The sequence below is a fragment of the Carcharhinus amblyrhynchos genome, chromosome 28 (assembly GCF_965287045.1).
Source record: "Carcharhinus amblyrhynchos chromosome 28, sCarAmb.v2.hapA, whole genome shotgun sequence".
Classification (NCBI taxonomy): Eukaryota; Metazoa; Chordata; class Chondrichthyes; order Carcharhiniformes; family Carcharhinidae; genus Carcharhinus; species Carcharhinus amblyrhynchos.
In genome coordinates, this window is record NC_137351.1 from 17,101,174 (window position 1) to 17,225,468 (window position 124,295).

The 124,295-nt window shown below is 44.1% G+C and overlaps 3 protein-coding genes across 3 annotated transcripts; 2 read left to right on the forward strand and 1 right to left on the reverse strand.

The window, feature by feature from the left end:
- Positions 1-916: 916 nt before the first annotated feature.
- On the reverse strand, positions 917-17,701 carry afg2b (AAA ATPase AFG2B). Its single transcript, XM_080213982.1, has 9 exons — positions 17,685-17,701; positions 16,513-17,599; positions 15,530-15,715; positions 7,816-7,974; positions 7,450-7,659; positions 6,627-6,857; positions 4,803-4,937; positions 3,344-3,466; positions 917-1,174 (listed from the first exon to the last, which is right to left on the reverse strand). The coding sequence occupies exons 1-9, from the start codon at positions 17,699-17,701 to the stop codon at positions 1,016-1,018; spliced, it is 2,307 nt and encodes a 768-aa protein (XP_080070108.1). The 3' UTR covers positions 917-1,015.
- Positions 17,685-28,202, forward strand: arpin (actin related protein 2/3 complex inhibitor). Its single transcript, XM_080214315.1, has 6 exons — positions 17,685-17,791; positions 17,897-17,972; positions 18,125-18,257; positions 18,817-19,023; positions 22,858-23,021; positions 25,348-28,202. Exons 1-6 carry the CDS (start codon positions 17,700-17,702, stop codon positions 25,354-25,356), a joined length of 681 nt encoding a protein of 226 aa, XP_080070441.1. The 5' UTR covers positions 17,685-17,699; the 3' UTR covers positions 25,357-28,202.
- A 2,947-nt stretch (positions 28,203-31,149) lies between these two features.
- ap3s2 (adaptor related protein complex 3 subunit sigma 2) lies at positions 31,150-88,092 on the forward strand. The gene is made up of 6 exons (XM_080214316.1): positions 31,150-31,280; positions 42,880-42,971; positions 48,575-48,686; positions 57,928-57,999; positions 81,540-81,647; positions 87,356-88,092. The coding sequence occupies exons 1-6, from the start codon at positions 31,212-31,214 to the stop codon at positions 87,461-87,463; spliced, it is 561 nt and encodes a 186-aa protein (XP_080070442.1). The 5' UTR covers positions 31,150-31,211; the 3' UTR covers positions 87,464-88,092.
- The last annotated feature ends 36,203 nt before the right edge of the window (positions 88,093-124,295 follow it).

Sequence of the window (124,295 nt, forward strand, 5' to 3'; positions counted from 1 at the left end):
GGCAACTTCAGCAGAATATCTTCAAAAGGGGAGAGGTTGGACTCCAGAAGGGTCTGTGATTTTTGCAAAAGATGCTATATCACTGATATTAGAAAAAACAATTTCTGCATATTCTTATGCATCAACCTGTGCTAAGTTACAGTGATGTGTGGGGGCTGCACCCATTTGCTTGTGACAGTACTGGGAATATCCAAGGAGATGAAAATTCAAAACGACGCAATGGGTGAAACAAGATTTCCAACCTGAGCATAGCTGGTGTTGGAGCTTGTTGTGCTCAAGTCCTTCCAAACTGACCCATCAGCCTTATCTACTGATTGTCATTAATTTCTTTCCTGAACAGAACAACTGTAATCCCTACCCTAATCTTAAACTCTCCAGCTTGTTTCTTCACTCTGCTGGCCCGGGCTACACATTCTCTGCTCCTTTTGACACCTCTTGGACCTTTTTCCTTCAAAAGCTTCCTTCCAACCCATTTCCTCAGACATTAAGCCACTTTCCCCAGCCCTCGCTGCACATTGTAATATTTTGCTGCCTTATAAAACGGCTGCATGTGGCAGAACCCATTTACACAGAATACCAAACAATTGAACTGGAGGGAAAGGGTAGACTTGTGAAACTACATCTCTGGTAATCTCCATTCTCCCATCACTATCTTTGGAACTCTGCAAGCCATAATCTCCACTGTAACGTGGTCAGACGTCTCAGCAGGCGACAGAAAGACACAATGAAGCCATCACAGGAACACACTTATTCACACCTTCAGATGTCCAGCGTGATTGCTGCATTCCATCAAACATCCTATACATTAAATAATCACATCTGTTATAATGCAGATCAGATTTGTGCTGCAGATATTTTTCATCATACTTAGTGATTTTTAATTGTGTGACTGGTCAGACTTTGAATTGAAAGGATCAAGACTGTTTATATACAAAATAGAAGTTTATTAGAAATTTCACTTAGTTTTGATTCTTTCATTTGGAGCCAGGTTGTCAGTTGCTGTCCACGGGAATGCTCAGGCTATCGTCTGCCTTGCTGCTGAGAACAGATTGTGGTAAAAATCCAACTGCTGGGCGGTCAAAGAGGGCTTTAAATTCTGAAGAGATTTGAGAAAATGACTGTGTTTCACAGCGTCAGCGTCAAGTCCATTTTCCTGCAGAGCCAGTAAGGCAGCCTGTGAGGAACAAAATAGCCACAAGGTATTACACCTGCCCTGTCCCGTGGGTGCGGAGTAGAGTTTAAGCTTAATTGCCCCTTGAATTTCTATGGCATTACTATTACTGAATCTCCTACTAACATCCTGGGGGTTAGCACTGACCAGAAACTGATCTGGACTGACCATATAAATACTGTGGCAACAAGAACAGATCAAAAGCTAAGAATCCTGCAGCGAGTAACTCACCTCCTGACTCCACAAGGTTTGTGCACCATCAACGAGGCACATGTCAGGAGAGTGATGGAATACTCTCCATTTGTCTGGATGGATGCAATTCCAACATCACTCAAGACGCTTGACACCATCCAGGACAAAGATGCTGCTTGATTGCTATCCCTTCTACAAACATTCGCTCTTCCATCACCGATGAACAGCAGCAGCCACGTGCATCATCTAAACATACACTGCAGGAACTCAATAAGGCTCCTTAGACAGCACCTTCCAACCCAGTACCATCTAGAAGGACAAGAGCAGCAGATACCTGGGAATACCATCACCTGGAGGTTCCTTCCAAGTCACTCGCTATTCTGGTCTGGAAATATATCACTGCTCCTTCAGAGTCTTTGGATCAAAATTCTGGAATTCTCTTCCTAACAACACCGTGGTGTACCTATACCACAGGGATAGGTACACCACGGTGTAGGTGATAGGGATAGGATCTAACTACTACGGATTCAAGAAGGCAACTCATCACCACCTTCCCCAATGGTAATTAGGGATGGGCAATAAATGGTGGCCCTGTCAGCGATGCCCACATCACAAGCGATTAAAAAAAAATCAAGTTGACAATGTCAATATATTCACAACAGACAAGGTTACCCTTTGGAGGAACACTGGAGCAATGTGAGGGTGGAGTTGAGATTGGGGGCGAGGTGAGGGGGTCGGTGTGCAAACGTGGTGTTGTGGAATTTGGGGGAGTGTCAGTGGGTCCTGTGCGCAGGTGAGGTCATTGGGACAGCTGGACGAGGAGCTAACTACAGACAAGTTAGAACTTGGGTCCAATATTACTGATGACACAAACTGGGGAAATGTTACACAAGAACAGGAGTGGACCATTCAGCCCATCAAGACTGCTCTGCCATTTAATAGATCATGGCATTTCAACGCTTTTTACACCCACTATCCCCATAACCCTTTCTGTTATTGTTAATCAGAAATCTATCAATCTCTGCTGTAAACATATTCAATTACTGAGCTTCCACAGCCCTCTGGGTGGAGAATTCCAAAGATTCACAACCCTCTATATAAAGAAATTTCTCCTCATCTCAGTCCTAAGCAGCATCTCCCTTATTCTGAAGTGTGCCTTGGTTCTAGATGTTGCAACCAGGGGAAACAGCTTCCTGCCACCAACTCTGTGTATTTTGTAGGTTTCAATGAGGTCACTTCTCATTCTTCAAAATTCTAGACAATACAAGCCCAGTTTTCCCAATCCCTCTTCATTAGGTAATCCCACTATTCCTGGGACAAGTCTGGTGGACCTTTATGCACTCCGTCTCTGGCAATAATATCCTTTCTGAGCTAAGGGGACCATAACTGTACAGACTATTACAGGTGTGGTCTAACCAAGCTTGAATTGAAACAAGATCTCACTACTGCTGAACTCAATTCCTCTTGCAATAAAGGCCAACATTCCATTAGCTTTTCTAAAAGCTTGCTGCACCTGCATGTTATGCTGTGTCAATGTGTGCTTAACCACTCTAAAACCAATTTCCCAGAGAGATGCTTTAGTAATAAAGGAAATGTGGAGAATGTCACTATATAAGGCTAGATTTTATACAAGTAAACCAACTGGAAATATTCAACAGCTCCTGCAATATTTGCAGAGAGAATATGAGTTAATGTTTCAGCAAAAGATATCTTCATTCTCTCACAGATGTTGCCAGAACTGATGAGTATTTCTAACATCTGCTTTTACTTTAGAATCATTATTCCGTCAAACTCTAAAGCTCTTGCTTTCCTGTGTTTCCAAACCACGTTCATTTCTCAGTCTGATCCTGTGACAGAGACACATTCAAAGCTTTGATACTCGGAATGTATCTGCCGTTAACCGCCAGCAGGGCAGAGAGTGAACCAGCTCAGACCTGTGCCTGAGTGCAGGAATGTCAACGCCATGCACACTTCACTCACCTCTTTGCACAAGTTCTGTATATCCGCTCCAGTAAAACCTCTGGTCGCAGCAGCCAGTTCCTCCAATGACACATCATCCAGTGGAGTTTTGGATGTACAAATTCTCAGAATGGAAAGTCTTGCCTAGAGGGAATAAAGGCCCTAAATGAGAACACGTACAGCAGTATCCCTCCAGATAACACAGACGGAATGTTGTGCAAGACACACTACCAAACACAGACTACCCAATGATGATCACATTGTTGTTTCGGGGAGCTTGCTGTGGGTGCAAACTGGCTGCCACGTTATAGTGATTATACCGCATTGGCTTAATAGTGAGTTTGGATGTCTGAGATGCTGAAGGCACTATATAAATCAACTTTTTCTTTAAGTATCTTTATGTAGAATTTCTCAGGGAAGTGTCCTAGGCCTAACCATCTTCAGCTGCTTCATCAATGATCTTCCTTCCATTATAAGGTCAGAAGTGGGGATGTTCGCTGATGACTGCACAATGTTCAGCAAGACCTGGACAATATCCAGCTTGGCTGATAAGTGCCAAGCAACATTTGCACCACCCAAGTGCCAGGCAATGATCATCTACAACAAGACAGGATCTAACCTTTGCCCCTTGACATTCAATGGCATTACCATCACTGTATCCCCCACTATCAACATCCTGGCAGTTACCATTGGCCAGAACTTGAACTGGACTAGCTATATAAATATTATGGTTACCAGAACAGTTCAGAAGCTAGGAATCCTGCAGCAAGTAACACATCTCCTGATTCTCCAAAGCCTGCCCACAATCTGCAAGGCACAAGTCAGGAGTGTGATGAAATACCTTCCACTTGCCTGGATGGGTGCAGCTCCAACAACACTCAAAAAACTCGATAAAGCAGCCCGCTTGATTGCTATCCCTTCCACAAACATTCAATCTTTCCTTCACCGAAGCATAGTGGCAGCCATGTCTACCATCTAAAAGATGCACTGCAGAAACTCACGAAGGTTCCTTAGGCAGCACCTTTCAAACCCATAGCCACTACCATCTAGAAGGACAAGGGCAGCAGATATCTGGGAATGTCATCACCTGGAGACTGTCCTCCAAGTCACTCGCCATCTTGACTCAGATATACATATCACCGTTCCTTCACTGTTGCTGGGTCAAAATCCTGGAACTCCCTAACAGCACTGTGGATGTACCCACACCTCAGGGACTGCAGTGATTCAAGAAGGCAGCTCAATATCACCTTCTGAAGGGCAATAAATTCTGGTCTAGCCAGCAACACCCACATTAATTTATAAATGAATAATAAAAAATAATTGTGATAAAGGCATAAATACAACTGGAAGCAACATGAAAGCACAGACCTCAGTGAAGTTGGGGTCACCAGTCGCTCACTGGGAAGCTAGCAGCACAGCTCACAGCACCAAGATGCACCGTACTGGATATGTGTCACCTGCTTCATGAGCCCAAACTTACTTCTTCATCTGGAGATGGAACAAATATTATTTGGTCAAATCTCCCAGGTCGCAGTAAAGCATCGTCCAAGAGGTCTGGTCGATTTGTTGCCGCCACCACAATCACATCTTTGTTACGAACCTCCTGAAACTCCAACTAAACAGAAACACAATGTTTCATTAGCCTCAAAGCAAGTTAGTGAGAATCTCCCGCTGAAATGTTAATGATTTATATTCAAGATTAGAAACTAGGAACAGGAACAAAATTCAATATCTCAAAAGGCTGAAATTTAGCTTTTGTAAGATGTAGATACATTCAGTTTGAAAGGGTGAATTTTACATCCAGTTTAAAAGGGAGAAGAGTGGATTTATGACAAGTATCATGAACTTAAAAACAAGATCAACTATGTGGTCATGAAAGCAGAATAAAGCAAAGTCAGCTGATGATAACAAGTCTAAGACAGATCAATAGAGAAACAGTGGTAGACATTTAAAGAGATATTTCAGAATACTGAGAATAACTATATCCCTTCTGTAAAGAAAAATTCTAAAGGGAAGAGCTACCATTCAAGCCACTAAAGGAGTCACGCCCTGTAGGAATTTTGCTCTCTTTAATGAAATCACCTCTCATTCTTCTAAACGCTTGAGATTACAAGTCCGGTCTCTTCAATACCTCCACGTCCCAAGAATCAGTGTGATGAACCTTTGCTATACTCTCTACTGCTGCTGTTGGGCTAACAAGTCTGTAGCTCCCCGTTTTCTCTCTAATTCCCTTCTTAAAGAGTGAGGTTATATTAACTTCCAATCTGCAGGAACCACTCGAGTCTATAGAATTTTGGAAGATGATCACCAAAGCATCTGCTATCTCCATAGTTCCTCTTTCAACACCAAGGGATGTACATCAGGAGATCTGGGGGTTTACCAACTTTCTGTCTCAGTAATTTCTTCAGTGTTGCATTTTCACTAATACTAATTTATTTCAGTTCCTCGTTCTCACTAGACCCTTTGTTCTCTAATAGTCAGGGGGTGTTGTAAGGTATTGAATCTTCCTTTGTGAAAACAGGGACAAATCATTTCAGTTTTCCTGCGATTTCCTTAGTTCATTATAAATTCTCGTGCTGCTGCCTGCAATAGGACAACATTCAGCTTTGCTAATAGAATCCCTACAGTGCAGGAGGCCATTGAGCCTGCACCAACAACAATCCCACCCAGGCCCTACCCCCAACCCCGTGTATTTACCCTGCTAACCCCTCTGACACTAAGGGCCAATTTACCAGGGCCAATCCACCTAACCCGCACATCTTTGGGCTGCGGGAGGAAACTGGAGCATGCGGATGAAACCCACTCAGACACGGGGAGAATGTACAAACACCACACAGTCACCCGAGACCAGAATTGAACCCAGGTCCCTGGCACTGTGAGACAGCAGTGCTAACCACTGTGCCACCCTAATCTTTTTCTGTTTTCTACGAGAGCCAGGACACGCACAATGGGCAGAATGGCATTGTCCCGTGCAGCATCATTCTATGATTCCAATTCCTCTGTTCACTCTCTCAGTTCGGTTGAAATAATTTTCTGAACTGCTCTTTTACCAAGATATTTTTCTATCTTGTCCACATTCATATAGATTGTGTGTGCACTGAGGGAAAGTTTTACTCTGTCACACAGCCGAAGAACTTCCCAAGAAAGACCGCCCTAGTGTCACTGGGATATTTCCAAGACCTGTTCATGAATTCGCAATTAGTCAGAATTTTGTGTAACAGTGGCAAACAGCTTCTTTATTTGATCAAAACCCTTCTGGAATCAGCACTTTCCACATTCGGGTTTCAGCAATTAAAATTTTCACCTTTTTTGTCAGTTCCGATTGTTCTCCCTCAGGCAGGAATGTTTCCCTCTCAGCGCCTCTGTTTTTGGCCAGCGAGTGACCAATTCCATCCATTTCATTGAGAAGAACAGAGAGCACACGTTCTTTAACACTACGGTCCTTTGTTCCATCGAGTGAGCGGGATCCGAGCATTGAATCAATTTCATCAAGGAACAGGATTGATGGAGCTGCAACTCGAGCTTGGTGAAAAACCTGTACATTGAACAGAATGGGAGTGTACAAGGGCAAACGCGTTAGGGGAGACAGTAACGTGGTTGCAACATCAATCCTGTCAACCGTCACCAAGACTTTATCTTTAATAAAAATGGAAATGCTGAAAAACCTCAGGCCTTGTGGAGAAACAGAGTGAACATTCACCTGAAGATGAGTCAATCTGACTTGAAACATTACGCCCATTTCTCTCTTCAGAGGCTGCCAGACCTGCTGAGTTCTTCCAACAGTTTTTATTTCAGATCTCCAGCAGTATTTTGCTTTCATCTTATTCTATTACTTGATAAGTTACTTATGCTAATCATTAGAGAATTAAAGCAATTATAACATTGATTATTGAGCTCACACAGGCTTGAAATAAAGCCTAATCAAAGAAAGTGTGGAATTAACATGAAGCTCTTGTTGCATTTCAGAAATGTACATATAAATACAAGTTGTTCAGAATGAGTGAAGAGTGATTAGATATAATGCATTTCCTTCAGCAGCACCCAGCTTTAGCTGGTTCTTAGCTCTACGTGATATGATCATTAACTTGCTGTTGAGGACCCAGAGGGAAGTTGATTGAAATACACACCTGAGCCAGGGCCTTTTCAGAATCACCTACAAATGGTGAGAAGAGATCAGCCCCACTGAGCGAAAGGAAAGAAAATCGGCAACTTGAGGCTGCAGCCTTCACCAGTGTGGTCTTTGCACAGCCTGGTGGGCCGTACAGGAGAATTCCACAGATGGGGGTCACACCCATCCTCACAAATGCTTCTGGATACATCAGTGGCCATTCGAGACTCTGTGGAGAAAATGCTAACAATTATAACCTACATGGTAGATCTGTCTCATACTCCTACAAGCCTTCAGAGCTGGGAGGAGGCAGAGAGGTTGCAGACTAGAAAATGGGCAGGGATAAAAGAACAATTTGCATCTTTGAGTCACTGCTGCACTCTACCTGTCTGAGTTTCAATTTGACTTGACTCAGGCCTCCAATCTGGTCCCACTGGATGGGTCTGAAGTCGGTCAGTCCAATGCTGCTTCTGAGACAGGAAGGCTGCACAATCTTCAGGGCTTCACGGAAATCCGCGAAGGTAATTTCCTTGTCCAATGGCTCCTTCCACAAAGAAACCAAATATTATATTTACACACAGGAATTTTAAACAGGAAAACTATTCTGTAAGTTTATTTATTAGTCACAAATGGGCTTACATTAACGCTGCAATAATGTTACTGTGAAATTCTAGTTGCCACATTCTGGCACCTGTTCGGGTCAATGCACTTAACCAGCATGTCTTTCAGACTGCGAGAGGAAACCGGAGCACCCTGAGGACACCCACACAGACGTGGGGTGAATGTGCAAACTCTATACAGTGACCCAAGCTGGGAATTGAATCTGCGTCCCTGACAGTGCAAGCTAATCACTGTGCCACCGTATTTGGAAGCAAAACAATAACAGCCTAACAAGATGGGGAGTGAGGAGAACGTAGGGCCCCAGGTATCTCCCTATTCTGAGCTCGGCTGACAGTATGGCAATCAGCCAAGGTATTCACAAGGGTTTGAAATATTAACCAGGACTCCTGTGCTGATTCTGCAGGGATGTGAGAAGTTTGGTCAGATCTAGCCCTGGGATCTGTGGGTGCAGGTGCAGTGTTACATATTTAACTGGTTGCATTATTGATTTAAGAGCTGGTCACTTAATTTGAGGAAGTCACTGGGGTGTTTCGCAGACTCTTGTCTTATTTCCATTTTCTGCTCAATGTAGAGAACATCTCTTTCAATAAATCTACGTGCATTAGTTTGAATCTGTGTGTGCAAAACCAAAAGCCCTTTAAAGTTTTTAAAATTTATTTTTAGTATCTCACAAGTAGGTTTACATTAACACTGCAGTGAAGTTACTGTGATAATCCCCATAGTCGCCGCACTGTGGCGCCTGTTCAGGTACAGCGAGGGAGAATTTAGCATGGCCAAGCATGTCTTTCAGAATGTGGGTGGAAACCGGAGCACCCGGAGGAAATCCATGCAGACATGGAGAATGTGCAGACTCCGCACAGACAGCAACCCATGCCAGGAATCAAACCCCGCTCCCTGGTGCTGAGAGGCAGCAGTGCTAACCACTATGTCACCCTAACATAAGAGGAAAACTGGGTGAAGAGTCGGGATTTTGTTTTGTCAAAAGCATCAGGAAAAGATCCCAAGTAAAAATACATTGTGGGTCTTGTGCTGTGTATTAGAAGGTTGAGAAAAATCAACAACAGAATTAAAATTGAAGTGCCAGAGAAAACAAACCAAGTAAGGAAAAAAATGCATTTGTTATTGAGAAAAATAATCGGGTGGACTCCTCTAAGCTGCATGGTCTGTGTATGTGTTCGTACACAGTGGCCACATGGGAGGCTCACTAAGAGAGATGCTCTGCTGTATGGGTGGGGCCATTTAAAAAATACAAAGTCTACAGTTTAGAAGGTAAAAAGGGAGTACCGGGAAGACATTACAAAATATCTTGAACAGTCCCGAGTCTCTAGTGCCCGCAAGAGAAATGGCGAGTTATGAAGAAACTGAACTGTGGAGCTTTTCAGTACTTCGTACTAGCAAATAAAATTACAAACGAGTTGCTTGTACCAGCTTTTCTCGGTACAATGGGAAGTAAAACCTTTAATCTGGTTCATCCAGCAAAGCTGGGATCCAAAATTTAGGGCACCTTGACAAAGATCTCTGAAGAGCATTCATCCCCAAAACCACTGAACATCATAAAAGACTCAAGATTCACTGAAGGAATCAAATGGAAGGAGAAAACATTGCTCAGTTTGTGACAACCTTAAAACGACTGATATAATAGTGAGAATTTGGTGAGTCATTAGACTCACCAAAGTTAAGGACACCTCAGAGGGCTCATACATCGAGGCAATGTGGGTAGAGCTCAGGAACAGGAAGGTGCAGTCCCAATATTGGGGGTTTACTATAAGCCTCCTAACAGCCAGCGGGGGATATAGGAACAGATACATTGGTGTATTTTGGTAAGGTGTAAAAGTAACAGGGTTATTGTAATGGGTGATTTTAAGTTCTCCTATATTGACTGGGATTCAGTGGTAGGGGTGTGGATGGGGCAGAGTAAGGAGCATCCACAAGGGCTTCTTAAAACAACATGTAGATAATCCAACTAGGTGTGGGGCCGTACTGGACCTGGTATTGGGGAATGAGCCTGGACAGGTGGTTGATGTTTCAGTAGGGAAGCAGTTCGGGAACAGTGACCACAGTTCAGCAAGCTTTAAGGTACTGATGGATGAAGACAAGTGTAGTCCACAAGTGAAAGTGCTAAATTAGCAGAAGGCTGAATACAATAATATTAGGCAGGAACTGAAGAAAGTAGATTGGGGGCAGACGTTTGAGGGCAAATCAACATCGGGCATGTGGGAGGCTTTCAAATATGAGCTGATAGGAATTTAGGACCGTCATGTTCCTGTAAGGATGAAGGATAAGGATTCAGGAGAGATATTGTAAGCCCAGTCAAAAAGAAAAAGGGAGCATTTGTTAAGGCTAGGAACACATAAAGCAAGCGTGGAATACAAAGAAAGTAGAAAGAAACTTCTACTTTCGATGATCTTTGCATTGTTGATGGAGATGGGAGAGGTGCTGGAGGATTGCGGATCTGGTTCCTACTTTCAAGAAAGGGAACAGGGATAGCACGGGAAATTACTGACCGGTGAGTCTGACCTCAGTGGTTGGTAAGTTGATGGAGAAGATTCTGAGGGACAGGGTTTATGAACATTTAGAGAAGTTTAGTATGATCAGAAATAGTCAGCACGGCTTTGTCAAGGGCAGGTCGTGCCTTACAAGCCTAGTTGGGTTCATTGAAAATGTGACTGAACACATTGATGAAAGAAGAGCGGTGGATGTGGTTTACATGGACGTCAGCAAGGCGTTTGATAAGGTCGCCCATGTAAGACTTCTTGAGAAGGTGAAAGGGCATGGGATCCAAGGGGCTTTGGCCTTGCGGATCCAGAACTGACTTGCCTGCAGAAGGCAGAGAGTGGTTGTGGATGGGTCTTTTTCTGCATGGAGGTCAGTCACAGTGGAGTGCCCCAGGGATCTGTTCTAGGACCCTTGCTGTTTGTCATTTACATAAATGACCTGGATGAGGAAGTGGAGGGATGGGTTAGTAAGTTCGCCGACGACACGAAGGTTGGTGGTGTTGTGGATAGTCTGGAGGGATGTCGGAAGTTGCAGCGTGACACAGATAGGATGCAAGACTGGGCACAGAAGTGGCAGATGGACTTCAATGTGGATAAATGTGTAGTGGTCCATTTTGGCAGGTCCAACAGGATGAAGGAGTACAATATCAAGGGTAGGACTCTTAGCAGTGTTGAGGAACAGAAGGATCTTGGGGTCCATAGGACTCTTAAATCAGCCTCGCAGGTGGAGGATGCGGTCAGGAAGGCGTGTGGTGTGCTAGCCTTCATTAATCAAGGGATTGAGTTTAGGAGTCAGGAGGTAATGCTGCAACTTTATAAGACCCTTGTCAGACCCCACTTGGAGCACTGTGCGCAGTTCTGGTCACCTCACTACAGGTGGATGTGGAAGCTATTGAGAGGGTGCAGAGGAGATTTACAAGGATGTTGCCTTGATTGGAAGGCATGTCTTATGAAGATAGGTTGAGGGAGCTAGGTCTTCTCCTTGCAGAGACGAAGGTTGAGAGGCAACTTGATACAGGTTTATAAAATGTTGAGAAGTATAGATAGGGTGGATTCTCAGAGGCTATTTCCCAGGGCTGAAATGGTCGCTACGAGAGGAAACAGGTTTAAGGTGCTGGGGAGCAGGTACAGAGGAGATGTCAGGGGTAAGTTTTTCACTCAGAGGGCGGAGAGTTAGTGGAATCGGCTGCCGTCAGCGGTGGTAGAGGCAAACTCGCTGGGGTCTTTTAAGAGACTTCTGGATGAATACATAGGATTTAATGGGATTGAGAGTTATAGATAGTTCTATGGCCTGGTAGATATGGATATGATTGACGCAACTTGTGGGCCGAAGGGCCTGTTTGTGCTGTCGTGTTCTATGTTCTAAACTTAAAGGGACCACGAAAAGTCATTGGTCAGCAGAAGTAAGAAAAATCCCAAAGCTTTTTATACATAAAGAGCAAGAGGGGTGGCAAGGGAGAAGATTGGCCCACTCAAGGATAGGGGAGAGAACGTATGTGTGGAGCCAGAGGAAATGGGCGAGGTATTAAATGAGTACTTTGCGTCAGTATTCACCAAAGGGAAGGACTTGGTGGATGATGAGTCTGGGAAAGGATGTGTAGATAGTTTGAGCCATGTCGAGATCAAAAAGGAGATATGGTGGTTCTTGAGAAACATTAAGATAGACAAGGCCCCAGGGCCTGATGGGATATACCCCCAGAATACTGAGAGGTAAGGGAGGAAAATGCTGGGGCCTTGAGAGAAATCTGTGTATCCTCACTGACTACAGGGGAGGTTTCAGAGGATTGGAGAATAGCCAATGTTGTTCTTTCGTTTAAGGGCAGCAAGAATAATCCAGGCAATTACAGGCCAGTGAGCCTTACATCAATGGTAGGGAAATTATTGGAGAGAATTCTTTGAGACAGGATTTACTCCCACTTGGAAATAAATGAACGTATTAGCGCGAGGCAACATGGTTTTGTGAAGGCAAGGATGTGTCTCAGTAACTTGATCGGGGTTTTTGAGGAAGTGATGATAATGATTGATGAGGGTAAGGTAGTGGATGTTGTCTACATGGACTTCAGTAAGGCCTTTGACAAGGTCCCTCATGGCAGACTGGTGCAGAAGATGAAGTCGCACGGGATCAGGGGTGGCAAGGTGGATACAGAACCAGCTCGGTCATAGAAGACAAAGGGTAGCAGCAGTAGGGTGTGTTTCTGAATGGAAGCAGTGACAAGTGGCGTTCCGCAGGGATCAGTGCTGGGACCTTTGCTGTTTGTAATATATTTAAACGATTTGGAGGAAAATGTAACTGGTTTGATTAGTTTGTGGACAACACAACGATTGGTGAATTTGCGGATGGCGATGAGGACTGTCAGGAGATACAGCAGGATATAGATCGGTCGGAGACTTGGACAGAGAGATGGCAGATGCCATTTAATCCAGGTAAATGTGAGGTAATACACTGTGGAAGGTCCAACACAGATTGAAAATATACAGTAAATGGCAGAACCCTTAAAAGTATTGATAGGCAGAGAGATCTGGGTGTACAGGAGCATAGGTCACAAAGTGGCAATGCAGGTGGAGAAGGTAGGTAAGAAGGCAGGCAAGAAGGCATATGGCATGCTTGCCTTCATTGGCCAGGGCACAGAGTTTAAAAACTGGCAAGACATGTCACAGCTTTATAGAACCTTAATTAGGCCGCACTTGGAATAAAGTGTTTAATTCTGGTGCCACACTACCAGAAGGATGTGGAGGCTTTGGAGAGGGTATAGAAAAGGTTTACCAGATATAATGGTATGGAGGGCGTTAGCTACGAGAAGAGGTCGGGGAAACTTAATTTGTTCTCACTGGAACGACGGGAGGTTGAGGGGGGCAATCTGTTAGAAGTCTACAAGATTATGAGGGGCGTGGACAGAGTGGATAGTCAGAAGTTTTTTCCCAGGGTGGAACAGAGAACTATTAGGGGGCACAAGGTTTAAGGTGCGAGGGGCAAGGTTTAAAGGAGATGTATGAGGGAAATTTTTTTTCCACATAGAGGGTGGTGGATGCCTGGAACTCGCTGCTGGGGAAATAGTGGAAGCAAATACAACAGTAACGTTTAAGGGGCAACTTGACCAATACATGAATCAGATGGGAATAGAGTGATACGGTGTCCAGAAGGGAGGAGGTTTTAATTCAGTCGGGCAGCATGGTCGGTGCAGGCTTGGAGGGCTGAACAGCCTGTTCTTGTGCTGCAATTTTCTTTGTTCTAACCAGTGGATTCACTGAAAGAATTGTGCAATCATTGAAACATTCTTTAAAGTTTTAAAGCAAGGTTTATCATGTCAGGTGAAAAGTTTTTTGGCACCTTATAGAAACATTACTCATGCAACTACACAATGTTGGCCTGCATTACTCTCAAAGGGAAAGTTGAGAACCACGTTTGATTTGTTACCTCCAGAAACTCCAGAGATATTAAAGCGTCAACAACAATCTCAAGTTACGAGATGAGAAGTGAGAGTAAAACAACGTTTTTTTGAACAAGGAGATCAAGTGTTAGTGTGTAATTTCCCAAAAGAGAGAAATGGGGACCAGCCAGAGTTTCAGCAAAAACAGATCCAATTTCTTACAAAGTTCAAACAGAAGATTAACTAATTGGGGGACATCTTGCTGACCAATTGTTATCATCTCTAAATGATTTTTCAGAATCAGCTCCAGAAGTAGCTAATTCTTTATTCCTTTGTGTTGTGAATACTGCTACAGAAGACTTGGTTGAATCTGAGTTGCCTGATGATTACATCTGTGTTACAAAATTAGTTCCACAAGACAAAGTGTCTACTGAGGTTCCAAATCATACTCTCAGGGTTAAGGGCAGTCAAATTCTTAACACAATATACAGCAAAAGAGGAACAGACATCCTCCTGATCGACTTTCTTATGGACTGTGTTCAATGATTAACATTGTGTCTAGAGAATTATCAATCTTGTGTTAAGGCAGCATGATGGCACAGTGGTTAGCACTGCTGCCTCACAGCATGAGGGACTGGGATTCGATTCCCAGCTTGGGTCACTGTCTGTTTGGAGTCTGCACATTCTCCCTATGTCTGCGTGGGTTTCCTCCGGGTGCTTCGGTTTCCTCCTACAGTCCAAAGATGCACAGTTTAGGTGAATTGGCCATGCTAAATTCTCTCTCCTGAACAGTAGCCGGAATATGGCAACCAGGGGATTTTCACAGCAACTTCACTGCAGTGTTAATGTAAGCCTATTTGTGACTAATAAATAAAACTTTAATATTTTGTTGTCATGACCACACAAATAAAGGTGGAGAGATGTTACATATTTAATTGGTTGCATGATTGCTTTAAGAGCTGGTCACATAGAACCTACAGTGCAGGTAGCCATTTGGTCCATTGAGCCTGCACTGACAACAATCCAACCCGTGTCCTATCCCCGTAATCCCACGTATTTACCCTCTTAGTCTCCCTGACATTAAGGGGCATTTTATTATGGCCAATCAACTTAACCCACGCATTTTTGGACTGTGGGAGGAAACTGAAGCACCCGGATGAAACTGATGCAGACATGGGGAAAATGTGCAACAACACAGTGACCTGAGGTCGGAATTGAACCTGGGTCCCTGATACTGTGAGGTAGCAGTGTTAGCCACTGTGCCGCCCAGGATTTGAAGGCAATGTCATGGGGTGTTTGACAGGCTTCGCTGTGTAGACAGCATCTCTTTCCATAAGCCTGTTGTGTTGCTTTGAGTTTGTGTGCGCAAACCACATCCTTTTCCTTTTGAATGAAACACACAAGCTCAGTGTAGTTAGGACATCATGTGGTTAGAGCCCTTGGGAGTGGGCACTTATTAAAACAAGTTGTCTCTCATTTTCCATTATCAAAATGGATAGCCTGGTGAACCAGCTGGCTGGGCTCTGAAGCTGGCCTCTGGTTAATATGGATGGTCCCTGAATTCAGGGGTTGATTTGTTTACTCTTATGGGCTCTTTGCTAATCATTTCTCGTACCTTGGAGCTGCGTCTTACAAGCTGTAGAGCAGCCTCACGACACAGAGCTGTCAAGTCAGCACCAACATAACCACTTGTAGCTTCTGCCAGCCAAGACAAGTCAACGTCAGCCCTCAAAGGCATTGCAGAGGTGACCACTTCCAGAATGGACCGACGCTGCAACATTGTTGGGACATTGATTGTGATCTGGAGAGAAGAATCAAACTCAGTGACTTAGATTCACAATTAAACTTAAAATCACCTTTTTAGGATTCTGTATGAAACATGAGGGTCGAGATTATAAAACAAGGGAAGCAATAGTTACAGTGCTATAGCTAGGGGAAAGGTAAATTTACTGTCCAGGAAATGTCACATACACAGGGAGAATATGGAAATGGGTCACTGTGAGTGTGCTGAGCAGGGGATGTGATTGTTAAACCGGATTTCTTAATTTCTCCTGTGGCGTCACCATTAATAGGGCAGCAGAGAACCACCAATTTCAATTAATATTGTGCAAAATGGGAAAAAAACTGTACTCAAAGTCTTCAAAACTTTTCCTGTGCTCAAACCAACAGTGAAATTTCCTGCACGCAGCTGGCTCATAGTCACTGTTCACCCGTTATTGAGAACGTCCAGAATTCTGAATCTCACTCATCTCTAGCTTAGCACTGCTGCCTCACAGTGCCAGGGACCCGAGTTCAATTCCCGGCTTGGGTCACTGTCAGTGAGGTCTGCACTTCCTCCCCGTGTCTGCATGGGTTTCCTCCCACAGTCTGAAAGACAGTGCAGGTTGCTTGTGACACTGACAAATAAACTTTAACTTTTCAATTCCAGCTGTCTGGTTGGTGTCAGGTTTCTAGCTGTTTCTCTCCCTATTGAATGTTGCTGTCCCCGGACACTCAGCAGCACAGCAGCCTCCTCTCAGCGCTCAGTGCCCGGGCACAGCCACACTTAGGGGGTGGTGATGGGGGTAAAGGCCAGAGCCGATGCTAAATGCCGGGCACCTCTCGGTCGAAGCGGCCGGGCCTCCTAAGGGCAGGCTCCAAGGCCTCGGGTCGACTGCTCGCCGCCACCACCAGCAGCTGTGTCCAGGGCTCCAGGCTGTCCATCAGGGTAAGCAACTGACCCACCAGCCGCTCCTCCGGGCCGCTGCCCGCAGCCGCTCTCCGTGGGAAAAGCGCCTCCATGTCGTCGATGAAGAGCAGACAGGGCCCGGCTCTGGCCCGGGCCTGAGCCTGACTAAACAGCTGCCTCAGTCTCTGCTCACTCTGCCCGGGCCGGGAGCCCAGCAGAGTGGCGGGAGAGGCCTCGAGAAGAGGGAGGCCGAGCTCCCGGACCAAGGCCCGGACCAATGCGCTCTTCCCCACACCCGGGGGTCCGAGCAGCAGCACTCCCCGCGGGCAGGGCAGCCCTAGGCGGCCCAGGGCCTTAGGGAAGCGGAGCGGGAGGCTCAGCATCTCCCTGAGCGGGGAGGCCACCTGCTCCAGGCCGCCCAAGCCCAGGCCCGGGCCTCGGAGCTGCTCCGGCCGCAGCACTGACTCCACCTCGAGCCGGGCCCCAGGGCACAGGAGGCCGGCGCTGCCCGGGCCCAGCTCCGGCTCCACCGCCCGCACCTCCAGGCGGAGCAGCCCCGGCCAGGCCGCAGGCTCCGGCTCCACAACCACAAAGCCCGGCTGGAGATGAACCCCCCGCAGCGGCTCCCGCAGCAACTGCCAGGCCCCGGGTCCGGCCTCTCCCCCCGGAGCCCCATCCTCCAGCACCACCCGAACGCGGACTCGCCTCAGTCTAACGGAGGAGAGCGGCTGCAGCTGCCCGAGGCCCAGGTTCAGGCCCCGGCACGGCCTCCCCAGCAGCCCTGGGCTCACGCATTTGGTGTCCAGCTGCAGGAGGCCTTCGGCCCGGTCTCCCCGCGGCCAGGCGGCGCATAGAGCGGCTCCGCCCGGTAAACACACACGCAGCGGAGAGCCGGGCCGCAGACCCAAAGCGGCCAGAGCCCGAGGCCCCAGGCGGCAGCGCTGCGAACCCCGGTCCCCGGCGGCGGGAGGCAGCAGGCGGAGAACAGGCCCGGCCATGACCTGTGACCCGGTCGCCCTCACCCCAGGGCCCCGCCCCCTCACCCAATAGCCCCGCCCCTCCCTTGGGCCCCGCCTCCTCAAACCCCGGCCCCGCCCCTTACATTCCCGGGCCAGCCATGAGCCGTCTCTATGATGATCAGACTCTGCGGAACATTCCGTGGATCCTGGAGCCGCTCCCGGGCCGCTGGGAGCCGGAGACGCTGCAGGGGTGAGTGCAGGGCTGTGGGCCGGGGCCGGGGTCGGAGCTGGAGCCGGAGCCGGGGGGCTGGGGGCCGCCCGTGGCGGAGGCGCTAACCGGGTGTTTTGTTCGCAGGGGCTGCGGGGCGGTGCTGGAGGGGAAGCTGCGCGCAATGAGCCGCCACCAGATCCCCGTCAGGGGGCGCCAACCGGTAAGGGGGCGCGGCTGGGCCTTTGGGGGCGGGACTAGTGGGTTGGGGGCGGGGCTGTGTTTTGGGGTTCTCCAAAGTGAAATCTGAAGATAATTTTTTCGTTTAGAAAAATGTTTGTATTATTTTATATCTTTAATTCTTGTGCTTTTCAGGAGCGTTACTTTATTCTTTATGTTCAGCCAACAAGAATTCACAAAAGGAAGTTTGATGCAGCTGGGGTAGAGATAGAACCAAATTTCAGTGAAACCAAAAAGGTCAACACTGGCTATTTGATGTCTTCCTTCAGTGAGTATCATGTCATTCATCGTAGCCATTCTAAAGAATTCCAACGGCCTCCTCCTGTCGCTGTGTACCAGGTTCGAGGGGCCGAATGGCCTCCTCCTGTTCCTGTGTAACAGGCTTGAGGGGCTGAATGGCCTCCTCTTGGAGGGACAGTGCTCCGAAAGCTCGTGCTACCAAATAAATCTGTTAGGACTTTAACCTGATATTGTGAGATGACTTACTGTGCTCACCCCGTCCAACGTCAGCATCTCCATCCAGGTCCCTAGCGCTGCGAAGCAGCAGTGCTAACCCACTGTGCCACCGTGCCATTCCGGGGTCCCTGCGTTGTGAGGCAGCACAGCTAACCCACTGTGCCCCCTGGGTCCCTGGCACTGTGAGGCAGCAATGCTAACCACTGTGCCACCATGCCACCCCAGGTCTCTGACGCTGTGAGGCAGCAGTGCTAACCACTGTGCCACCGTGCCACCCCAGGTCTCTGACGCTGTGAGGCAGCAGTGCTAACCACTGTGCCACCGTGCCATTCTTGTTGCTCAATCTTTTCTTGTTTTCCATTGTGTGATAGAAGTGGAAGCAAAGGGACAAACGGATAAGATTTCCGTGGAGGAGCTGAAGAGTTTGATAAATAAACCAGAGTTGGTGAGAATCTCGGAGAAGCACACACCTGATCAGAGCTTGGCGTTCTGGATCTCAGAGAAAGAGTTAGAAAATATTGAGCTGGAGGTTGGAGATGGATTACGTTTGAAAACTAAAGGGGATAGTCCTTTTATCTGTAAGTTGTGTTCTGTTTGTTAAATGCAATGCGAATTCTTTTGGAATAATTGGCTTTGCTGAGAATCACCATTCTTGTTGGTGTAAATCGTTTACGAGCTGTCTTACAAAAGAACAAACCAGAATTTCTATAGCGCCTTTTACATTCTCAGGAAGTGCTTGACAGTCGATGAACAGCATCGGAAAGTAGGAAACAGGGCAGAGAAGCTGTACACAGCAGAATTCCTCATTCTCATTCACTCTCACACACCCACACCATTTTAAAGACCTTTTAAAATACAGCAGGTGATGTTGTGAAAAGCTGTTGTATTCGCTGCGCTTCTCATCTTTGTCATTGCTCCGTGGGTGGTTTCACTGCAGCGTCGCTGATACAGTCTGGACAGGAAGACCTGGGCGTAAGGACACAGAACAATCTGGGTGTGCAGTTATCTTCACAATCAGCATCAATGACCTCAGCATCACTGCCGACTGGATAATTTGAGCCAATGTCTATTTGTGTGATGAGATGTGAGGCATTACTCCGGAGGAATGTCTGTGTTCAATCAGGTATTGCTTCTGGAGATTGGTTTAGCAGCTGGCCGGATGGCTGGGTAATGATGCAGAGCGACACCAACAGTGAGGGTTCAATTCCTGTACCGCCCCGCCTTCTCAACCTTGTCCCTTGCCTGAGGTGTGGTGACCCCTCAGGTTAAACCACCACCCATCCATAGGACAGCGTCCTATGATCATCTGGGGCCAAGGCAACTTTACTTTTCCCTCTACCATACTTTGTTGCAACTTACCTTGAGGCAAATTTTTTACACAGAGGATGGTGGGTGCCTGGAACTCACTGCCGGGGGAGGTAGTGGAAGCAGATACGATAGTGACTTTTAAGGGGCGTCTGGACAAATACATGAATAGGATGGGAATAGAGAGATATGGTCCCTGGAAGGGTAGGGGGTTTTAGTTCAGTCAGGCAGCATGGTCGGTGCAGGTTCAGAGGGCTGAAGGGCCTGTTCCTGTGTTGTAATTTTCTTTGTTCTTTGTTCTGTTCTCAGTTTAATGAACACACTGGTGTTCTCATTGTTGTTACAAATCTATTGGAATTTTTTCTAATGAGTAGAGTTGAATAAGGAGAACCAGTGGATGTGGTTTATTTAGACTTTTAGAAGGCTTTAGACAAGGTCTCACATAACAGTCTACTATGTAAAGTTAAAGCACATGGGATTGCAGATAATATCTTGAGATGGTTAGAAAACTGGTTAGGAAGCAAAGAGTTGGCTTAAATGGGTCTTTTTCTGATTGGCAGTCAGTGACGAGTGGAATTCTGCCTGGGTCTATTCAAGGACCCTAACTGTTTACATTATATATTAATGATTTGGGAGAGGGAACTGAATGTAATATCTCCAAATTTGAAGATGATACAAAGTTGGGTGGGAGGGTGAGCTGCGAGGAGAATGCAGAGCTGCTTCAGTGTGGTTTGAACAGGCTGAGTGTGAGGGCATCTGCATGGCAGATGCAGTATAATGTGGATAAATGTGAGGTTATCCACTTTGGTAGCAATAATAGGAAGATAGATTATTACTTCAATGGGTGTAAATTGAGAGATTTGGATACTCAACGAGACCTATGAGTCCTCGTGCATCAGTCACTGAAAGTAAATGCACACATACAGCAGGCAGTAAAGAAAGCAAATGGTATGTTGGCCTTCATAGTGAGAGGATTTGAGTACAGGGATAGGGATGTTTTGCTTTGGGCGTTGGTGAGGCCACACCTGGACTACTGTGTGTAGTTTTGGTGTCCTCCTCTGAGGAAGGATGTCCTTGCTATAGAGGGAGTGCAGCAAAGCTTTACCAGGCTGATTCCTGGGATGGCAGGTCTGTCAAATGAGGAGAGACTAAGTCGGTTAGGATTATATTCTCTGGAGTTTAAAAGAGTGAGAGGGGATCTCGTAGAGACTTATAAAATTTTAACAGGGTTACACAGGGTAGATTTAGAAAGAATGTTCCCAATGTTGGGGCAAGTCCAGAAATAGGAGTCATAGTTTGAGGATGAGGGGTAAACCTTTTAGAACTGAGATGAAGAGAAATATCTTCACCCAGAGAGTGGTGAGTGCGTGGAATTCACTGCCACAATGTAGTTGAGACCAAAATGTTGTCTGATTGCAAGAAGAAATTAGATACAGCTCTTGGGGCTAAAGGGATCAAGGGATATGGGGGGAAGGTGGGTATCAGGATATTGAATCAATGATCAGCCATGATCAAAATGAATGGCGGAGCAGGCTCGAATGGCCACCTCCTGCTTCTAGTTTCTATGTTCCTATTTAGACTTCCTTCTAATTTCTAATTTATGCCGAAGAGATTTCATTGATTGTCTTGTGACCTGCTGAGAGAAAATAGTTTGACATGGAGGGAACTAAAACTAGATTAAAAGTAGACAATGTTCCCATTAAGACAGAGATGAGGAGACTTTTTCTCCTAAAGTGTTGTTAACTGTGTGGAATTCCCTTTCCCAGTAAGTAGTAGAGGTCGGGTTTTTGAACTTATTTAAGGCTGGGAGGGAGGGTTATGGAGGGGGGTGGGGTGCAGACAAGAAAGTGGAGTTGAAACCACACCCAGATCAGCCATGACTGTAGAGAATGATGGGGTAGGCTGGTAGGGCCTATTCCTGCTCCTATGACACTGGAGTAAATCACTTTCTCCTCTTCAAAATGGTGCCATGAGATTGTTTACATCAACTCAAACTGCCAGATGGGGTCTCGGGCAGAAAGACTGCATCTTAGAGAATGCCACTCTCCTCTAGTGCTGTGTTCAGCGCTCCCCCAGTGCCGCGCTCCCCCAGAACCATGTTCAGCACTCCGCCAGTGCCGCGCTCTCCCAGCGCCGCGCTCGGCGCTCCGCCAGTGCCGCGCTCTCCCAGTGCCGCGCTCAGCGCTCCGCCAGTGCCGCGCTCTCCCAGTGCTGCGCTCAGCACTCCGCCAGTGCCGCGCTCAGCACTCCGCCAGTGCCGCGCTCAGCACTCCACCAGTGCCGCGCTCTCCCAGCGCCGCGCTCAGCACTCCGCCAGTGCCGTGCTCTCCCAGTGCCGCGCTCAGCGCTCCGCCAGTGCCGCGCTCAGCGCTCCGCCAGTGCCGCGCTCAGCGCTCCGCCAGTGCCGCGCTCAGCGCTCCGCCAGTGCCGCGCTCAGCGCTCCGCCAGTGCCGCGCTCAGCGCTCCGCCAGTGCCGCGCTCTCCCAGTGCCGCGCTCAGCACTCCGCCAGTGCCGCGCTCAGCGCTCCGCCAGTGCCGCGCTCAGCACTCCGCCAGTGCCGCGCTCTCCCAGTGCCGCGCTCAGCACTCCGCCAGTGCCGCGCTCTCCCAGTGCCGCGTTCAGCACTCCGCCAGTGCCGCACTCTCCCAGTGCTGCGCTCAGCACTCCGCCAGTGCCGTGCTCAGCACTCCGCCAGTGCCGCGCTCTCCCAGTGCCGCGTTCAGCACTCCGCCAGTGCCGCACTCTCCCAGTGCTGCGCTCAGCACTCCGCCAGTGCCGCGCTCAGCACTCCACCAGTGCTGCACTATGATGTCAGCCTTGATTTTTATTCATTAGTCCCAGTGACGCTTGAATTTGAACCTCGTGGTTTGGGGTGAGCTTCCAATCGACTGAGCCAAAGCTAACACTTGATGAAATAATAGCAAATAATTAGCAATTATCCAGATAAACCAGCAATGTTGTGTCCTCGTGTCCGTTAACTGGGGAATCACTGAGTGTGAAGGTCAGTGAGTGATTTTTTGCATAAATTAGATTGTCTGTCTGTCTTCTGACAGATTTAGAGAGCAGCCAGCTCTTGCTGTAGTGACACAAATTCTTGTTTTATCAGATTCGCTGGCCAAAATGGATGCTGGAACTGTAACAAAATGCAACTTTGCAGGAAGTGAAAGGACGGGAACTTCTTGGACTGACAACATATTTGCTGCAAAGTGTAAAAACGAGCAAGAGGCCAAAGCTTGCAGCCAGGGAGAAGCAGCTGATGAGGATGAGTGGGTGAGATATGGATCACTTACTCCTTTTACAGGGAAATTTAACAGATAGTTAAAGTTGTGTAACTGATTGGATTGAAGCAACAAATGTACCAAGGCTGCATGAGAAGGTCAACAGATTACATCTAATATTAACCAGTAACCTTTTTTACAAAGGAAGGAAAGGATAGACATTGCCCTGGTAACTCACTGAAGTAACAAAATGCAAATTGTTTGTTGCCATTTGTAAAATTATTTTTAAAATATTTTGAACCCATTGCAGGAAACTTTATTAGAAAGTCACAATTATAAAAATGATTTAGTTTTTGTTTGAACGCTTTAGGAATAGCCGGGTGTTGTGGGGGGAAATCCCACTGCAGCGGTAGATCAACAGCCTGGATACTGAGAATCAGTCGAATGGAATGAAACATTGGGATCTGTGTGTAATGGCAGCTGATCTGAAACCATTTAGCGTCAGTGTGCAGGGGAATGTTCTAAGCTGAATGAAAAGAATTGAAATCGATCCAAGAGATTTTGAATCAAAGCCACAGGAAGTTAATCTATGATCAGAAACAGGTTTACCTGCACGCACCCGCCTCCCCTGGCTTCTGGTAAAGACCGGATCCTAAAAATGGGACTGGTTGATTTGACTGACCTCTGTATGTCTGGTATTTTCCGTTTTCACATGTAGAGGTTTACAGCATGGAAACAGGCCCTTTGGCCCAACTTGTCCATGCCGCCGCTTTTTTTAACCAGTAGGCTAGTCCCAGTTGCCCGCGTTTAGCCAAATCTCTCTAGACCCATCTTACCCATGTAATTGTCTAAATGCTTTTTAAAAGACAACATTATACCTGCCACTACTACTACATCTGGCAGTTTGTTCCAGACATTCACCAATCTCTGTGTGAAAAAATTGCACCTGTGGACTCTTTTGTATCTCTCCCCTCTCACCTTAAAACTGTGCCCTTTAATTTTAGATTCCCCTACCTTTGGCAAAAGATATTGACTATGTGGCTGAACTGTGCTCCTCGTTATTTTATGGACCTCTATAAGATCATGCCTAAGCCTCCTATGCTCCAGAGAAAAAAGTCCCAGTCTATCCAGCCTCTCCTTACAACTCATTCCATCAAGTCCCGGTAGCATACTAGTAAATCTTTTCTGCACTGTTTCTAATTTAATAATATCCTTTCTATAATAGGGTGACCAGAATTATACAAAGTATTCCAAGCGTGGCCTTACCAATGTCTTGTACAACTTCAACAAGACATTTCAACTCCTGTATTCAATGTTCTGACCAATGAAACCAAGCATGCTGAATGCCTTCTTCACCGTTCTATCCACCTGTGACTCCGTTTTCAAGGAGCTATGAACATGTACCCCTAGATCTCTTTGTTCTATAACTCTCCCCAACATCCTGCCATTAACTGAGTAAGTCCTGCCCTGGTTCAGTCTACCAAAATGCATCACCTCACATTTATCTAAATTAAACTCCATCTGCCATTCGTCAACCCACTGGCACAATTGATCAAGATCCCATTGCAATCAGAGATAACCTTCTTCACTGTCCACTATGCCACCAATCTTGGTATCATCTGCAAATTTACTAACCATGCCCCCTACATTCTCATCTAAATCATTAATATAAATGACAAATAACAGTGGACCCAGCACTGATCCCTGAGGCACATCGCTGGTCACAGGCCTCCAGTTTGAAAAACAACTCTCTACAACCACTCTGTCTACTGCCATCAAGCCAATTTTATATCCATTTAGCTATCTCACCCTGGATCCCAAGAGATTTAATTTTATGCAACAACCTACCATGCAGTACATTATCAGAAATCTTGCTAAAATCCATGTGGACAACAACAACTGCCCTGCCCTTGTCTACCTTCTTGGTTACCTCTTCAAAACACTTTATCAAATTTGTGAGACATGATTTTCCACTCAAAGCCTCGCTGACTGTCGCTAATCAGTCCTCGCGTCTCTAAATGCCTGTAGATCCTGTCTCTCAAAATACCTTCCAACAACTTACCCACCACAGATATGAGGCTCACTGGCCTGTAGTTCCCAGGCTTTTGTCTGTAGCCCTTTCTAAACAAAGGCACATTTGCCACCCTCCAATCTTCAGACACCTCGCCTGTGGCTGTCAGTGATCCATATATCTCTGCTAGGGGACCCAAAATTTCCTCCATAGTCTCTCACAGTGTCCTGGGGTACACTTCATCAGGTCGCAGGGATTTATCTATCTTGGTATGCTTTAAGACTTCCAGCACCTCCTTCTCTGTAATATGTAAAGTGTGCTCCATTTATTGAACAGTTTCAACTAAATGGATATTTTCCTCCTCCAGGATGACTGAGATTCTGGAAAGTCGATGAAATGGAGAAATTCCGGCAGCTGGGAGATTATTAACAGGATGGGATGCCTGAGAACAAAGTGCTTTTTATCAACCTCTCTTTTTGACATTCTCTATTATTAAAATTTTGAACAAAGCTTCACATATAAACCATTCTAACTGGCTTTAAACTTGAGCATCTTTAGATTTCCCCAAGTTAACTGAAGAGTTGCTGAGGTTTTGAGATAATGGCCTGAATTTTACTGGTACTCCCGCCCTGGAATTGCAGTGGGTGAAGCTCACAGAACAGAATTCTCTGTTGGCTTTGGGTGGGATTTTACAAGCCTTGTCTGAGCGCGTTCGGGAAATTCCGGCAAATACCTGCAAAGGTGTTGTTTACTTCACTTTTAATCCAGTCCTCGAAGTAACATTTTTTTGGAACAAAGTCACCTTGTGATTGGCTTGGGGATATGGTTGTTTGGACCAGTTATATATCTTGACTCCACTCGGCCGCTGTGTCAGTAAGTCTTTCTTTACGTGTGCTCAAGTAACCATCCAATCACTGCCATTCACCTCCATGCACTTAACCTCAATTTATGCAATTACAAAGAGGGAGGATCAACAATCCAACAATTGTTAGCTAACAGGAGATTTCCCCCTATGGTAGCGTTTAGCATAAGAAGTCTGGATAGTAATCATGCTCCTTATTCTGCGGTTCTTTTCATGAACATGTCACCTTACTCTCTCACAACATCAGTTATATTCATATGTCCTTCCTCCTTATAAGCAGAACTGATCCACCACATTTACCTCCTCTAATTAATCTCCAAAATCTTGCTTGTCTACTTCCTCTCATTTGGCTGAGAAAGTGTCTTGTTGTGAAATATATTAGTTGGCAGTATTATGTGAACTGATTTGGGCATTGATTGGGGTTTGGTGTTGGTTGGTAATGCCAGGCTTACGCGGTGCTGCATCATGTTGATATGATTTGACTTTATGCTTGCAATTGTCTGGCAGTCTGTTCATGAATGCTTGAAGGCCTGAACATTTCTATTCTTGTTGAGGATTGGGGAATGGACTGTCTGTCTTTTCTGAGAGTGAGTGGTATTAGCAACTGAAGCCAAGCGGTAAAATTACAAGAAGAAACTGCAAAATGATGAGTGGAAAAAAAAACAAAATAGAACTTATTCTGCTAAATTCTTAATGTGGGGAGTTAAATTTCATGTAAGACCATTTGATTTTGGCTAAAGGACAAATGTTTGTTCACCAACTGGAAACTTTCCTGGCTCCTATTGTTCAAGATTGTATAATTTTGACTGCTGTTCAGTTCTTACCTGTCATTTTATATAAATTATGTTCAATGGCTGGCTGACAGATTGAGGCGGGAAGGAAGGCCGATTACAAGAGAAGTAACAAGTATAATTTTTATGCTTCCATGCTGAGATGTTTCACCAACTTCCAGATGCAACTAAACACAACTTGCTGCCAATTTCCTCCCAACAACCCAGAAATCAGGAATCAGAACTGCGTAGACAGGGAGACACTTTTCCTATTGGCAGAAAGATTGATGAGTTAAAGTAAATGACAAAAAAATCAAAGTCAACATGAGAGATAACCTTTTGATGCAGCAAGTGTTTAGGATCTGGAATGTCCTTCCTGTTTGTGTGGCGGAGACAGGTTCAATCGAGACTTTTGAAGGGGATTGGATTATCTGAACAGGGTTCAGAGCAGTGAACTAGCCAAGATGCTCTTATAGAGAACTGGTGTGGACACAATGACCTGAAACCTGTGCTGGAACTGTTTTGTTCTTTGATTCTCTGAATTCTCCCTTTCAAAACAACAGAACTTCTGTATTTCAAACGTTTATACTGTTATTAATGGATTAACTATAGAGCTTCAATCTGATTAGACCAATTTTGATACTGCTAGATTGCTTCTTTTCCACAGAGTCGAGTTGGTTTTTAATTTCAATGGTTTTATTCAGCACCCAAAGGTGCGGCACATTTACACTTCTTTAACTGTTCCTCAGGAAAAAGGGAGACAGCTGTTTGTGCACTTAGTTCGTATAACTGTGACATTATTGGTCTTAATCTCATTGGTGCGTTTAAATTATACTGCCAGGCTTGATTGGTCTTCACTGGGACTGGGGCTGAGGTCGTCCCTGATTGGTCAGGAACACATCACCAGCAGCATGATGTCAGTGTCACATGGTCCGCAAGGCCAAAATCTGAGGTGCAGTGGCCATTTTGATTGGGCGCTGGAGGAGGGAGGTGGTGGCGGCTGTTTTACAGGGAGATGTTCCCCAATTTCCTGATTGAGGATCGGGCACCAGTGGAGAAGGTCAGGCTCCACCCCCGCAATCAGCATCACTCCCAGCACAGTCCCATCATCCTGGGAACTCACCGAGACGAAACGGAATTCGCCCATGATTCCAGCGTCACAATGCACCGCCAACAAAGCTGGCGGCTGTTAATGCTCATGTGCCATCAGTGGGTTTCTTCTTGGTGCTTTGGTTTCCTCCCATAGTCCAAAGGTGTGTGCAGGTTAGGTTAATTTGCCATGCTAAATAACATCCCAAGATAGGGGAATTAGTGGGGTAAATATGTGGGGTTATGGGGATAAGGCCTGGGTAAGATGCACTGTCGGAGAGTTGGTGCAGACTTGATGGGCTGAATGGCCGCCTCCTGCACTGTAAGGATTCTATGGATACCTTGCATTAAGTTGATTTTTCTTTACACTCTAGCTATGACTGTAACACTACATTCTGACCTTTCTCCTCCTCTATGAACGGTATGTTTTGTATAGCACGCAAGAAACAATACTTTTCACTGTATACTAATATGTGGCAATAATAAATCAAAATAATTCTGTCTTGCAACATTTCATTAAGAAATGGTCAAAATTCACAACACTCAGCCAATTTCCGTAACCTAGTCAAGAACTCAGTATCAGATTCCTGAGGGATTCTCGCAGCTATATTGAAGGAGTATCTCTGAGAATTACTGGACACTTTGGGTCTTCGTGATTTTTACCAAGTCTACTCACTCAGTGAAATTTTTTGAGTCCGCGGCATCTGGATAGGTCAGATTTCTTATACTTGGGGCTCAGCATGCTGTTAACATCACTTATTTCGTCTCCTGTATTAGCACAGAAGAAATGTGCTCAGTGTATTATTGGACCCTGTCTTCCCCACTGGTGTCATAGGCTCAAGTTTCCCGAAAAAAGGCACTTTTTCTTACTGGAGAAGATTCTTGACATTTGGAGGTTGTCCAGAGGGAAAGATGGAGGAAGAAAGTTGCTGAATACCAGCTTCCAGTCACCTACACCCTTTGTGAACCAATGGAAAGGACCATGCCAATGGCTTACAGTCAGCTAGTCTTCACCTCGGGACTTACAACAATAGATTAGATAAAGTAACTTGTTTAAAGGGCAGCATGATAGCACAGTGGTTGGCACTGCTGCTTCACAGCTCCAGGGACCTGGGTTCGATACCTGGCTTGGGTCACTGTCAGTGTGGTGTTTGCACATTCTCCTCGTGTCTGCGTGGGTTTCCTTTGGATGCTCTGGTTTCCTCCCACAGTCCAAAGGTGTGCTGGTTAGGTTGATTGGCCATGCTGAAATTGTCCTGTAGTTTCCTGAGATGCATAGGTTAGAGGGATTAGCGGGTAAATGTATGGGGGTAGGGCCTGGGTGGGATTGTGGTTGGTGCGGACTTGATGGGCCCAATGGTCTCTTTCTGCACTGTAGAGTTTCTATTAAAAACCCCTGCTGACCGCTTGCCATTGGGCAAGCCTTCACTGGCTGAATAAGGCAGCCCGTACTGCACAAAGTTCATGGGGACATCTGTTGATGAGCCTGTTGCTATTATACCAAAAAGTTCAACAGATGGTTCATAAATCTGTCCTCACCACCTGTGCCACAAGGTTTCAAGTGGGTAGTTTATAGTCCAAGGAAGCTGAGTTCAAAACATGGCCAACTAGGTCGATGATCAACTTGTAAATCTTTCTGATATGCCACTGCAGAGAGTGGGAGAGCCTTCTGAACCATACTTGATTTGGAGTGGTACCCCTCAATGATATTCTCTGCAAAAACTAGCCATGAAGTAAATATAAACATATGCTTGGTCTGCTTTACATTAACCCCATTTGATTGCTATCCCTTCAAAAAACATTCACTCTCTCCACAACCGACACAGTGGAAGCTGTGTATACCATCTACAAGATGCACTGCAGGAACTCACCAAGGCTTCTTAGGCAGCACCTTCCAAACCCAGGACCAAGAAGGACAACGGCAATAGATACCTGGGAACATCACCACCTGGAGGTTCCCCTCCAAGTCACTTACAATCCTGACTTGGAAACATGTCGCCATTCCTTCTGGGTCAAAATCTTGGAATTCCCCCCTAACAGAACTGTGGAGGTACCTAAACCATATGGACTGCAATGGTTCAAGAAGACAGCTCACCACCACTTGCTGAAGGGCAGTTAGGGATGGGCAATAAATGTTGGTCTAGCCAGCAACACCCTCATCCTGTAAAAATGAATTTTAAAAATGTGTCAGACTGCAATCAGCCAGCTGTCCACATTCTGCGGTTGCAACATGTCACCCACCTTGCCATCTACTCTGAATACTATGGTTAATAAACCTGACTGCAACTAATTCAACCATAAAATTACTAATAACTTGTCTGAAGATCAATAAATATATGACTGAATGACAAGGTTCCATCAACATTGCCTCTGCTCATCCTGTTGATTCAATCGGAGGATCATTGAACAACATCAAGTCTTTCTTGAAGCCAGATCCACCAATATGCAAGCAGAACTCCTGAAACATCAAATTTGTTGGCCTGTCCACATAGGCTGCAAGTCACCTCCCTGCCACAGACAGTTATTTTAACTTTCAAATGGTCAACATTTCAGGGGAGGTCAAGGAAAACTCTAAAGACATTCTGAAACTCTCCTTGAAGCACAGCAGCTCTGTGCTTCAAGGTGCTGCTACCTATTCTAAGGTTGTTCATCAACTTGCATTTCAATTTGAGTCACGACAATGAGGCAGAGCAGTGGCAGAGAAAGAAGCACATCCTCACTCTGGATCCCCCTAACTCCCAGGATGTTCTCCCCATTGTGGATCTGCGGGTTGCGAATCGGCTTCTAAGTCACATGAAGATTCTTGGCACAAAACCACAACCTGAATGGACAGTGGAGGGATTTTCAGTGTGTTACTATTACTACAGGTGTGCTGCAAGGTCATTGTGCAAAATATGAAAATGAATGGCATCAGAAATTTGGTGTCAATATTCAGACCGTTGTCGTGTGTTGTGAAGGCTGCCATGGAGAATGCTTACTTGAAGATCAGAGGCTAAATGCCCGTGACTGCTGAAGTGTTACCGTGCCCACCCCAGTCCAACGCCGTCATCTCCACATCATGGTCGCCATAGATCCAATAAGAAGTCTCAAGGTTAAAGTCCAATAGGTTTACTTGGTAGCACGAGCTTTCGAAGGTGGCATGCTACCTTCATCAGGTGAGCGGGAGTCATGTTCGCAAATGGGGCATATAAAGACACAAACTCAATTTACAAGAAAATGGTTGGAATGCGAGTCTTTACAGCTAATCAAATCTTAAAGGTACAGACAATGTGAGTGGAGAGAGGGTTAAGCACAGGTTAAAGAGATGTGTATTATCTCCAGACATAGATCCGCCATGGGGAAGTCAGCAAGAACCCGGCACCGGAAGTAGCGCCGTACCGGGCCGGGGGACCGGAAGTGGCGCTGCACCGGGCCGGGGGACGGAAATTGGCGCTGCACCGGGCCGGGGGACGGGAATTGGCGCTGCACCGGGCCGGGGGACGGGAATTGGCGCTGCACCGGGCCGGCAGGATGATTAAGGCGATTCTGGTGTTCAACAATCATGGGAAACCGCGGCTCAGCCGCTTCTATCAGCATTTCGTGAGTACCCGAGCCTGGGGCCTGATCGGATTCCGGGAGAAATTTCATCAAAAACCGATTCCACTAAAGCTCCTGGTTGTAAATTGCTGAAAATTTTCCAACTTCTTGAAGGCCATTCAGCCCATTGTATGTTTGCTGGCTCTGAATGGACTCGTCAAGTAACCCCTGCCCTTTCTCATCCAGAGCTGTTTATTTATTAAAAGCAAATTACTGTGGATACTGGAATCTGAAACCAAAAGAGAAAATGCTGGAAAATCTCAGCGGGTCTGGCAGCATCTGTAAGGAGAGAGATGAGCTAACGTCTCGCGTCTAGATGACCCTTTGTCAAAGCTAAAAGGCACAGAATCATAGAACCCTACAGTGCAGGAAGAGGTCCTTCAGCCCATTGTGTCTTCACCGCACACAATCCCACTCAGGCCCTACTCCCATATCCCTATATATTATACCCACTAATCCCTCTAATCTACGCTACCCTGGACATTAAGGGGCAATTTCTTAGCATAGCCAATCAACCTAACCCGCACATCTTTGGACTGTGGGAGGAAACCAGAGCACCCGGAGGAAACCCACGCAGACACGAGGAGAATGTGCAAACTCCACACAGGCACTGACCTGAGCTAAGAATCGAACCCAGGACCCTGGAGCTATGAAGCAGCAGTGCTAACCACTGTACTACTGTGGGAGTTGTTTATATTGCAGGGAGAGGAAATGAAAGATGAGTCATTACCACAGAAAGGGGAAAGGCTGCTAATGGCAGCCTATAGAGAAAATAAGGGATGTGAATGGCCAAACGGCAGAGAAGCTGAAATGAAAATGGAGGGGGAGGGTGGGCATCATTACAATTTCAACAGATTCCCAAAAAATTCCCTCACCCTGCAATGTAAATATCTCCCACTTTCTATGCCTTTTAGCTTTGACAAAGGGTCATCTGGACTTCAAATGTCAGCTCTTCTTCCTTACAGATGTTGTATATTTATTCACGGGGTATAGGTGTTACTGGCTAGACCATCAGTTATTGCCCCGGTTTGAACCTGCTGTCAACTGGTCTTCCAGGCAGAAGGTTCCAGATCATAGCAATGCGCAGCATGAACAACATTCTCTTCATTTCCTCCTCTCACACAACCAAATCTCTTCAACCTGTGTCCCTCTGGTTACTGACCCTCTTTCCACTGGAAATGGCTTCTCCCTATTTACTCTCTCAAAACTCTTCACGTTTTGAACATCTTCTGTTAACCTCTGCTGTAAGGAAATTAAATCCAACTTTACTAGTCTCTCCACAAGAGTAAATTCCCTCATTGCCAGTAAACCTTCTTGACACCCTTTTGACATTCTTCCTAAACTGCGATGCCCAGAATCTAGCACATTACTTAGTTTGAGGCCAGATAGTCTTTCATATGTGTGTGGCATAACTGTGGCTAATTTTTGTGTTACCTGCAAATTTCTCAATCATTCTCCCTACATTTGCATCTTAATGATTAACATATACCACTGGCTGAGTGAGTGGGCGAGGACCTGGCAGATGGAGTATAGTGTTAGCAAATGTGAGGTTATCCGCTTTGGTAGAAATAATAGTAGGAGGGACTATTATTTAAAAGGCGAAAAGCTGCAGCATGCTACTGTGCAGAGAGACCTGGGGGTCCTTGTGTACGAATCGCAAAACCCCAGTCTGCAGGTGCAGCAGGTGATCAAGAAGGCGAATGGAATGTTGGCCTTTATAGCGAGGGGGATAGAATATAAAAGCAAGGAGGTTTTGCTGCAACTGTACAAGGCACTGGTGAGGCCGCAACTGGAGTACTGTGTGCAGTCTTGGTCACTGCATTTGCGGAATAGTATATTGGCCTTGGAGGGAGTGTAGAGAAGGTTCACTAGGCTGATACTGGAGATGAGGGGGTTAGCCTATGAGGAGAGATTGAATAGACTGGGTCTGTACTTGTTGGAGTTTAGAAGGCTGAGGGAGGATCTTATAGAGACATATAAGATAATGAAGGGGTTAGATAGGGTGGAGGTAGAGAGATTCTTCCCACTTAGAAAGGATAGCAGAACTAGAGGGCACAGCCTCAAGATAAGTGGAGTGGGGTGGGAAACAGTTTTGATCGGAGTTGAGGAGGAACTTCTTCACTCAAAGGATGGAGAGTCTCTGGAATTCTCTGCCCATTGAAGTGGTGGAGGCTGTTTCGCTGAATTTATTTAAGTCACAGGTAGGTAGGTTTCTGATAGACAAAGGAATTAAGGGTTATGGGGAGAAAGCGGGAAAGTGGAACTGATTCACTTCTGATCAGCCATGATCTTGTTGAATGGTGGGGCAGGCTCGAAGGGCTAGATGGCCTACTCCTGCTCCTATTTCTTATAGGCAGCAGGACTCAGTACTGATTCTTGTGGAACCCCACCAGAAACAGCCTTCCAGTCACAAAAACACCCATTAACAGTTACCCTTTGTTTCCTGGCACTGAGTCATTTTTCTATTCAACTTGCTACATCCCCCTGTGTTCCCTGGGTCATCTTTTTTAAACCAGGCTGCTGTGTGGGGCTGTCAAAAATCAGTTTTAACTGAACTCCATTTATCAAACCTCCTCCTTGCTTCCTCAAAAAATTCAATCAAGTTAGTCAGACACAATCTTCCCTTAACAAATCCATACTGACTTCTTAATTAGTATGTGATAGTTTATCCTCGCCCTCAGTTGATTCCAATAATTTACCAAGGACTGAGGGCACACTCACTGTCTTATCTCTCACTTCCTTGTTCAATAGAAGTGCAACACTGGCACTCCTCCATTCCTCCCACACTTCACCAGTAAGGATTGGAAAAGAATGATCAGACTCTGCAATTTCCTCTCTGGCCTTTGTTAGATCCCTGATGCTTTTGCGTCCCAGCTGTAGCAGACCTAGACTGCAATTTAAAATCACTTGCTCCCCTACTGTCGCGCTCAGCGGTCCGTGTGCTGTATTGTTCAAGGTACATCAGAGCCCCTTTGCTGATGCCAAAGTTGTGGTGTCGCTCACCACTCCCATGGCCGGGATCATCAAGGGTTAATATGGCAGTTAGCATTCTGTAAATTAAGTAAATAACTGCCTTTGTTGTCACTGGGTGGTTGATGTTAGTTCGGTAAAACAGAATCAATTTGTGAAATAATCTTGTACAATCCTATCCACTTGGGTACAAACTTGGGCTTTTCAGGCAAAATCTTAACCATCACCATTTCCCCAATTCCAGAAACCTTAGCCTGTTCTGGCATAGCATCCCCCTCTATGTTGCGTATAATCTGCTGATCTCTGACCTCCTGTCTTAATCTATGCAGCTACTTACACAGTTCCCAGGCAAACTGCCTCACTCTCTTACTCATCAGTCCTATTTCTTCCCTACTTATGACGACATCCCCTGGCAGTCTTGTAGCTCTCCTGGTCATCCGCTCTCATGGAGTTAGTCCTATCACTGCTAGTTGTTGCTCAAACTAGTTTTTTGCACTAGTTTATCGCACTTTTCTGCACTAATTTAATATCCTTTCCGTAATAGGGTGACCAGAACTGTACACAGTATTCCAAGTGTGGTTTTACCAATGTCTTCTACAGCTTCAACAAGACATCCCAACTCCTGTATTCAATGCTCTGACCAATGAAACCAAACATGCTGAATGCCTTTTTCACCGCTCTGTCTACCTGTGACTCCACTTTCGAGGAGCTATGAACCTGTATCTCTAGATTTCTTTGTTCTATAGCTCTCCTAACACCCTATCGTTAACTGAGTAAGTCCTGCCCTGGTTCAATCTATCAAAATGTGTCACCTTGCATTTATCTAAATTAAACTCTGATCTGTCATTTGTCAGCCTATTGGCTCAATTGATCAAGCCCAATTTGAAAGCCTCCCACTTACCAGATGTCACTTTACCTTCCCACAGACTCCCCCCCAATTAACTTTGGAAAGTTCCTGCTTGATACCATCAAAACTGGCCTTGCCCAATTTAGAATTTTAACTTTTGGGCCAGACCTATCATTCTCCATGGCTATCTTAAAACTATGGTCACTGGTCCCAAAGTCATTTTTTAAATCATTTTATCTATAACCTTATTTTTATTTGCCAAAACTAATAATAAAACCCATCAACCTCCTCATGAAACAAAAGCAACACAGATTCTCTCAGCTGTACATTTCTAACGGTTAATTCTCAGCATTCTCTCATAGCTATAGTTTTTTAAAGGCAGGAATATAAGTAGGTCTACCAGAAACAAACAGAAGATATCCCGTGCAGCATCTCAGAACAACATTTTACATTGTCAGGGATACTATCACACTGATGACTTTGAACTGGTTCTGGAGTTACTAACTAAGAGTCTCAAAGAGAGAGGTCAACGCACTGCACCAACACTCGGTCTCCTGTGCATTCTAGACGTATGAAATACAGGGGGGTCTTTAAACACATTATAAATATCAGCAAGGGATGATAACAACAGGTTCAATGGCTGAGAGTATCCAGAGAATCCAGGCTGGAAGAAAATGTTACAATCCCCAATTCTAACTTTACATTCGATTTATTAGAAAAATTAATTTGGAACAAAAGGTACCGACAAAAAAAAAGTTAGAGCTGAAACTATCGAAGGATTTATTAATTGCAAAATCAAAAAAATTTAAATAACAAAAAACCTTAAATAATGTATAAGACCAGACTGTACAGGTTCACAAGTCATTTGTTTACTGACACAGAACAACACTGACAAGGAATCACATTCAGACAGGAGAGGATTTATATTTCAGCAAAATACACAGATCCTTACACTGCCAGGGACCTGGGTTCGATTTCGATTTGGGTCACTGTCTGTACATTACAACCATTATCTTTATAATTGATTGTGTGTCTATATATGCCCTGTTTGTGAAGCCAACTCTCCACTCACCTGATGAAGGAGCAGTGCTCCGAAAGCCTGTCCTACCAAATAAACCTGTTGGACTTTAACCTGTTGTTGTGAGACTTACTGTGCGGAGTCTGCACATTCTCCCCATTTCTGCATGGGTTTCCTCCAGGTGAGAAGAAAAGACTAAAGAAAATTACAGCACAGGAACAGGCTCTTTGGCCCTCCAACGCTGCACTGACCATGCTGCCCGACTGAACTAAAACCCTCTACCCTTCTGGGAACCATATCCCTCTATTCCTATCTCATTCATGTACCTGTCAAGACACCTTATCTGCTTCCACTACCTCCCTCAGCAGTGAGTTCCAGGTACCCACCACCCTTTGTGTAAAAAAAACTTGCCTCACACATCTCCTTTAAACCTTGTCCCTCGCACCTTAAACCTATGCTCCCCAGTAATTGACTCTTCCACCCTGGGAAAAGCTTCTGACTATCCACTCTGTCCATGCCTTTCATAATCTTGTAGACTTCTATCAGGTCGCCCCCTCAACCACCTCCTTTCCAGTGAGAACAAACCAAGTTTCTCCAACCTCTCCTTATAACTAATGCCCTCCATACTAGGCAACATCCTGGTAAACCTTTTTTGTACCCTCCCCAAAGCTCCATGTCCTTCTGGTAGTGTGGTGACCAGAATTGAGTACTATATTTCTAGTGCGGCCTAACTAAAGTTCTATAAAGCTGCAACTTGACTTGCTAATTTTTGAACTGAATGCCCTAGCTGATGAAGGTAAGCATGCTGTATGCCTTCTTCACCTGCGTTGCCACTTTCAGTGATCTGTACATTCAGATCCCTTTGCCTATCAATACTCTTAAGAGTTCTGTCATTTACTGCATATTTCTTATCTGTTTTAGACTCCTAAAATGCATTACCTCATATTTGTCCAGATTAAACTCCATCTGCCATCTCTCTGCCCAAGTCTCCAACTGATCTATAATCCTGCTGTATCCTCTGATGGTCCTCATCGCTATCCGCAAATCCACCAACCTTTGTGTCGTCTGCAAACTTATTAATCAAACCAGTTACATTTTCCTCCAAATCAATTATATATATTACAAACAACAAAGGTCCCAGCTCTGATCCCTGAGGAATGCCACTTGTTATAGCCCTGTATTCAGAAATGTACCCTTCCACTGCTACCCTCTGTCTTCTTTGACTGAGCCAGTTTTGTATCCATTTTGCCAGCTCACTTCTGATCCTGAGCGACTTCACCTTCTGCACCAGTCTGCCATCAGGGACCTAGTCAAAGGCCTTACTGAAGTCCACGTAGACACCATCCACTGCCCTACCCTTATCAATCATCTTCATCACTTCCTCGTAAAACTCGATCAAGTTAATTAGACATGACCTCCCCTTCACAAAACCGTGTTGCCTTTCGCTAACACGTCCACTTATTTCCAAGTGGGAATAAATTCTGTCTCGAAGAATCCTCTCTAATAATTTCCCTACCACTGATGTAAGGCTCAGCAGCCTGTTATTACCTGGATTATTCATGCTACCTTTTTAAACAAGGGAACAACATTGGCTATTCTCCAGTCCTCTGGGACCTCCCCTGTAGCTAGTGAGGATACAAAGATTTCTCTTAAGGCCCCAGCAATTTCCTCCCTTGCCCCTCTCAGTATTCTGGGGTATATCCCATCAGCCCCTGGGGACCTGTCTACATTAATGTTTCTCAAGAACCCCAATACCACCTCCTTTTTGATCTCAACATGACTCAAACTATCTACGCACCCTTTCCCAGACACGTCATCCACCAAACCCTCTTTGGTGAATACTGACGCAAAGTACTCATTTAATATCTCGCCCATTTCAACTGGCTCCACACGTAGATTCCCTCCCTTGTCCTTGAGTGGGCCAACCCTCTCCTTGGCTACCCTCTTTCTCTTTATATATGGAAAAAGCCTTGGGATTTTCCTTATACCTGCTGGCCAGTGATTTTTCGTGACCCCTTTTAGCCCTCCTTTCTTAAGTTTCTTTCTACTTCCAAATCGGGTGCTCTGGTTTTCTCCCACAATCTGAAGGACATGCTGGTTAGGGTGCATTGGCCATGCTAAATTCTCCCTCAGTGTACCCGAACAGGCGTCGGACTGTGGTGACTGGGGGATTTTCACAATAACTTCATTGCGATGTTAATGTAAGCCTGCTTGTGACACGAATAAACTTTAAACTTTTTAGTTCCCTTTTCACACAGTATCTGATCTATACTGTGCTCTATAATTTCTTACTTGCTCCTCATTATCTTAACCTAATCTGTGACTGGGTGGGATTTACAGAAACATCTTTTTGTGTTTTATTCAGACACAGCAGCTGGTGTCACCTTGCTGGGAAAGAAGCTTGCTTCCTGTAACTGTCACTACCAACACTCCTGTTTTCCTAGTTCTCTCTTTTAACTCCACTTTCCAAACCTTACACAGGGAGTGGGTCTGCTCACAACAGTGGCAGCCTGGGGGATCTGTCTGAAACAGGAACAGTTCAGTGAACTGCAGGCTGCTTTCCTGTTGTCAGAAGTAGGCTGTGAGATACAGATTCCACCCGAGATTCGAATCCTGCTGCCCATTGCATCATTTCCATACAGGTCCCATCTATGGAGAAAACTAATTTCATCACCCTTGTCGATGCTTTTCCTTCTTTCAACCAATTTTCAATTTCTGATGTTACTTAACCAAATTTGAAAGAAATCGTAAGAGTTCATTTTTTAAACTCAGATGTTTTGAAAAGGTTCAGTTTGGATTGCTGCCTAACTGCAGGCTTTATCTTTATGTTTTGGGAACAGACTGGCTGGCACAATTTGAAAACTTGTAGTTTAATTTCAGACTCAGAGCTATTCTCTGGAATTCTAGCACAGTTGGAATTTCTTTTAAACATAATCTCACAGTAGTTCAAATTCAGTGAAATTCCCCACACACCCCGGACATTCTCTCTTCCACCTTCTTCCGTTGGGAAAAAGATGCAAAAGTCTGAGGTTGCGTACCGACCGACTCAAGAGCAGCTTCTTCCCTGCTGCTGTCAGACTTTTGAATGGACCTACCTCGCATTAAGTTGATCTTTCTCTACACCCTAGCTATGGCTGTAACACTACATTCTGCACTCTCTCCTTTCCTTCTCTATGAACGGTATGCTTTGTCTGTATAGCGTGCAATAAACAATACTTTTTACTTGTGCTAATACATGTGACAATAATAAATCAAATGAAATCAAGTTCAGTTTTCTTTGCAAACTAATTCGACATTTCTTTTCCTGAGGAACTAAACACGACAACAAACAAAAACTCTTGCTGGAACATCGCAAAATGAAAACAGTAAACTCATTTGCTATTTTTTAGTTTTAATGGTTTACTAATATAGGCAAGGGAGAAATACTGACTGAATATTTATGGCACCCAGAGAGCTCCACACGTCAGCTCAGAACTATTTCTAGTTTTTGGGGTTAGACTGAGAACATTTTCTCTCTTTATAATCACATAAGGAGCTGTACTTTTCCTTATCAATTCTGCTCTGAATGGCCTTTGATTAAGATTTGCAAAATGTACTTTTCACTGACATGTATTGACACAAGTCTGTATCTTTATTGTTTGTCCAGCCACATTTTTTCATTTAACAATTGTTTTCATGTGCTTTCTGGTGAAGTAAACTGGCTTTGTCCCTGAACAAGTTGTCCACTCACCAAATTCAGGTTCCTACATGGTTCACTGACCCCATTGGTTATTGCCATCGGGGCCATGGGCCTCGTAACCTGGCCCAGAGGAGCCATTGTTGACTGTGGTTTATTATTACAGGGGTGACCCCTCCCCTACATTTTCAATGGTGTCACTGCAAACTGCAAGCACCCATAGAATAGAAGAATCCCTGCAGTGCAGAAGCAGGCCATTCTGCCTATCGAGTCTACACAGACTCTGAAAGAGCATCATAAACCAGGCCCAGCCCATCCCTATTACAGTGCTCACATAGCACAGCTAGTCCACTATGGGAGAAAACTGGAGCACCCGGAGGAAATCCTCGCAGACATGGTGAGAATGTGCAATCTCCACACGGACCTGAGACTAGAATTGAACCCGGGTCCCTGGTGCTGTGAGGCAGCAGTGCTAACCACTGTGCCACCCTCCTTTTTCTTGATTATGTTATTCGTTTGTCTAACCATTTGTAAATATAAACTGGTGGCAACCATTACCCCTTTCTGTTCTTTATCTTTCTTCAGAGCCAGCCACCAGCTCCCTTATTCCTCAGGTGAATGATGTGGGTTTGAACTGTCTTGCATTTTCTTCACTAATTCTGACTGTCATTCTGCTATGAACCTCATGATGGAGCCCTAACCCAATCAGAGCCCTGACCACATTCTATCACTGCCTCTCTCCAAGTAGTTTGTTTTTGAACCTGTGTTTCTTTCACTCAGGCTGTTTCCTGTAACCCCACCTATTTATCCTGTTAATCCCTCTAAACTACACATTCGAACAGTGGGAGCAGCATGGTAGCACAGTGGCTAGCACTGCTGCCTCACAATGGTGGGAACCTGGGTTCACTTCCAATCTCAGGTCTGTGTGGAGTTTGCATGTTCTCCCTGAGTCTGTGTGGGTTTCCACCTGGTGCTCTGGTTTCCTCCCACAGTCCAAAGATGTGAAGGTTAGGTGGGTTGGCCATGTTAAATTGTCTCTTAGTGTCAGGGAGATTAGCAGGGTAAATACAAGGTGTAACGGAGATAAGGCTGTATGGGATTGTTGTTGGTGCAGACTCGATGGGTTGAATGGCCTCCTTCTGAATTGTAGGAACTTTATGATCATGGGACACCAAGGGGTAATTGAGCATGGCCAATCCACTTAACCTGGACATAATTGGACTGTGGGAGGAAACTGGAGCACCAGGAGAAAATCCATGCAGGCACGGGGAGAATGTGCAGACTCCACACAATCACTCAAGGCCAGAATTGAACCTGGGTCCCTGGTGCAGTGAGGCAGTGATGCTAACCATGGGTTAGCATGAGTAAGATAAGGCAGAAAAAGAAAGCTTGTGTCAGACGCCACCGAGGTTAAATGGAAAGATTAAATTGAGTATCAAACTTAAAGAAAAAGCGAATAATTGTGCAAACAGATGTTTTATGGGATTTAAATTCCATCATCTGCCGCAGTGGGATTTGAACCGGATCCCCAGAGCGTCACCCTGGGTCACTGGATTACTCGTTCAGGGACAGTACCACTGAGGCACCATCTCCCCTTTGTGAAGGCAGATGTAAGGTTTTAAATAAGAACCATACCAACATCTGCCTCTACACGTAGGTTACCTTTTATGAATATACGAACAAGGAGCAGGAGGAGGCCGTTCAGCCCCTCTAGCCTCCTCCAGCATTTAATAAGATTATTTCTCAAATCTGCGTTTTTCCTACCTGCAATAACCTTAACCCCTTTCCAAGATTCTATCTACCTCTGAAAGACTTGGCTTCCACTATCTTTTCAGAAAGAGATTGAAAAACATTTTGCCTCATCTGTGTATCAAATTGGCGACCTCATTAAATTTTTAGCCATCCTTTGCTGTTTCTTATATTCTGTCCCATCTTCTGACCTGCCACCTGTGTTTGCACAATTATTCGCTTTTTCTTTAAGTTTGATACTCAATTTAATCTTTCCATTTAACCTCAGTGGCGTCTGATACAAGCTTTCTTTTTCTGCCTTATCTTACTCAAAGCTCCTTTGGGACAGGTGCTTTGGCTATGTCACCCTCACTATCCTCCTGACTTTTTTCATTTCTAAGTTTCATGTGATCTGAAAATGTTGAATTTGTGATCTGTATATGTAGCCAGGTTGCACCTGGCTACGTATCAAAAGAAGCAGCACTGACCTCCTGGGAGCACTGGATTTACCTTCAATATGAAAAATAACATCACCACTGACCCTTTCTGAGCCTTGGCTGCTTTTTCTCTACATTCCCCTTTCATCTCAGGTTTGTGGCACTTCATCAGTCGCTTTGTGGAACTTCTTGTTCACATCCAGCAGACTTCATTAAAAATTGCAATCCAATTAGTCAAACATGATTTTGCAATTGAATGCTGAAACAGTTATTAGTATTTAACTAAGCGTATTTAGTGTCTCCAGGATGCACGAGAGACCGGGAGTGGATTTGATTTGATTCATTATTGTCACATGTATTAACAGACAGTGAAATTATTGTTTCTTGCGTGCTATGCGGACAGAGCATACTGTTCATAGGGAAGGAAATGAGAGAGTGCAGAATGTAGTGTTACAGTCATAGCTAGGGTGTAGAGAAAAATCAACGTAATGCAAGGTAGGCCCGTTCAAAAGCCTGATGGCAGCAGGGAAGAAGCTGTTCTTGAGTTGGTTGATATATGACCTCAGACTTTTGTATCTTTTCCCCGATGGAAGAAGGTGGAAGAGAGAATGCCCAGGGTCCGTGGGGTCCTTAATTATGCTGGCTGCTTTGCCGAGGCAGTGGGAAGTGTAGACACTTGGTACAGTGCATTGACCCCTCTCCCCGAGACTCTTAATTTAGTAACTCCAGAACCAGTTCAAAGTCATAGTATCCCTGATAATGTGAAATGTTATTCTGAGACACTGCACGGAATATCTTCTGTTTGTTTCTGGTAGATTCTGCCTTGTCACTTTTTGATTACACGCACAAGCTGCTGAGTTGTTCACCCCCTTGGTGCCTCTTCGTGCTCCTCTGAAAACTGCTCTCTGTTTATATTGCGACTTTAGTCAGAGGACATGCAGCAGCAGATCATCCGAGAGACGTTCCACCTGGTATCCCGGCGAGATGAAAATGTCTGCAACTTTTTGGAAGGTGGCAGGTGAGTGTACAGTGGTGACTGGATATTCTGTTATAGCCCAGCACCTATGCATGGATCTCAGCTAACACAACTTTTATAACCTAGATAAAACCAAAATATTGTGGTTGCTGGAAATCGGAAATAAAGATAGAAAATACCGAATGAAGTCAGCAGCTCTGACAGCATCTTTTTCTTATTCGTTCATTGATGTGGGCACCGTTAGTTGGGACAACATTAATTACCCATCCCTGAGGGCATTTAAGAGTCAACCACATTGCTGTAGCTCTGGAGTCACATGTAGGCCAGACCAAGTAAGGACCATAGATTTCCTTCCCTAAAGGATATTAGTGAACCAGATGGGTTTTTCCGACAATCGACAACGGTTTCGTGGTCATCGTTAGGTCTTTAATTCCAAATTTTTATTGATTTCAAATTTCACCATCTGCTGTGATGGGATTCAAACCTACGTCCCCAGAGTATAGCCTTGGTCTCTGGATTACTAGTCCAGTGATGATACCACTGCACCACTGCCTCGCCATCTGGAGAGAGAAAGAGTTAAGGTCTCGAATCTGGATGACCCTTCGATAGAACTGAAGGTAGACAGAAATGTGATGGATTTTACAGTTGGAGTGGGGTGGAGGAGGTAAGGAGAGATTGACAATGATGGCATGGACGTTAATGGTGGCATTAAGGTAAGCTTGCAGAAATGGTTAATGGGAGAACAAAGGCCAATGCTCAGTGGAAGCAGAACTGAAAACAGGTGGCTGTATAGGGAGGTGGGGTTGTATTGGAACGAACTAAGGAAACAAAATAAAAAGGGTATCATGGTGGAGGGGAAAGTGTCCAGTCCAAGGTTGTTGAAGTCCAGAAAGCTGCAACGTGCTTAATCGATCAGAAGATGAGGTGTGTTTCTTCCACTTTGTGTTTGGATCACTGGAGCATTGCAGCAGCAGTGTATGTGACAACAAGGTGCTGAGCAGTAATGTCAAGCAACTGGGAGTTTGAGGTCATGCAAGTGGACGGAGCAGTCACCCAATCTGTGTCTAGTCTCCGCAGTATGGAGAAGAGCACGTTGGGAGCACTGGATACAGGCGAAGGGGTGCAAGTGAAACTCTGCGAGGTAAGTTAAAGGAAAAATTGTTGAGTGACAGAAGAAGAGCTGTTTGAGAATGTGGCCAGCAGGGTGGGTAAGGGCCAATCAGTGCATTCGGGTGATTTGGATTTACATAAAGCTGCTCAATAATGTGTCACAAAAGGTCATTACAAGATTAGGAATATTCAATTTATAAAGAGAGGTTGGATAGGCTTGGGTTGTTTTCTCTGGAGCAGAGAAGTCTGAGGAGCGACCTGATTGAGATGCTCAAGATCATGAGGGGCGCAGACAGGGTGGATAGGGAGCAGCTGTTTGTTTAATTAAAGGGTTAGTTATGAGGGGGCACAAGTTAGAAGTGAGAGGTGGGAGGTTTAGGGAGGGGAATTTGAGGAAAAATGTTTTTACTCAGAGGGTGGTGATGGTCTGGAATGCACTGCCTGGGAGGGTGATGGAGGAGGGATGCCTCACATCCTTTAAAAAGTACCTGGTTGAGTACTTGGCACGGCATAACATTCAGGGCTATGGGCCAAGTACTGACAAGTGGGATTAGCTGGGTAGGTCAGGGCATTTCATGCATCACTGCAGACTCAATGGGCTGATGGTCCTCTTTATAGAAGACACTGTAGTAGATTCTGTGAGTGTTTGGGACTAATATATTAGCTTGGATTGAGGATTGGTTAACAGACCGTGCATGAGCTGTAGGAATGAATGGATCACTTTCAGGTTAGCAGACTGTAACATCTAGTGACCTATAAACCACTGACAGTCACGGAGCTCAATTCGAATCAGCAAATTCTCGTCATTAATCTGGTTAACAATCTGGAACAACAAGTCTTAATTCAACATCCAGATGATGTTGAAAAATGAAGTCTGTCAAAGATGGAATTGAATGCAAAGAACAAAGAAAATTACAGCACAGGAACAGAGTCCTCGGCCCTCCAAGCCTGCACCAACCATGCTGCCTGACTTAATTAAAACCCCTATCCTTTCGGGGACCATATCCCTCTATTTCCATCCCATTCATATATTTGTCAAGATGCCCCTTAAAAGTTACTACCTTATCTGCTTCTACTATCTCTGCCGGTAGTGAGTTCCAGGCATCTACTACTCTCTGTGTAAAAAATCTCCTTTAAACCTTGCCCCTCGCACCTTACACCTGTGCCCCCAAAGTAATTGACTCTTCCACCCTGGGAAAAAGCTTCTGACTATCCACTCTGTCCATGCCTCTCATAATCTCGTAGACTTCTTTCAGGTAGCTCCTCAACCTCGGTTGTTCCAACAAGAACAAACCAAGTTTCTCCAACTTCTTGTCATAGCTAATGCCCTCCATACCAGGCAACATCTTGGTAAATCTTTTCTGTACCCTCTCCAAAGCAGCTACATCCTTCTGGTAGTGTGGCGACCAGAATTGAACACTGTATTCCAAGTGCGGCCTAACTAAGGTTCTATAAAGTTGCAACATGACTTGCCAATTTTTAAACTCAATACCGCGGCTGATGAAGGCAAGCATGCCATATGTCTTCTTGATTACCTTCTCCACTTGCATTGCCACTTTCAGTGACCTGTGTACCTGTACACCCAGATCCTTTTGCCTGTCAATACTCTTAAGGGTTCTGCCATTTACTGTATGTTTCCTATCTGTATTAGACCTTCCAAAATGCCTTATCTCACGTTTGTCCAGATTAAACTCCATCTGCCATATCTCCACCCAATACTCCAACCGATCTATATCCTGCTGTATCCTCTGATGGTCCTCATCGCTATCCGCAAATCCACCAACCTTTGAGTTGTCCGCAAACTTACTAATCAATCCAATTCCATTTTCCTCCAAATCATTTATATATATATTACAAACAGCAAAGATCCCAGCACTGATCCCTGAGGAATGCCACTTGTCACAGCTCTCCATTCAGAAACACACCCTTCCACTGCTACCCTCTGTCGCCTTTGACTGAGCCAGTTTTGTATCCACCTTGCCAGCTCACCTCTGATCCTATGTGACTTCACCTTCTGCACCCATTCACTTGTTCTTTCATTCAATAGAATTAATAACTGACAGTTCACCCTGAATGTGATTGGCCAGTAGATAATTGTGTTATGATTGCTGTTGCAACATTGCCAACTTCAGTTATTTGCCAAACCCCAAACTGGCTCACTTCAAATTTCTTCAATGAAATCTGGAACTTAGCAAACATCAGGCCGATCTGGACAGAGTGAAGAAATGAAAAGATGAAATTTGATGCAGAGATGAGAAGTGATGCGTTTGGAATAAAGAGTGAAGGGAGACAATAAGAACCGATTGGTCAAATTTTAAAGAAACACCCAGAGGCGTAGGTATGGAGAAAACCCAAATACACGACTCCAAGAGTCGCTCAGAGGTGCACGGATAAAAAGGCGCTGGTTTGGAGATGCCGATTTGGAGATGTGGGGTACGGAGGTGCCGGTTTTGGGGGTGGGGGCTACGGAGACGCCAGTTTGGAGCCAGGGGTACGGAGACGCCGGTTTGGGGGTGCGGGTATGGAGTCTACGGTTTGGAGCTGGGGGTACGGAGACGCCGGTTTGGGGGCGCGGGTATGGAGTCTCCGGTTTGGAGCCAGGGGTATGGAGACTCTGGTTTGGGGGCAGGGGGTACAGAGTCACCAGTTTGCAGATGTGCAGACGGAGATGCCGGTTTGGCGGTGCGAGCGTAGAGATGCCCAGATGGAGACATGTCATTATTCCCTGTGATGTGCATGGGAAGTTTTTCACACAGAAAGTGGTGGGTGCCAGGAACGCGCTGCCAGACGTGGCGGAGGAAGCGGGCACATTAGCAACATCTGAGAGGCATCTGAATGGGTACATGAATAGGGAGGGAATAGAGGGATATCGACTGAGTAAGGGCAGAATTTTTTTTTTAGTTTAGTTAGGGCATCATGATTGGTATACAGTTGGAAGGCCGAAGGGCCTGTTCCTGTGCTATACTTTTCTGTGTACTTTGAACAAGTCATAACCTAGAGAGAATCTCGTCTTTCTGATCATAACCCTTTTTTTGTATTCTGAAAGCAAGGAATGAAACTTCAGATCCCAGAAGCACTTTTAGGAATTGCATACATATGGATACATGAATTAGGAACAGTTGTGGGCCACTTAACATTCAATAAAATAATGGCTGATTTGATTGTAACTTCAACCTCACATTCTTGTCTGCCCCCTTGTTATCAAGCATCTACCTTGCTCTGCCCTGAAGTTATTGAAAGTCTCTGCTTCCACTGCCTTTGGAGATAGGGTTCCAGTGACTCGCAGTAAAGAATTCTTCTCATCTCTGTCTTAAATGAGTGACTTTTTTTTAAACAGTGACCCACTAGTCTAGATTCTCCCACATCCTCTCCTGTCAATATCCCGTCAGGATTTTAAAGGTTTCAATCAAGTCGCCTCTTACTCTGCTACCCTCCAGTGGGTACAAACCCAATCTCTTCAGTTTTTCCTGATAAGGCAGCCCATCCGTTCCTGATATAGTCTGGTTAACCTTTTCTGAACTGCTTCTAATACATCTGCATCTTTCCTTAAGTAGGTGACCAATACTGTACACAATATTCACAATGCACCAAATGTGCTTTCACCAATTCCCTGTGTAACTGAAGTGTAACCTCCCTCCTTTTGTAATCAGTTCCTCTCGCAAGAAACAATAACATTCTATTCACTTTCCTAAGTACTTGCTGTACCTGCCTTTTGTGATTCATGCACTAGGACATCCAGATCCTGCTGTACCTCACAGCTTTCATCATTTAGATAATAAGCTTTTTAATTCCTCCTGCCAAAATGAAGTTTCACATTGGCCCGTATTGTACTCCATCTGACAAATTATTGTTCACTCAAGTAATCTATCTATGTCCCTTTGCAGCAGCCTCCTGTCCTCTTCACAACTTACTTTGCTACCAGCTTTATGCCATTAGCAAACTTAGCAACTGTATGTGCAGTCCTTTCACCCAGAAGGTGCATATGCGGAATCAGAGGGAGGCCTGGGGGTTGTTCTCCCTGAGTCTGCATGAGTTTCCTCCAGGTGCTCCGGTTTCCACCCACAGTCCAAAGATTGGCCATGCTAAATCGTCTGTTAGCGTCAGGGTAAATATGTGGAATTATAGGGATAGGGCCTGGGTGGGATTGTTGTCGGTGCAGGCTTGATGGGCCAAATGGCCATGGGATTCTATGATTCTATTCAGGATATTATATATTCCTTTTCATGAGACTGTATTTAAAAGATGTAACAAAGGATAGGAATAGATTGATTAGTCTGATGAATCTGACCTGTCCAGTGCAGTATAAATTCTACAGTAATCAGTGTCACATTTTTTCCAAAATGCACAACAGCTTGTCTCTGGTCAATTTGGCGATGAATTTGGACACATTCCCACCTGATTCCCAAACATACTGAAAGAAGTTGCAAGAGATTCCAGTGACTGAGGAAATAACTCTCTGTACACACAGTTATCAGTCACACTCTGACTATCGTGCTTCATTCTGAATGTTTATAGCAGTTTCTGATTTATTCCAGTTTGATCGGTGGGTCAGACTACAAACTGATATATCGACATTACGCCACTCTTTACTTCCTGTTCTGTGTGGACTCATCCGAGAGTGAATTGGGAATTCTGGATCTGATACAGGTTTGTGGGACGATTCCATTTTGTATGAGTGATAGAGAACCTCAGCAGAGTAACTACACCTCAGGCAAAGTAAAGTTTAAAAAGTTAATTTGTACTTTTACATTGCTATTGGAAAGGTTTTTAGTTTAACTTAAAATGGAAGCAATGTTCTTAAAGAAATGGAGACTGAATTAGCAGTATAACCTGGGTCTTTCAATCCCTGTTATTGACAGAGAAGGGCACAAACTTGTACTTGAAAGAGTCCCAGACCAAAACACCAAGTTACATGAAGAAGCCAGACCAGACCCCAACAATTTTTCTATTTTGACATAAACATGAGGAAAAGTAAAAGTTTTAAAGTTTATTTATTAGTCACAAGCAAGGCTTATATTAACATTGCAATGAAGTTACTGTGTAATTCCCCTAGTCGCAAGGATACCTTTCGGGAATAATTCCACTGACAAAATAAGGTTCTTTTGTAGTAAAACAAACTTTATTTAATAACACAGTTTAAATGTAACTCTAACAAATGAAGCAACTTAACCATTAACAGTTGAACAATATTTAAAATTAAAAAAGAATCAACTTTAACTTCTGATTTATCAGTGTTTCAGTTCCAAATAAGCAACGTTCCTCTTATAGACTTTAAATACAGTTAGCAACGATAAATAAACTTGTCATTATGAATGTAGACAGTCTTAAAGCTTTCAGAGAGAGATAGAGTTCCAGAAGCCTGCAAAATTCTTCTAACTTCAATCAGGCTTCAGCTGCAAACTAAACTGCTTTCTGCAAAAACTTATTGTTTGCTACAAACATAGGACTGCATATAAACCACATTATCACATGACCCTGTTAATCACTGTAATCAGAAATCCCAGGGGAACTTAAGTAAACAAAAGTCCATTAACTCTATTTAAGATTACCACTTACATGGCTAAAATGAGATTGATCCTGCTCTCCCTAAATCTAAGCTGCATTTCCCCCAGACATACTGACCGCCTGTAGCATAAAATTGAGTTTTTAAACATTCCCCTCAAACACAAATAAAAAAAATCCATATCAATTACGCTACTATCACCATGCACTAAAGGCAAAGTTATTCACATATCTGAAGAAAGACAGCAAGTTGCTTTTGTATAGCACCTTTAATATAAACAAATTCTAGGAGGTTATGTGATGCCAGCGTGGGAACGGCTGTGTTTCCATGAGTTCTGGTGCTGTTCATCTTTTAATCCTTTCATTTATCCTGCTGCAAAGACCATAATTACCTAATCCTGGAGTGAAGACTCCATACTATGTCCCTGGAATATCTCTGGTTAAGTTTTGGGACAAGGTGCTGAATAAAGTTGTGTCAATCCTCGATGGAGAGAAGCAGTGGGGGGGCAGTTAGGGTGAAGCCGAGCCCTCAATATGGCGATTTGATCAGTGAGTGGGCTGTTGACCCAATGACGCCAAAGGCCTTATAGATGGTGACCGCCAATATGTTTGAAGTTACAGACGTCAGACACGACTTTTTGGCACAGAATTTCAGTGCTGATATTTCTGAACCTGCAGAGTGCCAGTAAGAAACTTGGTGATGCAAGGAAAGAATCCTTATTACAGCTTCCTCAGTGAAGGCCCACCTTCAGTCTTTGGAAAATCAGCTCAATGGAATTTTAGATAGCCTGACCGATGTGGAGAGCCGGGGTCGGAGGAGGAGTGTTCGAGTGACTAGGAACCTGGGTTTAATTTTGGCCTTGGATGACTGCGTGGAGTTGGCACATTCTCTCTGTGTCTGTGCGGATTTCCTCCAGTGCTCCGGTTTCCGCTCATAGTCCAAAGATGTGCGGATTAGGTGGATTGGCCATGCTAAATTGTCCTTTAGTGTCAGGGATTAGCAGGTTAAATATATGGGGTTACAGGGATAGGGTCTAGCTGGAATTGTTGCCGGTGCAGGCTCAATGGGATTCTGTGAGAACTATGGTTTTGCGTAGTTTGTTTCTGTAGTTTTGGGGTCAGAGAATCTCTGACGGTAAAGATACAGAAAGAACAGATATGTTGGGAAAAGACATTGTTTTATATCAATGATTTAGCTGGAGATGAAGGAAGCATACTGTGGTGCATGCCTAAGCGTGGTGCAAGAATCTTTGTCTGATCAGCCTTTTCCATAATTGTGTCAATGTTCTATATTCTCCTTGGCTGAATATGCAATTGCTGTGGCGACTTTGTAGATCCTGGAATATTAAATTATGTGGCTCTGTCTTAGGTATTCTGTAAGTGAGGGTGTGCACTGTTATGTCTCTTACTCATGGCTTTACCTTGTTATCCTGTTTTCCCCCAATCTCTGAAACGTCCTTTATCGTTTGTGTCTTTGGAGGCGCCATTTGTAATGAATAATCTGAGCCAGATGCTTTGCTGCATTTTGTCTTTCTCTCAATATAAAAAAATGATTCTGCTATACAGTACCGGCCATTGAGGATTTGTAACAAACAGGAAAAATCTTCAATGAAAATAAATTAAAAAAGCAAAATACTGAAACTGCTTCACCGAGGACAGAAGCAGAGAGAGTGGTATTAGAAGTGTGGTGTCTAAAGACTCGATCAAAGTGCTGGGTTTTAAGGATCAAGTAGGGGAATGAGGCAGAGGACTTTATCAAAGGAATTCTAGAGTATTGGGCTTGGGCAACTGAAGGTCTGGTTGCCAATGGTGGTTTGAAGGGACAAGACACTAGATTCCAATGGCAGAGAAATTCGGAAATGTGGATCAGGAGCTGGGAGATTTCCCCAAGATAAACTTCACCTTATTGCAATTTTCACTTTGTTGAGGCTGCGAATGGCATTGCCTAGAATAACAAACTACACAAAATAATGTGCAATATTTTCTAGTGCATTAAATTGCTTAGAAACTGGAGCTTAACTATGAGCTTTTCTGTGTAGCCAGTATATATTATACATCAGCTGTTTAGCTAAATGTAAGATATATGATTTGCATCTAATCATTGCAAGGAACAGCTGAAGTCATTGAAAGATTCAATTTGTTAATTGATCTTATATCACCATTCAATAAAGATCTGCCTATGAATGATTGCAATTTCAGAGTTTTGAATTGTTCATATCAGGTGAAATGACTTTAATGATTATATATGCCTGATCCAACAAACAGCCAAGTCTGATATTGGGAACATCGGGTTACTGTTTAACATCCTCTCAAATGTAGGGAGCATAGCATTATGTAAGAGACATAACAGTGCACACTCTCACTTACAGAATACCTAAGACAGAGCCTCATAACTTAACATTCCAGGATTAATGGAGGCAATAAGAATTGTTAGATAAAGGCCTTTGAGTCCAACTGATTATGATTTGATTTATTTTAATATTGTTACATGTATTAGCATAAAGTGAAAGTATTGTTTCTTGCACGTTATACAGATAAAGCATACCGTTCATGGAAAAGGAAAGGACAGAGTGCAGAATGTAGTGTTACAGTGATAGCTAGAATGTAGAGAAAAATTACCTTAATGCTGTGTAGGCCCATTCAATGTGAAGCAGCAGTGATTACCATTGTGCTGTGCTACAATAGTATTGAAGGCTGAACTGTAATTAATAAATAGGAGCCTGACGTAAGTGTCCTTGTTATCTTAGGTATTCCAGGGTTGAGTGCAGGGCCAGGAAAATGGTGCCTGCTGTGGACCTTTTGTGGTGGTAGGCAGCAGAGAAGGAACTATTCTTGAGTTGATTGGTACATGACCTCAGACCTTTGTATCTTTTTCTCGATGGAAGAAGGTGGAAGAGAGTATATTCAGAGTGCGTGGGGTCCTTAATTATGCTGACTGCTTTGCTGAGGCAGCAGAAAGTGTAGACAGAGTCAATGTATGGGAGGCTGAATTGCGTGATGGATTGGGCTACATTCAGGACCTTTTGTATTTTCTTGCGGTCTTGGGCAGAACAGCAGCCATACCAAGCTGTCATATAACCAGAAGGAATGCTTTCTATGGGGCATCTGTAAAAGTTGGTGAGAGTTGTAGCTGACCTGACAAATTTCCTTAGTTTTCTGAGAAAGTAGAGACATTGGTGGGCTTTCTTAACTATAGTGTTGTTATGGGGGGAACCAGGACAGGTTGGTGGTGATCAGGACACCTAAAAACTTGAAGCTCTTGACCATTTCTGCTTCATCCCGTTGATGCAGACAGGGGCATGTTCTCCTTTACGCTTCCTGAAGTCGATGACAATGTCCTTTGTTTTGTTGACATTGAGGGAGAGATTATTGTCACCTCACCAGTTCACCAGATTCTCTATCTCATTCCTGTACTCTGTGTCATCATTGTTTGAGATCTGACCCACTACGGTGGTGTTGTCAGCAAAATTGAAAGTCGAGTTGGAGGGGAATTTGGCCACACAGTCATATAAGGAGTATGGTACGGGGCTGAGGACACAGCCTTGTGGGGCACCAGTATTGAGGATGATCGTGGAGGGGGTGTCATTGCCAATCCTTACTGATTGTGGTCTGCAAGTTAGGAAGTTCAGGATCCAGTGCTGAGACCTAGGCCACGGAGTTTGGAGATGAGTTTCGTAGGACTAATGGGTAAACTTTATTTATTGGTCTCAAGTAAGGCTTACATTAACACTGCAACAAAGCTACTGTGAAACTCTCCTAGTTACCACAGTCCAGACGCCTGTTTGGGTCAATGCACCTAGCCAGCACGTCTTTCAGAATGTGGGGGGGAAACCGGAGCACCCAGAAGAAACCCATGCAGACACGAGGAGAATGTGCAGACTCCACACAGAAATTGACCTAAGCCGGGAATCGAACCCAGGTCCCTGGCAATGTGAAGCAGCAGTACTTACCATTGTACTGTGCTACAATAGTATTGAAGGCTGAACTGTAATTAATAAATAGGAGTCTGACGTAAGTGTCCTTGTTATCTAGGTATTCCAGGGTTGAGTGCAGGGCCAGGAAAATGGTGCCTGCTGTGGACCTTTTGTGGTGGTAGGCAAACTCTAGTGGATCTAGGCAGCCCGGGAGGCTGCAATTGATTCGTGCCATGACTAACCTTTCAAAGCACTTCATAATGATGGATGTCAGAGCCACCAGATGGTGGTTATTAAGAGACACTGCTTGGCTTTTCTTTGGTACTGGGATGATGGCCGTCTTTTGAAACGGATAGAGACTTAGACTGTTTTAAAGAGAGCTTAAAGATGTCTGCGAATACACTCGCCAGCTGATCCGCACAGGATCTGAGTGCTTGTCCGGGTATCTCATCCGGGCCAGTCGCTTTCCGTGGGTTGACCTTCAAGAAAGCTGTCTGACATCTGTAATGGTGACCCCAGATATAGGTTCATCCAGGGCTTCCAGGGTAGAGGGCATGCTCTTGCTGACCTCTTGCTCAAAATGGGCGTAGAATGCATTGAGTTCATCAGGGAGGGTGCTTTGGAGCCGGCGATTTTACATACCTTCATCTTGTATGAAGGGAAAAGATAGAGTGGAGAGGATAAAATTGTTTCCCTTGGTGGAGAATTCTAGAACCAGGTGACATAGATTCAAGGCAAGTGGCAATAGATGTAGAAGGAACATGGGGAAGAACTTTTTTATTGCAGAGGGTGGTGGGTGTCTGGAATTCGCAGTCTGAGTTGATAATGGAGGCAGAGACCCTAAACTCTTTAAAAAGTGTCGATGGAAGCCATGATGGGGAGTTGCCAGCATTGGACTGGGGTGGGCACAGTAAGAAGTCTCACAACACCAACAGGTTTATTTGGAGTCATGAGCTTTTGGAGCGCTGCTCCTTCATTTCACTCAACAAGGGAGAATTTAACATGGCCAGTGCACCTAACCTGCGTGTCTTCAGATTGTGGGAGGAAACCAGATCACCCAAAGGAAACCCATGCAGATGCGAGGAAAATGTGCAGAATCCGCGCAGACGGTGAACCAAGTCGGGAATCGAACCCTGGTCCCTGGCGCTGTGAGACAGCAGTGCTAACCACTGTGCCGCCATGTTGCCCTTTATCCCATTCTCTTAACCAGGACCCACAAATAACACCCACAGCATTCTTAACTGCATCTACTGACACGTTATGGTCTTCCCTAAGTAACTGTTTTTGCATGCTTCTCTAATTCACTCACTATAACCTTCAAATGAATTGTCATTATCTGATGTTCCTGTAATTTGATTGTCCTGCTTGGTGTTTCTTTCTGAGAGAGTTATTTTGTAAGAATTTTAATTGCAGCATTCCACATGGCCAGATCTATAATGTTTCCCACTGAAGGCCCATCTCCTAATCATTATCCGTCTTCTCTTTTGTTTGCCTCCTTGTTCAGAATTTTCTCCCAGTGATCTGGTCCTCAGTCTAATTTTATGTCCAACTCAATGAGTTGTTGTAGCAAAGTTTTAGACAGTGCTTATGTTTTTCCCTTTCACTTTCTCAGCAATGTTATTCCCGTTCGATTCAACTTCACAGCTACCACCTCATGATGTACATTATCATATAAAATCTCCCCCATTGGGATTAACACCAAATCATTTCTTAATCCCTCCTTTATATGTCAGACAATGTGCCCTGCTTGCTCTAAGGAATGCTGAACGTGTGTTAAAGTTCTTTAAAACACAGTGTGAGACTGCCCAATGTGACAAAACCTGTGGGTCCCCTTCCTGCTTTGGAGCACCTCCCACTGATTTGACACCGTTTCTTCTTCTGTTAGATATATCCAGTCCACTTTCTCCAGTTCAGCTCTGAGCTTTGTAAAATCTGTCTTCTCCCAATTTAGAACTTTATCCTTTTCCATTAATGATGCTGGATCTGACTATATAACAATCACTATCTCTGACAAAGCTCCCCACTGCTATTTCACCCACTTGCCCAGCTTTATTTTATAAGACTAATTCTAGAATTGTGCCCTCTCTTATTGGGCTTGTTACGTGCTGACTAAAGAAGTTCTCTTGAATGCAGTTCCTGAATTTTGCCCCCTCTGTGCCCTTCACACTGCTTGAAGCCTCCAATGATTACTGCCCTATTGCTGTTACACTCAGGAATCTCTCTGCATATTTGCTGTTCTAACTCCCTTCTACTATTTTGGGGTCTGTATTACACTCAACCCTGACTTTGATTCATTTAATATATTATCACTCCTCACGGCTGTAATTGATTCTCAAACCAATAATGCTAAGCCCACACCTTTTTTTCATCCTGCTATCTATCCTGCCTAAAATCCCTTTATCCAGGGATGTCAAGCTGCCATTTTTTGCCTCTGTTTAACCACGTTTCTGTGATAGCGATGAATATAATGTTACCGTGTATTTATTTGTGCCCTGAGCTATCATCTTTACTTGCAATACTCCTTGCGTTTGCATATATACCTAGCAAATACTCCCCAGGACAATATCCTGGTCCTGCCCAGGTATAAACCGTCCAGTTTGTATGGGTCTCGTCTCCTCGTAGAGCTGGTCCCAATGTCCAGATGCTCCAGAAAAGAGATGATATAAATATAATAAGCTGAGTGCTTTATCAAGCTATGATGCTAAGTTTACCTCTTGGTTAATGAGTTATCTGGAGCTGGTGTTCCAATCTGTTGCTATTATTACCAAAGGTGAGCGTAGTACAGCTGGTGGGGAGAGGTGGGGGGAGGGAGGGAGTTGGTGATGGTGCTGTTGTGATAATGTCACTGGTTCAGTAATCCAGGGACCCAAGGTATGCTCTGGGGCACAGGTTCAATTCCCACTATGGCAGCTGGTGGAATTGAAATTCCAAATATATATCTGGAATGGAAAGCTGGTCTCAGTAACGGTGACCATGAAACTATAATGTCCTTTAGGGAAGGAAATCTGCCACCCACAGCTGGTCTGGTGTGCATGTGATTCCAGACCCACAGCAATGTGGTTGAAGCAGGGCAATTAGGGATGGGCAACTATGCAGCAACACCCACATTTCATCAGAGAACGAAGAAATGAAATCCAGGCTACGAATCTAATGATTCAGCTTTTAACTTCCTATCCCAAAGCAATCTGCAGTGTGATAAGAAAGTTAACACTTATTTATTAGTGGCAAGTAGGGTTACATTAACACTGCAATGAAGTTTCTGTGAAATTTCCCTAGTCGCCACACTCTGGCACCTGTTTGGATCAATGCAACTAACCAGCCCGTCTTTCAAACTGTGGGACGGAACCGGAGCACCTGGAGGAAACCCTTGGAGACATAGGGAGAACGTATAAACTCCGCACAGACAGTGACCCAAGCTGGGAATGGAATCCGGGTCCCTGGAGCTGTGGGGCAGCAGTGCTAACCACTGTGCCACCCCCAAACTTTGACAAGTTTGTGAAAGTCAAACTTTATTATTGAAGCATCATGCTGAGGCAGTGTGTGCAACTTGACACTGAAATGCACTCTTTTTGTTTCAAATGAGCAAACAATTCTAAATAGTAAGCGTTGTGCATTAATTGGGGTTAATCATACACAAGCTGTGGACATTATTTGGGTTTTACATAAGCCCGCTGTAAATCCACACGTTGAAACTGTGAGGTTGTATTAGATTGTGTAACTCTGTAAATAAATGGAAGACTAAGATCATAAGATGTAGGAGCAGAAGTGTGCCATTTGACCCATCAGGTCTGCTCCACCATTTAATGAGATCATGACTGATCTAATCTCATCTACAACTCCACATTCCTACCTTATCCTGATCACCCCCTATTCCCTTACTGAGTAAAAATCCGTCTATCTCACCTGGGTAGATATTAAGATGATATGTTGGAGAGTTGGTGGAGACTTGATGGGCTGAATGGCCTCCTTCTGCACTCTAGGGATTCATTCTAAAGAAAGATACTAAATGACCCAGCCTCTACAGCTCTCTGAGGTAAAGAATTCCACAGATTCACTTCCCTGTGAGAAGAAATTCATCCTCATCTCTGTCTTAAATGGGTGACTCCCTTATTCTGAGATGATGTCCTCTGGTCCTAGTCTCTCCCACACAGGGAAGCATCCTCTCAGCATTGACCCTGCCAAGCCTCCTGAGAATCTGATGTCTCAGTAAGGTTGCCTGTCATTCTTCTAAACTCCAATGAGTACAGGCCCAACCTACTCAACCTCTCCTCATAGGAAAATCCCTCCATACCCAGGATTGATTTAGTGAACCTCCTCTGGATTGTCTCCAATGCTGGTATACCTTTCCTGAGATAAGGGGACCAAAACTATTCACAGGTGTTGTCTAACTAGTGCCTTGTATAGTTTTGCCAATATTTCTATGTACTGCTGGAATGAGTGGGGGCTGATCTTTGTTTTATTTGTTTCTTTAGGTGTTTGTGGAAACACTGGACAAGTGTTTTGAGAATGTCTGTGAGCTGGACCTTATATTCCACATGGATAAGGTACTTTTATATCTATTGTTGTTAAGCTTGTGTTGAATTGTGTTTGTGCTTTGAAATCAAATTTTATTTACAAGCCAAATCTTTCTTTAGTTTAAGAAAGACCAGTGTTTAATCAGCATTACCAATTTTATAGGAGAGAGTTTGTGAATTTGAAATGATTAATGAAGTAAAGTTGTGTTAAGTATTGATTGGTACTAGGACTGGAGAATGGTGCTGAGCACATGCCCCAAATGGCATGATTCCTACTGACTCATGGCTCCTTGAGATTGTGAAATGTTTTTTCCAGTCATTAATTGCTGGCAGGTTTGGTAACATCCCCACACACATTTACAGAACAGACAATTCATTTTATCAACATTGATAAAAATTACAGAAGAATTTATGTAACTTTATCTGATTGGCAAATTAGCAAACTGAAAAATGCTGCTTGTGTAATTGTATTTTGATGAATATTGCTCTGAAATCAGATCACTCTTAAATGTCAAGATTAGAATTGGCTTTGTGTAAGGCTGACAGATTTGACTGTCACTTTCAGGCTCTGGCTCACTGAGCTTTCCTTCTCTTGCGATCTGGAACTCCGGTGCAGTGAAAGGCTTTCCAGGCTTGTTTTTGCAGTGTTTACTTTTATTAGATTAGCCCTGAATCCGGCTGGACTTCTGGCTGGAAAATATTCCTTAGTCTGTTGTTAGACTCATTTCCTGCCTCAAAACAGACATTCTCAATACAGACTTACATGGACTGTGCGATGCAGCATTGCAGAGATGTGGCTGAACTGTCAATTCACCACCAAGGGGCAGCCTGCTAAGGCCAGGGAATATGCCTTCAACATTTTGGTTTGGTTTAGAGGAAGATCATAGAACCACTACAGTATAACCACTATAGTAAGAGGCTATTCAGCCCATCAAGTCTACATCAACAGCAATCCCACCCAGGCCCTATCCCCATAACCCCTCATATTTTTTAAAAACTCATTTATGAGACATGGGTGTTGCTGACTGGCCAGCATTTATTGCCCATCCCTAGTTGCCCTTGTTCAGAGGGCAATTGTGGCAGAGCCATTGTTGTGGCCCTGGAGCAAATATAGGCCAGACCAGGTAAGGATGGCAGATTTCCTCCCCTAAAGGATATTAATGAACCAAATGGGTTTTTTCCAACAATTGACAATGGTTTCATGTCATCAGTAGATTCTTAATTCCAGATTTTTTAAATTAATTCAGATTCCACCATCTGCCCTGGTGGGATTTGAACTGGGATCCCCAGGACATTAACTGAGTTTCTGGATTAATAGTTTGGCAATAATACCATTGAGCCATTGCCTTTCCTGATAGTTCCTCTGACACTAAGGGGCAATTGAGCATGGCCAATCCACCTTACCTGCACATCTTTGGACTGTGGGAGGAAACCGAGCACCTGGAGGAAACCCATGCAGACACGGGGCTAATGTGCAAACTCCACATAGACAGTGATCCGAGGCTGGAATCGAACCCAAGTCCCTGGCGCAATAAGGCAGCAGAGCTAGCCACTTTGCCGCTATACCACCCGTTGAAAACAATTTAGAACAATTCTGAGAAAAGCAGTGACTCTTTAGTTGCTGCTGTGTGTTCAAACATTTTATGTTGTTAGTTCACCAGCCAACATATGTATTTGGGAAGCTGTTGCTATTGTGTTGTTGTGTATCGCTGCTGTACTTGTTTTGATGGCACCATCAGGCTGTAAGTAACCGCAGGCAGGAGCGACAGGTTAGCTATCACTTTCCACGAAACAACCTTGATAAAGCTATTTTGGAAAGTAATTTTCAGCATTATGAGCTTACCAGTCTGTTAATACTGGTGCATAAATTGTGTGAAAACTGTTTTACTTTCCTTCATTGATGAATAAAGGTGTGTTTGTGGCGGGCTCGCGCAAGAAGTTATACAAGGAGTATTAGCACAAATTGGATTTAATGTATTGTCCTAATCTATTCACAGAAGTGTTAGTTCAGGCTTGTCCAAGCCCCAGCCAGATGGCTGTTTCATTGTTGTGTTACGTTCTCCAAGTGTAGGAAATGCTTCAGTTTCAAAACTTCCCAGAAAGAGTTTCAGAAAGTGCTCAGTGGTTATTCAGCCAATCACAGCCTGGTTTCTGCATACATTGGCTGCTAGACAGGGTAGAGGTAGAGAGATTCTTTCCGCTTAGAAAGGAAACCAGAACTAGAGGGCACAGCCTCAAAATAGGGGGGGGTGCAGTTTAGAACAGAGTTGAGGAGGAACTTCTTCACTCAAAGGGTGATGAATCTCTGTAATTCTCTACCCATTGAAATGGTGGAGGATACCTCGTTGAATCTATTTAAGCCATGGGTAGATAGATTTCTGATAGACAAGGGAATTAAGGGTTATGGGGAGAAGGCAGGAAAGTGGAACTGATCCACTTCAGATCAGCCATGATCTTATTGAATGGCGGGGCAGGCTTGAAGGGCTAGATGGCCTACTCCTGCTCCTATTTCTTTTGTTCTTATGTTCTTATTATGTTCTTATCACTAGCCAATATAAGGTGAAATCAGCCTTTGATTGGATGTCAGTTGCCAGGTAAGTTTTCAGTATCAATGCTGGCTGGGACCGTGGAGAAAGGGGAACTTCAATAGCAGCGGGTTGGTCAGAGGTGGTGAATACTGGGACAGGCCTGGTGGGGAGGGAAAGGTGTTTGCCTCTGCAACAACTGCCACAAATTTGGGCATTGGCCCCAGCCTGACCCCAATCGGCCTTGACTCCAGTTGGCAACCCCAACCCTGTCAACCACCAATGTACTCTGACCGGCTGTGGGGGAAGGGGTGAGTACTGAGCTTGGGTAAAAATTGAGGTCATAGATACAAAAAAAACAGTCCCTTCGGCCCACCTCATCCATGCTGACCAGGTTTCCTAAACTGAAGTAGTCCCATTTGCCTGCATTTGGCCCATATCCCTCAAAACCTTTCCCATCCGTGTACCTGTTTAAATGTTATAATTGTACCTGCCTCTACCAGCTCCTCTAGCAGCTTATTCCATATGTCCCCTGTCATCCCCCGCCGAATTATGTGAAGAAGACGCCCCTCTGGTCCAATTTAAATCTTTCCCCTCTCATCTTAAACCTGTGCCCTCTGGTTCTGAACTCTCCTACCCTGGGGAAAAGACCTAGTGAGGGCCTGATTTTAGCATTGCGTTATGCCCATTTTCAGGCACGAGAACTTGGTAAAGTCAGGCAAGCAGCGCAGTCCGTGTCCGCCTCCGCTTCGGTTCCCCCTTTACCAAGGCCCAAAAATGGCCACGATCGGGACTGTTCCCGAAACGGGCACGACGGCCATTTAAATGCATTTGTATGCATTTAGATTGACTTAATGGGCTGCACACCCAACTTTACCGGTACTTCCATCTTTATCACCACTTTTGCCCTTCTGGAATTGATGGGAAACAGACATGCTGTACATAAGCCTGATTCGGACGTTCCATCAATGAGGGTTAGTGAGGAGGTAAGTGCCGAGTGCCCGATGATTCTCTGCTTGATATCGGTGGGGTGGGGATGGGGGAGAAGGTGGGTCTGCTGCCACTCTACCTGAGATCAGTGAGGAGGAGGAGGGATGGGTCTGTGATTGGCCCGGATGGCGGGGGGCGTGGGGGGATAAGGAGATCAGTAATTTTGAGGGGGTGGGGCAATATCTGTGGGGGGCCAGGGAGAGGCATTGTTTGGCCCGGGAGGGTTGTGGCAGGGAGCTGCATTCTATCATTGCTTTTCTGCACGTGTGCAGTTAGAGGCTCCGATTGGAGCTGCAGGGTTTCGGGTGTGTTAAGCCCCGCCCACAGGCTTGTGCAGCGCCGTCCAGAATTGCTGATATTTTTTCAGGCAGAATGTGTACGAGAGTGTCTGAGAATGAGTCTAAAAGTCGGACCTGAAACACTCCCAGTTTCAAGTCCGCCCAGCATTTAGAATCAAAATGGTAAAATAGAGAGCTGAGTGTGTGGGGGTGAGTGAGAATCTGCCCGGGTGGCACAGTGATTAGCACTGCTGCCTCACAACACCAGGGACTTGGGTTCTATTCCTGGCTTGGGTCACTGTCTATGTGGAGTTTGCACGTTCTCCCCGTCTCTGCATGGGTTCCTTCTAGCTGTTCCAGTTTCCTCCCACTGTCCAAAGATGTGCGTTAGGTGCATTGGCCATGCTAAATTCTCCCTCAGTGTACTCAAACATGAGCCGGAGTGTGGTGACTAGGGGATTTTCACAGTAATTTCATTGCAGTGTTAATGTAAGCCTGCTTGTGACATTAATAAATAAACTTTAAACTTGTATGCCTGGAACCAGCAGTGTGCCTCAGGGATCACTGCTGGGTTCACTGTTATTTGTCATCTATATTCATGATTTGGATGAGCATTTACGAGGCATGGTTAGTAAGTTTGCAGATGACACCAAAATTGGTGGCATAGTGGACAGTGAAGAAGGTTACTTAGGATTGCAACAGGATCTTGACCAATTGGGCCAGTGGGCTGAACGAATGTCAGATGGAGTTTAATTTAAATAAATGCGAGGTGATGCATTTTGGTCGATGAAACAAGGGGAGAGATTACTCAGTTAATGGTAGGGCTTTGGGGAGAATTACAGAACGAAGAGATCTAGGTGTACAGGTTCATAGCTCCTTGAAAGTGGAATCACAGGTGGACGTGGTGGTGAAGACAGCATTTGACAAGCTTGGTTTCATTGGTCAGAACATTGAATTCTGGAGTTGGGATGTCTTGTTGAAGTTGTACAAGACATTGGTGAGGCCACAGTTGGAATACTGTGTACAGTTCTGGTCATCCTATTACGGAAAGGATGTTATTAAACTAGGAAAAGTGCAGAAAAGATTTACTAGAATGCTACCAGGACTTGATGGTTTGAGTTATAAGGAGAGGCTGGAACTTTTTTCCCTGGAGTGTAGGAGATTTTGGGGTGATCTTATAGAGGCCTATAAAATAATGAGGGGCATAGATCAGCTAGTTAGTCAATATTTTTCCCAAAGGTATGGGAGTCTAAAACCAGAGGGCTTAGTTTTAAGATGAGGGGGGGAGATACAAGAGGGTCCAGAGGGGTAATTTTTTCACACAGAAGGTGTGAGTACCTGGAACGAGCTGCCAGAGGCAGGTACAATTTAATCTTTTAAAAAGCATTTAGATAGTTACATGGGTAAGATGGGTACAGAGGGATATGGGCCAAACGTGGGCAATTGGGACAGCTTAGTGGTAAACACTGAGCAGCATGAACAAGTTGGGCTGAAGAGCCTGTTTCCATGCTGTAAACACACCCACGCTCGCTCCCACTCGCCCACCCTGTCATTAATTGTTACCAAGTTGCTGCACACTTGCTCAGCAATTGCTTCTTAAAGATCAACTTTATTTGAAATTCTGTTTATTATTGAGCCAGTCCTTAATCAGTCCAAAATTTTCACATTGGCCACGTGAGGGTGAGAAAATGTGAACGTGCCCAGTTAACTGCAAATAGTTGCTTCAATAACCCTGAGTATGTGGTCAGGGCCAGCCACCCGTTGTACAAGGTCTCGCACCCATCATGCAGGGCCTTCCCAGAACCAGGAAATAATGTGGTGCAGTTTCACAACATGATTTTTCAAAGCACTCCCTTTTACAGAAAGTGAAAAGTAAGTTAGTGTTACAGCACACATACTGGAAAACAGGTCCATACATAGCAACAGGACAAGCATCCCTTCAAGAGGGTTGGGAATGCAATGGTTTATTCATCAGTGATGGTATCTGATGATTATTCAATTTGAGGTTGTGATTTCATGCTATTCTCGTCGTGTGGCTGAGGGCTATAATATTTGAATGCACTTTAATTCTTGTGATGTGGGCACAGCTGGTATTTATGCCCATGCTTAATTGGTGTGTATTTACTAGACAATGGAAAATCAGAGATGTGCAACCTGTGTGGTTGCTCCATATGTCCTCCCTTTGCACAAGACACGATAAAGCTGTTTCAGCTGATGCAAGATCAATTGCAAAGATCTGGAAGAATTGTAGGTGTACATAAATTATTAAATCCTCTGAGTTTAGAAGAATGAGGGGTAACTTCATTGAAACTTTATAAGAATCTGAAGGAGCAGTTATGGTAGTTGCTGGGAGACTGTCTTTTTAACAATTTTAAAAATTCATCCTTGGGCTTTGCTGGTATTTACTGCCCATCCCTAATTACCCTTGAAGACATGGTAGTGAACCACCATCTGGACCAACTGCAGTCAATGTGGTGTAGGTACACCTGTGCTGTTAGGAAGGGAGTTCCAGGAATTCAGCCTAGCAACACTGAAGGAATGGCAAAATGTAGGTAGCAGAGGTCATGGGTTTGGAAGGTGCTGTTTGAGGAGCCTTGCTGAGTTGCTGCAGTGTATCTTATAGAATGGTGCTGTCACTGTTTATTGGTGGTGGAGGGAGTAAATGTTGAAGGTGGTAGATGAGTTGCCAATCAAGCAGGCTGCTTTGTCGTGGATAATGTTGAGCTTCTTGAGTGTAGTTGAAGCTGCACTCATCCTGGCAACTGGAGAGTATTCCATCACACTCCTGACTTGTGCCTTGTATGTTGTGGACAAGCTTTGAGGAGTCAGGAGATGAGTTACTCCCTGAAGGATTTGCAGCCTCTAACCTGCTCATAGCCACAGTATTTATATGGCTAGTCCAGTTCAGTTTCTGATCAATGGTAAACCCCAGGATGTTCCTAGTGGAGGAGTCATCAATAGTCGTCCCATTGAATGTCAAGAGGCATGTCTTGTTGGAGATTGTCATTATCTGACACTTGTGTCGTGCAAATGTTACTTGCCACTTGTCAGTCCAAGCCTGGATATTATCCAGGTCTTGCTGCATTTGGATATGGATTGCTTTAGAACCTTGTTTTGTAGAATCATTATATCTACAGTGCAGAAGGAGGCCATTTGGCCCCTCGGGTTTGCACCGACCACAATCCCACCCTGACCCTATCCCCGTAACCCTATATATTTACTTCTCTAATTCCCCTGATACTAAGTTCAATTTATCATGGCCAGTCAACCTAACCCACGCATCTTTGGACTGTGGGAGGAAACCAGAGCATCCGAAGGAAACCCACTCATACATAGGGAGAATTGCAAACTTCACACAGACAGTGACTCGAGGCCAGAATTGAACCTGGGTCCCTGGTGCTGTAAGGCAGCAGTGCTACCCACTGTGCTACCGTACTGCCCAGTAGCCCATGTATGTACCCCAGCTAATCCCCCAAAGGGCAATTTAGCATGACCAATCAACTTAACCTGCACATCTTTGGGAGAAAATCCATGCTGACACAGGGAGAATGTGAAAATTTGACACAGACAGTGACCTGAGGCCAGAGTTGAACTCGTGTCCCTGGCACTATAAGGTAGCAGTGCTAACCACTGTGCCGTCTTAGTATTGAAGAATCACGAATCATGCTGAACATTGCAGTCCTCGCATCTGACCTTATGATGGAGGAAGGTCATTGATGAAGCAGCTGAAAATGGTTGGGCCTGAGACACTCCCCTGAGGGACTGCTGCGGTGATGTCATGAACCTGAGATGATTGGCCTCCAGTCACAACCATCTTCCTTTATGCAAGGTATGACTTGAAAGCAGTGAGTTTTTCCCCCTGATTCCCATTGACTCCAGTTTTGCTAGGGCTCCCTGGTGTCACACACTATCAAATGCGGCTTTGATGTCAAGGACAGTCATTCTTACCTCACCTCTGGAGTTTAGTTCTTTGTTCATGTTTAGACTAATGAGGTCAGGAGCTGAGTAATCCTGGGGAGACCAAATTGAGTATCAAACAAAGAACTAAGAAAATTACAGCACAGGAACAGGCCCTTTGGCTCTCCAAGCCTGCACCGACCATGCTGCCTGACTGAACTAAAACCCCCACCCTTCCAGGGTTCATATCTCTCTATTCCCATCCTATTCATTTATTTGTCAAGATAACCCTTAAAAATCACTATTGTAGCTGCTTCCACTATCTACCCCGGCAATGAGTTCCAGGCACCCACCACCCCCTGTAAAAAAAAAAATTTGCCTTGTACATCTCCTTTAAACCTTGCTCCATGCACCGTAAAACCTGTGCCCCCAAAGTAATTGACTCTTCCACCCTAGGAAAAAGCTTCTGACTATCCACTCTGTCCATGCCTCTCATAATCTTATAGACTTCTATCAAGTGCCCCTCAACCTCTGTCGTTCCAATGAGAACAAACCAAGTTTCTCCAACCTCTCCTCATAGCTAATGCCCTCCATAACAGGCAACATCCTGGTAAATCTTTTCTGCACCCTTTCCAAAACCTCCACATCCTTCTGGTAGTGTGGCGACCTGAATTGAACACTATATTCCAAGTGCAGCCTAACTAAGGTTCTATAAAGCTGCAACATGACTTGCCAATTTTTAAATTCAGTGCCCCAGCCGATGAAGGCAAGCATGCTGTATGCCTTCTTGACTACCTTCTCCACCTGCATTGCCACTTTGTGACCTGTGTACCTGTACACCCAGACCCCTTTGCCTATCAATACTCTTAAGGGTTCTGCCATTTACTGTATATTTCCTATCTGTATTAGATCTTCCAAAGTGCATTACCTCACATCAGTCAGCAGGTTATTGCTAAGTAAGTGCTGCTTGATAGCACTGTTGATGACCCCTTCCATCACATTACTAATTTCGAGAGTAGACTGATGGGGTGGAAATTGGCCTGGTTGGATTTATCCTGCTTTTTGCGTACTGAACATAACTACATTGTGAGGTAGATGCCAGCAAGTTCTGGAGCACAAGTCTTCAGCACTATTACTGGAATATTATCAGGATTCTGTGGCCTTTGCAGTATCCAATGCCTTCAGCTGTTTGCTAATATTATGTGGAGTGAATTGAATTGGGAAAAGACTAGTACATTGGTACGGGGGACCTCTGGTGGAGGCTGAGATGCATCATCTTCTCAACACTTCTGGCTGAAGATTGGTGCAAATGCTTCAGCCTTGTCTTTTGCACTGATGTGCTGGGCTCCCCTATCATTGAGGATGGGGATATTTGTGGAGCCTTCTCCTCCAGTAAGTTGTTTAATTGTCCACCACCATTCACAACTGGATGTGGCATGACTGCAGAGCTTAGATCTAATCTGTTGGTTGTGGAATTGCTTAACTCTGTCTACCTCTGACTGCTTCTGCTGTATGGCAGAATAGATCCACCAGGCTGACATCTGATTTTTACATACCTGGCGCTGCTCCTGGCATGCCCTCTTGTTCCCTTCATTAAATTCCACCTAGTTGTATTTTAGTTCCTACTAAGCAGCAATTTTGTTTGTTAAGTATGTCAAAGCTGTTTACTGCAGCAAAGCTGCAAACAATATTAACCAGGGACACCATGATGTCACCGTAAGCTACTGTGGGGACAGGGTTCAAATCCCACCATGGCAGCTGGTTGAATTTAAATTCAGTTAATAAAATCTGGAATATAAAGCCAGTCTCAGGAATAGGGACCGAGTAACTATCATCGATTGTCATAAAAACCCATCTGTTGACTATTATTTCATTGAAGGAAATCTGCCTGATCTGGCCTACATGTGGTTCCAGACCCACAGCAGTCTGGTTGACTTTTAACTGTCCTCTGTGATAGCTGAGCAAGCTACTCACTTCAAGGGCAATTAAGAATGGGCAACAAATACTGACCTTGCCAGTGATGCCCATATCCTATGAAAGAAATAGGACTTAATCTTTTATTTATTTGTTTCTTTGGGAAGCAGTGAAACTTGAGAACTTTCTACACATGAGATCATTACAGTTATTTTGGAATTGTTTATGTTGTCAATGAATTCGGGACTGATACATCCAGAGGATTTTCTCTGTGACATGTAACTTTGATTTTGCTAAACCAGCTAACGGAATAAAATAAAAGCAAAAATACTGTGGGTTCTGGTGATTGGAAATAAAAACAAGCTTTGGAAATACTCAGCAGGTCTGGCAGCACCTGTGGAGAGAAATAGAGTTAATCTTTTGAGCGCAGCTGACTCTCTTTCCACAAATGCTTCCGGCTTAACATTTTCTGTTTTTGTTTATAGGATATAAAGGGCCTGATTTTCATCAGTTCTTTGGAGGCTTCAATAGACCTGATAGAAGTCTACAAGATTATGAGGGGCATGGACAGGATGGATAGTCAGAAGCTTTTTCCTAGGGTGGAAGAGCCAATTACTAGGGGCAGAGGTTTAAGATGCGGGGGGCAAGGTTTAAAGGAGGTGTACAAGGCAGATTTTTTACACAGAGGGTAGCGGGTGCCTGGTACTCGTTGCCGGGGGAGGTAGTGGAAGCAGCTATGATAGTGACTTTTAAGGGGCATCTTGACAAATACATGAATAGAACAGGAATAGAGCAGTATGATCCCCGGAAGGATAGAGGGTTTTAGTTAAGTCAGGCAGCATGGTCGGTGCAGCTTGGAGGACCGAAGGGCCTGCTCCTGTGCTGTAATTTTCTTTGTTCAACAGTTCTGAACAGGAATTAGAGCCACTTGCCCACTCTGATCAATGTGTTTGAACTAATAAAATTGATACCATATACTTGATTATTTATACATTTTCTACAAATATATAAAACGAAAAAGAGTGGCAAAAGTAAACATTGGTCCTTTAGAGGACAAGAAGGGGGATGTAATAACTGGAAATGAGAAAATGGCTGAGGCATTGAACAGTATTTTGTGTCGGTTTTCACAGTGGAAGACACAAATAACATGCCAAAAATTGATGACAGGAAGGCTATGGCAGGTGAGGACCTAGACACGATCATTATCATGAAAGAGGTAATGTTGGGCAAGCTAATGGGGCTAAAGGTCATCTATTTTGGTAGGAATAACAGCAAAATGGACTATTATTTAAATGTTAAAAAATTGCAGCATGCTGCTGTGCAGAGGGACCTGGGTGTTCTTGTGCAGGAATCTCAAAAAGTTGGTTTGCAGGTGCAACAGGTAATTAAGAAGGTAAATGGAATTTTGTCCTTCATTGCTAGAGGGGTAGAGTTTAAAAACAGCGAGATTATGTTGCAGCTGTATAAGGTGCTGGTGAGGCCACACCTGGAATACTGTGCATAGTTTTGGTCTCCTTACTTGAGAAAGGATATACTGGCACTGGAGGGGGTGCAGAGGAGATTCACTAGGTTGATTCTGGAGTTGAGAAGTTGGCTTATGAGAAAAGACCAAGTAGAATGAGGCTATACTCATTGGAATTCAGAAGAATGAGGGGAGATCTTTTAAAAACATATAAGATTATGAAGGGAATAGACAAGATAGAAGCAGGGAAGTTGTTTCCACTGGCAGGTGAAACTAGAGCTAGGGGCATGACCTCAAAATAAGGGGAAGCCGATTTAGGACTGAGTTGAGGAGGAATTTCTTCACACAGGGTTGTGAATCTGTGGCATTCCCTGCCAAGTGAAGCAGTTGAGACTGATTGACAGGCGAAGATAGATAAATTTTTGAACAGTAAAGGAATTAAGAGTTATGATGAGCGAGCAGGTAAATGGAGCTAAGTCCACAAAAAGATCAGCTATGATCTTATTGAATGGTGGAGCAGGCCTGAGGGGTTGAGATAGCCTGTTCCTAGTTCTTATGTTTTATGTTCGTCAAGTGTCTCATGCTTAGTTGAAGTATGTTGTTGTGAGCCAGAGAAGGAAAGAGTTTGACTCAGTGTTGAGTGATATTTTGCAGAAATGGTTTGTATTCTGTTGTATTAATAACAAACCCTTAATGGGTCATGTAATAAATGAAGTAACACATTTATTTTTTGTTACCATAAAACAAATTACATATTATTTGTTTTAACGTTGTACAGATCAACGTTGTTTAAATTAAGAAGCTAATTTGCAATTATCTGGTTCATATCAAGGTTTTGTATTGTGTTTCGACTTCAGTTCACCTCATTGGCTGGATATAACAAACAGATAGCCCATTTGTCGTGAGATTTAGGATTTCCAGCCTTTCAGGATGTACTCTAGTGTATGATTTTGATAAATTAATTGTATTGGAACTAATTGCTGACTTCACCAAATAAGGTGAGGTAAAGAATTTATAATATAAGATAGGTCTTAGTCTGGTTATTTGAAGTTATACTGAGTTGGATTTTAATCTGTTCAGCACTCCTGTAGAGTGCCTTACTCCGTTAAGTGTTGTTGAATTTTTTTGAAGTTTTATTTTGATTTTGTTTCTTTGGGAAGAAGTGAAGTTTGTGGAAACTGCATATTTGTTTCAGTTCCTAGAGATTAAGCAGGGCAGTCTAAGACAATCTCATTGAGACTATTTCCTTCAGATAGTTTCTTTCCAAAATGTTGCCAAGAAATATTTATATTAAAAGCATCTTCTCTAAATAAATACATGCTTTGTCCTTTAATTTGTTTCTACAAATTCGCAAAGATTGAACTCTGACCAGTAGAGCAACTAAACAAGCCTTAAGTTTAAAGTTGTTTTATTAGTGTTGCAAGTAGACTTCACTTATGTACTTGAGTGAAGTCCTGATGGTTTTGACTTAGTGAAGCACCATGGGATATTTTACAGCTAAAGGCGCTATCTAAATGACAATTGTGGGGGATACAGCAATGGAAAGGGATGAGGCAGACACACAGTGAAGTTGAAGCAGTATCGTAGCACTTCAGTGCACCTTTACACTCATCTGCAAATCCCATCAGCACATTGCAATAAAAGATCAAAGCTTTCTGTGTTTCCATGAATTCAAAAAAAAGTTTCAATTATCCTGTTGAATGGTTACTTCACAGATTTATGCATGTTTATCATTGCAAAGAAATAGAAAACGCTGATAACTGCTTTCTTATCTTTGAATATGTGGAATTATCTCTATTTGTACTTAGTGTTCATAACCTTTACTCCCAGTTGTGTTCTAGTCGTTGTCCTTGTTTTGATTGAATGGTGATGGACTCCGATAGTGTGAATCAAGGTAACAATGGGTTGATTATTTGAAAGAAAAACAGAAAAAGCTGAAATGCATTGGAGAGAGAAACAGTTAACTTTCTGGATTGATGAACTTTTCTGTTTCTGTTTTCCAGCATCTGCAGTGTTTTGCTTTAATGTCGGAGGAGGTTATCTGGTTAGTTATTGCAGTGCTGTTTATGGGATCTTACTGGACACAATTGGCTGCTGTGTTTGCAGGCATTATTCTGGGTGCACTTCAACATTTTTCATTGACTGTTAGATTTCCATTGCAAGGCATTGCATAAATCAGGTTTGCAAGATAGTTACAGGTGAGGAAGATCATTTGGTCCAAATTAGATTTTCCAGAATGACCCTAAAATTTAATCGTTTTTAATGGGTCTTGAATTTTCCTCCAGTGCTGTAGAGACAAGTTCATGTGCGAATCAGTTCCTTATACCTGTTCTAAATTCGCCTTTTACTGCTTAATGCCCCTGATCCTTGATCCTACTGTTGCAATTGAAAGTAGTTTTTGAAATTTGTCTTTGCATTCTGTTAACTAACCTCTGACCAACTGCCTTTTGGACACCTTTCAAGGTTGTAACATTCAAGATTCTCTGTCCTGTTAACAACCTAAATTCTTAAAATAGGAACATAGGATCACTGAGTGAACAAAAATCAAAGTTCATTTAGTTCACTTGTACAATCTTCAGACAGAAGTGCCAAGTGGATGATTCATCTTGATTTTCTCCTGAGGTCCCCGGCTTCACAGATGTCAGTTTTCAGCCAATTCGATTCACTCTACTTGATCTCAAGAAACGGCTGAAGGTACAGCATACTGCAAAGCGAAGGACATTGACAAAGTTCTGACAATAGTACTGAAGACTTCTGTTCCAGTGCTTGCTGTGTCCTTAGCCAAGTTGCTCCAACATAGCTACAACCTGGCAATGTGGAAATTTGCCCAGCGATTTTCTGTTCACAAAAAGCAGGACGAATCCAACCCAGCCAATTAGTGCCCCATCAGTGCATATCAGCGAAGTGATGGAAGGAGTCTTCGCTATGAGATGACTCAACAATAGCCCCTTGCTTACTGACATTCTGTTCAAATTCTGTCAGGGCCACTCAGTTCTTGACCTCATTACAGCCTTATTTCAAACATTTACAAAAGAGCTGTTCATTCTCTTTCTAACCCCAACTGCAATGAGTTCAATTAAACTAAGCACTGTGTCTTTTCCACTAAATGTGGCCCTTGGTTGCTAAACAACAACTCATTCTTGACCAATGTCTTGTTTGCTTTTCATGTTGTAAATTCTCAAAGCACAACAGAGGCACAGTTTAAAATGAAACTAAAAGCCCCGCACACGCAAACATCTTTGTTTATCATGAATCTAATTAGAATTTTGCCCTTTTCTAACACAGATTTACTAAATCAGACTCACACTATACCTATTTCTAACATCCAACAATACAAACATAGATTACTTAAAACTACCTCTGCTTCCTAACACTCCTAAAACAATTTTTTTTTAAATAAGGAGACCAAAACTGCATGAAGAATTCCAAATGCTTTACTGTAATAAAGCCTCCTCTTTTTATATTTCATTCCTCTTGCAATTGACACCAGTCTCTCTGAATTTCAACATTTACAAGTTTTGCATTTTTTAAAAAATCTGCTTTTCTATTAAAGTGAATAAGATTGTTTTAGTCCTGAATTTTAACAGGTCTAGACAGGGTAGATGCAGGAAGGATGTTCCTGATAGTGGGAGAGTCCAGAACCAGGGGTCACAGTCTGAGGATTCGGGGTAGACCATTTAGGATGGAGGTGAGGAGATATTTCTTCCCCCAAAGAGTGATGAGCCTGTGGAATTCATTACCACAGGACGTAGTTGGTGCCAAAACATTGAATGTATTCAAGAGGCAGCTGGATATAGCACTTGGGGCGAATGGGTTCAAAGGTTATGGGGAAAAAGCAGGATTAGGTTATTGAGTTGGATGATCAATGATGATCGTAATGAATGGCAGAGCAGGATTGAAGGGCCAAATGGCCTCCTCCTGCTCCTATCTTCTATGTTTCATCTGTCACTGTGTAGCTACTTACTTAATCTACATATCTCTTCTTGCAACCTTGTTTTCTTCTCACAGTTTATATTCCCATTTAACTTTCTATCATGAGTAAACTTGAATACATGAAGCTGTCTCACTCATTAGTACAGATTGTAAATAGTTGCAGCCCTGCATTGAACCTAGCAGCTGTCCATTCAACACAACCTGCAATGTGAAAATGCTCTGTTTATCCCACTTTTGTTTCCTGTCTGTTAACCAATCGTACAACCACATTACTCACAACTCCCCAAGCCCTTATCTTGGGTTCTAACGTTTGTGCTGAAATTCATCAAATATCTTTTTGAAATTCAAGTATGCCAAATCTACTGGATTCCTTTGATCCATACGACTAGATACATTCTCAAAAATCTAATAAATCAAACATAATTTCCCTTTTCTAAAAAAAAAGCAAATTACTGTGAATGCTGGAATCTGGAACCAGAAGAGAAAATGCTGGAAAATCTTAGCAGACCTGGCAGCATCTGTGAGGAGAGAAAAGAGCTGATGTTTCGAGTTCAGATGACCCTTTGACAAAGCTAAAAGGCATAGAAAGTGGGAGATGTTTATTCTGCGGGGGATGGGGGGTGGGGAGTGGGGAGGAGGTGGAGGAGGAGGGGGGGGGAAATGAAAGATGAATCACAGCCACAGCAACCAGGGGAAAGGCTGCTAATAGCAGTCCACAGAGAGAATAAAGGGTGTGAATGGCCAAACAGCAGAGAAGAACATAAGAAATAGGAGCAGGAGTAGGCCATCTAGCCCTTCGAGCCTGCCCCGCCATTCAATAAGATCATGGCTGATCTGTTGTGGCTCAGTTCCACTTTCCCGCCCTCTCCCCATAACCCTTAATCCCCTCTCTTATCAAGAACCCATCAACCCGCTTCTTAAAAATATTTAGCGAGGCAGCCTCCACCACTTCAACAGGCAGAGAATTCCAGAGACTCACCACCCTTTGAGTGAAGAAGTTCCTCCTCAACTCCGTTCTAAACCGCCTGTGCCCCCTAGTCCTACTGTCTTTTTTGAGCGGGAAGAGTCTCTCCACCTCTATCCTATCCATCCCATTCATCATCTTATACGTCTCAATGAGATCTCCCCTCATTCTTCTAAACTCTAACGAGTACAAGCCTAGTTTATTCAGCCTCTCCTCATAGCTCAATCCCCTCAACTCCGGTATCAGCCCAGTAAACCTCCTCTGCACTCCCTCCAGGGCCAAAATATCCTTGCGCAGGTGCGGCGCCCAAAACTGCACACAGTACTCCAGCTGCGGCCTCACCAATGCCCTATACAGCTGCAGCAAGACCTCCCTACTTTTATATTCAATCCCCCTCGCTATGAAGGCCAGCATCCCATTCGCCTTCCTGACCACCTGCTGCACCTGCAGGCTGGGTTTTTGCGACTCATGCACAAGGACCCCGAGGTCCCTCTGCACCGTCGCCTGCTGCAGTTTTTCGCTACGTAAGTAATAGTCCTTCCTACCATTCTTCCTACCAAAGTGGACCACCTCACACTTGCCAACATTAAATTCCATTTGCCATTTCCTGGCCCATTCGCCCAGCCTATCTAGATCCTTCTGCAGACTCTCCACACCCTCCGCACAATTTGCCTTTCCCCCAATCTTGGTGTCATCAGCAAATTTCGACACCCTGCACTCGGTTCCCTCCTCCAGATCATCTATATAAATGGTAAATAGCTGAGGCCCCAGCACCGACCCCTGGGGCACCCCACTAGTCACCAACCGCCAATCTGAATAGCACCCATTGACCCCCACTCTCTGCCTCCTATTTGACAACCAATCCTCTATCCACGCTAACACCCTACCCCCAACTCCATGTCCCCTGACCTTCTGCAATAACCTCTTGTGAGGTACCTTGTCAAACGCCTTCTGAAAATCCAGAAAGACCACATCCACCGGCTCTCCTCTATCCACTGCCCTAGACACATCCTCATAGAACTCCAGTAAATTTGTCAGACACGACTTCCCTTTAATGAAACCGTGTTGCGTCCGCCCTATCAAGCAATTCCCTTCAAGATGCCTCGCAATTTCCTCCTTAATGACGGATTCTAACATTTTACCTACCACAGACGTTAAACTAACCTGCCTATAATTCCCCGCCTTTTGCCTGGCACCCTTCTTAAACAACGGCGTAACATTAGCCGTTTTCCAATCTTCTGGCACTTCCCCGGAATCCAGCGACGTCTGGAAAATGAAGCTGTACAGCTTCTTTATCTTCTGTAAATTCAGATTGACTCTGAAATATTAAAACGTACTGAATGAATTCTTGCATTTTCCCGATGACTGAGGTTAGATAACCCGCCCTTTAGTTCTTCTAATTCACTCTCCCTCCTTTCTCAAACAGATTTATGTTTGTTAATTTCCAACCTGCTGAGATCATGACAGAATCTGCGGAGTTTTGGAAGACTGTATGCATCCATTATTTCTATAGTTACTACTTTCAGAAACTTAAACAGAAACAGAGAAAGCAGCAGCAGGAATAGGCCATTTGGCTCTCCTAGCCTGCTTCGCTATTCATTATGATGTTGGCTGTCCCTCTAACTCAGTAATCTGTTCCTTCTTTCCCCCCATATCCTTTGATCCCTATGGCCCCAAAAGCTATATCTAGCTCCTTGAAAACAAACAATATTTTGGACTAGAGGGCACAGCCTCAAGATAAGAGGGGGGCAGTTTAGAACGGAGTTGAGGAGGAACTTCTTCACTCAAAGGGTGGTGAATCTCTGGAATTCTCTGCCCGTTGAAGTGGTGGAGGCTACTTCACTAAATATATTTAAGACACGGGTAGATAGGTTTTTGGTAGGCAAGGGAATTAAGGGTTATGGGGAGAAAGCGGGAAAGTGGAACTGAGCCACTTCAGATCAGCCATGATCTTATTGAATGGCGGGGCAGGCTCGAAGGGCTAGATGGCCTACTCCTGCTCCTATTTCTCATGTTCTTATGGTCTCAACTGCTTTCTGTGATTGCAAATTCCACAGACTCAACACTCTCTGGGTGAAGAAAATTCTCCTTGTCTCATTGCTACATGGTTTATCCCATATCCTTAGACTGTGACCCTTGGTTCTGGACTCACTCGCCATCAGGAGCATCCTTCCTGCATCTACCATGTCAAGTCCTGTAAGAACTTTATTGGTTTCTATGAGATCCCCTCTCATTCTTCTAAACTCCAGTGAATATCACCCTGTCTGGCTCAATCTCTCTTCATGCGTCAGTCCCGCCAACCTAGGAATCAGCCTGGTAAACCTTTGTTGCACTCCCTCTATAGCAAAAACATCCTTCCTCAGATAAGATCAAAACTGAGCATGATATTCCAGGTGTGGCCTCACCAAGGTCCTGTATAAACGCAGCAAGACACCCCTGCTCCTGTACATGAATCTTCTCGCTATGAGAGCCAACATGTTACTTGTCTCCTTCACCAGCTGCTGCACTTGCATGCTTGCTTCCAGCAACTGATGTGCAAGGGCACCCAATTCTCATTGCACATTCCCCTATCCCAATCTGAAAGATGTGGCCCTCCAGCTCCTGGGGACTGTTCAGCTTTTAGTCCCTCAGTATCCTCCAATGCTTCATCCCTGCTTATAGTAACCACTTTAAGTTCCTCAGCCCAGTCAGTCTTTACATTCCCCTCTTTTTCTGGTATGTTATTTATGTGTTCTATTGTGAAGACAGACACAAAATATTTGTTCAATGTCTCTGGCATTTCCTCAATTCCATGACAGTTTCTGCTTTTGAGGCATCAACATTTACTTTAACTACTTTTTTTCCATCTTATGTACTTGTAAAAACTCATACAATCTGGTTTATATTTCTGATTGTTGACTCTCATTCTATTTTTCCCCATTTTATCAACTTTGCTAGTTTCTAAATCTCTCCCAATCCTCAGTCTTTGCAGCATTGAAACCGCCATTTAACTAAACTAACCTTTAAATTCCCCAGTAAACATGAATGGAGCGTTCTTGCTGTGTTTTAATTAAAATATATATTTTTTGAACATTATGATTCACCATATTTTTAGTATATTTTTTGAATTTACCTAAACCCTACTTATCTGCTTCAAGAAGACGACCATCATCCCGGTACCTAAGAAAAACCAAGCAGTGCGCCTTAATGGATATCGTCCGGTGCCTCTGACATCCATCATTATGAAGTGCTTTGAAAGGTTAGTCATGGCACGAATCAATTTCAGCCTCCCACACCGCCTGGATTCACTACAGTTTGTCTACCGCCGCAACAGGTCCACAGCAGACACCATCTTCCCGGCCCTGCACTCAACCCTGGAACACCTAGATAACAAAGACACCCATGTCAAACCCCTATTTATTGACTACAGTTCACCCTTCAACTCCATTATTTCCATGAATCTCATCTCCAAACTCCGTGGCCTGGGTCTTGGCTCTTCCCTCTGTGACTAGATCCTGAACTTCATAAGTCACAGACCACAGTCAATAAGGATAGGCAACAATACCTCCTCCAAGATTATCCTCAACACCAGTGCCCCACAAGGCTGTGTTCTCAGCCCTCTACTATACTCCTTACACACCAATGACTGTGTGACCAAATTCCTCTCCAACTTGGTTTTCAAGTTTGCTGACGACACCACCATAGTGGGTTGGATCTCAAACAATGACGAGGCAGAGTACAGGAATGAGATAGAAAATCTGGTGAACTGGTGCAGCAACAATAATCTCTCCCTCAGTGTCAACAAAACAAAGGAGATTGTCATCGACTTCAGGAAGCGTAGAGGAGAACCTGCCTTTGTCTACATCAACGGGGGACGAAGTAGAAAGGGTTGAGAGCTTCAAGTTTTTAGGTGTCCAGATCACCAACAACCTATCCTGGTCCTCCCATGCCAACGCTATAGTTAAGAAAGTCCACCACGCCTCTACTTTCTCAGAAGACTAAGGAAATTTGGCATGTCGGCTATGACTCCCACCAACTTTCACAGATGCCCCGTAGAAAAGCGTTCTTTCTGGTTGTATCACAGCTTGGTACGGCTTTTGCTCTGCCCAAGACTGTAAGAAACTACAGAAGGTCGTGAATGTAGCCGAATCCATCACGCAAACCAGTCTCCCATCTATTGACTCTGTCTACACTTCCCGCTGCCTCAGCAAAGCAGCCAGCATAATTAAGGACCCCACGCATGCCGGACATTCTCTCTTCCACTTTCTTCCGTCGGGAAAAGGATACCAAAGTCTGAAGTCACGTACCAACTGACTCAAGAACAACTTCTTCCTTGCTGCCATCAGACTTTTGAATGGACTTCCCATTAAGTTGCATTAAGTTGATCTTTTTCTCCACCCTGGCTATAATTGTAACATTACATTCTGCACTCTCTTGTTTCCTTCTCTATGAATGGTATGCTTTGTCTGTATAATGGGCAAGAAACAATACTTTTCACCATGTTAATACATGTGACAATAATAAATCAAATCAAATCAATGAACTTAACCACTTCACCTCTCCTGCCGAAATATTATGACTTTATTGAAGAAAACTGTTGAGTAATGATCGATGGATGTTTTTGTGAATGGAAAATGGTTTCCAGTAGTGTTCCACAGGGCTCAGTGTTGGAGCCAATGCTGTAATGATTTGGATTTAAATGTGGGAGGTTTGGTTGAGATATTTGCAGATGACAGAAATTGGCTGTGCAGTTGATAGTAAAGAGGACAGCTGTCAACTCCAGAATGATATCAATGATCTATTAAATGGACAGAAGATTTTCAAATGGAATTCAAGCCGGAGAAGTGAGAGGTAACGTATTTGGGAGGGCAAACAAAGCAAGGGAATGAGAGGGTCTGAGGAAGTGAGAGACTTTGGAGTGCACCACCACAGGCTTCTGAAGCTGGATTAGGTGGTTAAGCATATGGAATGTCTTATTTATTGGGCAAGGTATTGAACACAAAAGGAGGGATGTAAAGCTGGAACTGTATATACTGATAAGGTCACAGCTGGAGTTTTGTGCACAATTCTAGTCACCACATTACAGGAAGAACATGATTGCTGTAGAGAGTGTAGAGATTTACAAGAATGTTGCCAGGCCTGGAAAATTGCAGCTATGAGGAGAGATTGGAGAGGTTAGGGCTGTTTCCTTAGGACAGAGGAGGCTTATGGGTGACCTGCTTGGTACAAATGATGAGGAGGCTATACAGGATAGTCGGGAAAGACTTGTTTTCTCTTAGCTGAGGGGTCAGTTACTAGGGGCAGAGATTGAAGGGGATTGGTAGAAGGATTAGATGGGACATGAGGAAAATCTTTTTCACCCAGAGGGTGTGGGGGTGTCTGGAATTCACTGTGTACACTGGTGGGTGAGGCTGGAACACTCAACTCATTGAAAAGGACCTGGTTCTGAATCTGAGGAGCTGGGACCTGCAGGACTATGGGCGGTGCACTGGAGACTGGGATTGAAATGGACAATGCACTGGAGACTAGGATTGAAATAAGTGGCTAGTTTCTTTTTTCTTCTGTTTTGATAGGTGCAAACGCAGTGGCCTCTCTCTGTGCTGTAGCTTTCCTATGGTTCTATGACTGGAGTTTATCACTCTCAAACTTAATATGAAATTCAAATTATTATGATCACTTTTTCCACAGAGGATCTTTTACAATGAAATTAATTTGGTCTGCCTCAATATATGATACCAGATTAAAAATATTGTTAGTGTGAGTTGGTTCCACAATGTATGGTTCCAGGAAACTACCACAAAAGAATTCTACAAACTCATCTTCTGGACCACCCTTAATAATTATTTATGTTCTGTCCATATGAAATCTCTGATAATTTCATTGCCTTTGTTCGAGCTCCAATTATTTCTTGCTTAATGCTCTGTCCAATGGTGTAACTACTGTTAAAGGTCTTTAAACTCCGGGCAATGTTTACTCATTCTTGTTATTTCTAATCTCACCCCCATTCTGATCTGACTTCTTGGTTTTCTGAATGAAGATTGTTTCTTACTACTGTCATCTTTTGCTATTTGGACCACGCTACGCTTTTTTTCTGTCTTTCTTTGTGAAATATTATGTACCCTGGATTATTTCCTGGCATTGACTGTATAACCATGTCTCTGAAAAAGCGATTCGATTGAAACTCCTATCTCAGTTTGTGCTACTAGTGCATCTGTCTTACTACAAATGGTTTGTGCATTTTGCTGAGGAGCGTTTAAATAATTTTTTTACTATTCTATTCATGAACCCTATTTACTGTTGTGCTATTCTCATTAAACTCTTGCCCTTTCCTTTGCCACTCTGTTCTGAACTTTTTTATTTAACTTTTCCAAATCTCTCTCTGCCTGACTCCTCACCAAGCTTTTTTTAGTTAAAGCCCTATCCACAGCTCTAATTGTAGGATTTGCCTGGATACGATCACAGCCCAGTTTAAATGAAACCCATTTGAATGGAACAGTTTCCTCTTTCTCCACTGCTGGTTCCAATGGCCATGAATCAAATCCTCCTCTTCCCACACGACTCTTTTGACCAACATGTTGAATTACCTCATCTGCTTGACCCATGCCAGTTGGTGAATGACCCAGGTAACAATCCAGACAATAAAACCTTTCAAGGCTTTGCATTCTGGATTTGGATCCTAATGCTTTGAATTCTATTCAGCAGAACATCATTCCTAGTTCTACCTATGTCCTTGGCTCCTACATGGACCACAATAACTGGATCCACTCCTCCCACTCCAAGTTCATGTCCAGCTTTGGGGAAATGTCTTGAATCCTGACACCAGGCAGTCAATAAACTTTCAGAACTCCTGGGATTGTGGCTGTGGAGAACAATGCCTGATTATATGGTAGTCAGTCACTACCACATTCCTTCACCATGGTGTTATGGCCTGTTTGCCTCTCCATCCTGCAACCCTTGTTCTCATCCACACAGATAGTCAGTACCTTGTACCTGTTAGTCAAAGTCAGGGTTGAGGCTCCTCTATCACTCCTTGCTGGTTCTTCAGACCTGTCTGACTCTCAGTTGAATCTCCCTATCTCTGACCACTGACCAACCTTAACGCTAATCTAAGCTGTGTGACTGCCTCCTGGAATAAGGGGTCCAGGTAACTCATATTCTTATGTCATTTGATACTGATATCTTAGAGATATTTAGAACTTTCTGGGAGTGAAGATCAGTCACAGACACTTGTATTGGGAAGGTTTGCATAGTCTTTTCTTTGTCTCCCTCCATGTTGTGAGGGCAGATCAGCTGTTCTGTGTCGACCCAGAAATTGCACTCTTCCAATTTCAAATGGATCAGATCAATCTCATTTCAATGTGAGGTTGAGGTGAGGAGATGGTGAAACTGAACCATACCTGCTGTTTGGTGTGCATGGAAACCTGAAGAATGGATATTTGGATCAGAAGAGAGTGACGTATCTTCTTTTATAAAAATGCAGCAGTTTGAATCTAAAAGTATTTTACGAAGCGGGCCATCAAGTGTTAAATTGTTCTTTAAATGGTTGGAATCTGTTTGTATTGCTGGCTGTGACCTGTCTGAGATTACAGCCTGCCTGAGATTACAGTGTGTCGCTCTTGTTTGTACAGGTTCACTGCATTCTGCAGGAGGTGGTGATGGGAGGAATGGTGCTGGAGACTAACATGACTGAGATTGTATCACAGGTTGAGGCACAGACTAAACTGGAAAAGTCTGAGGTAAGAAATACTGAGCATGCATCTAAAGGAAAGCTTTTGTTTCTGGGGAATTTCATTTCCTGACCATCTAATAGGACCCCTGTTTGCCTCCTATTGTTGCTGTTTGCAGCAGATTGCTCAGTGAATGGACTGGATGGTTTAGTCCTGTGTAATTTACAGTTTTGAGTCTCACACAGCCACTTGGGGTATCTACATGGCCCCTCCCTTTCACCACACCACATCCCAGAATTGTTGCAGCCTCTGTTACTGACCTCCTCCTCAAGTGTTTTATGTTGCAATCTGTTTGCCTTGAGGATCCCTCTGATTCCGCTTGTTTTCTTGAAGATTGTGAGTCTCGTTTCTTTCCCAGCTTTTGCCTCAACGTGTTTCCCTCTCACAGTTAATCTTTTCTCCCTAAAAAGTTACTTCTTTGTAAACACTTACTTGCTCAATACTAGCCCCAGATACTCCAGCAGAACAATAGATGCAGGAGTTGGCCCTATGAGCCTTCTCCACTGTTCAACATGGCTGATCTACCTCAACTTTGCCTTCCCACATCTCACATCCCTTAATTCTCATTCTATAGTCTCTGACTTTAATAAACTTAACGACTGAACATTCACAACTCTCTGGGTTAGAGAATTCCAGATTCACAATCGTCTCAATGAAGAAATTTTCCCTCATCTTATTAAGTGGTCCATCACTAATTCTGAGACTGTGTTTCGGTGTTCTAGATTCCTGAGAAAACATTTTCCCTATTCTGTTAAGCTGTTAAAACTTTTATGTTTCATTGAGAATCAGCTCTCGTTTTTCTAAACTGGAAGAAACATTGGACTAGTCTACTCAATTTCCCCTCATAAAACAATTCCCTCAACTCAGGAATTGGTCTGGTGAATCTCTAAGCCAAGTGTTAGGTACAAAGATTAAAACTGTCCACAGAACAGGCACAGTGTCTCAAACCAGAAATCACAGGAATGAGGCTGTGTAGGAATTTGGATCTTGTCAGATTTTCAGGTTGGGTGGTTTGGCCAAGCTGGATTGGTTGGAGTCAAGAGCCACTTGGAATGTGGAAAAAGACTGGTGCAAAAGTAGTGAAGCTTGTAACTAGTCCAGCTCTACCTAATGTCCAATGCTGCACCCAGTTGAGTTATCTGGTTAAATTTAAAAGAAATATACCACCAAAATTGATGCATGGCACATTCTAAGAATGTCTGGTTTTTGGCCAAATGGATTTAAGATACAGTATCTGTACTCTGGGTGTGGCTTCACCAACACCCCAGTAAAACTTTTGACCCCATTACACAAACCCCTTAATAGTAAAGGTTAACACCCGCATCCATCTCTGTTTTGTAGTTTAGGGCATCAGTGAGAGACGTCAGCCCATAATTTATTTTTGTTGAGTGTTTGAATTGGTTTGTGACCTGTAATGACATGGACTGTTTCACCTGTTTGTTATATTATATAATTAAAGTCACAACCATGAATTTTATATTTTGGATCATAAACTGCTTTGATAGTTTAGATTAACTGGTTTAGTAGAGTAGCAGAATCAGCAGTTAGAGAACCCTCGAATGCTGACAAGCAATTTTCATGCCAGCTCAAATGTTTCAAGATTCAAGGACAGTCTGTCCCTAAAACAAATCCCAGAACAGAACCCAATAAAACCAGCCTTCAGACCTCAAAAAAAGTCCCCTTTAAGTGATTATAAGGGAGTAATCTAATCTCGTTCAGATTGTGGTTATAAACCTGGTTTCGTGTCCATTTTGATTTTGGATTAACTATTTATTAGCCTGGATGTGAGTTCCAACCACAGCACCGCGTTCTTTCCAATACACTGAGAAACAGTTGGGAAAGTGCCCGAATGTATTGAATGAAATAAGGAAAGTTGCATTCGGAGCAAAGGGTCCAATTTGAGGAGCTGGATCCGAAGTGGTGGTGCACTGTTAAATCCAGTGAAAACTTTGTTTATCGTCTGATATATTGATGGCCTGGTGATGCAATATCATTTTCTGTTCTGGTGCCATCAGGTGATCAGTATGAATCGTACATACATATATAAATCATATACATCACGAATCAGATACATACATAAAGAGCAAGAGGGTAGCCAGGGAGAGGATTGGCCCACTCAAGAACAAGGGAGGGAATCTATGCGTGAAGCCAAAGGAAATGGGCGAGATATTAAATGAGTATTTTGTGACGGTATTCACCAAAGAGAAGGACTTGGTGGATGATGAGTCTGGGAAAGGATGTGTAGATAATTTGAGTCATGTTGAGATCAAAAAGGAGGAGGTATTGGGGTTCTTGAGAAACATTAGATAGATAAGTCCCCAGGGCCTAATGGGATATACCCCCGAATTATGAGAGAGGCAAGGGAGGAAATTGCTGGGGCCTTGAGAGAAATCTTTGTATCCTCACTGGCTATAGGGGAGGTCATGATTTGGAGATGCCAGCGTTGGACTGGGGTAAACACAAAAAGAAATCTCACAAAACCAGGTTAAAGTCTAACAAGTTTATTTGGTAGCAAAAGCCACCAGCTTTCAGAGCACTCACCGCTCCTTCGTCAGGTGAGTGGGATTTCAGTTCACAAACAGGACATATAAAGACACAAACTCAATTTACAAAATAATGGTTGGAATGCGAGTCTTTACAGTAATCAAGTCTTAAAGGTAGAGACAGTCTGAGTGGAGAGAGGGTTAAGCACAGGTTAAAGAAATGTGTATTGTCTCCAGGCGGGACAGTTAGTGAGATTTTGCAAGCTCAGGCAAGTCATGGGGATTAGAGATAGTGTGACATGAACCCAAGATCCCAGTTGAGGCCGTCCTCATGCATGTGGAATTTGGCTATCAATCTTTGTTCAGCGACTGTATGCTGTCGTGTGTCATAAAAGCCACCACAGAGGACGCTTACCAAAGATTAGAGGCCGAATGCCCGTGACCGCTAAAGTGTTCCCCAACAGGAAGAGAACACTCTTGTTTGCTGATTGTCGAGTGATGTTTATTCATCTGTTGTCGTAACGTCTGCACGGTCTCCCTAGTGTACCATGCCTTGGGACATCCTTTCCTGCAGTGTATCAGGTAGACAACGTTGGCTGAATTGCAAGTGTATGTACCATGTACCTGGTGGATGGTATTCTCACGTGAGATGATGGCATCTGTATCGATGATCATGCATGTCTCGCAGAAGTTGCTATGGCAGGGTTATGTGGTGTCGTGGTCACTGTTTTCCTGAAGGCTGGGTAGTTTGCTGCGGACAATGGTCTGTTTGAGGTTGTGCGGTTGTTTAAAGAAGTGGGGGTGTGGGATTAGCCTTGGCAAGATGTTTGTCTTCATCAATGACATGTTGAAGGCTCCAGAGGAGATGGTGTAGCTTTTCTAGTCCAAGGAAGTACTGGATGATGAAGGGTACTTTGTCCACCGTATCCCGTGTTTTCTTCTGAGGAGGTCAGTGTGGTTTTTCGCTGTGGCACGTTGGAACTGTCGATTGATGAGTCGAGTGCCATATCCTGTTCTTATGAGGGCATCCTTCAGCGTCTGGAGGTGTCTGTTGTGATCCTCCTCATCAGAGCAGATCCTGTGCATACGGAGGGCTTCTCCGTATGGAATGGCTTCTTTGCCCTGTTTGTGAACTGAAATCCCACTCACCTGATGAAGGAGCAACGAGCGCTCCAAAAGCTAGTAGCTTTTGCTACCAAATAAATTTGTTGGACTTTAACCTGGTGTTGTAAGACTTCTTACTGTGCTTACCCCAGTCCAACACCGACATGTTCCTCAGGGATCAGTGCTGGGATCTTTGCTGTTTCTAATATATATATAAATGATTTGAAGGAAAATGTAACTGGATTGATTAGTAAATTTGCGGACGACACAAAGGTTGGTGGATTTGTGGATAGCAATGAGGATCATCAGAGGTTACAGCAGGATATAGATCAGTTGGAGACTTGGGCGGAGAGATGGCAGATGGAGTTTAATCCGGACAAATGTGAGGTAATGCATTTAGGAAGATCTAATACAGATAGGAATATACAATAGATGGCAGAACCCTTAAGAGTATTGATAGGCAAAGGGATCTGGGTGTACAGGTACACAGGTCACTGAGGGTGGCAATGCAGGTGGAGAAGGTAATCAAGAAGGCATACAGCACGCTTGCCTTCATCGGCCGGGGTATTGAGTTTAAAAATTGGCAAGTCATGTTGCATCTTTATAGAACCTTGGTTAGGCTGCACTTGAAATATAGTGTTCAATTCTGGTTGCCACATTACCAGAAGGATGTGGAGGCTTTGGAGAGGGTACCGAAAAGATTTACCAGGATGTTGCCTGATATGGAGGGCATTAGCTATGACAAGAGGTTGGAGAAATTCAGTTTGTTCTCACTGGAGCGACAGAGGTTGAGGGGAGACCTGACAGAAATCTACAAGATTATGAGAGGCATGGACAAAGTGGATAGTCAGAAGATTTTTCCCAGGGTGGAAGAGCCAATTACTAGGGGGCATTGGTTTAAGGTGCGAGGGGCAAGGTTTAAAGGAGATGTATGAGGCAGATTTTTTACACAGAGAGTAGTGAGTGCCTGGAACTCGTTGCTGAGGGAAATAGTGGAAGTGGATACAGTAGGGACTTATAAGGCGTGTCTTGACAAGTACATGAATAGGATGGGAATAGAGGGATATGGTGCCCGGAAGAGTAGTAGGTCTTAGTTAAGTCAGGCAGCTTGATCGGTGCAGGCTTGGAGGGCCAAAGGGCTTGTTCCTGTGCTGTAATTTTCTTTGTCCTGTGTTCTTTGATTTTGTCAGTGATCTTTGCTACTAAATTTGTGAACTTGTAATCTTTTGCAGGATCTTATGGTGAAATGGCCAAATCTAAGAGAATTTTTTAAAAGTTCCTTTACGGGCTGTGTGTGTTGCTGGCTAGATCAGAATTTATTGCCCATCCCTAGTTGCCTCTTGAGAAGGTGGTGATAAGCTGCCTTCTTGAGCCACTGCAGTCCCTGTGGTGTAGGTACACCCACTGTGTTGTTAGGGAGGGAATTCCATGATTTTGACCCAGTGACAGTGAAGGAACGTCAGTATTTTTCCAAGTCAGGATAGTGAATGACTTGGAGAAGAACCTCCAGATGTGGTGTTCCCAGATATCTGCTGCCTTTACCTTTCGAGATGGTAGCGGTTATGGGTTTGTAAGGTGCTGCCTGAGGAACCTCTGAGAGTTTCCGCTGTGCATTTTGTAGATATAGACACAGCTGCCACTGTGTTAGCGGTGGAAAGACTGAATGTTTGTGGATGAGGTAGCAATCAAGTGGACTGCTTTGTCCTGGATGGTGTTGAACTTCTTGAGTGTTGTTGAAGCTGCACCCTTCCAGGCAAGTAGAAAAGGGGTTAGGGATGAGTTTCTCTCTGCAAGATTCCTAGCCTTTGACCTGCCCTGTCGCTACAATATTTACATGGTTAGTCCAGTTCAGTTTCTGATCAGTGGTAACCCCAGGATGTTGATCGTGGATTAACAACATTTACTGTCTTTGCAAAGAAGGACATTATTGTTAATTGAAGATGTACCATCTATTTACTGTCATCCTCTTCCTCTTTATCCAACCTCTTTTGGAAGGCTTTTGCTTTTAGCATTTACTTTTGAACAAATTTATAAAGGAATGTATTTTTTTTGTTGCCTTAATTACCAACAAGCAATTTGGATTTCTTTGTTTTGTGACATTAAAGAGTAACATTTCTTTTGTAATTCTAGGCTGGATTCTCTGCAGCCCCTGCTCGTGCAGTCTCAGCTGTCAAGAATATCAATCTGCCAGAGATCCCACGCAACATCAAAGTTTCAAATCTATCTCCATTTGTGTAAAAGGACATTATCATATTAACAATACCTGGTTTGATCATCCATGGCATTCACCTGTAAATGCTAAGAGCTTTCATCTCATCAGCTTTTGATGGGAAGGTTATTCTTGTAAGTGTTATAATGGCTTCTGGTGGTTTTCTCTCTGAATCCTTCTAACTGTATCAACCCTAACTTGAGACACAAACCCTGACTCCATTTACATTGAACACCTACCTGCACAGCTTGCACTACAGACAGGATTATTCTCAGCCTTTGGCCAGGGCCATTCCCTTTGCTAGGCTGATCTCTAGAGCAGGCACCAAGACTCCAAACTGTTACTCAGCTTCAAATGAAGGCGGTTGCCAACTACTCACATGACAAATAGCAAGGGACAATTTAACAGCCCCTACTGTGATCTTGCTGTGATGATACAAATAGACTTTCTCTGAATTCCTCAAATGCTCACTGACCAAAGGGAGATTTTATCCTCCTGTGTCCTTGTTGCTGGAAGAAAAATAATATATTTTCTTTCAGCTGTGAACAGGATGGAAACTCCCTCAGCCAGGCAATAATTCCCCTTCAGGTGGAAGCTTTAATATAAATCTGTCTGAAATTTGAAATATCGACAATTAAAATGCTTTCCATTTACCAAATTGTTTGTAGTTATATATTTGTTTCACTTTTAAGTGGGTCTTTCTGAGCTGGAATGTAACTCCTGTTAAAGGAAGAAGGGACAGAATTTCTTGACTTACTGCCCTCCAAATTGGACAAAGTAAGTAATTTTGCAAAGAGCCTATTATCATTTAAGCAGTGTGTCTGTGTGTGTGTGAGAGAGAGAGAAAGGAAATCTATTTAATGAATTGTCATAAAGCAAAATCAGTAATGACTGATTTTGACTTATTATTTGGCTTTCTTTCCTGGCCTTTTAGTTCAGTTTATGTCTTAACACAATCCAGATGTTCTTTTTACAATGGGATCCTGATCCAACTGTCTATGTCTGCAGAGAATTCCAGTTTTTCTAAGTTCAGGGTTCTCTTCCTTGTTGACTAAAATTTATCTTGGATATGTGTTAATGGTAGTAACATGCCACAAGCGAATGCGGGAGTGCTCGTCACTGCAAAGGCTGTGGGCCCTGACAACGCTCCAGCAATAGTACTGAAGACATGATCCAGACCTTGCCACTCCCTTAGCCAAGCAGTTCTAGTACGCTTACAACACTGACATCTACCTGGGAAAATTTGCCTGGGCATGTTCAGTCCACAAAAAGCAGGACAAAACCAATCCAGCCAATTATTGCACCATCAATCTACTCTCAATCATCAGCAATGTGATGGAAATAGTCATTAACAGTACTAACACGTGACACTTGCTTGGAAATAATCTGCCAATGCTTAGTTTGATAAAGGCAACATATTGTGGCTGCCGGAATCTGAAACAGAAACAGAAAATGCTAGAAAATTTCAACCGTAACAAAGGATCACCCTGACTTGAAATGTTGGCTCTAATGCTTAGCTTGAGTTCCACCAGGGCCGCTCAGCTCCTGATGTAGAAAATAAGAGCGGGAGGAGGCCATTTGGCCCTTTGAGCCTGCTCTGCCGTTCATTTTGATCATGGCTGATCCTGTCTTCCACCCATAAGCTTTGATCCCTTCACCTCAAGTGCTATATCTAACTGCTTCTTGAAAACATACAATGTTTTGGCCTCAACTACCTTCTGTGGTAATGAATTCCACAGGCTCACCACTCTCTGGGTGAAGAAATCTGTCTTCATCTCTGTCCTAGACAGGTTACCCTGTGTCCTCAGACTGTGACTCCTGATTCTGAATGCCCCCACCTTCGGGAACATCATTCTTACATCTACCCTTTCTAGTCCTGTTCGATCCCCCTTCGTTCTTTTGGCCTCATTACAGCCTTGGTTCAAACATGGACAAAAGAACCGAACACCAGAGGTGAAGTGTGAATGACTTGACCGAGCGTGACACCAAGGAGCCTGAGCAAACTGGAGTTGATCAGAATTGGGGAAAACGCTCCTCTGGTTGGCGTTGAAAGATGATTGTGATTGGAGGCATCTCAATTCCAGGATGCCCCTTCAGGAGTTCCACAGGATGGTGTTTAAGGCCCAACCATCTTCAGCTGCTTTGTTAATGACCTTCATCAAAGATCAGAAGTGGGGATGTTCTCTGATGATTACACAATGTTCAGCACCATTTGCAAGTCCTCACATACTAAAGAGTTCAAACAAACGCAGCAAGACTTGGACAATATCCAAGCTTGGGCTGACAAGTGGGAAATATATTGCTGTTCTATAATTGTTGCTATGTCAAAATCCTGAAACTCCCTCCCAAACACCACATGGACTGTCGTTGTTCAAGAGGTGGCTCACCATCATTTTCTCAAGGGCAGTTAGGGATGGACAATAAATGCCGTCCTAGCCAGTGAAGCCCACATCCTTTGAATGAATTTTTAAAAAATGCTACCAGGATGTTGCCTGGGATGGAACATTTAAGTTACGAAGAGAGGTTGGATAGGCTTAGGTTGTTTGACAGAGTGGATAGGGAGCAGCTGTTCTCCTTAGTTGAAGGATCAGTCTTAAGGAGACATGGGTTCAGGGTGAGTGGTGGGAGGTTTTGGGGGATGTGAGGGAAGATTTTTTTAGTAAAAAGTCTGACAACACCAGGTTTTAGTCCAACCTATTTATTTGATAATATTCTCACTAGCTTTCGAGGGGACAGCCTCTTCGTCAGGTGAATGGAGAGTTCTGGCCTCAGACAGAGCATATAAAGCACAGACAGTTTAGAGATTACTGATTAAAATGCGAATCCTTACACCTAACCTGCTGTTCAAGACCTGAAGTGGCTGACAATGTGAGTGGTAGGAGCACTGATCACAGTTTAAAGAGATGTGTATTGTCTCCAGACAGTACAGTAAGTGAGGTTTTGCAAACCCAGGTAAGTCACGGGGGTTACAGATAGTGCGACATGTCGCACTATCTGTAACCCCCGTGACTTACCTGGGTTTGCAAAACCTCACTTACTGTACTGTCTGGAGACAATACACATCTCTTTAAACTGTGATCAGTGCTCCTACCACTCACATTGTCAGCCACTTCAGGTCTTGAACAGCAGGTTAGGTGTAAGGATTCGCATTTTAATCAGTAATCTCTAAACTGTCTGTGCTTTATATGCTCTGTCTGAGGCCAGAACTCTCCATTCACCTGACGAAGAGGCTGTCCCCTCGAAAGCTAGTGAGAATATTATCAAATAAATAGGTTGGACTAAAACCTGGTGTTGTCAGACTTTTTACTGTGTTTACGCCAGTCCAACGCCGGCATACCCACATCAAGATTTTTTTACCCAGGGGGTGGCGATGGTCTGGAATGCGCTGCCTGGGAGGGTGGTAGAGGCGGGCTGCCTCACATCCTTTATAAAGTACCTGGATGAGCACTTGGCACATCATAACATTCAGGGCTATGGACCAAATGTTGGCAGATGGGACTAGATGGGAGTTCAAGTGTTTCTAGTGTGTTGGTGCGGACTCGATGGCCGAAGGGCCTCCTGCACATTCTATGTGAGTTAGAAATACCATAGTTTGTCTAGAATGTGTCAATATTTCCAAGATTTAATATTACATGAAGTAAAATAATACAGCCAAATGAAGCACTTATAAAACACCTACCTTCTGTGTGGACAGAGGTATAATGAAATTTGTACAAATGCTATTTATTGGTGAATCAAAGACCATCCACCATGAATGATGTGCACTGCAATGCAACCACTGAGCCAATTAATTCAGAATTTTAATATGTAGAACATGGAAATCCATGACATAATCTCATGTTTTGCTTCACTTTCCAACAGCAAGAACTTGGTGGTCCAGTGCATGTTAAGATTATTTGTTGTATATCTGTCTATTACAACAGAAGGAAAATATTGCTGAGAAAAGACACTTGTTTATCAATACTCAGTCTGTATTACCAAATTACTAAAAGGATTATACTGAAAATGCAGAAATTGGATCTAAAAATGGAAAAGAACAAAGAAATGTTGGAAACACTCAACCAAGCCAAGAAGCTTGGATGGCATGGTGACACAGTGGTTAGCATTGCTGCCTCACAGCGCCAGGGACCCGGGGCTGCAGGGTGCACAGTGGTTAGTACAGCTGCCTCACAACACCAGGGACCTGTGATGGCACGGTGGCACAGGGGTTAGCACTGCTGCCTCACACCAGCAAGGACCCAGGCCTGCACGGTGGCATAGAGGTTAGCACTGCTGCCTCACAGCACCAAGGACCCAGGGCTGCACTGTGGCACACTGGTGATACCACTGCCTCACAGCACCAGGGTTCTGGGGCGGCATGGTGGCACAGGGGTTAGCACTGCTGCCTCATGGCGCGAGGGACCTGGGGCAGCACGGTGGCACAGGAGTTAGCACCACTGCCTCACAGTGCCAGGGACCTGGGCAGCACGGTGGCACAGGGCATAGCACTGCTGCCTCATTGTGCCTGGGACCCGGGGCAGCACAGTGACACAGTGGTTAGCACTGCTGCCTCACTCGCTGGGGACCCAGGATGGCACAGTGGACTGCACTGCTGCCCTCACAGTGTCAGGGGCCTGGGGCAGCATGGTGGCACAGTGGATAGCACTGCTGCCTCACAGCGCCAGGGATCCGGAGCAGCGTGGTGGCACAGCAGTTAGCTCTGCTCCCTCACAGTGTCAGGGACCCTGGGGGGCACAGTGGGTTAGCACTGTTGCCTCACAGTGCCAGGGACTCGGGTTTGATTCCCAGCAGCACGGTGGCACAGTGATTAGCATTGCTGCCTCAGCGCCAGAGACCTAGGGCGGCACAGTGGATAGCATTGCTGCCTCTCAGCGCCAGGGATCTGGAGCAGCACGGTGGCACAGTGGTTAGTACAACAGCCTCATGGTGTTAGGGACCCAGGACTGACTGGTGGCACAGGGGTTAGCACTGCTACCTTACAGCGCCAGGGACCTGGGACGGCAGGGTGGCACAATGGTTAGCACTGCTGCCTCACAATGCCAGCAATCCAGGGCGGCACAGTGGTTAGCAGTGCTGCCTGTCAGCGCCAGGGACCCAGGGCTGCACAGTGGTTAGCACTGCTGCCTCACAGCGCCAGGGACCCAGGGCTACACAGTGGTTAGCACTGCTGTTTCACAGCACCAGGGACCTGGGGTGGCACAGTGGTTAGCACTCCTGCCTCACAGTGCCAGAGACCCGGAGGGGCACGGTGTCACAGTGATCAGCACTGCTACCTCACAGCACTGGGGACCCGGAGGGGCACGGTGGCACAGTGGTTAGCATTGCTGCCTCACAGTGCCAGGGATCTGGGTTCGATTCCCAGTAGCACGGTTGCACAGTGGTTAGCACTGCTGCCTCACAATGTCAGGGACCTGGGTTCGATTGCAGCTTGGGTCACTGTCTGTGTGAAGTTTGCACATTCTCTCCTTGTTTGCGTGGGTTTCCTCCAGGTGTTCCGGTTTCCCCCCACACTCCAAAGATGTGCTGGTTAGGTGCATTGGCCATGCTAAGTTCTCCCTCAGTGTAGACAAACAGGCGCCAGAGTGTGGCAACGCGGGGATTTTCACAGTAACTTCATTGCAGTGTTAATATAAGCCTTACTTGTGACAATAATAAATAAACTTTAAACTTAGTCTTCTGTGGAGGGAAGAAACAGTTAACATCAGCCTGATGATCTTTCATCAGACCTGGGAAATGTTAGGGATGTAAAAATTTTAAGCAGGAAAAGGGAGGAAGAAAGGAAAGTAAACAAAACAAAAGGTGTTATGGTGATAGGTGAGAGATTGAATGAAAAAAGGGCAAGGTGCTGATGCAGCAAAGCAATGCTGTAAATAACAGCACAGCCATTTCCAAACAATTACATAGACGATATAACAGCGAAACAGAACATTTGCACCAACTGTCCACACAATATCTACCTTGTGATCATTCCATGCCATATATCTGATCTCAGCCATTTGACTTGCTTTTGATCCCATTTCTCTTGTACTCTCTGGAAACGCAAGCTATTTGTCTCAGGTTCCATGTAGCAACTATTCTGAGTGAAGAAATGTCTCCTCATTTACCTTTTGGATTCTTGTGTTTAATGGTCTCTCTAAATCTTGTATTTTAAAGAGAAAAGACCCCATCTGTTTTATTTGTGATTTCTCAATTCTGGTAGCATCTTTGTAAATAGTTTTTACACTTCTGTTGGTGCTTATGTTCTTTTTACAATATGGAGAACAGAACTATTCACAATACTTGCTAAATGCATTAAACTTTATTCTTTCATGGATGTTGGTGTTGCTGGCTGGGCCAGCGTTTATTGCCCATCCCGAATTGTCCTTGAACTGAGTGACTCACTAGACCATTGGAGAGGGCATTCAAGAGCCAAGCACATTACTGGTGTCACACACAGGCCAGATGAGGTAAGGATGTCACATTTCCTTCCCTGAAGGAAATTAGTGAATCAGAAAGCTTTTTATAACAATCGATGATAGTTTCTTGGCCAACGTTACTGAGGGAGCTTTCAACTCCAGGTCTTATTAATTCAGTTTGAATTCCACTAGCTGCTGTGGTGGGATTGGAAGCCTCGTCCTCAGAGCATTAACCTTGGCTATGGATGGATCATTAGTCCAGTGGCCGTACGTGACCATCTTGCTCTGACCAGGATTTGTCTCATCTTTAACCTGGTTCCATTACTTTTGAATTGCATGTATTTGTAGTAAATCACACAGCTTTGTTAGTTTAATTGCTTTGCTGACCTGTCTTGCTGCTTTTAATGATTCCTACACCTGGATCCCTAAACTTCTTTGTTGTTTTTACCTTATTCAGTTTCTTATTTTCAAGGTGGTGTTGATATTTTTATTTCCTACCAAAGTGTAACACATTAAACTATTTTAGCTAATTTGCCACTTCACTGCCCAATGTGTAACTTTCTAATGTCTTTTTGTATTAGCTTGCATTCCTCTTTAGTGTGAGCTGTCCTTGCCAATTTATCTCATCTGTAAATTTTGATATTGAGTAATTTGTTGGTAAGTTCTTCATTTACATTAACAATCTGAATATCAGGACCCAGCGCTGATCCTTGTGAAACACCACTTCCTACATTCCTCCAATCTGAATAACCTAATAATCTGAATCCTATATCTCCACTTTCTTTTTTTAACCAATATTCTATTCCTTTAACTTCCCCTCCTGCTGGACCCAACTGCCCTTGCTGGCTCTAACCACCCCTCCTTGCTGGTCCCGACTCCCCCACCGGCTCTCCGCATGTCGTGAATCTGTGTTGGCTGAACAAAGATTTTGAAAATTTAGGCGTATGATATCTACAACATTACCCTTTTCTGCTCTTTCAATCAGTGCCTCAAAGTTTATCCTTTTGGAATCCATGTTGGTGATCTTCTATTTTAATATAGATGTTAAGATAATTGGCCTGTAGTTTCTTACTTTGTGTCTCCCTATTTTCCAATTTGGTGGAATCTTTCCCGAATTTGAGCAATTTTGGAAAATGAAAACCAATATGTCTACCATTTCACCAGCCACTTCTTTTAAATCCTGTGGATGGAATCCACTGGGGTCTGGGGACTTATCAGGTTTTAGTTCTAATAATTTTCTGTGCCTTTTCCCTTAATTGTTTGAGTTCCTCCCTCCACACCCCCCCCCCCCCCCCCCCACCTCCCACGAAGACTTACAGCACAAAAGAAAGCCATTCAGCCCATCATACCAGTGCTAGCTCTTTGAAAGAGAAGCTGTGCTCAATTCCATGCCTTTTTGTTTAACTTCATATTCCTCATCCTCAAGTATCTATCAGGTTCCCTTTTAAAACTATTGAAGTATTTTCCACCAAACCTTTCTTGTTGAACATTGCAGATCCTGACAATATGAGTGTAAACATTTCTACTCATCTTTTCTTTCGATCTCTTGCCAATGATTCTGAATCAATGACCTTTGGTTATTGATCTACTCACCAGAGTGAAGAGCTATTTTCTCTATCAAATCCTTTCAGCATCTTGAAATGTTTTATTGAGTGACCTTTTAACATCTGTTCCATGGAGAAAATCAGAACTTTTCTAACCTCTCCTCGTTATTGAAGTTCCCCCATCCTTGGTAATATTCTGGTTAATCTCCTCTCTCCCCTTGCTCAGGCCTTTACATCTTTTTCCTGAAGTATGATATTTAGAATTGTCCTTAGTAATCTAACGGAGATAGCCACAATGATTTACAACATTTAAAATAATCTCTTTGTTTTTATATTCTATTCCTCTATTTATAAACCTAAGTAGTCCATGTGCTTTTTTGGACTGCCTTAACTTGGAGATGTTTGTGAAGTGAGCCACTGATCTAGAACCCAAACTAATGTTCTGGGGACAGACTGGTTCAAAACCCATCATAGCAACTGGTGGAATTTAAATTCAATTAATAAATGTAGAATTGAAATCTAGGGTGAGATTTTCTGACTCCAGACCCACAGCAATGTGATTGACTCTTAACTATCCTCTGAAATGGTCTAGCAAGCCACTTAGTTCAAGGCTAACTAGGGATGGGCAATAAATACTGGCCTTAATGTCAGCGATGCCCACATCCAGTGAAAGGACACATTTTAAAAAACTTGGTTTTGTCAGTATAAATATCAAGCTGTCTCTGTTTAGTGACAACTTTCAAAATTCTGCCATTTATAGTAAACTACCTTTCCATACTTTCCATACTTCCTCCCCCGAAGTGTCACTGCACATATGCCTGTCACGCTTCTGTCGATTTCACTATCTTCATCCTGAAATCTAGAACTATCCTCATCACTATCAATTGTATTGCCAAATGTAAACTTACTGATGAGTGATATTCCCCGAGCTTGAGTCTAGGTCATTTATAAAAATTAAGCACAATGGGGTTACAGGGATAAGATACTGTGCCAAGAAGTCAGTGCAGACGTGGACTGAATGGATTCTATTCTGTTCTATGATGGACCCTAAAACTGACCCATGGAGAACATGTTGCAAATCACCTCTCATTCTGAAGCACCTTCAGCACTCTTATTTTCATTATGTTAGTCAAAGATGCGCTGCTAAAGTCAGACAATAAGGTGCATCTTGTTAGAATAGACCAAAGACCCAAGTTTTAAATAACTTTTACAAAAGCAACATATTGCAGATTCTGGAAACCTTGAGGTAAGATCATAAACTGGGAATGCACAGCAGGTCAGACAGTGTCTGTGGAGAAAGCAATAGAGTTAAGCAATCTTCCATCAGAAATAAAGAACTGCAGCAACGTAAGAGTTTATAAGGCAGTGAAAGTGAGATGGAGGGCAGAAGAATGCAGGCAAAGCTGTATGATGAGGGTGGGAGGCAGGGGAAATGAAATAACAAAAGATTCTATGAAGCAACAACCCACGCGAGTGCTATTGAGTAATGGGAAAATGGTAAAGAAACAAAACTAGTGCCCAAATCAAATGAAGGATGATCAAGCTGAAATGTTAACGCTGTATCTCTCCACAGAAGCTGCCAGAACTGCCAAGTTTTTCCAGCATTTTTTTATGGGATCATTTTCAATTCAGTGAATGTTCTTCTTTCGCATTTCTCACTAAAAATTTTTAATCATCTTTGTGACTAAGAAATAAACTTTAAACTTTAAAAATTTTTTAAAAACTTTAAATGAAATGAGGGACCGATCCCATGTTGAGAGATGGGGTGTTTTGGACTTGATATTGCCTAATATGACCTTCACAGCCCAGGAATGGAAGTTAGAATTCTTGATCTGAGTTAATTCTTCTGTCATCTACAGTTGGATTCAGAGTCTGGGCTGGATTTGGGATTGATAGTGCAGTGGGATGACAAAGGAATGAGATTGAGATTGGTTTTAATGACCCCTTTCACACCATCCAATGTCCTGTTTGGTATTCCTGTTTTCCAAGTAGAAAGCTGTCAACTCTGAAACTAACCAATCATAAGTAATTATTTTAGGAGCGTGTTAGATAAAATGTTCTAACAGATGATTAGTTATTTGCTGTCTCACATTTCTCATGTACAATATTTTATTCATTCTTGGGATGTGAGTAGTATTGACACTTCTTGCTCCTTCTTACTTGCCCTAGAAGGTGTTGATGATGGGCTGCTGCGTTAAATCTCCGTGAGTTATAGTTTCTTGGATTATTCTTTTGATATAATTGTTGGCAATTGAGAATCAGCACCAGTGCTGTAGGGCTGGAGTCACGTCTTGTCCAGAATGGGTAAACACAGCCGTTTCCCTTCTCGAAAGGACATTTGTTAACCAAATGGGTTTTTGCAACTTATGACTGTAAGACTATAGAACATAGGAGCAGGATTAGGCCACTCAGCGCATCGAGTCTGCTGCGCCATTCAATCATCGCTGATATTTTTTTCATCCCCATTTTCCTGCCTTTTCCCTATAACCCCTGATCCCCTTATTAATCAAGAACCTGTCTATCTCTGTCTTAAAGACACTCAATGACCTGGCCTCCACAGCCTTCTGCAGCAAAGACTTCCACAGATTCACCATCTCTGGCTGAAGAGATTCCCCCTCATCTCTATTGTGGGGTTAAATGCTGCACTTGTGAGATGTGGGAGATCCATGTCACTTCCAGCGTCTCAGACGATTCCATTGCAGCTCCTTACAGAACGCATGGATAGGTTGGAGCAGAAGTTGGATGCACTTAGGAGCACGAAGGAGGCGGAAAGCATCACAGCTAGGGGCTTTAGAGACGTGGTCATACCGAAGGTGCAGGCAGATAGGTGGATGACTGCGAGAAGGAGCAGGCAGTCACTGCATGAATCCCCTCTGGTCATCCCCCTTTCTAACATGTATACTGTTTTGGATACTCTTGAGGGAGATGGGCTATCAGGGGATACCAACAGCAAAAGCAGTGGCACCACAGTTGGCTCCGTTGTTAAATAGGGAGGGACGAAGAGGACTAAACCAATAGTTATAGGGGACTATATAGTTAGGGGTACAGATAGGCGTTTCTGTGGGGGTGAAAGAGACTCCAGGATGATATGTTGCCTGCCTGGTGCTAATGTCCAGGATGTCTCTGAATGGACAGACAGCATTCTGAAGGGAAAGGATGAACAGCCAGAGGTCGTGGTACATATTGGTACTAGCGACATAGGCAGGAAGAGTGATGAGGTTCTGCAGCAGCAGTTAGGGAGTGAGGTAGAAAGTTAAAAAACAGGACCTCTGGGTTGTAATCTCAGGATTACTCCCTGTGCCACGTGCCAGTGAGGCTAGGGATAGGAAGGTAGCGCAGCTCAACATGTGGCTAAACAGCTGGTGTAGGAGGGAGGGTTTCAGATATCTAGACCATTGGGGTTCTTCCGGGGCAGATGGGATCTGTACAAGAAGAACGGGTTGCATCTAAACTCGAAGGACACAAATATTCTGACTGGGAGGTTTGCTAGTATCACACGGGAGGATTTAAACTAGTTTGGCAAGGGAATGGGAACTGAAGCAAAGGTGAATTAGCTGAAGGGGAACCAGAGAGTATGGCCACTAAGACTCAGAGAAACAACAAGCAAGGTGAGATTGCAAATCAGAGAGGCTCTGGTGGACTGAAGTACATTTGTTTCAATGTGAGAAGTGTAACAGGTAAGGCAGATGAATTTAGAGCTTGGATTTGTACTAAGAACTATAATGTTGTTGCCATTACTTAGACTTGGTTAAGGGAAGGTCAGAATTGGCAGCTTAACATTCCAGGAGACAGATGTTTCAGGCAGGATAGAAGGGGATATAAAAGGGGTGGAGAGTGGCACTACTGGTTAAGGAGAATATCACAGCTGTACTCCAGGAGGACATCTCGGAGGGCTCATACAGCGAGGCAATATGGGTAGAGCTCAGGAATAGGAATGGTGTAGTCACAATGTTGGGGGTTTACTATAGGCCACCCTACTGCCAGTGGGAGATTGAGGAACAGATATGTAGGCAGATTTTGGCAAGGTATAAAAGTAACAGGGTTGTTGTGGTGAGAGATTTTAATTTTCCCGATATTGACTGGGACTCACAGTGCTAGGGGTGTGGATGGGGTGGAGTTTGTAAGGAGCATCCAGGAGGGCTTCCTGAAACAGTATGTAGATAATCCAACTAGGGAAGGGGCCATACTGCTCCTGGTATTGGGGAATGAGCTCGGCCATGTGGTCGATGTTTCAGTTGGGGAGCAGTTCAGGAACAGTGACCACAATTCAGTAAGCTTTAAGGTACTGATGGATAAAGATAAGTGTTCTCCTCAAGCGAAGGTGCTAAATTGGGGGAAGGCTAATTGCAACAATATTAGGCAGGAACTGAAGAAAGTAGATTACTTTGAGGGCAAATTAACATCTGGCGTGTGGGAGGTTTTCAAGTGCAAGTTGATAGGAATTCAGGACCAGCACATTCCTGTAAGGGTGAAGGGTAAGTGTGGCAAGTTTTGGGAACCTTGGATAACGAGAGATATTGTGAGCCTAGTCAGAGAAAAAGCAAGCATTTGTCAAAACTAGAAGGCTGGAAACACGATGCAAGTGTGGAATCCCTGAAAGTAGAAAGAAACTTAAGCAAGGGGTAAGAAGGGCTAAAAGGGGTCATGAAAAAGCATTGGCCAGCAGGATTAAGGAAAATCCCAAGGCTTTTTATACACATATAAAGAGCAAGAGGGTAGCCAGGGAGAGGATTGGCCCACTCAAAGATGAGGGAGGAAATTATGCGTAGAGCTAGAGGAAATGGGCAAGGTATTAAATGAGTACTTTGTGTCTGTATTCACCAAAGAGAAGGACTTTGTGGATAATGAGTCTGGGAAAGGATGTGTAGATAGTTTGAGTCATGTTGAGATCGAAAAGGAGAAGGTATTGGGGTTCTTGAGAGACATTAAGGTAGACAAGTCCCCAGAGCCTAATGGGATATACTCCAGAATACTGAGAGAGGCAAGGGAGGAAATTGCTGGGGCCTTGAGAGAAATCTTTGTATCCTCGCTGGCTAAAGGGGAGGTCCCAGCGGATTGGAGAAGAGCCAATATTATTCCTTTGTTTAAGAAGGGTAGCAAGAATAATCCAGGAAATTACAGGCCGGTGAGCCTTACATCATTGGTAGGGAAATTATTGGAGAGGATTCTTTGAGACAGGATTTATTCCCACTTAGAAGTAAGAGGCAACGTGGTTTTGTGATGGGAAGGTCGTGTCTCACGACCTTGATCAAGTTTTTCGAGGAAGTGACAAAAATGATTGATGAGGGTAGGGCAGTGGATGTTGTCTACATGGACTTCAGTAAGGCCTTTGACAAGGTCCCTGATGGCAGACTGGTGCAGAAGGTGAAGTCGCATGGGATCAGGTGAGCTGGCAAGGTGGATACAAAACTGGCGCAGTCATAGAAGACAGAGTAGCAGTGGAAGGGTGCATTTCTGAATGGAGGGCTGTGACAAGTGGTGTTCCTCAGGGATCAGTGCTGGGACCTTTTCTGTTTGTAATATATATAAATGATTTGGAGGAAAATATAACTGGATTGATTAGTAAGTTTGCAGATGACACAAAAGTTGGTGTATTTGCGGATAGCAATGAGGACAATCAGAAGATACAGCAGGATATAGATCAGTTGGGGACTTGATCGGAGAGATGGCAGATGGAGTTTAATTCAGACAAATGTGAGGTAATGCGTTTTGGAAGGTCTAGTGCAGATAGGAAATATACAGTAAATGGCAGAACCCTTAAGAGTATTGATAGGCAAAGAGATCTGGATGTACAGGTACACAGGTCACTGAAAGTGGCAATGCAGGTGGAGAAGATAGTCAAGAAGGCGTACAGCATGCTTGCCTTCATTGGCTGGGACACTGAATTTAAAAATTGGCAAGTCATGTTGCAGCTTTATAGAACCTTAGGCTGCAGTTGGAATATAGTGTTCAATTCAGGTCGTCACACTACCAGAAGGATGTGGAGCTTTGGAGAGGGTACTGAAAAGATTTACCAGGATGTTGCTTGGCATGGAGGGCATTAGCTATGAGGAGAGATTGGAGAAACTTGGTTTGTTCTCACTGGAGCGATGGATGTTGAGGGGCAACCTAATAGAAGCCTTCAAGATTATGAGAGACATGGACAGAGTGGATAGTCAGAAGCTTTTTCCCAGGGCGGAAGAGTCAATTACTGGGGGACATAGGTTTAAGGTGTGAGGGGCAAGGTTAAAGGAGATGTACGAGGCGGATTTTTTACACAGAGAGTAGTTGATGCCTGGAATTTGTTGCTGGGGGAGGTAGTGGAAGCGGAGCCAGTCGTGACTTTTAAGGGGCAAGTTGACAACATGAATAGGATGGGAATAGAGCAGTACGGTCCCTGGAAGGCTAGGGGGTTTTAGTTAGGTCTAACAGCATGGTTGGTGCAGGTTTGGAGGGCTGAAGAGCTGTTCCTGTGCTGTAATTTTCTTTGTTCTCTATTTTAAAGGAACGTCCCTTTAGCCTGAGGTTGTGCCCTCTGGTTCTAGTTTTTCCTACTAGTGGAAACATCCTCTCCACATCCAGCCTATGCAGGCCTCACAGTATCCAGTAAGTTTCAATAAGATCCCCCTGATCCTTCTAAACTCCAACGAGTACTGATCCAGAGTTCTCTACCATTCCTCATTTAACAATGCAGTAATTTTGTGGTCAGCATTATTCATGTTACATTTATGCAGATATGTAGTTAACTAAATTAAATGAGCTCATCCTCATGCTGAAATTTGAGCTCCTGTCTCCAGGACATTACTGCGTGCCTCTGGAATACTAGCCCAGTAACATTAGCATTATGCTACCGTACTTGTAAACCAATGACATAAAGGGAGACTTATTGATTTGTATATATTCAAAGTTTCTGATGTGGGCTTTGTTAACTTGGCAAACATTTATTAGTAAAAAGTCTGACAACACCAGGTTTTAGTCCAACCGATTTATTTGATAGTAAACTCACAAGCTTTCGAGGGGACTGCCTCTTCGTCAGGTGAATGGGAGAGTTCTGGCCTCGGACAGAGCATATAAAGCACAGACAGTTTAGAGATTACTGATTAGAATGTGAATCTTTACACCTAACCTGCTGTTCAAGTCTTAAAGTGGCCGACAACGTGTGTGGAAGGAGCACTGATCACAGGTTAAAGAGATGTGTATTGTCTCCAGACAGCACAGTGAGTGAGGTTTTGCAAACCCAGGTAACCCCCGTGACTTGCCTGGGTTTGCAAAACCTCACTCACTGTGCTGTCTGGAGACAATACACATCTCTTTAACCTGTGATCAGTGCTCCTTCCACACACGTCGGCCACTTTAAGACTTGAACAGCAGGTTAGGTGTAAAGATTCGCATTCTAATCAGTAATCTCTAAACTGTCTGTGCTTTATATGCTCTGTCCGAGGCCAGAACTCTCCATTCACCTGATGAAGAGGCAGTCCCCTCGAAAGCTTGTGAGTTTACTATCAAATAAATCGGTTGGACTAAAACCTGGTGTTGTCAGACTTTTTACTGTGTTTACCCCAGTCCAACGCCAGCACATCCACATCAAACATTTATTATCCATTCTTAATTGTTCTTGAGAAAATGAGATGAGCCAATGCTTTGAACCATTACGGACCATGGGATGTAGGTAAACCCACTTTGCTGCTAGGGAGGGAAGTTCCAGGCTTTTGACGTAGAACCAGTGGGGGAATGGTGATATATTTCCAAATCAGTACTGTGTGAGACTCGGAGGATGAGTTAAAGATGGCGGTGTCCCATGCATCTCCTCCCCCAGGTAGTAAAGGTTACAGGTTTGGAAGATGCTGTTGAAGGAGACTTGGTTAGATCCTGCAGTGCATCTTTAGTTGGCACGCACTGCTGTTAATGCTCACTGGTGGTGGTGATGAATGGGGTGCCAATCAAATGGGCTACTTTGTCCGGGATGATGTCAGCTTTACTGTTGCAACTGCACTCATCCAGGTAAGGGGAGAGCTTTTCATTACACTCCTGGCTTGTTCCTTGTCAACAGGCTTTGAAGAGTTAGGAATAGAGCTAACTGCTGCAGTACTTTCAGCCTCTGACCTGCTCGTATAACCACAGTGTTTATATGGCTAGCCCAGTTCAGTTTCTGGTCAATGGTGACTCTGGGGTTGTTGAAAGTGAGGGTTCACTGCAGGGAATGTCACTGAAAGGTAAGGGCTGCTGGTTTGATTTTCTTTTGTTGGACTGTTCATTGCCTGGCACTTGTGTGGCATGAATGTTACTTGCTGGCTATTAGCCCAAGTCTGAGTATGGTGGATTTAAATTCAATTAATAAAATCTGAAGTACAAAGTAATTCTCAGTAATAGCAACCATGAATTATCATCAATTCTTCCAAAAACACATCTGGTTCATTTAAGTCCTTTAGGGAAGGAAATCTGCTGTCCTTATCGGAACTGGCCTACATGTGACTCCAGGCCCACGGCATATTGGTAACTCTTGTCAATATTGATAACAATATTGGCAAGCATTCACCTCAAGAGCAATTAAGGATGGGTAAAAATGCTGGCCTTTCCAGCAATGTCCATATTCCATAGGAGAATAAAACCATCAGTGAACAATCCCACTTCTGACCTTGTGATGAATGAAAGGTGATTGGTGACGATGGTTCCTCACAGGAGATAAAAACAAAATACTGCAGGTGCTGGAATCTAAAACAAAAACAGAAAATGCTGGAAAATGTCAGGTCTGACAGCGTTTGTGGAGAGAGAATAGAGCCAATGTTTCGAGCCTGGGTGCCCTTCATCAGAGCTATGAAAATCTGCAGAGATTCATATGATGAGGGAGAGGAGGGGTGGAAGTTGTAATAGGACAAAGGGAATTCCCACTCTCCATTCTGTTCCCCTCTCCCCTTTCAGGGCAATAGCCACGTTCCACAGGCAGTCCCTTAACCAACTGTACCTCTGTTCTGCCATTCACACATTTTGATCGCTCAGGGGACACTTTTAACACCTTCTTAACCATTTGTATCTTCATTGACATTCCCTTTCTCTAATTACAAGAAATTGGAGGAGTGCCGCACTGTCAGCGGGTCAGCACTGAGGGAGTGCCGCACTGTCAGCGGGTCAGCACTTGAGGGAGTGCCGCACTGTCAGCGGGTCAGCACTTGAGGGAGTGCCACACTGTCAGCGGGTCAGCACTTGAGGGAGTGCCGCACTGTCAGCGGGTCAGCACTTGAGGGAATGCCGCACTGTCAGCGGGTCAGCACTTGAGGGAGTGCCGCACTGTCAGCAGGTCAGCACTGAGGGAGTGCCACACTGTCAGCGGGTCAGCACTGAGGGAGTGCCGCACTGTCAGTGGGTCAGCACTGAGGGAGTGCTGCACTGTCAGCGGGTCAGCACTTGAGGGAGTGCTGCACTGTCAGCGGGTCAGCACTTGAGGGAGTGCCGCACTGTCAGCGGGTCAGCACTTGAGGGAGTGCCACACTGTCAGCGGGTCAGCACTGAGGGAGTGCCACACTGTCAGCGGGTCAGCACTGAGGGAGTGTTGCAATGTTGGAGTGGCAGTACTGAGGAAGCTCAGACAGAACGTTAAAATGACAGGCTTTGTTGGAGTTGGTAAGTGGAAGGAAGAGGAGCTGGTGAGTTTTCCCCAAGTGTCCAGGGCTAATATTTATCACTCAGTCCCCATCAGTAAAACATTGGTCATTTAACTCATTGCTGTTCATGGGATTTTTCTGTGTTTAAATTGGTTGCTGCATTTGCGACATTGCAGGTAGGACCACAATTCAAAAGTAGCTTTTGGCTGCAGATCAGTGTGGAAGATCCCAAGGTTGCAAAAGGTTCTGTTTATATACAAGCTTTGTTTTCTATTTATCTGACAATGGAATAATTATTTCACTGATATGAGTGATGTCTATTTTGCATTGACATCTGAATGTGAAAATGTGAGGAGTTTTGCACAAATGTTTGCTTTTCACTAATGCTGTATTGTGACAATGATTAACTGACCGTAGTCCAAAACTGTGACATATACAGGGCAAAGTACTGGAGAACTTGAAATGTAATCTGTTTTAAATTCCAAACAAGATGCATTTCAGCGCATTTAGCAATTTGTGATCTTGTAATTGCAGTTAAAGTTACGCAGATTTTATACCGGGTGTGTATTCTGATTCTACATGATCTTTCTAGCACAGACTTTGTCAAAAAACATGCATTCCAATTGGTTAAATTTAGTTAGAGTTTAAAGCTCAGTGAGGTTAAACTTGGGTTTGATCGATTATTCCTGTGAAACTCTCCTTCTCTCTGTAAGGTTTTCTCACTGTGGTGAAAAGGGGCATGGGATCAGGAGTAGGCCATTCAGCTCTTTTAGCCTAGGGGAGAAAAAATCCAGAGGTTGGGCCAGCAGCTGAAGTCCAGTGGGGGAGATGATAAAAATCAGAGGTGGTCAATAGGCAGAATTAGATGAATATCAAGGGAGTTGTGTGGCTGGAGGTTAAAGAAATGGGCGGGGGGTGCGGGGGTGATAATTGACCAGAATCTTAACTGGGTTAGCCATATAAATATTATGGATACAAAAGCAACTCAGAGGCTGGAAGTTTAAAGAGAGGATGTGGTATTGTTACTGAACTAGTAATTCAGAGACCAGGGAAATGTTCTAGGAACAAAAAACAGAAAATGCTGGAAAATCTCAGCAGGTCTGACAACATCTGTACAGGGAGAATGGAGCTGATGTTTAGAGTCTGGATGAGCCTTCATCAGAACTGGTGCTCTGGGGATCCAGGTTTGAATCCCACCACCACAAGTGGTAAAATTTGAATTCAATAAAAATCTGGAATTAAAAGTTTACTGATGACCATGAACGCATTGCTAATTGTTCTAAAAACCCATCTGGTCACGAATGTCTCTTAGAGAAGGAAATCTGTCATTCTTACAGTCATTCTTACCAACAATGTTTTTGTCAGTCAGTTTTTGTCCAATGTGTGCAGGAAGGTTTCATGACACAGTATGTAGATAGGCCAACAAGAGGTGAGGCTACATTGGATTTGGTACTGGGTAATGAACCAGACCAGGTGTTATACTTGAAGGTAGGTGAGCACTTTGGTGATAGTGACCACAATTCGGTTACGTTTACCTTAGTGATGGAAAGGGATAGGCATATACCGAAGGGCAGAAGTTATAGCTGGGGGAACGGTAATTATGAGGCTATTGGGCGAGATTTAGTATACATAGGGTGGAGTAGGAAATTGCAGGGGCTGGGAACATCTGAAATGTGGAGCTTATTCGAGGAGCAGCTACTGCGAGTCCTTGATAAATATGTACCTGTTAGGCAGGGAGGAAGTGGTCGAGCGAGGGAACCGTGGTGTACTAAGGAAGTTGAATCTCTGGTGAAGAGGAAGAAGGAGGCTTATGTAAAGATGAGATGTGAAGGCTCAGTTAGGGCACTGGAGAGTTATAAATTAGCCAGGAAGGAGCTAAAGAGAGAGTTAAGAAGAGCTAGAAGAGGACATGAGAAGACTTTGGCGGATAGGATCAAGGAAAATCCTAAAGCTTTCTACAGGTATGTCAAGAATGAAAGATTGGTTAGGGCAAGATTAGGGCCAGTCAGAGACAGCAGTGGGAAGTTGTGCATGGAGCCTGAAGAGATAGGAGAGGCACTGAATGAGTACTTTTCGACAGTATTCACACAGGAAAAAGTCAGTGTAGTTGAGGAGAATACTGCGATACCAGGTAGTAGACTAGACGGGATTGAGGTACATAAGGAGGAGGTGTTGGCAATTCTTGAGAGTGTGAAAATAGTTACGTCCCCTGGGCCGGATGGGATTTAGCCTAGGATTCTCTGGGAGGCTAGGGAGGAGATTGCAGAGCCTTTGGCTTTGATCTTTATGTCGTCATTGGCTTCAGGTATAGTGCTGGAAGACTGGAGGATAGCAAATGTTGTTCCCTTGTTCAAGAAGGGGAGTAGAGACCATCCTGGGAATTATAGACCAGTGAGCCTTACTTCTGTTGTGGGCAAAGTTTTGGAAAGAATTATAAGGGATAGGATTTATAATCATCTACAGCGAAATAAATTGATTAGGGATAGTCAACACGGTTTTGTGAAGGGTAGGTCGTGCCTCACAAACCTTAGAGTTTTTTGAAAAGGTGACCAAAGAGGTGGATAAGGGTAAGGCAGTTGACGTGGTGTATATGGATTTTAGCAAAGTGTTTGATAAGGTTCCCCATGGTAGGCTATTGCAGAAAATGCAGATGCATGGGATTGAGGGTGATTTAGCAGTTTGGATCAGGAATTGGCTAGCTGATAGAAGACAGAGGGTGGTAGTTGATGGGAAATATTCAACCTGGAGTGCAGTTATAAGTGGTGTACCTCAAGGATCTGTTTTGGGGCCACTGCTGTTTGTCATTTTTATAAATGACCTAGATGAGGGTATAGAAGGATGGATTAGTAAATTTGCTGACGACACCAAAGTCGGAGGAGTTATAGACAGTGAGGTTGGATGTTACAGTTTGCAGAGGGACATAGATAAGCTGCAGAGCTGGACCGAGAGGTGGCAGATGGAGTTTAATACGGAAAAGTGTGAGGTGATTCACTTTGGTAAGAATAACAGGAGTACAGAATATAGGGCTAATGGAAAGACTCTTAGTAGCGTTGACGAGCAGAGAGGTCTCGGGGTACATGTGCATAGCTCCCTGAAAGTTGGCACCCAGGTTGATAAGGTTGTTAAGAAGGCGTACAGTGTGTTAGCTGTTATTGGTAGAGGGATTGAATTTCGGAGCCGTGAGGTCATGTTACAACTGTACAAAACTCTAGTGCGGCCGCACTTGGAGCATTGTGTACAGTTCTGGTCGCCGCATTATAAGAAAGATGTGGAGGCATTGGAAAGGGTGCAGAGGAGGTTTACCAGGATGTTGCCTGGTATGGTGGGAAGGTCTTATGAGGAAAGGCTGAGGGACTTGAGGTTATTTTCATTGGCGAGAAGAAGGTTATGAGGTGACCTGAATGAGGCATACAAGATGATCAAAGGATTGGATAGGGTGGACAGTGAGAGCCTTTTACCTCGGATGGTGATGGCTAACATGAGGGGACATAGCTTTAAATTAAGGGGTGGTAATTATAGGACGGATGTCAGAGGTAGGTTCTTTACTCAGAGGGTAGTAAGGTTGTGGAATGCCCTGCCTGCAGCAGTTGTGGACTCGCCAACTTTAAGGGCGTTCAGATGGTCTGTGGATAGGCATATGGATAACATTGGAATAGTTTAGGTTAGAGGGTCATTAGATTGGTTCCACTGGTCGGCGCAACATTGAGGGCCGAGGGGCCTGTACTGCGCTGTAATGTTCTATAATGTGGTTAGCTCTTAAAAAGCCCTCTGAAATGACTTAACTACTCAAGAGCAATTCAGAATGAGCAATAAATACTGGCCCAACTAGTGATGCCCACACCCTGTGAATGATTTTTACAAATTCTGTGGTGAGTAATTTGCTCCTGACCCCCAAAGTCTGTCCACATCCACAATTCAGGCATGTGATGGAATACTTTCCACTCACATGGATGGGTGCAGCTCCAACAACAGTCAAGAACTCAACACTGTCCAGAACTAAACAGCCCACTGGATTGCTACCTCTTTCACAAACATTCAGTCCCTCCATGTATGTCTAGCTGTGCGTACCATCTGGAAGATACACTGCAGGAACTCACCAAAGCTCCTTAGATAGCACCTTCCAAACCCCTGACCACTGTCATAGAATCATAGAACCCTTACAGTACAGAGAGGGGCCATTCAGTCCATCACATCTGCACTGACCACAATCCCACCCAGGCCCTATTCCCTTAACCCCACCCATTTACTCTGCTCACCCCCCGACACTAACGGTCAATTTAGCATAGCCAATCAACCTAACCCGCACATCTTTAGACTATGGGAGGAAACTTGAGCAAATCCATGCAGTCACAGGGAGAATGTGTAACTCCACACAGTCAGTGCGAGGCTAGAATTGAACCTGGGTCCCTGGCGCTGTGAGGCAGCAGTGCTAACCACTGTGCCACCATGCCGCCCCAGAGTGTGATGGAATACATTCCACTCTTCAATACCTGGGAAACCACCATCTGGAAGCTCCTCTCCAAGTCATTCACCATCCTGACTTGGAAATATATCACCGTTCGTTCACTGTCGTTGGGTCAAAATCCTGGAACTGCATCTTTAACACCTTTGTGGGTGTACCTATACCATATGAATTGCAACGCTTCAAGAAGACAGCTCATCATCACATTCTCAAGGGCAATTGAAGATAATCAGCGAAACAAACATAGCATGAATGAACTATTTTAAAATTCTCTGGTTTTCCCTCCTCAACACTTTTTACATAGACTAATGTGCAAACTTCCAGTTGAAAGAAAGAGTTCTTGAACCTAAAGAATTTTGGTAAAACACAGGATGCGGTACTTTTCTCCCTACTTTAAATCCCTGAGATAGAATTCAATTGATATTGGGATTTGAGGCTTTTCCATGTCATATTTTCTTCATTTTTGCTCATTTGGTGACACCCTCCCTGATCCAGATTCAATATTCATTTCCTTGTGATGCCTGGTCTATGCTTCCTCCACCGTCAATACTAATGCAAAGCAATTATTATTCTCTGTATGAAGAATAATTATTTTGTTTTAATACATGCTTAGTTAAAATGCTTCTTTATAGATTTTTGGGTTCACAAAATATTGCTTTTTTTCCTCACGTGTTTCTGCCAATCTCTTCAAAGCCTCATGGTTGCACATCCAAAGATTTGTAAAGGGAATTGCAAGCAATTCTTTCTCACTGTTATCCTACCTTCAGCAATCTTTTTTGAGTATTCTTTTGATGATTATTTGAAGATGTGGCCACCGGGTTCCTATCACCATCTCCATCCAGCATTTGAACACATTGAACCCCACAGCATTTAACGTTCCTGAACCTGCTTCCTCTGCCTGCATTTCTACTTAATGAAAGCAAATCTGCTCAGATCCATAAGACAGGAGCAGAATTAGGCCACTCGACCCATTGAGTCTGCACCGCCATTTAATCCTGGCTGATATTTTTCTCATTCCCATTATCCTGCCTTTTCCCCATAACCCCTGATCCCCTTATTAATCAAGAACCTATCTGTCTCAGTGTTAACGACACTCAATAACCTGGCCTGCACAGCCTTCTGTGGCAAAAAGTTCCACAGATTCACCACCAGGTAAAAGTTTCCACTACTTGAGCAGATTTTGACAGATGAATGATTCATCAGCCAGTGTGAGTTGAGATTACAGCTAGGGCCTGCACCAAGATGAGCTTTTATTGAAACTCACTTGTCCCATGAGTTTTAGTTGAGTTGCTGTAGTGAAACTGTCAGGCAAAAGAGTTGTCTCATTGCCAATATTTGTTACGCTTGGATCAAACATTACATATGAGAATATGAATTAGGAACAGAAGTAGGCTATTTGGTCCCTTGACCCTACTCTACCATTCAGTAAAATCATGGCTGACCTGATTGTGACCTCAACTCTATATTCTGCCTACCCACAATTATCTTAGATTCTTGAATAAGGGAGCCAATCTTTGTCTGAAAAATATTTCAGAGAAAAAAAGGTCCCAGTCTATCTAGCTTTCCCTTATAACTCAAACTATCAAGTCCCGGTAGCATCCTAGTAAATCTTCTCTGCATTCTTTCTAGTTTAATAGTATCCTTTCTATAATAGGGTGATCAGAACCGTGCACAGTATTCCAAGTGTGGCCTTACCAATGTCTTGTACAACTTCAACAAGACGTCCCAACTCCTGTATTCAGTGATCTGACTGATGAAACCAAGCATGCCGAATGCCGCCTTCACCACTCTGCCCACCTGTGACTTCACATTCAAGGAGCTATTGACATGTACCCCTAGATCTTTCTGTTTTGTAACTCTCCCCAGTGCCCTACCATTAACTGAGTAAGTCCTGCCCTGGTTCAATCTACCAAAATGCATCACCTCGCATTTGTCTAAATTAAACTCCATCTGCCGTTCGTCAGCCCGCTGCCCCAATTGATCAAGATCCCGTTGCAATCGGAGATAACTTCCTTCACTTTCCACTATGCCACCAATCTTGTTATCATCTACAAACTTGCTAACCATGCCTCCTACATTCTCATCCAAATCATTAATATAAATGACAAATAACAGTGGACACAGCACTGATCTCTGAGGCACACTGCTGGTCACAGGCATCCAGTTTGAAAAACAATCCTCTACAACCACCTGACAGAAGCCAATTTTGTATCCATTTAGCTACCTCACCCTGGATCCCATGAGATTTAACCTTATGCAACAACCTACCATGCAGTACCTTGTCAAAGGCCTTGCTAAAGTCAATGTCGACAACATCAATTCCCTGCCCTCATCTACCTTCTTGGTTACCCATTTAAAAAACTCAGTCAAATTTGAGAGACATGATTTTCCACTCACAAAGCCATGCTGACTGTCCCTCATCAGCCCTTGTGTCTCTAAATGCCTGTAGATCCTGTCTCTCAAAATATCTGCCAACAACTTACCCACCACAGATGTGAGGCTCACTGGCCTGTAGTTCCCAGGCTTTACCCTGCAGCCCTTTGTAAACAAATTCAGGCACTTCACCCATGGCTATCGATGATTCAGATATCTTGGCTAGGGAACCTGCAGTTTCCTCCCTATCCTCCCACAACGTCCTGGGATACAATTCATCAGGTTCCGGTGATTTATCTACTTTCATGTGTTTTAAGACTTCCAGCACCTCTTTCTCTGTAATATGTAACTGCTCAAGACATTATTATTTATTTCCCCAAGTTGCCCAACATCCATGCTTTTCTCAACAGTAAATACTGATGAGAAATATTCATTTAGGATCACACCCATCCCTTGTGGATCTGCACATAGATGATCTTGTTGTTCCTTAAGAGGCCCTACTCTCTCCCTTCTTACTGTTTTGCCTTTTATGTACTTGTAGAAGCTCTTTGGATTCTTGTTTGTTTAATCTAGCAAAACAATCTTGTGTCCCCTTTTTGCCCTCCTGAGTTCTCTCTTAATTCTACTCCTACACCCTCTATACTCTTCAAGGGGATTCACTTGATCCCAGCTGCCAATGCACGTCATGTGGCTCTTTCTTCTTCTTGACCAGGGCCTCAATATCCCAAGTTGTCCAGGGTTCCCAACTTCTGCCAACTTTGCCCTTCACTGTAAGAGGAATGTGTTTACCCTGAACCCTGGTTAACACACTTTTGAAAGCTTGCCACTTACCAGACGTCCCTTTGCCTTCCCACAGACTCCCCCAATTAACTGCTGCCCAGGAAGAGAATTCCAAAGATTCATGATTCTCTGAGAGAAAGATAAAATTTTAGAAAGGATTATATCAGACTTATAGTACCTGGGCTTTCTAACTGAAGATTGAAGGGCAGGAAGGGCAAGTCCCCACAAAAATGAAGGACAGAAATGGCAGGATTTGGGAACCATGGATGACAAGGGAAATTGTAAGCTTAGTCTGAAGGAAAAAGGAAGCCAACGAGAGGTCTCGGCATCTAAAAACTGACAAAGCCCTTGAGGAGTACAGTAACAGTAGGTAGGAACTTTAATGTGGAATTAGGAGGCTAAAAGGGGCCATGGAATGTCTTTAGCAAACAAGGTCAAGGAGAATCCCAAGGCTTTTTATGCACCTATTAGGAGCAAGACAGTAGTAAGAGAAAGAGTAGGTCCACTAAAGGACAATGGAGAGAAATTATGCGTGAAGACATCATCCAGAAGACACAAGTCAGGAGTGTGATGCAACACTTCCCACTTGCCTGGATGAGTGCAGCATCAACAACACTTGAGAAGCTCGACACCATCCAGGACAAGGCAGCCGACTTGATTGGCATCCCATCCACTACCTAAACCTCTCTCTCTCCCCCCATTACTGATGTACCCAGGCAGCATCCACAAAGATGCGACCTCTGCTATCTAAAAGGACAAGGCACCAAATGCATGGGAACACCACCATCTGCAAGTTCCCCTTGAAATCTCCAACCATCTAAATTGGGAATTATATCACTGTTCTTTGATTGTTGTTGTGTTAGTATCCTGGATCTTCTGAACAGCTCAATGGGATTTACTTAAGCCACATGAACGGCAGCAGGGGGAGGTGGTAATTGGGCTAGCTATTAAGAGATTCAGAGTAAGGCTCAAATCCCACCATGACAGAAGGTGAAAATTAAATTCAATAAAATCCGTAATAGAAAGGGCTGGTGATGACCACGAATCGATTACGGTAAAAACTCGTCTGGTTCACTAATGTTGTCTGAAATGGCTTATCAGGCCACACAGTTCAAGGGCAATTTGGGTCGAGCAACAAATACTGGCCTTGTCAGTGATGCCCACTTCCTGTGAATGAAATAAAAAAAAGGCTCAAGAAGGCAGTTCATCATCAATGGCGATTCAGGATAGGCCTTTCCACTGATGTCCATATTCCATTAATTAATAAAAAGAGACACAGTCCACATTTCTGGAACATAGGATACATCCCAGGAAATAGACCAACATGTGGGTGGCATGGTTTATCAGCGGTTGGCAATGCTGCCTCACAGCACCAGGGACCCAGGTTCTCTTCTGGCCTTGGATAACTATCTGTGTGGAGTTTGCACGTTTTTCCTGTGTTGGTATGTAGGTAAATCCCATTGAGCTGTCCGGGCTCTGATTTCCTCCCACACTCCAAAGGTGCGCACGTTGCATTGACTGGCCATGCTAAATTATCCCCTAGTGTCCCAGGATGTGTAGGTTAGGGGGTTTAACCATGGTAAATGTGTGGGGTTCCAGGGATAGGGTGGGGGGAGAGGGTCTGGGTAAGTTACTCTGTCAAAGAGTGGGTGCAGATTTGATGGGCCGAATGGCCTGTTCTGCACTGATGGGATTCTATGATTTTATGACTCCACAGGCCTCTGGTTTCACCAGTTTCAGACAATCGCAGTTTGAGGAAATTATCCATTGTCAATGTTTATTATAAATTATTTAAACATCATAACAATTACAACACTGAAACTTCATAATGGATTACCACAAAAGTTACTATGTCCTGTGTCTAATTGGAATTACCCTAAATACAGATTGTTGCCAGGATCTGTAATGCTTTCCTCATTGGTTAAAACAGTTGACCAGGAAAAATGGGCACATTGTCTTGTCTTGAGAAGTAGCTGTTCGCTGTAAACTAAAAGTAATTTCAGTGTTGGAGGAATGTTGAAAAATTAAGCTGTTAACAAAAGATATGCATTTCTCTAGCACCTTTCAAAAAAACTCACCAAGTTAAATAATTTGCATCTGTCTTTAAGTAATTTGCATGTCTTTAAATAATTTGCATCTGTCTTTAACATGGAAGATGTTTCCTACTTTATGTTAAACCAGGAAGTAATTCAGACTGTGAAGTGTTTTAAATTGATAAGGAGGTGACACCAGGCCACATACGATGCATCCAAAGCTATTGAGGGGAAGGGGGAACGGAAATTATGGAGACCCTGGCAATAGTTATCCAATCTTCCTGAGACTCTGAGATACCAGAGAACTGGGGAATTGCAAATGTTACACCCTCGTTTAAAAAGTTGCAAAAAAAGACCCGACAATGGACAGGGCAGTCAGGTTGAGATCTGTGGAGGAGCTTTCAAAACTATAATTTGGGACTAAAATAATCGTCATATGGATAAATGTGGGTTAATCAGTGAAAACAGATTTGTCAAAGAGTAATTCTGTATATCGACTTTCGTATGGTGCCACACAACAGACTCATGAACAGAGTTAGAGTTCACAGAATAAAAGCGACAGTAGCAAAATGGATATAAAATTGGATAAGTAACAGGAAACAAGCTGTAGTCAACGTTTTTTTATACCAATGGAAGGTTTATGATGAAGTTCCGCAGAGGTCAGTATTAGGACCCCTGCCCGACCTGATATATTTAATGGTCTAGACATTGTTGTACAGGGCACAGTTTCAAAATTTGCAGACAGTACAAAACTGGGAAAGCATTGTGAACTATGAGCAGGGAACTTGCAGAGGACATAGACAGATTTGTGAAATGGGTGAACAAGTGGCAGATGAAATCTAATGCAGCAAAGTGTGAAGTAATTTGTTATAGTAGGAAGAGCAGACAAAATAAATCTAAAATAAAGGGTTGATATAAAGCGAAGGTGGATCCTTCCTCTGAGAACTAACAGCTCACCTCACAACTGTAAAAGTGAGTGTGAAGTAGGACGATCGGCTCTTTAGCAACTTGTAGTAGTTAAATCAAAATAACTCCCATATACTCTCTGAAATCAACTAGTAACAATTTATTTATTTAACTAACAGTAAACAGGTTAAATAAACTATTAACAAACCCAATAAAACAGGATTCTAATGGAATACTGTTCAGATAAATACAATTCATACTTATGAACAAAATAAAATGTAGTCACGCTGTAAATTACAACCAGGTTTTGTTTTTCCAGAATATTCTGGGCTTTCTCTGTTGATTTTTCTTTGGTACCTCTGCTATCAAGATGAGGCTTTGCACTAAGAGCTATGAGCTGTGGCAGTTGCTCTCCCTGTCTGTTGCACTGCCCCCCCCCCCTTTTTATACTTGTGATGACATATCAATATCCCCCACAATAGGATAGGTCCTAGGTTGCCAAAATCATTGGATTTGAATTTAATAAGTTCTTGGTATCTAAGTAATTCAAATTGATTGGCCGAATTCAAAAAAAATTAAAAGCCTGAAAGCCTGTTGCCATGGTAATGCTGCTGTTTGGCCGTTCTAAACAAATGTTTCAGTTTGGGCACTCTGTGTACTTGCATTTTTTAAAAACTCTCTATGCATAGATAAAGCACCATCTTTTAAAGGGACCATGCAATGCTTTTCCGGACATTTACAATCTTACAAACACCAATCTACAATTACTCTACCCATCCTCACAGTAGGATACAGCCCTAAAGGAGATACAGAGGCAGCAAACTCAGATCTATGATCTCAACTAATGTTCTGGAGACCTGGGTTCAAATCCCGCCACGGCGGATGATGGAATTTGAATTTAATAAAAAATATGTGGAATTGAGAATTTACTGATGACATGAAACCATTGTTGGAAAAACCCATCTGGTTCAATAATGTCCTTCAGGGAAGGAAATCTGCTGTCCTTACCTGGTCTGGCCTACATGTTACTCCAGAGCCGCAGGAATGTGGTTGACTCTCAACTGCCCTCAGGAAACTAGGGATGGGCAATAAATGCTGGCCAGCCAGCGATACCCATGTCCCACGAATGAATAAAAAGTGATTACATAAATACTTAAATTGGTGGGACAGATGGAGGGTGTGGTTAATAAAGAATTATGGGATTGGGGGATTGAGGACATAAAATAAGGAAGTTGTGATAAACATATTTTTAAAACATTACTGGTGCAGCCCCAGAGGGAGCATTACGTTCAGTTCTGGACACCGGACTTTGGAAAAATGTGAAGTCTTTAGAGAGAGTGTGGTGAAGAATCATGAGAATGAATACAGTGATGCAGAATTGTAATTACACAGATTGGTGAGACAGCAAGTTGAATGGCATCCTGTGTTGTAACCATTCTATGATTGTGTTCCAAAGTGTTTTATAGCTATGAAACACTGTAGTTTAATGAACGGTAATTACTGTTGCAATGCATGAAGGATGGTATCACAAGAACAAATAAGAACGAGATAAAGCCAGATAATCTACTTGGAGATGTTGCTGAGGGGTAAATATTATCCCAGGATAATGGAGAGAATATCTTCAAAGTTCAAAGAGTAGACTATGGCTTAATAATTCACATGAAAATGCTTTTATTCCACAACAGCTATTCCCAGATTGCGCCTAACCAGCATTGTTCCCCATTGCCAGAGGGCCCAGACCTGTAAAACTGTCAGGCTTCTGCCGAGCTTCATTTCCACTTGTGAAGTCTTTGTATGTGACAGATATTCAGATAATCTTGCAGTTGATCTCCCCCTGTTGGGGGGAGAGGAACAGTTCTCCTCTGTGGGAGGGGGGAGCAGTTTCCCCGGTGGTCCTCTGTGGGAGGGGGGAGCAGTTTCCCCGGTGGTCCTCTGTGGGAGGGGGGAGCAGTTTCCCCGGTGGGGCGGGGGGCAGTCTCCCTGTAGAATTTACAGTCTTTAGTCCATCTCTAGTTTTCTCTCTCCTCCTCTTTACCGAATCAGAAAGCATATTCAACCCAGTGAGTCTGTGCTGCCTCTTTGGAAGAGCATCCTAGTTAGTCCCCTTCTTTGCTCTTTTCCTATTTCCCTGGGATTTGTTCCCCATTTAACCATTTATCTCATTACCTTTTGGAGTTTTTATTGAAACTGAATTGGGAAATATACTCCAAATCAATTCTATCAAATAGTTTTAAGAACCTAAGAACTAAGAGCAGGAGTAGGTCATCTGGCCCCTCGAGCCTACTCTGCCATTCAACAATATCATGGCTGATCTTTTCGTGGACTCAGCTCCACTTACCCGCCCACTCACCATAATCCTTATTTCCTTTACTGTTCAAAAATCTATCTATCTTTGCCTTAAAAACATTCAATGGGGTAGTCTCACCTGCTTCGCTGGGCAGGGAATTCCACAGATTCACAACCCTTTAGGTGAAGAAGTTCTTCCTCAACTCAGTCCTAAATCTGCTCCTCCTTATTTTGAGGCTATGCCCCCTAGTTAGTTTCACCCGCCAGTGGAAACAACTTCCCTGCTTCTACCTTATCTATTCCCTTCATAATCTTATATGTTTCTACAAGCTCTCCCCTCATTCTTCTGAATTCCAATGAGTATAGCCCCAGTCTACTCAGTAAGTTTTTCCTTATTATGACTCAGATTCTTTGGCCAGTTACTTTGAATCAGTCCTCACTGGTTTTCAATCCTTCACTCATTGGAAATACTTTCTCTTTATTTACTCATTCTAAAATCTTGATGATTTAACCTCCTCCATTAAATGCTCCTTCAATCTTCACTGCTCTCAGGGACCAAAAGACCTTCCCCAGTCTCCCCACATAACCGCATTTCCTAAAATATAATGGGCTGAATTTTTCAGTGTTACTGTGATGAACTCCCCCCCCGCCCCCCCAAACGAGGAAGAATGTATCTTTATTGCTAGTCGGACGTGAGAGATCGTAGTTTGCAGTGGGACTTGGGGTTTCAGTGCCTGCGCTTGCTGAAGGATGGTTTCACATGGACAGGTAAGACGCCGGAGTCAATAATCAAAGAGGAAATCAGTTAGGAAAACTGAATATAATCAAACTTAGTCAACTTGGTTTTATGAAGAGTAAATCATGTTTGACAAATCTGCTCAAATTCTTTAAGTGCACAAGCAGTAAAAAGGGCAAATGGTATGTTGGCCTTTAAAGGATTTGAGTGCAGGAGCAGGGATGTCTAGCTGCATTTACACAAGGCCCTGTTGAGGCCAGACCTGGGAATATTGTGTGCAGTTTTGGTCTCCTTATCCGAGGATGAATGTTCTTGCTCTGGATAAGTGCAGAGGAGGTTTACCAGGCTGATTCCTGGGACTGACTGAAGTATGAGGAGAGGTTGAGTCAATTAGGATTGTGTTTGCTGAAGTTCAGAAGGATGATAGGAGATCTCATAGAAACTTATAAAATTCTAATAGGACCAGACAGGTAAATGCAAGAAGGATGTTCCCAATGGTGGGGCTGTCCAGGATCAGGGGTCACAATCTGAGGATACAGGGTAGACCATTTAGGACAGAGATGATGAGAAATTTCTTCACCCAGAGAGTGGTAAGCCTATGGATCCATGCTATTGAGTTAGATGATCAGCCATGATCATAATGAATGGCACAGCTGGCTCGAAGGGCCGAATAACTTCCCCCTGCTTCTAGTTTTATGTAATAGGGAGAGTAGATAGAGGGGAACCTATAGATGTAGTGTACTTAGATTTCCAAAAGGCATTTGACAAGGTGCCACATAAGAGGCTGGTGCATAAGGTAAAAGCCCATGGAATTGGAGAAACTGTTAGCATAGATTGGAAACTGGCTGTCCCATAGAAAACAGAGAGTTGGAACAAATGGGTCCTTTTCGGAATTAAGAGATATAAGTAGTGGAGTGCCACAGGGATTAGTTCTTGGCCCTCAATTGTTCACTATTTGCTAATTGTTCACTATTTATTGACTGGGAGGAAGGAACAGAATGTAAGGTTTCCAAATTTGCCAATGATATGAAGGTGAAAGAGCAGGCTGTGATGAGGATAGTGTGATTCTGTAATGGGAGAGAGATTGATTGGGTGACTGGGTGAAAATCTGGCAAATAGAATTTAATGTGGGGGAGTGTGAGGTCATCACTTCGGTTGGAGGAATCAAAAGGCAGATTATCTAAATGTTGAGATGAATGAAATACAGAGGGACCTGGGTGTTCTAGTGCATAAATCACAAAAAGCTAGCAAGCAGATCCAACAAGTTGTTAAGAAGGCAAACAGCATTTTGGTCTTTATTGCAAAGGAGTTATAGCTTGAAAATAGGGAGGTTTTGTTGCCATTGTAGAGGGTGTTGTTGAGGCCCCTTACCTTAAAAAGGATACAGTAACACCGGAGGAAGTCCAAAGGAGATCCACTGGACTAATTCCTGGGATAGAGACTAAACAGTCTGGCTCTGTATGTTTAGAGTTTAGAAGAATGAGGGATGACTTTATTCAGACATAGCAGATCCTGAGGAGGCTTGAGAGGATAGACAGTGAGATGCTTACACTAGTGGGAGAGACTCGAGCAAGGGGACATAGGTACAGGATAAAAGACCAGTCAAGCTTAAAACTGAGGCACATAGAAATTCTTGCAGAGGATGGTGAATCTTTGGGATTCTCTGCCCCAAAGGGTGGTGGGGTCTGGATCATTAGAAATATTTAAAATGAAGGTGGATAAATATTTGATAGATCGAGGAATAGAGGGCTATGGGGGAATGGCACAGAAAAGGAGTTGAGACTGAGATTGATCAACCATGATCGTAATGAATAGCGGGGCAGCCTTGAAGGGCCCAGTGGCCGCCTCCTGCTTCTATTTCTTGTGTTTTTGTGTTCCTGAGCACGATTTATTTATTTTTATTTCCTCAGCCAGGAAACCAGCCCTGTGTCTGCGCAGGAGAAGAAAAAGAGCAAAAGTGAAATGTTGTGAGAAGGAGATCAGGTGAACAGCAAGTGGAGCATGTTCCAGAGAAGGTCCCAAGGACAGGATTCAGGACGGGGTCTGGGAGAAGGTCCCCAAAGACAGTCCAGTTTAGGGACAAGGATAGGAACCTGCACAAGGTCCAGTTGAGTGAAGTTCAATGTAAGGACAGAGGAGAAGGCTCTGAATTAATAGAGAAAACTGTGGGAGCAAACCTGAAGCAAAATGGGCTTAAGAGAAGCCAGAAATCGAGAAGGCAACTGAAAGTTGGTGAGTTGGGGGCGATTCTCCCATTCCGACCTGCTACTTTTTTGGTGGGTTGGGCCGGGAGATTCACAAGTGCACCGATTTACGGGATTTGCACATGCGTTCCCAACATGTGCACATTTCCCAGCGACAGAAATCCAGTGAGGCAGAACCACGCTGCAAACTGGGAACAGCAGATAAGTAATTATAATCTGATTTCAATGTCATAATCAGGTCTGGGACTGAATTCTCCAGACCAATGGCCTCTCTCACCCCGCCAGCACAAATTCCAGCAGGGTTTACACTAGCTTCCCACCTTTGGGAAACTAGCAGGAGACCCTGCTGGAGTAAAGGGGTGGCAGTTGGGGCCCCCCAGGGGGTCAGGTGGCAGATGGATGATGCCCCTTGGCATGGGCACCTTGGCACTGCCCACCAGGCATTGGGCATTGCCAAGGAGCAAGGCTAAGCGGCGGGACCAGCTGGGCGCGATGACTAGGGGGTAATTGGTGGACATGGGGGGGTCCCACTTTCACTATATAGGATTGGTTGGGGCTGGAGGGAGGCCTGCGATCAGGGCTGGAAGGAGGGGTGGTCTGCCAGGAGGGTCTGACTCCCGGCAGGGACTCTGCCAGGGTTGGGGGTGTGGGGGGTTGTCACTGCAGGGAGGGGCAGGAAATCAAGGGCCTCTTTGGGATGGGAGGGGTTTGGGACTGGCTCGGAAGTTATGGGGGCCATGATCGGGCCCTGGGGGGGCTGAAGGGACAGCACTGTGAGGGTTCCGGGCTGGCCAGCAGACAGGGAATCTGACAGATCAGGGCTGCTGTGCACGTGCAGAGTTCAGGAACTGTCAGACTCTGATGGGAATAGGCCCCGCCCCCCCAAGCTTTTAATGGTATTCGCAATTGTGACCTTTGGGAGATTCGAGTCTGAACTCCCACTGAAAAAGCAATTGGGATTTACAGTAGTTTTCCTGCAAATTCAGCACTCAGAACTTTTTTGGGAGAATCACCCCATTTATTTGTGTTACAAGTACACCAGCAGACTCCTGTGAGTTTGTTCAGTAACTGCCCTCCACAGTTTCTATATAAAAGTAATATTTCGGATTTATCAAACCAGGTTCCACTCCGTGTCTGGTAATTCCATCAGCTGAGATCAGCTGACCAAAGTTAGGAGCAGAGGCAGCTGCTCACCCTACATTTTCCCACCCCCAAACTGGACAATAGCCATTTTTGTTGCTGCAGGTTTGGGGCAGGGGGTGGCAGGTCTACCTAGAGGCCTGGGTATGGGTGCAATCAAAGAGCTTCCTGTCGAAGGATTCCTTCCCCACAGTAGCGGCCTGGGTGCTGACTCTGTTTTTTTACTCAATGCAGATGGAAATCTGGCTGAAATGTCCCGACTTCAGACAATCACAATGGAGGATGTTCACATTGAGAACCTGGGGGTAAGACCAATCTCATCAGCGATTCATTCAAACAGGAAGTTCTATGGACGGATGTAAAAGATCAAAGCATATTTATGGAGAATTCACTTACCCCACCCAGAATTCCACAATCTTTAAAATTTCGTAATTGTTTTGTGTTCGATTACCCTGGACAAGAATTTGGCGGAAATTCCAGAGCCATTGATAATGGGGGGGCAAAGTAAAGAGAAGTAACAGTGATAATTCAATCACAGGACAGTTTAACTTGTCTTCTTGCAAAGACCAAAATAATGGTTTTGTTTTGTAGAATCACTGATACAATTTTAAGAGGGTGACTGGGATGGGAGGAGGGCACTGCCTGCCTCGAGTTCCACTGGTCACAGCATGATTTCTCCAGCCACCTCTATGGCTAAATATGTGCTTCACCTGGAATCTCAGAATGACGACCTCAATACTCTGCTTTCTTCAATAAACCAAATTATTAGCTCCATACCAAACCAGGCTTGTCAAGCAGATGGCAAGGCTTATGAAATATAGAAGTATAGTTACTCTTTCTAAATGCCCTAACTCTCTCTCTCACACATAACCAAAACAGAACAGAAGAATTCTGCCAAAATATTAAAGTCAGTGGTTCAGGGGAAAAGGGTGGGTGATGGAGACCTCGAAATGGTGTTCGGATTATACACTTAGTTTCTCAGCAAAAGAATGACTATTGCGTCACAGACTTCATGAAAAACTTGCAGTTAGCACTCAGCTTTAGCACTTAGAGTGTCTTAGGAGCAACTTGCATTCACGTTCTGCTTTGCGCAAGAACAGGGGCTGGTGTATATCAGACTCGCTGAGCTGCTTATTTGGTAGGAAGGACTATTACTTACGTGGCGAAAAACTGCAGCAGGCGATGGTGCAGAGGGACCTCGGGGTCCTTGTGCATGAGTCGCAAAAACCCAGCCTGCAGGTGCAGCAGGTGGTCAGGAAGGCTAATGGGATGCTGGCCTTCATAGCGAGGGGGATTGAATACGAAAGTAGGGAGGTCTTGCTGCGGCTGTATAGGGCACTGGTGAGGCCGCAGCTGGAGTACTGTGTGCAGTTTTGGTCGCCGTACTTACGCAAGGATATTTTGGCCTTGGAGGGAGTGCTGAAGAGGTTTACTAGGCTGATACCGGAGTTGAGGGGGTTGAGCTATGAGGAGAGGCTGAACAAACTAGGCTTGTACTCATTGGAGTTTAGAAGAATGAGGGGAGATCTCATTGAGACATATAAGATGATGAATGGGATGGATAGGATAGAGGTGGAGAGACTCTTCCTGCTCAGAAAGAACAGTAGGACTAGGGGGCACAGTCTCAAGATAAAGGGGGAGTGGTTTAGAACGGAGTTGAGGAGGAACTTCTTCACTCAAAGGGTGGTGAATCTCTGGAATTCTCTGCCCGTTGAAGTGGTGGAGGCTGCCTCGCTAAATATTTTTAAGACGCGGGTTGATGGGTTTTTGATAAGCAAGGGGATTAAGGGTTATGGGGAGAGGGTGGGAAAGTGGAACTGAGCCACGACAGATCAGCCATGATCTTATTGAATGGCGGGGCAGGCTCGAAGGGCTAGATGGCCTACTCCTGCTCCTATTTCTTATGTTCTTATGTTCATGTTCCTTTCACCTCAAAGCAAAAGCAAACACAGCTTTTAAACAGTTTTCCAGCAAGTTTTTTTTTATCCCCAAAGCACAAACCTGTGACTCTATTGTAAGCCGCCCACCAAGATCAAGAGGTTTGCAGCTTTTTTAATAAGATATCTAAACATTACAAAATGTCCACCACAAAATGCAATGAAATTCACTTTCTACAAAGATCATTTTACGCTGTTGAAGTGTTTCCACGCAATTGTGATGTATATCATATTCACCGTATTCATTCAGTGTGAATCATACAGCTCGAGTGGGTCTATACAATTCCCTTCCCTTGGTGCATTATGCCTGAAAGGTTTTAGACAGAGACCTTCTCCCCATTGTGTCTCTGAGGTGGCTGACCCAAGATTTAGTGCATCCCACAGCACGTATAGGGATGGACATTGGAATGTGCCAGTCTGTAATGCTGGGTCAGGGACAGCTCCTTGCACCGCAAGACCAACATGTTTCAGGCAGACCAAAGATGTC

Excerpts from the sequence above, each read along its gene's own strand:
- afg2b (XM_080213982.1), bottom strand. Across the intron at positions 7,975-15,529 it reads TTGTAAGACGCAGCTCCAAG|GAGCCATTGGACAAGGAAAT; the intron begins GTACGAGAAATG and ends TCTTTGTGGAAG. Across the intron at positions 4,938-6,626 it reads AATCGGAACTGACAAAAAAG|TTGGAGTTTCAGGAGGTTCG; the intron begins GTGAAAATTTTA and ends GTTTCTGTTTAG.
- arpin (XM_080214315.1), top strand. The coding sequence starts at position 17,700 with ATGAGCCGTCTCTATGATGATCAGACTCTGCGGAACATTCCGTGGATC. Across the intron at positions 17,792-17,896 it reads GAGCCGGAGACGCTGCAGGG|GGGCTGCGGGGCGGTGCTGG; the intron begins GTGAGTGCAGGG and ends TTTTGTTCGCAG. Across the intron at positions 19,024-22,857 it reads AGGGGATAGTCCTTTTATCT|ATTCGCTGGCCAAAATGGAT; the intron begins GTAAGTTGTGTT and ends TTGTTTTATCAG.
- ap3s2 (XM_080214316.1), top strand. The coding sequence starts at position 31,212 with ATGATTAAGGCGATTCTGGTGTTCAACAATCATGGGAAACCGCGGCTC. Across the intron at positions 48,687-57,927 it reads GAATTCTGGATCTGATACAG|GTGTTTGTGGAAACACTGGA; the intron begins GTTTGTGGGACG and ends TTGTTTCTTTAG. Across the intron at positions 58,000-81,539 it reads TTATATTCCACATGGATAAG|GTTCACTGCATTCTGCAGGA; the intron begins GTACTTTTATAT and ends TTGTTTGTACAG.